The sequence below is a fragment of the Lepidochelys kempii genome, chromosome 1, assembly GCF_965140285.1.
Source record: "Lepidochelys kempii isolate rLepKem1 chromosome 1, rLepKem1.hap1, whole genome shotgun sequence".
Lineage (NCBI taxonomy): Eukaryota > Metazoa > Chordata > Testudines > Cheloniidae > Lepidochelys > Lepidochelys kempii.
Genome location: NC_136380.1, coordinates 17,353,810 through 17,475,705, shown reverse-complemented (window position 1 = coordinate 17,475,705; position 121,896 = coordinate 17,353,810). Strand labels below are relative to the sequence as shown.

General features: G+C 45.1%; 4 protein-coding genes across 13 annotated transcripts in view; 3 read left to right on the top strand and 1 right to left on the bottom strand.

Moving 5' to 3' along the window:
• Positions 1-2,523: 2,523 nt before the first annotated feature.
• USP35 (ubiquitin specific peptidase 35) lies at positions 2,524-70,668 on the bottom strand. The gene is made up of 11 exons (XM_073335655.2): positions 70,496-70,668; positions 43,354-44,050; positions 40,620-40,755; positions 31,064-31,193; positions 25,399-25,500; positions 22,992-23,150; positions 22,318-22,511; positions 22,114-22,207; positions 12,800-12,906; positions 10,550-11,765; positions 2,524-7,841 (listed from the first exon to the last, which is right to left on the bottom strand). The coding sequence occupies exons 2-11, from the start codon at positions 44,033-44,035 to the stop codon at positions 7,671-7,673; spliced, it is 2,991 nt and encodes a 996-aa protein (XP_073191756.1). The 5' UTR covers positions 44,036-44,050; positions 70,496-70,668; the 3' UTR covers positions 2,524-7,670.
• A 117-nt stretch (positions 70,669-70,785) lies between these two features.
• Positions 70,786-86,273, top strand: KCTD21 (potassium channel tetramerization domain containing 21). Of its 3 annotated transcripts, none has more exons than XM_073335630.2 (2): positions 70,786-71,153; positions 81,598-86,273. In XM_073335630.2, exons 1-2 carry the CDS (start codon positions 70,959-70,961, stop codon positions 82,408-82,410), a joined length of 1,008 nt encoding a protein of 335 aa, XP_073191731.2. In that variant the 5' UTR covers positions 70,786-70,958; the 3' UTR covers positions 82,411-86,273. The 3 variants fall into 3 exon arrangements, with proteins under 3 accessions (XP_073191731.2, XP_073191741.1, XP_078708317.1); XM_073335640.2 differs by having other exon boundaries at positions 70,786-70,910; positions 81,598-86,272; XM_078852191.1 differs by lacking the exon at positions 70,786-71,153 and adding an exon at positions 79,668-80,135.
• A 1,296-nt stretch (positions 86,274-87,569) lies between these two features.
• ALG8 (ALG8 alpha-1,3-glucosyltransferase) lies at positions 87,570-111,924 on the top strand. Of its 8 annotated transcripts, none has more exons than XM_078852187.1 (13): positions 87,570-87,591; positions 91,939-92,017; positions 93,172-93,365; positions 94,605-94,714; positions 96,026-96,093; positions 96,717-96,843; positions 99,577-99,680; positions 100,080-100,200; positions 100,567-100,706; positions 101,844-101,983; positions 106,932-107,029; positions 109,177-109,249; positions 111,049-111,923. In XM_078852187.1, exons 3-13 carry the CDS (start codon positions 93,262-93,264, stop codon positions 111,278-111,280), a joined length of 1,317 nt encoding a protein of 438 aa, XP_078708313.1. In that variant the 5' UTR covers positions 87,570-87,591; positions 91,939-92,017; positions 93,172-93,261; the 3' UTR covers positions 111,281-111,923. The 8 variants fall into 8 exon arrangements, with proteins under 8 accessions (XP_078708313.1, XP_073191647.2, XP_073191637.2 ...); XM_073335546.2 differs by lacking the exon at positions 87,570-87,591 and adding an exon at positions 87,651-87,675; XM_073335536.2 differs by lacking the exon at positions 87,570-87,591 and adding an exon at positions 87,715-87,856.
• Positions 111,925-113,979: 2,055 nt separating this feature from the next.
• NDUFC2 (NADH:ubiquinone oxidoreductase subunit C2) overlaps positions 113,980-121,896 on the top strand; it is a 12,063-nt gene continuing 4,146 nt past the window's right edge. Inside the window, exons 1-2 of the mRNA XM_073335474.2 lie at positions 113,980-114,190; positions 118,587-118,730. Coding sequence (XP_073191575.1) covers positions 114,052-114,190; positions 118,587-118,730 — 283 coding nt within the window. The 5' untranslated portion in view covers positions 113,980-114,051. The remainder of the gene's footprint in view (positions 114,191-118,586; positions 118,731-121,896) is intronic.

Below are 121,896 nucleotides of genomic sequence, written 5' to 3'. Positions count from 1 at the left end.
CCTGCCTGCCCTGGCTCTCCATGGGTCTTGGAAGCAGCTGCCAGGTCCCTGCGGCCCCTCGGAGCATGGGCAGCCAGGGAGGATCCATGCGCTGCCCACGCCCTGAGTGCCGGCGCTGCAGCTCCCATTGGCTGGGAACTGCCCACGCGCCTAGGGGCTGCAGGGACCTGGAGGCCACTTTCTGGGAGCTGTGGTAAGCGCCACTGGGACCCCGCACCCCCAAATCCCCTCCCGTACTCCAACCCCCTGCCTCAGCCCAGAGTCCCCTCCTGCACCCAAACTCCTTCCCAGAGCCTGCACTCCTCCACCCACACACCCCCAACCATCTGCCCCAGCCCAGCACTCCCTCCCGCAACCCAAATCCCTCATCCCCAGCCCCACCCCAGAGTATGCACTCCCCCCCACCCCCCCGCATACCAATCCCCAGCCTGGAGCCCTCTCCTGCATCCTGAACCCCTAATTTCTGGACCCACCCAGAACCCCTCCCTGAACCCCAACCCCCTATCCTAGCCCGGAGCCCTCTCCCACACCCCAAACCCCTCATACCCATCCCCACCCCAGAGCCTGCACCCCCAACCGAAGCCCTCACACACACACCCCTGCGCCCCAACCCCATGTCCCAGCCCTGACCCCCCTCCCGCCCTCCAAATCCCTCAGTCCCAGCCTGGAGCACCCTCCTGCACCCCAAATCCCTCATCCCTAGCCCCACCCCAGAGCCCGCACTCCCCAGTCCAAGCCCTCCAACCCCCTGAGCCAGCCTGGTGAAAATGAGTGAGTGAGGGTGGGGCGAGCAAGCGACAGAGGGAGGGGGGATGGAGCAAGCAGGGGCAGGACCCTGGAGAAGGGGCAAGGGTGTTCAGATTTGTGCAAGTATAAAATTGGCAACCCTATCTCTTTCTACTATACCTATATAGTTCCTCTGGGTTTACAATCACACGTGGAATGATTAAATCAAATATGAATAATTTCTTCTTTAGTCAGACACAAACAAGTGAAATGCAAGAACTTAGCAGATGCCTTGCGAATATTTAAACACACTACGCATACATCTGCGTGATACCTGTTTCAAATGGAGAGAGGTAAATAGTGTGTCCCCCAGGGTCTGTACTGGGCCCATTCCTATTTAACATATTCATAAATTATCTGGAAAAAGGGGTAAAAGATGAAGTGGCAAAATTTGCAGCTGATACAAAACTACTCAAGATAGTTATGGTCCAGGCAAACTGCGAAGAGCTACAAAAGGATCTCTCAAACCTGGGTGATTGGGCAACAAAATGGCAGATGAAATTCAATGTTGATAAATGCAAAATAATGCACATTGAAAAACATAATCCCAACTATACAGATAAAACGATGGGGTCTAGATCAGCTATTACCAGTCAAGAAAGATCTTGCGGTCATTGTGGAGAGTTCTCTGAAAACATCCACTCAATGTGCAGCGGCAGTCAAAAAAGCGAAGAGAATGTTGGGCATCATTAAGAAAGGGATAGATAATAAGACAGTTGTGGGCAGGTAGGATCGAACCTGGGGCCTATAAAGCTTAGTGCATGAACCTCTACTGCATGAGGTAAAAGTCAACTGGCTGTTAGCTAAGGCTGTAGAGCAGACACAATCTCCCTCTCTAACTGGTCTCAGTGCCACTAGATGGGACAGAACACCACACCCAGGAGGTGTGTGGGTTACATATATAACAGGAGAATCCCTTCCGTCAGCGCAGGTACTGTCTACACTGAAGCACTACAGAAGCGCAGCCATGCCACCATAGCAGTTTTAAGTGTAAACCAGCCCTTAATCTCTGTCTCTGTTTCCCATCTGTTAATGCGGATGATAATACTTCATTTCTTCCACCCTGTTGTCCCTCTTGTCTATTTAAATGGTAGGCTCTTCAGGGCAGAGACTGTCTCTTACAATGTTTATGTACAGCACCCAGCACAATGGGGGCCTGGATCTCAGATGACCCCTCTAGTGCTACTGTAAGACAAATAATAAAGTGAAGTTTAGTAGAAGTCAAACATTTGGAATCCCCCCTGGACAGAAGGGTTACACAATAGACTGATAATAGCGGGTATCACTATACTTTTTAATTGTGTTACTTTTAAACTATATAATTACAGAGCTTGGGCCATATTCTGCTCTCATTTGTAATGGCGTAACTCCACTAAAATGGTTGCTCTTAGCCAGTGGCCTTAATGGGGCTATACACTAGACTTACAACAGTAAAAAGAAAAGGAGTACTTGTGGCACCTTAGAGACTAACCAATTTATTTGAGCATAAGCTTTCGTGAGCTACAGCTCACTTCATCGGATGATGATGCATCTGATGAAGTGAGCTGTAGCTCACGAAAGCTTATGCTCAAATAAATTGGTTAGTCTCTAAGGTGCCACAAGTACTCCTTTTCTTTTTGCGAATACAGACTAACATGGCTGTTACTCTGAAACCTGTCATTTACAACAGTGTAATTCAGAGCAGAATTTTTCTACTGGATTTAACATGGCGCAGCTAATAACTTAGTATGAATACAATTCTTATTTTTGCAAGTCCTTTATTTCTGTTATGATATATATAAAAGCAGGGGAACAGAGATCCTTTTTTCAATTTGTGTATCATTTAGAGCAGTTTATTTAAACCTCTTCCCCCCCTTCGCCCTATTGCTTGCTATAAATAACTGTAAAGAGCAAGGAAAATGGTTAATTCCTTAAAATCACTCAATAGACATAGCTGTCTACATAACGATTTGAAAGAAATAGATGACACCGTCAAATAGCAGCAATAATCCCACAGAAATGATCCAGTGAGGCTGTAGCAGAATTGTGGGGATAGTGGTCATAGTCCTGCATTCTTTGTCTTTTTTTGTTTTTTATCTATATTGATATAGATATACATAAAAAGAAAAGAAACTGACCGTAGATGCTCAGTATTTTACAATACAGCCTGGGTTTAATAATGATCTTTCCTTTGTGCCCTGGAGTTTCAAAGGATGAGATGCATCTGTCCTCCTAAGACTGCAAACTGCCTTGAGTCGTGTGCCATCTCTGTTCCTCCCTGCCTGCCCACTCATCCGCCATGTTGCTAATTGATCAAATGAGTGCCCAGAGTTGTTTTGGGAGTACAGCCCTCATCCATGGCTCCGATGCTATTGTAGTGCAGCATACCAGCAGGCCAGGGCAGGCTGATGAAGCATTACTGGAAGGGAACCCCAGCTAGGAAATTAAAAGCAGATTCAGATTAACTCTTAGGGCAATGTAATCAGCTTGTTCTGCACTGAGGTATCAAATGCTAGTGTAGAGCAAGCCCTCAGACCCCCCAACTTCCTGTCCCTCCCCCAACAAAATGACACCTCCATAGACCCCCAACTGCCATAAGCAGGCCCTGCTTCAGTGGGCAGAAACCACACTCCTAGCCCACAATACCCATCTCACACAGCCACTGATTGCACCTGCCTAATCAGGACCCTGATGATTATTCCCAAGACTCTGGCCTAACATGTGTGCAAGGAGCACGAGGGGCCTTGTGTAGCCACTGTGCACAGTAGCAATGCCAACAGGAGGGGGTTCTCCCACTGGTGTAGCTAATCCATTTCCCCAAGAGGTGGTCGCTAAGTTGTTAGAAGTCTTCACTGCAAAGTTAGGTCAACCCAGCTACATCACTCAGAGGTTTGAAAGAACCACACCCCTAAGCGTCGTAATTAAACCAATTTAACCCCAGTGTAGACAGCGGTAGCTGAATGGAAGAATTCTTCTGTCAAGCTAGCTATCACCTCTTGGAAAGGTGGATTATCTATGCCAAGAGGAGAACCCCTCCTGTCAGCGGAGGTGGGATCTACGCTGAAGCGCTCCAGTGGCCCAGTTGCAGCACTAAAAACACAAAACGATATAGTCCCATACGAGCAGCCATACTGCTCAGACCAGAGGTTCCTCTATCCCAGTATCCTGTCTTCTGACAGTGTCTAGTGCCAAGTGCTTCAGAGGGAATGAACAGAACAGGGTAATTATTGAGTGATCCATTCCCTGTCACCCACTCCCAGATTCTGGCAGTCAGAGGCTAGGGATGCCCAGAGCATGGGGTTTGAACCCAAAGCATAGGGTTTGAACTCTGTTTTGAACCCAGATATAGTTTTGGCCTTCACAACATCCCCTGACAATGAATTGCACCGGCTGACAGTGTGTTGTGTAACGAAGCCTCATTGAAAGTCAACAGCTTAAATGGGACATGGACTCCTAAGTCACCTACAGCTAGATTTACAAAGGTATTTAGGCATATAAAGATGCAGGCAGGCCCTAGAGTTAGCTCCACCAAGGGATTTAGGAGCATAACTGACATTTAAGCACTTAAATCCAAAACAGAGCTTCTCAAAAGCCCTGCTCAGCTGTTGCCTAACTCTCTAGGCACCTACAGTCCCTAGATGCCTATATTTCTGCTGAAAGGCCCCCAAACACCTAAAAAATCCACCTCTAGGCATGCAGCAATCTACATGCCTGGGCACCAAGCTCACATCTAAGCTCCAACAGGGTTCTCAGACTAGGCATGCCCCTGCCTAGCTCGCCTTTGGGATGTGATTGGGTGGGCATGCTCAGAAGCCACCTGACTGGGCCTTGTACAAAACAATGCTAGAGCCCAGAGGTGGTGAGGTAGTCTGGGGAAAATCTCTCTCAATCTCTTCTGTTTAAGCTGTTCCACTGTGTATAACTAATTAAATATGCATTGGAGCAGGGGGATTGGAACACAGGCCTCCCACAGGCGGGGCGAGTGCTCAAACAGTGGGCTGAACAGAGGGGCAGGGACCGCTACCACTACCTCCCCCTCCTCATATGAGACAAGGCTTAGGTGCCTAACTCCACAAGAGGGTTGGTGGCTGGCTTTGTGGATTCCAGTCCTAGGTGCCTAACTCTCGCCATGCGTTGTATAGGAAGTCTGGGCTCCTAACAAAGGTCCACAGATTCCACTCAATGGCAGGGTACTGTGATGGGGTGTGTAACCCACACAAGCCTTGAGTGTATTAACATGGGCCAGGAAGGGCCAGTTATCCTTAGATGCTGCACCTGGAGGAGAACCAGCCTAAGAAAGGTTGGGAAGAAGCCCAGGGAAACAGCAGCAAGGAATGGGACAGTGCAGACCTTGGCTGCTAGTCACAGGGCCCCTGGGCTGGAATGAAGCATAGAGGGAGGACTGGGTTCCCCTACCAGCCACTGGCAAAGTGGCACAGACCCAGAGATGTGGAACAGAGACCATCTGAGACAGCATCCAGACAGCTTCTCCAGTGGGACTTTGTTACCCAGGAAGAGGAGGAACCATATAGTGACCTGGCCAGGGAGCTGAGCCACAAAGAGAGAGCGCACCTTGAGTTGTGAAGAGAGAGATGAGTCACAACATGAGTAATGGCAGGAGGAGCCAGATGGGGAGAGAGCTAATTTCCAGACCTACCTCCAAGGAGGTGGACCTGTGGCAAGTGGAACCCCCTTTAAAGGTACCTAAAGGTTAAGTGTTGCAATGCTGAGTTTAAGACCCCTTTGTGGATCTAGCTGCCACTGGGAAATTCAAACCTGCCTGAGTGGGTCTGCTGTCTAATGCCCAGTGACCGCAGGCGCCACTTTTGAAAATGCCACCCCAAATCTAAGAGTTTCACGACTAAAGCTTGATTGCCTTCCCATTATTTCCTGCTATTACCCCCCTAATACCATGAACTCTGATATAGTTAAATAGGTGTGAAAGTCCTGAATGGTTTCTAGGAAGCTTGAGATTTTCCTTCCCTTTATCAGCCATTTCCCCGCTTTTCAAATATTTTCAAAAGTGGCGACTGGTTTTGGGTGTCTTGGTTTGTTTAGGTGCCCATCTTAAAACCAGATTTTTTTTTTTAGAAGTCCTGAGCATCCACAGCTCCCATTGATTTCAGCTGGGCTGGTGCATGCTCAGCAGCTCTGAACATCAGGCCCACAGTTGGGCACCCAAAATGAAAATTGTGACCATCATTTTACTCAACTTTAAGTTCCTTTGCCTGAGGTCAAACACTCACTAAACTCTGCCTTCAGTGAGAGTCACCGCTGAGGAAAGACTAAGGAGGAATTCTGGGTTCTTGCTTTTCCAGTCTGTGTAAAGAGGAGCCAGCTAAATCTTGCTCCCAGCTGGAAATGAAGAGGAGCTGATCTTACTACAGATTTCTTTTCCTGGGAATTAGCATATGTATGCTATATATATTTATCTAGCTATAATATGGGGCGGGATTTCAGAGGCATCCTGCAGTTTCCAGAGCCCCCTTGCTACTGCAGAGCATGGAGCGGGCCTGCCAGCGCTACACAAGGTGAAAGGGAGGAGAGACTTTGCCAGACAGGCCCTCTTCTCTTGTAGTGCAATTTCCTCATGGTGGAACAAAGATGTGCACACTTCACTCCAGAAAGGTGCGACATCCTAACTTTAATGGGAGTTTTGCCTGAATAAGAGCCCTGGAGTGGGATTGTGCATCTGCTGATCCTTCAGGAAAAACCCAATGAGGGCTAGAATGATTATAAGTGAGAGGAAATTGTACTAGTGGTGGGCAAACCTCAAAAGGGTTGGATAGTACTAATTAGAACGGAACAAACAACTCTCATTCCCTAATTGGTCTGCTGCATTTAGCCTCTCTAATAGATTTCCTGTTTTTGTCATTTGAATTTAATTCAGGATTTGGGTTTTTTTTTTTTATTCTAGGGATACACAATATTCACACACACACACCACAGTCAGCAGTAGGAATTGAACCCAGCCCCTTGGGCATAAACAGCACAACTCCATCCCACTCACACCAGAGGAGTCGGCCCTGCAGGGAGTGAGGAAGCGGCAGACTATAAGAGCTATTGGGGACCAGCCGCTAGCGAGAGTTGTGATCACAGGCACCATGCCAACGTACTCTACTGGCATCCCATACTCCATCTTGAATCAAGATGCCTGGCTGCTAGGATTAAGATGGAGCTGTGGCTGCTGTGATCTCAACAAGGCAAGATTTCCAGAAGTGACGAGCAATTTTAAGGTGTCTCAGATTTTGGGTGCCCAATGTGGGATGCCTTAAAGGGGCCCTGATTTTCTGAGGGCAGATACTCAGCACTTTCTGAAAATCAGGCTCCTTTAAGGGGCACGGCAAGTTGGGCACCCAAAACCTGAGGCATCTGAAAATCTCTAGGCCCTTCTGGAAGACCTTGGCCATAGATTCCATTTCCATGTGGAAGATTTGGGGCTCTGCATTTTGGTCACTGGTGCTGCACTTGGTCTCTTCCAAAAGAGTCCTGTTTCCCTGCCCCTTTCCCTGCCCCAGTCTTGATCAACGGTGTACCCAGCAGGCAAGATGATGCTACAGTTAAGAAAGTGGCACTTCGCTTAGTTATCAGTCAGTAGCTCATCACCGCAGAGCTCAGAAGCTAGTAATATTATTTAAGGCGTTCAGACCAAGTGCATAGAAAGCAACGGGAATCTCCATGTGCTGGTGATTTAACTCCAGCCAGCAATGTGTTCCCTGAATCAGCAGCAAGTCCTTCTACTTAGACAGGATTCAGGGCCAAACTCCTCTCCTTGGTAACACTGACTTCAAAGGAGGTGAGAGGAGACTCTGGCCTCTGTGGGCCCCGTGGCTTGGTTAGAAATGAAGTTGAAGCGGGGCTTCTTGCTTGTTGTTTATAGTTAGTGTTCGTGTTCAGTGGCACCTTTAGAAGACTAGTCCATGAAATGAGCCGGAGCCTCCACCTCCAGCAGCTGGACCGCAGCCCCCAGAGGAGCCTTCGTCATCCTTGTCCCTGTCAAAATCTCTCCACCACAGAGGGGATTTGGGCAAGGTTGAAATGTAGGCAGCTCTGTTCCTTGCTTCCTTTTCTTGTTCCTGGGAGAAAGGAAAAAGAAACAAAAACAAGCCAGTCCTGTTTATCTGAAGTCTAGTGATTCACGCACATCAAAGGAATGCATGTGAGAAAGGTGCTCCCAGATTCTCTCGAAGTAGAGAGGCTGGCTCTTGAGACTGAGCTGCTGGCCCTAAACCAAAAAGAACATGTGGTCTAGCAGATAAGGCATGAAACATGGAAGTGGAACTCCTAGGTTCTGAGTGACAGGGGGAAGTGATGGCTGATATTTCTAGTAGAAGCTCTGATTGAGGTGGCAAGGTGGCCCTGGCCACCATCAATGCCCGTTACGGTAGGCAGAAGGGAAACAAACACCCTCGCTGATCATGCAAGGTGCCACGGTCCTCAAACACTTTTTTAAAGTCAACAGGAGCTGAGGATGCTCAGTGCCTGGCAGGCTTGCCTAGAAACCTGACTCTGCTTTAGAAGCCTGTAAAAGGTATGAAGTCCTTGGGGACATACCCCAGCCAAGATCTCCTGTGCGTGAGTCTGCACCTCTGAGATACATAAGAAAGATATGTCCTTTCTTCTGACTGTTTGAGCGATCGTGGCTCAGCTATCTCAGTGTGTGAAGCACAGACAGCAGCGAGAGGGGGAAGAACCCAGACAGAGGAGCGTAAATGAAAAGCAGTGATTATTTCATATCGCAATAGCAGACAGAGAACAAGTAACAAGAGGGACAATTGCTAGCCAATGCCAACTGTCTAAGTGAGTAGAGGGAAGAATTCCCTTTCTTTGGGTTCTTCTCTTTGGAACGGGTCCTGTGACTTCTGATGGGATACCCCTGCTGCTTATGGAAGTTTAAACTCAAAATGTTTGTCCTGTTTCTATTCTGAGGTCTCACATCTTCTTCCTGCTTTCCAGCCTTCTTGGAGAACATGAGGGTCAGACCCTCTGCTGCTGTAAGTTGGCGCAGCTGATTTCAATCAAACTAACTGATCTGACACCCGCTGAGGAACTGGTCCTAACAGCATAAGCCCACTCTCCTGTTACATGTTCTCAGTAAAGTCGCCACTGTTCCCTTGATGGGGCTAAATTCCTCTCTTTATGTCACACTACAAAGCAATGAGGAAAAGCTGTTGCTGACCCTGGGGGAAGGGTCATGTAATGTACAGACCTGCCATTACACAGGAGTGGGCATGAATGACAAATGGACATTGGGGATCAAACCTCACCCTGTCCTGGGTGGGTCATACCCACCTCTGACAGGAGACCCCCCTTTTTCTTGTCCTGTGGCAACCCTTGACTGCCTTGCCCTGGCAGTAAAGTCTCATTGAATTGGTCTATGGACAAGGGCTCACAGCCCCAAAAAACCATCACACCGCCTTTGTATAGGCAGTCACAGCAGAGAGACCCTTGGAAGGAGGGTGACTGACCGCACTGTAGTGCGGAGGGGGCCAGCATGCAACCCTGCCTACCACTCAACCTTTCTGCGGACCGTTCCACCCAAGTGAGCCAGGAGACTGAGCTCCCCTCCCATCCTTAGCCTTGATCTGGAGGGATCAGCCCTGAGGCATTATTATTACGGCAGGAAGCTTTATGCAGCCATTACCCCGCTGTAGCCATTGCGTGTATGAGGAAGGTGTTCTGGCTGAAGGGCTGGCAGTGTAGCACCTCGTCTGAGGACTAAAGTCACTCAAACACCTAAACGAAGCCATGCCAAAACCTTCTGTACAATTCAGGCCAGGTCAGCAGCACTCTAGGCAGTGCAGTCAGGAGGAAACCTACTGTTAGTCCCAGAAACCAGCTGAAGTCCGGCTACAAATGCACAGACCATGCTCATAGGAAACCAGAAAACTCAAACAAGGCAGGCATGAGAGGGAGCAATGAACATGTAGCTGGTTGGGATGATTCTCCCCAAACAGTCATGGGGCTATAGCCACACTAAGCCAATGAGTCCTTATGCCTACTTTCTGTCTGGTATAAAAAACACAACACACACAACAGCAATGGGTGGAATGTACTTAAGGAATAAGACTAGGAGGCAGGAAATGGGTGTTCTCTGCCACAGACTTCTTATGTGACCTTGGGCAAGTCACTTCGCCTCTCTGTGCCTAAATTTCCCTATCTTTAAATAAGAATAATCCTTACTTTACTAGTGTGTTAAGGGGTTTATTTTGCCGTGGTGGGCAATGCACTTAGATTTGATGATGGTGAATGAAAATGCTTGTCAGCATACATAGCATCCTTCTCAACAGTCCCAGGTGCTTACTGTACCAAGACCAGTTGAAAGCAACACATAAACTAGGCCCCTGGGTTAGGATTTAGGAGATCTGGGTTCTAATTATGTCTCTGCCAGCAACTTACCTTGGGCAAGTCACTTCCCCCTCTGGGCCTGTTTTCCCCCTACCACACTTTGACCTATCTATTTAGACCAGTGGTGGGCAACCTGCGGCCCGCGGGCCCAACACTGATTTAGACTGTAAGCTCTTCAGGGCAGGGAGTGTCTCACTCCATGTTTGTGCATTGCCTGACACAATGGGGCCCTGATCTCAGTTGGAGCTACTGTTATACAAATAATAATGAAACTCTTTACATTTGGATTTAAAAGGGAGATGAGATTCAGCTTTTGGGAACCATGAGTGTAACCTACAGGCCTGCTCCCACTGAAGTGAAGAGAAAAGCTGACACTGATTTCGATGGAAGCAGAATCAGTCCCCTAAAACGTGGTGCAGAAGGTAAATGGAGTTACCTGCAAATACAGGATGTTATCTTTGGAAATGGCTTCCATCAAGTCTTTACTGGGAGAAGGATCCCCATGTAGCCGGACGGCGTCTGAAACGGCCTCATGCACGGCCCAGCTCTGCTTGCAAGGCCGCTGCCTGTAGAAGAGCACGTAGGCTGTGTCTTTGGGGAAGAAAGAGGTCACGTTGCTGACCGATTCGAAGGAGGAAAAGGATACCCTGGTGTCGTTGAAGAGGTACCACTGGATTTCAAAGTCCATCTGCTTGTCTGACGTGCTTTTCTGTGCCCCGTCCCCTGGCTGACTGCTGGCACTAGTACTGGTACACTCTCTGGCGTAACAATAGTAATGGCCACTCTCTGAGGAGACTCCAGAATGGACCACCACGCTGCAGAGATCATACACCATGGACACAAATCCATTCCTGTTCTGGCAAACTTCACCGGAGTCCTCAGAGGCAACCAGGACCGGCAGCTTCAGCACCAATGGAATTGAGACATTATCCAGGATCTTCTTCCTCTTCATGGTCCTCAAGTCAAAGGAGAACCTCAGCAGGGTGAGGACAAGGTAGTGTGGCCCCTCCGTCAGCTCGGCCACTTTCTCCGCATCTTGCAGGGAAGCGCACTTCTCACAGTGATATTTATTCTCGGATGTCAGCACCTCCGGTGATAAGAAATAGTTGATCAAGTCCGGGACAGATCTGGAGTCCTCGGAGCCACAGGTCTGCTCTCCAAAAGCCAACAGTGGATCTTTCACTGCCTCCAGACTGACATGATCTCTGTCGGATCTCAGGATGAAAGGAGTCGCTTGTCCCTCTGCTTCCTGGAACCCTACTGTTTCTACTGGCAAGAGCCGGACGGGAGGTTCTCCAGACACGGGGTGCTTCCTTTGCCTCCTTGGAGATTCCATTGCCTGACTCTGTGGTTTTATGGGTGGCTCAATAATCTGTGGGCCGATTTCTTCCACTGGTAAAACTGCTGTGTAGCTCTGCAGACGCATGTGTCTGTTGGACGGTGGGAAAGCCAAGGACAGGTCTGTAAAGGCTTCTTCTCGGGAGGAGACATTTAGACACTTCAGACAGCGGATTTTTGTCATCATCTTACCCCCGAACATTTTCTCAATTAATGTCTTGTTTAAGTAGTGGCGCTCCTCAGCCTGAGGCATCAAGTTGGACTCTTTGAGCTTTTGGTAAATTCTTTTCCCAGTTTTCTCTTCTTCATGTAGCCTTTGGCAGAGGAAAAACACCTACATTAGAAATCACACAACAGACCAGTAACCTCCAACGTGTGGTCCCGCATCCACAGACAGCCTCTCCTCACTACTTATTTTTTCACACCCAACTCCCTAGGAGGTTGATGTACTTTCAACTTCTCAACACTTTCAGCCAAAGACTATCACTTTATGGAGTTTCCTCTCCTTATGGCTGGTGACTCCCCACACAGTAAAGCTTGGCCTGGAGGATCCTGCCTGATGCGGTTCTTCTGCCTGAGTGGGGGTGAGGGGATGGGATTTGGGGCGCATACACTTTACATGTGCCACACACCCCATTTCTGCCAGAACTCCTTTGCGTGCCCACCTGCAGCTGGGATTTGAAGAGGATCTGTGGCTTTTGAGCTACAGAGAGAGACAGAAATTTTAGAAAAAAGTCAAAATTTCAAACAGGGGTGCGTTTTTTTTAAATGCTTGTCATTCAGAAATAGTCAGATTTTCCCACACACTCGGCAGAGACAATCCCCTTTGCCTTCAGGGTGTATGTGGCAATTTTCAGGCCAAACTGATTTTTCCAAGCCAAAGTTTATATACAGGAGAGCCTAAAGTAGGGCTTTATAATTGAAGCTGCGACTAGAACCCTTCTCCTTCAGCTCCAAACACACAGTGCTCCAGCCTGTGAACTAAAGAACCCCCTTGGGCCCTAGCTGACATTACTAGCTTCCTTATCCCCTCGGTGGGCCCAGCTAGTCCAGGGTAACCTCACTCACTCAGACCCCCATTGCATTACTCACCTGTGAGTCAATACAGTGTTTAGAAAGCCTTGGAAATGATCACTGATATTAGTTGTCCAACTTTCTCTCTAGGGAACAATCCCACATTGGCAGGGGATGAGCACAATGACCCAGATGAACAGCTGTTTGCATCTCTGTTATCATTTATCATGTTGTGTTTAGGAGGCTCTGCCTTGTACAAACCCAGAACAGAGAGAGACCTGCCTCCTGCCCCAAAGACTTTACACTCTAAACGTGTACAAAGGCTGCCACTTACCGATCCAGCAGGTACTTCAGGTATTCAGAACAGTCCTGCTGAGCTCCAGGGCTAAACCAAGGAGGCCAGGAGGCTGAGAGGAAGCCTTCAGGTGAGATAGCAGGTCGCTGGCAACAACAAAATGAGAGGAAGAGAAGCATTTAAGGCTGGTCCCACTCCCATTGGGCATCACTTTGCAAAATGCCAAAACTCTCGAGCTTGCATGAGAGTTGGGTCAGGCCCTTGCAGACACAGTCAGTTACGGAGACCTGTCGGGAAGCAGTGTAGCACACATCAGCGAACGTCGGGAATAGAGGTACCTGTGCCTTGTTCCTTTAAGGATTGAAGGTCTGCTGAGGGGTCCAAAGCAGACAGCTCTGGTTGCAGCAAAGTGGTATGTGCTCTGAAAGAACTGAGCGGGGCTTGTGCAAACTATGTTTGCTTGGAGGGTGGGGAGTTGATACTAAGTTCAATAAAACTCCAGGTTTAAAACTGTCCCTGAAGTGTAACATTAGCAGGACAATAAAAAGATTTCTTTTTATTTGCTGGTACACTGCAAACTCAGGGAGTAGGGTGGCCGCTGACGCATCCCCAGAATATAGGGCATCCCCACTCCCGCCGGCGTGACCCCACATGTGGAAATGTTAGCAAATGAAACCTGTACGAAAACACTGCCACATTTAAAATGCCCAGCTCATTCCTGAGTATTATTGTAAAAGACTAGTCCTGATTTTTTGGCAAGCTCGACAGTGCAACAGCCTGCAAACCCTGCATTCAATTCTGTTTATGATTACACAGAATGGCATGAAATATTACAACGTCACTCAGAACTTTCTCAATAAAAGACGGTGTTCATTTGTGTGTAGGGAACAATGTGACAATGTAAAGGCAGTTAGGCTTGCTAGTGAGAAGCAGATTGTGTGGTGTGCCAAAATTCACAGAATACCATAGTCTTTTATCAGTGCCCATCCCAGGCCTTCAGAAGTTCTTTGTTCTTGTTCAGTGTACATATTCTTGCATTCCTCTGTTGAACTGACACATATATGAAGCTCTACTTTCATGATCTCTGTATCTTTTCATTTCTCCAAGATGTGATCATCAAAAAGAAAACCCTCTCCGTGTAAGCATTGCCATGTGGTACTGAAGAGATGTAACAGCTGGATTTTCTTCAAGTTCTTGAAGTTGCCCTGTGCTCTGGTGAAATTTTTTGGGTACCTCTCTTCATGAGGCAGGCAATCCTTTAATGCAAGAGAAGAGATTAGACTTTCTACCATGCCAGATTCTTCATTCTTTCATGCTACAAGCGCATACAGCTTCAGAAAAATTCTTCAAAGCTGATGGGTTTTTCAAGAGCTAACCGGAAAACTTTGCTGTGAAAGCAAAGGGAAGTCATACCTGTCATGCAGATACTCCTTTGCTCTTTCATAAAGGTCATGAAGCCCTTTTTACACCTTCCAGGAATATTTTGAGTAAATCCCTGGAGCACAGAATTCACATGTATCCAAAGAATTTGTCCCTAATCCTTCCCTCCAGTTTCATATTCAGTCCCTTCGTGAGCTCATGCACTAAAAGAACACTAAAGCACTTAGCTTCTAAAGCATCAATACAATCCGTGAATAGCTTCAGAGCATGGCTCACAAAGAGCAAATATAGTTCAGCAACCTCACTGGTAGCCCCCTTGTTACCCAAGCATTTCCAGATTACTTTGGGACACTCCTCCTCTCCTAGACCCTAGAAATCACTGGGTAGCGGGTTCCAGCACTTCAGTAATCTGTTGACTGCCAGCAAAAGAGACAGCTACCTGGTAACGTGTCTCAATAGATTGCACTCTTCCACCTCACGGTCACAAATCGCCTTTCATTGTTCTGTTCCAGGAGCAGAAACGCTGAAGTGAGAATAAACCTTTAGAATTAAATGTTCTACACTGACAACGTTTTTTTGCAGCCTACTCTGTTGTGCTATGAAGAATGTGTGCTGAGCAACTGGCTGCTAAAGTGTCCCTGTTGGCATTTTTCAGTTTCTGGTAGGGTTGTCAAATTATTTAAAAAATTAATCACTATTAATCGCAGTTTTAATCCCACTGTTAAACAATAATAGAATACCAATTTCAATTTATTATAAATAGTTTGGGATGTTTTTCTACACTTTCAAATATATTGATTTCAGCTACCACACAGAATACAAAATGTAGAGTGCTCACTTTATATTATTATTTTTGATTACAAATATTTTATACTTTATACTATTTATATTATTTTATTACAAATATATTATTTGTGTATTATATATACATTCTTATATTATAGACATACGGATATTATATATACATATACATTATTTTTATTACAAATATTTTATACTTTGTACTGTTTATATTATTATTTTTATTACAAATATTTGCACTGTAAAAAGAGATAAGAATTGCAATCTACAAGTCAAAGCATGAAGGGGTATATGAACGTTCAGCATATCTGGCACGTAAATAGCATGGAACACTGAGTACAACAGTGCCATACGAATGCCTGTTCTCACTCTCAGGTGACATTGTAAATAAGAAGCAGGCAGCATTATCTCCCGTAAATGTAAACAAAAACTTGTTTGTCTTAGCGATTGGCTGAACAAGAAGTAGGACTGAATGGACTAGTAGGCTCTAAAGTTTTACGTTGTTTTGTTTTTGAGTGCAGTTATGTAAAAAAAATAATTCTACATTTCTAAGTTGTACTTTCATGATAAAGAGATTGCACTACAGGACTTGTCTGAGGTGAACTGACAAATACTATTTCTTTAGTTTATTTTTTTTACAGTGTAAATATTTGTAATCAAAAATAATAATATAAAGTGAGCACTTTGTATTCTGTGTTGTAGTTGAAATCAATATATTTGAAAATGTAGAAAAACATCCAAAAATATTTATAATAAATTTAAATTGGTATTCTATTATTGTTTAACCGCGGGATTAAAACTCCAATTAATCACAATTCATTTTTTTAATCAAGTTAATTTGTTTTCAGTTAATTGCTTGAGTTAACTGTGATTAATTGACAGCCCTAGTTTCGGGTAAACCTTGTTATGCTTCCCGTAATTTACACTGGCATTATCTGCTGCATAGGCTGACAGCTTCTGCAAACTGAGGTCAAAAGCCACATGTTTCTGTGACAAAGGCTTGCACAGTTTCCTGACTATCACTGTTAAATCCAGGAGAAAGTTTGAATCCCTTTTTCAAAACTGAAATACGTTAAGACTAAAGAAAAACACTTTGCTGCTCCCTTATTTAAAGAATCAGTGGTCAAATAGAAATATAGATCATTACTCTTAATATAGTCTAAATGCTTCTGAATTGAATATGGGGCTAAAATGTTCTTGCTCAATGCTTTTTGCCTCGCTTTTTCCACAAGTCAAGTCTTCAGCCACAGACGAGTCATGGTAAATAGTTTTATTAAATTTTACGCTACTGTTGATGCTTCGTTACGAAAGGTGACGCATAACAGCATGGACCACTTTGCAAAGTTCAGCAGCAGTCACATTATCGGCATGAGGTGACACGCTTGCTTTGAAGAAGTTCTGCATATTAGCAGAAGTAGCTGCACTGCATGCGTTCTGTTTGTACTTTTCAGAAGAAATGTGTTGATTCAAGTCTCCTTTTCGATGATTGCTGACAGCTACATCACTCCTATACAGGCTGCAAGATGCGCGATGCTCTCCGTTCCTGCTTTCAGCAATGAACTCATATTCTTTCGGCCATTCGGGATTAAAAGACGTCTTGCGTTTCAGCGCGGTGACTATAAAAAAACTCAGAGACGATGTTGACTTTATTGATTACAGCTGAGAACTGCTTGTGAATCAGAGTTTGAGGGAACAAGCTATCTGTACGGGCAGTGGTGTAGTCACCCTGATCATGGAGATTATTAATTTTCCACCAGGGACCAGGATTTTTTAAAAGACTCAGAGAATTCCCATGGTTCAGATAGACTGCCATGTGTTCCCCTACTATGGTGATGGGACAGGCACAGTATAAGAACCCAAAGAGCCCAATACCAAAAGGCCCAGCAGGGTACAGTAAAGAAGCTTCTTTTTGACTCTTAAATGCAAAATACTGGCTTCAGTGAAGTTCACACCTGCTTCCCCTAACCCTGAATCTGACCCTCTGCTCTAAGTGAAGGAGCAGATGTTAGCAAACCTAGAATCCCACAGTCCTTTGGTTATGTTGCTACTTGCTACACCCTTTTCTGCAACGAAGTAGCTACATGTGGGACCCACCGAGGTGATCGTAACACGAGCCAGACATTCCAGCTGCTTTTGAATGGCCGCAGTGATATGCATTTAAGGTAAGCGGGTTATTCTGAGATACAGCCATATGCTGCTTCCACCCCTGCCCCTGGTGCCACACAAGTGCTGATAGCAGATGCAGCAGTTCTGCTCGAAAGGGTTTTCTCCCACCGTTTTCAGACAAGCCCCCAGGGCACCGTTAGAGAGAGACTGTTTCATTCCTGGCTGCTTATCCAGACTAGAAGTTGGCTGCAAACCATATACGATTCTCCTCTGTTTGGAGCATGAGCATCACCGATGTATTCGATAAACACAAGGCAGTGACGCGACCATGATGGAGTCACATGTTCTGCTTGGGAGAGTCAAGTGTGGCAGGCTCTGGAGTCTGGGTTTAAGAGCCTTTTAAGCACACCGTCTCTCACAGTTCTGTTCACACCCTTTACTGGTGCACCACCAGGGACAGACACACAGACATGAGTTACTGGTGCACTGCCAGGGAACACACATGAGTTCCTGCTAGAGCCCGAGGTTACTTTTAATATCAGGCCCTCCATTCTAACAGCCTGTCAACCTCCCCCTCAGCCACCAGGCCCCGGTCCTTGGCCTTGATGCACAAAGTTACCTTTCCAATCCATTCAGTTCCAATCCTGTACTTCGGCCCTGCCCTCTCGATCTCTCTCTGACATCCCCCCTCGTTGTCTTCCCTTCATCTTAAATTTAACCTGATCAAAAAAATGGAACTCCTTCCTGCACTCGCTGTTGAAATATCACCATCTTCCCTATCCGCCACTCAGACCATTAACTTGTGAGTCCTCTTTGATTCTTCCCTCTCCCGTGCCACCACATCCAGCTGTGTTTTCCTCTCTGCTGTTTCTAAAATCTGACCTTTTTCATCCTGTGCACCCTGCATAAACTCTGGTCCCTCCTCATAATCTCAAAACGTTGACTACTGTAACCTCCTTTTTGCTGGCTTCCTGATGCCTGACAGGGGACAGCACAGAGGCCAGTTTGGCCCCCTTCCTGCAGCGTCTAACCAGCTGTTAGCCCCGTCAACGTATCGGCTGGCTGCCTGGTGTGCAGCGTCTAGCAGCCAAGGAGAGGAGAGGGCAGCTGCTGCAGCTGGCCCAGCTGCGCCGACTGAACAGCAGAACGCCATGGGCCCTCCCCGGCCACGCCGCAGAGGCACCGCCCCCACTGGCGTCCTCCTCCAGAGACAGATTTCCATCAGACAAAGCCATGTCTGGTTTTAATCACTAGCAGAGAGGGACAAAACTAGGACAGTCCCGTTTTAAACCAGACGAATGGCCTCCCTACTCAGGAACCAGGGCAAACTTCATTGGTGCATTGCAATTAGGGAGCATTCAGGGGTTAGAGTAAGGGAATAGGCCTCAGAAAACATGTTTTCTAGTCCCACCTCTGCCACTGTCTTGCTGTGTGACCTCAGGCAAGTCGCTTAACCTTTCCGTGCCTCAATTTTGCCACCTGTAAAGCAGAGTCATTGAAGTGGGCCTACATTTGTAAAGTGCTTTGAGATCCTCAAGGGAAAGGTGCTATATAAGTGCATGCTCTATTTATGTTATATACTCTTTCAAATGAGACTTGAAATGAAGGTTTCAGCCACATACATGCCTTAAAATCTCACAGCACATTTTGCATAAGCAGGAGCATCTTAACAGCAGACTCCTAGCTACATTTCGTCTTGGATAATGTTATTCTGCCTCTCTGAGGGCTCATATGGAAGTGGTAATTCTTCACATTTCAACTCAGCTTCCTCTTCATTCTTAGAAGCATAGGAGTTGTTGTAATGGATCAGGCCAGTGGGTCCATCTAGTCCTGTATCTCATCTCCCACAATGGCCAGTACCCACTGCTTCAGAGGAAGAAACCCTGCTGAAGGAGATTACAGGATAACCTGCCCCGAGGGAAGTTTACTTCTAATCCCCAACATCTAATTGTTTATACTATGATGTACGAGGGTAACTCTGGATATTTCTGTTGTCCATATAAATGCTTAAACAAACCCCTTTCCAAATCCTCCTAAGCTCTTGCCCTTATGGTACTTTGTGGTAGTGAGTTCCACAGGCTAATTGCATATTACATGGAAAAGTATTTTCTTTTATCAGTTTTGAACTGGCTACCTCTCAATTTCCTTGAATGTTTCCTTGCTCTTGGGAGCATCAATTTAACTGATCTACCTTCTCTAGCCCACTCATTATTTTATATATTTTCTTCATGTCCCCTTTTATTCATCTCCGCCTTCCATGTTTAAACTATTTATATACTAGTACAGAGACTTCCACTTAATTCATTCACCAGTTCATTTGATCCTCCATTAAATTTGATCCAAATCATTTTATAAAAATAAAACAACTTCCACCCGTTATCTGATCACTGTAGGCAGGTACTATATTACTGAGCAATGTAACTAATGCCTTGAGGAAGCAGCTATCTAATTAATATGGATGGGGACACAGCTCTGCATGAGAAGAGATAGTCAGAGCTGAAAGAAGATCAACATGAGAAGAGACAATAGCTAGAAGCTGTTAGGGAGTGTCATAATCATACAGCTAAGGGTAGCCTAGAATTCCTCCTTACCTGTATGGGGTTAAGAAGCTCAAATAACCTGGTTGGCACCTGCCCAAAAGGACCAATGAGGAAAGAAGATACTTTCAAATCGGGGGTTGGGGGGAGGCTTTGTTTGTGTGTTCTCTGGGGAAGCAGAGAAGCATCAGGTCAGAAAACTCCTTCTCCTAAAATCATCCTAAAATGAGTCTCAATATTGCAAAAAGAGGAAGTAAATAAGGCAGGGCACGTTAGATTACCTTTTCTTTTCAACTTGTGAATTTTCCCTGTGCTAAGAGGGAGGTTTATCCCTGGTTTTTGTAATTTTAAAGTTGTGCCGAGAGGGGAATCCTCTGTGTTTTGAATCTGCTTACCCTGTGAAGTTACCTTCCATCCTGATTTTACAGAGGTGCTTCTTTTACTTTTTTTTTCTTTATAATAAAGTTCTGTTTTTTAAGAATCTGGTTTACCTATTTGGTTGGTAGATTATTCTCAAGCCTCCCCAGGAAAGGGGATGAAGGGGCTTGGGGAGATATTTTAGGGAACAGAAACTCCAAGTTGTCCTTTTCCTGAACCTTTGTCCAACTCACTTGGTGGTGGCAGCAGTACCCATCCAAGGACAAGGAAGGATTTGTGCCTTGGGGAAGTTTTAACGTAAGCTGGTAGAAATAAGCTTCAGGGGTCTTTCATGCAGGTCCCCACATCTGTACCCTAGAGTTCAGAGTGGGGAGGGAACCCTGACAGGGAGACAGTGTGATTGACCATATAAGCACTGCCGCATGTTATGCCCCTGGGGTCCCAGGGTCAGATGGATAATAAGAGTAACCACGTATTTTAGTCAGTAGGAATGCAGCTGATTGAATGAGAAGGAAGACAGTATGAAGCAGCAAGCTCTCAGGCAAAGTGTGACAACATTAGCTCTTATCCAGCATTGACAGTACATCCGGAGTTATCCCCAATGCTGGACGTTCAAGTGTTTTCAAAGCATGACCACATCTTTATATCCATTGGTTTGTGGACACCACCCTATCCATGCAATTGCGTGGAGCCCATGCCCTTCTATTCATAACTGTGAAGACCACCTCCTCTCCCACTAGCCATTGAATAACCCCCTTGTGGCAACCACAGCAGTTGCTAGCATGGAAAAGCAACAGCAGAAAAGTACCGATGCATTCTCATCTTCTTTCAATGCATCTAGAAATGAAGAAGAGCCAGCTCTCTACTGACCATGGCTTGGGAATTACTACCCATCACCCTTCAGTGGCCTCTCTCAGAGGCTTCAAATTAGCCATCCAAAATGGAAGCACCCAAAATCACTGATCAGTCACTTTTGAAAATCTTGGCCTTGATCTTTTATGGTTGTGAAAATAACCTTCAAACTATGAGCCATGTATCACCACTATTATGATCATAGAATATCAGGGTTGGAAGGGGTCATCAGGAGGTCATCTAGTCTAACCCCCTGCTCAAAGCAGGACCAATCCCCAATTTTTGCCCCAGATTCCTAAATGGCCCCCTCAAGGATTGAACTCACAACGCTGGGTTTAGCAGGCCAATGCTCAGACCACTGAGCTATCCCTCCCCCACGTTTGCCTGAGTCTACAGGCAGCCTGAAACAAGAGTTCCAAAAGCTGCCAACTCATTCATCTCTAAGCCCACTGAATCGAATGAGTATTTAAATGTTAATATTAACTATTACATTGACCATGCCAGGGGAGATTATAATCTGAAGACTGCCCATTCTCATGAGTGAGAAGCTTGGGAGAGACCACCACGTATATTTTTCCAAATCTGAACCCATAATTACTCCTGGGGAAAATCTGCACCAAAATATTAAAAATTCTGTGCACAATATTTTAAAATTCTGCATATTTATTTGTCAAAATAACACAATATAATCACTCCAGTTTCAATTATATGGGTAATTTTTTTTTAAATACCTGTCAACAAGTATGTCAACAATACAGACCCCAAGAAAAAAGATTCCCCCAGGAGCAGAAAATTAAAAAAAAACCCTATGACAACCCTGTTCCAGTTGCGGGGTACTGGAGAGGGCTGCACGGAGCCCCCCAGAGCCCAAACACTTGCACCTCCCTCCCCTCAAAGTCCAGCCATAGGGCACCCCTGCCCGAGACACCTGCACCCCATCCTTCCCAGAGCCTTTACTCCCCACCACTTCTTTACTGTCCTGCCGGGGGAAACAGTGCAGTGCGGCCCTGCCCTTCCTCACCCTTTGCCAGAGCCAGGTCTCCCATGCCTTCTCCCATCCCCTGGCAGATGAGGATCAAGCCAGGCAGCCAGAGCATGCAGAGTTTCCATCCCCACCATGCTGGGCACGCCGCTCACTGTGAGCTGGAGAGATGGGCTCTGCAGAGTACAGCAGTCCCTAATGGCAGCCAGCAACTTTGCAGTCCCAGACCTCTTATCAGCAATTGAACCAGGCAGGGTGTAGCACCCAGATGAGCCTTTCTGACGCCAACGGTACAAACAAGAATGTGCAATAATTACCTGACTGTGCTCCAGAAATGCAAAGAGCCACTGGAGCTTTGTCATCAAGGGCTGAGAATTGCTTTCGGTTAAATTCAGCACTGAGTGCCTAAAGCTTTAAAAGCAAATCAAAAACACAGAGAAAATTAGCCATTGGGGAAACCCAGTTTCTGTAACAGACAAACTCACAGCACTATTGATAGAGGAGAGGGAAAGGAAACCTACTCAGAGGCCATGAAAAGAGCCTGAATGATGCTGTTCATGTAGCAGGTGTTCCCCAGGTTAATTAACCCAATCTTCCCTGTGTCAGATTTGGAAGCTAGACGCGGGTAGAAATAGGCCAGCTCATTCTTCTGGGAGGTCCAAGCATTTTGTCCCAATAAATGTTTAATTCGGTCTTCATTTGGAATTGGAAGAGCCTTAGAAACAACCAGAGATCTTTGTCAAAATCAATTTTACTTCCTATGATGTAATAAAGAATCACTGAGAGGTACCGGTGAACCTCATCGGCAAAGCTTCAGTGGGAAATTCAAGTCACTGGAAACTCATAGGGGGCAGTATCGACTCCCCACTATGACTTGCTTAAGCATAGTATAATTTATTCTATTTTATTTGGATTAGAGCGGTGGCTAGAAGCAACACTTGTGATCAGGACCCCACAGTGCAAGGCACTGCACAGACACATAGTAAGAGATGGTCCCTCCCCCAAAGACAGGGCCAAGCTTTTCAAATAAGATCCAGATTCAGAATCTGAAGCATCCCCTTCCCCGCAGAGTGAGGAGAGCTCAGATATGATTCAGGCCCATCTCTAATGATGACAAGGTCGATCTGTATTGAACAGCAAACTAAAGATAGTTTATATGCGGTTCAGAGGACGAGATTAGAACTGCATGCCTTACTTTGACTGCTTCCATGACCGGCTCATAGAGATCTGGAAATCCTGAAAACCGGAAGAACATAGAGTGGATCAGCTCGGCCAGCTGTTCCAGGCAGCTTGTTGCTGAGTTGGAGTCTTCCTTGTTCAGAGAGGCCACCAGTCTGGGAATGTGGGGAAGAAGCTAAAAAAGCAAAGTAAATTCACTGACATAAGGCTCAGACTAGTTATGCATCTACTACACCCCGCACAGCACCCTGGATTAAGATATCTGTGTGAAATTTCACCCCTTCCAGAGGGCCAGCACACAAGACCTGTGCATCACTTAAATCCCACTTCGGGCTTGACCTTGAATCTATTGAAGTCAACAGCAAAGCCCCCTGGTCTTCAGTGGTGCAGGATCAGGGTCTTAACCCTTATTTTGAGGGCTTAAGTGTGTTACCTAGGCCCTGTGTTAGCTCTTTGCGCAAGAGTGAATTTCACGCTATTAGTCTGTACGATCTGTTCATACACACTTACTAGGGAATGGAATGTTGTGTGCGGGAATGGAGCACTAAGTAGCTTAACCTTAAACTATGAGCTACATATATTGCTAACTGAACCTATCTTGACTAATCTGTGATTTGTATCATTTTATTGCAATCTCTATAAACTACACTACAGTTGTTATGGCCGGATGGGTGGGAAGAGATGTCCAAATAGCCAAATTGATTATTTTGTTTTAAATCCACTCTTTATAGAGGAAATTAAAGCCACTCTTATGTTACAGACTCCAAACCCAAAAGAATTGTACACAAGTGCCCCCTGCTGGGTCGGTAGCAGAACGGAACTAATATATCGTTCCAAAAGGTATAAATGTGCTAGACCCTGGTTTTAAAATTCCCATGCAAATTCATGCAACATGTCTCACTAATTTGTTTCCTGTGATTTCACCTCATCTGTCCTGAATTACTGGTTTTGAATGAAATGATCTCTAACGCTGCCTCTGCCTTGGAAACCAGGTGCATGCTTCTTTCATTTCAAGCTTGAAACTTTTTTGCTAATCTGTGGCGATTTCATTAATTGAGAAAAATGGGAAATGTTGTTGGGGAGGGAACCAAACACCTTTTTGCAATCAATAGTTTCCTAAGCTCTGGTATGAACATTTCTCAGACCTCATCGAAAGACATACATGCCAATATAAACAGATAGGAAGCCAGACATTTTTGCCTCCTATATTTGTCAAGCAAAAGAAGGGAAATCAAGGCCAGGAGGAGTTGTCAGGGAGAAGGTAGGAACCGCCTTCCAGTCTTCATCCCTGGTCTCCTGCTGTAGCATGTTTGCTTGGTCCCTTGCAATCAACTCCTTCTTAGGCTCAGAGCACCCCAAATACACCAGCTCTGGTTCCCCTAGTGCCACCATCAATCTGCTGTAGAGATGGATGCAAAAAGTTCTGCGGAGCAGCTGAGGAAGGACTGGGGACAGATTTGTGGCAAGCCATGAAAATAATCTTGAGAACCTCTGGCCATGGAAGACGATTCTCTAGTGCAGTGGTCACCAACCGGTCGATCGCAATCGACTGGTCGATCCTAGAGGATCTCCTAGCTGATCGCAATCTCTGGCGGCACAGTGAGGCTGCCGCTAAGACAGGCTCCCTGCCTGCCTCGGTCCCACGCCGCTCCCGGAAGTGGCCAGCACAGCCCCGCAGCCCCGGGGGAGGGAGGGTGGGCAGAGGTCGCCCTCTGCGCGCTGCTCCTGCCTGCAAGCACCGCCCCCGCAGCTCCCATTGGCCAGGAACAGGGAGCAGTGGCCAATGGGAGCTGCAGGGGTGGTGCTTGCAGAGAGGGGCAGTGCGCTGAGCCATGTGCCACCCCCCCCCCGCTCCCCTGGGGGCATGTTGGCCCCTTCTCCCCTCCCGCACCCTGAACCCCCTCCTGCACCCCAAGCAGCAGCCCGATCCCCCTCCCAGAACCAGCACCACCACCCCCTCCTGCACTCCAACCCCCTAGCCCAGCCCAGAGTCCCCTCCTGCACCCAAACTCCCTCCCAGAGCTTGCACCCCCTTCTGCACCCCAACCCTCTGCCCCAGGCTCAGCCCAGAGCCCCCTCCCACACTGCGAACCCCTCTGCCCCAGCCCAGAGCCTGCACCCCCTCCCGAACCCCAGCCCACTATCCCAGCCCAGTGAAAGTGAGTGAGGGTTGGGGAGAGCGAGTGATGGAGGGTGGGGGACAGAGTGAGCAGGGCGGGGCTTTGGGGAAGGGGTGGGGTAGATCCTGGGTTGGCCTTAAATTCAAAAACTGATCATGGGCATAAAAAGGTTGGAGACCACTGCTCTAGTGTCTTTGCTTCCAGGCTCTTTTTTAGCTACCTTAGCTATTACATTCATCGTACTGAACTGAGGTATGATACGTTCCGTATGACACACTTGTTTAAGTCTGGATTTAGCCTTACCAAGTGGAATGCTTCATGCGAGTGCTGGAAACTCAGCAGCATGTACAGCAGAACGGACAGCGCTCCCTCCCTCACAATGGGGTACAGCAACTTGGAAAAGACCTGTGGAGGGAAAAGCACAGAAAGGCAAGGTGCACACACTACCAAGGCACCACATTAAACATGGTGGCCTCACGTCTTATTAAGATTAGTGGAAACACCTCTGCATGACTCAGGAAGCTCTCTGATCTGCTCTTTTAAGACAAGTAGGGTGAGGCTTGGTTGGTGCATGGATGGGGAGAGTGCCATGGAATACAACTTCAGACTGTACAGCGTCTAATAACAGCAGAGATAGAGGGATGTTCTGGAGGCGCAGGTCAGAAAGATTAGGGATAATTCCAGTTTGGGATGATGAAGGACCATAACCCAGACTCCTTGGGCTAGTTGAGGCTGAGAGACAATCCCCGCCCTGAAGAGCTTACATTCTAAACAGACACGATATGTACGTGCCACCCCAGCATTGCAAGCCTAATCCCAGCTAATCCTGGTGTGGAGGAGAGTTGCGGGAGGACGACTGGAGTCTTGGAGAGTGGGCCCACCCTGCATGCACCCTGCAGGGACAGCTCCTGTCTTACAGAGCCAGGCTGGCTCCCTACGACCAGGTGCATGATGGGATCGCAGAGCCACTCAGGTTCGGCCTGGCCAACCCTCCAAACTAACAGGAGGGAGGCAGGGCCAAATTTGAGTGAGTGGTATTGCGACCAGACACCAACTTCTGGCTGGGCCAGACCTGTGTGATGCTGTGACCCTGAGCACCTGGCCACAGTGTCTGGAGAGGAGAGTGGGGCTCAACCCCATGAGACAGAAGCCATCGCGGTCAGCTGAGTGCAGGGCAGTCTCGCTGTCCAAACCCCACCCCTCACCCCACAGCCTCCCCTGTGTACTGGGCCAGAAGTGTACGTTTGCCTAGGCCAGTGCCCTGTGACGGGTTAATCCAGCCCTGGACATGGCAACCGTCCTGCGACCCAATGGTGGGTCAGGACCCACTGTCTGGGAAATAATGTCAGGGAATCTGTGGCAGAGCCACGAACACAAGGCTCTTGGACCAGCAGAAGTCAATATTAGGGGAGTGATGAAAACAGAGACAAGGCCCCGGAGGGAGACTGGAGAGTTTTAAAAATCAAGACATCCGTCCTGACGTGGAGACCTCTCTGCATTGAGCCGGTGGGGGGCAGCAGCATGGGTAGCCGAGCCGAGTGCCGGGGAGACCGTGAGGGGAGACGAAGGCACAAATGGTGACTGCAGCACAGCTGGACTAAAAGGGATCCCATTAACGTCTCGCCAGCTCCCTGGGCACAGTAATTAAGAGCTGCTCCAAGAGGAAACAGCTTCTGTTCCCTGCACCCTCCAGATTCCTACTGCTGGACTGGAGCAATTCTTGAAGTCAAGTTCAAGTGTATTTATGGCAGAAGCAGCCTTGCCAGCACACCCGACTTAGTCCCAAGTGCTGCGATTCTAGATGCGTCGGCTGACGGCGGCTGGGTGAGATGAGACAGAGGCTGCTCTCTCCGCTCAGTGGCAGCAAAGCAAGGCACACAGAGCAGCGGGGTGTGACCGGTCTCTTTATCCTCCTCTCCACGAGACAGATGCTGAATCCCGCATCCCCAAGCTTCAGCAACCCCAGAGGCCAGGGAGTGCCCTGGCTTCCTTTCCTGGCTGCCCCGCCAGCCCTGAAGCGGTGGCTGGTGCTGAGCCAACACATCTCCAGAGCACCCTGTCTCTCTCCAGTACCAGACAGGGAATGGCTCACTTGGCAGGCAGGTGAAGCGGGGAAGGAGGGAAGGAGGAGCATGTACTGGCCCTGGGCATGGCAGGGAAAGACATCTTCAATGCTGAAGATGAGGGAGAGGAGAGAGGTACAAGGCAAGAGAAAGGGAAGGTCTGGGTGGCGGGGCTTCCTGTCATCAGGACCTAGACTGGATAGGCTTAGTGGGAAGGGATACTCCTGAGACAAGAATCCCCTGTTCCTGGGATTGCCATGTGGGAGGCTCCGCAAAACTAGATTTGATGGACAGGTCAGGGCAGGGGCACAGAAAGCTCTTCGAGAGGTTTTCATACTGTGGTGAGGAGTCTCTCGCAAAAAGAGAACATAATGAGCCTGTGGTTACAGCACATGCGTGAGAGTGAGGAGATCCACCTTCTACTCCTGGCTCTGCCATGGACTCGAAGCTTGAACCCTGGCAAGTCATCGGACCTTTCTGGGCCAGGAATTTCCCTCTCTGTAAGGGGAGGATAACAGCTTCCCAGCTCACAGGAGTGTTTGGAGGCTCACCACTCCACAAGGTGCTGGTGCTGCTACTCAGGATGCCAAACATAACTGTTTCGCTTGCACATTGCCCTGCCCCCCGTGGCCAGTTGCGTGCACCTGCTGGGTCTCTCCACCCACCATGACCGTGAGCTCTTTGGGGCAGAGACTCCCTGTTGCACACATGTAGTGTGCCTCGCCCAGTCCCTCATCAGGGCTGGAAGTGCTGCCACAAGGCCAAGATGAGTTGAGCTCCTCAGATGGGAGGCGCTAAACAAGTGTAAAGCCATGTTACCGTTTCTAAATTAGTCTTCACTTTCTTTGCCATGACGTTTCCAACATCTTCAGCCCCTCAGACAAATCACTGGAAGCTGTGCGTTGAAAGCAGAGGGCTAGCAACCATATCCTCCTCTTTCAAGATCGGCATCTCACAAGGTAACGGGCAAAAAATGCCAACACTCCCGAAGCTAATCTATAACCCATCGCTACCATAATCCCAGCAGCTAAATGCATCACAAGCTGTCATAAATATAAAGGGAAGAGTAAACACCTTTAAATCCCTCCTGGCCAGAGGAAAAATCCTTTCACCTGTAAAGAGTTAAGAAGCAAAGATAACCTCGCTCGCACCTGACCAAAATGACCAATGAGGAGACAAGAGACTTTCAAAATGGAGCAGGAGGGGGTGGGGGGGTACAAAGGGTTCCCTCTGTCTGTGTTGTTTTTTGCTGGGACCAGAGCAGGAATGCAGGTTAGAACTCCTGTAAAGAGTTAATAAGCAATCTAGTTAGATATGCGTTAGATTCTGTTTTGTTTAAATGGCTGATAAAATCAGTTGTGCTGAATGGAATGTATATTCCTGGTTCTGTGTCTTTTTGTAACTTAAGGTTTTGCCTAGAGGGATTCTCTATGTTTTGAATCTGATTACCCTGTAAGGTATTTACCATCCTGATTTTACAGAGGTGATTCTTTTACTTTTTCTTTAATTAAAATTCTTCTTTTAAGAACCTGATTGCTTTTTCATTGTTCTTAAGATCCAAGGGTTTGGGTCTGTGTTCACCTATGCAAATTGGTGAGGATTTTTATCAAGCCTTCCCCAGGAAAGGGGGTGTAGGGATTGGGGGGATTTTGGGGAGAAAGACGTTTCCAAGGGGGCTCTTTCCCTGTTATTTTTGTTAGACGCTTGGTGGTGGCAGCAGTAAGGTCCAGGGACAAAAGGTAAAATAGTTTGTACCTTGGGGAAGTTTTAACCTAAACTGGTAAAAATAATCTCAGGGGGGTTTTCATGCAGGTCCCCACATCTGTACCCTAGAGTTCAGAGTGGGGAAGGAAGCTTCACACAAGCCAATTTTAAATGGCTGTCAGGTCAGTTTCTAATGGATTGACATTGGAAGGAAAGAACAAAAGCAGCAGCAGGAGAAATAATATGCCCCTGCCACTCTCAGTTTGGTTCATTCAAGAAGTATTTGCAGTTAACAATAACACTTTACACTTTAAAAGTGCCTTCCATGGCTGATTCTCCAAGGTAGGTAAGTATTGTCCCTGTGACGTTGCACTCCATATGTTTATGGAAATATGCTTATGAGAGTGTGAATATGATGTAACTGGAGTATGCTTTATGCAAAGGTCTCTTGTAAAGTATCATTACAAAGCTTATAATCTACTGAGTATGGTCATCCTATTTGTATGTATGTATCATTCTTGTATCCTAAAACTAGAAATATGAAGTATTACTCTGAAGTCCTATTGTAATTATGCAAAGTGTGGGCCATTAATGGTGGCTCAGAATCTTGATGGCTCCCATCAACTAGGACAATTGGTTGTAAATGGCTCTGTTTACTTGCAAAACTTCCTGGGTACGTGCTGGCCAGCCTTGGAAGAATGGAGACTAGGGGTTTCACAGGACATATGACCATGTCAAATAATACTGGAATCCATCTTAAACCTGGTGATTTTGCATTTAGAAGGAGGGGTGGGAACCCAGAAAGAAATAAACGATTCCCGCCTTGTCCCAAAGCTATAAAAGGGGGTGGAACATACCCAGTCATGTGGACCCCTGCTTTTCATGTAAACTACCTGCTGGAACTAACAAGGTCTGTACTGGGGAAAGGATTGGGCCCAGACAAGGAAGGAGTCTAGTCTGTGAAAGAAACTTATTGGAACATCTCTGAGGGTGAGATTTACTTGTACTCAGTTTCTTAATGTATTAGGCTTAGACTTGCGTGTTTTCTTTTATTTTGCGTGGTAACTCGCTTTGTTCTGTCTGTTATTACTTGAAACAACTTAAATTCTACTTTTTATACTTAATAAACTCACTTTTGTTTATTAATTAATCCAGAGTAAGTGATTAATAGCTGGGGGAGCAAACAGCTGTGCATATCTCTCCATCAGTATTATAGAGGGCGAACAATTTATAAGTTTACCATGTATACGCTTTATACAGAGTAAAACAGATTTATTTGGGATTTGCATCCCATTGGAAGCTGGGTGTCTGGGTGCTGAAGACAGGAGTACTTACTAAGACATTTTCAGTTAAGTCTGCAGCTTTGAGGATGTGGTTCAGACCCTGGGTCTGTATTTGCATCAGGCTAGCATGTCTGGCTCAACAAGACAGGGTTCTGAAGTCCCAAGCTGGCAGGGAAAAGGGAGTTACAAAGGTAGTCTCAGCACATCAGGTGACAGTTCCAAGGGGGTCTCTGTGACCAAGCCCGTCACAGTCCCCCATCATACAAATGGGGAGACTGAGGCAGAGAGATGCAGGGGTAATATTTTATAAAGTGGCCATTGATTTTGGGTACCCAGCTTGAGACACCCAGGGCCTGATTTTCATACTGCGCTGGGCATCCACCACAACAGTTAACATCAATAGCAAATACGGATGCTTGGCACTTCTGAAAATCAGGTCTTAAGTGTCTCAAGTTGGGCCCCTCAACAATGAGGTATCCAAAATCCATAGTCACTTTAGAGGTGGCTGTAATTGTCTTGTCTGAGGAAACACGTTGAGCCAATGAGAATCAGACAATGAGCTTCTGACTCGCAGTCTCCTGCTCTAATTACTAGGCAGCTCTGCCTCCCAGTTCTATAGATCCATTGTATATGGAGGGAAGAACTGCTAGCTAGAAAGCCTTACAAGGCAGACTCCAGTCTACCAGTTCTGTAGATAGTAAGATAAGGTGGGTGCAAACTCCAGTGGGTACAAGCCACTAGCACAGCTCCAATGCACCAAATATCCAATTCTACGATGAGCCCTTTAATCACCTGGTTGCAGAACTAATGTCAATATAGGTCTCAGTCAAATTTGATCAAAAGGCAGGACAGAGAAGCTCCAGTACTAAAGGGGAAGGAGAGACTCTGACTGCAGCCATGTCTGAAGGGCACACTGACCTTTTCAATTTTCAAAAGAGTGACTTCAATCAAGATGCTGAACTTTTTCACTGCAGCCAAACCCTTCAGTAGAGCGATGATCCATTTGTCTATGTTCTTCCCTAGGGGCCAAGAGACCCAGTCAATCATCCTACAATGGAAAACAAATATGTGGAATAATGACTTAAAATATGCATTATAAAATCCATGATGTCTCGGACAACCCCGTCCCCTCCAAAATCCTATCCAGGAGCTTGGGACAACCCAAGAAGAAACTGCCCCAAATAAATCATCCCATGTTTTACACCAAGACCAGTGACTGCTGGATTAGGATTTTGGTAATTCAGTCAGCACTACATAGCTGGTAAGAAGGCCTGATCCAAAACCTATTAAAGTGGATGGGGAGTCTTTACAGTGGTGATCGTATAGAATCATAGAACCGCAGGGTGAGAAAGGATCATCTAGTTTAATCTTCTGTCAAGATGCAGGATTCGTTGTGTCTAAACCATCCAGACAGATGGCTCTCCAGCCTCCTTTTGAAAACCTCCAATGAAGGAGCGTCCACAACCTCCCTAGGCGTCTGTTCCACTGTCCTACTGTTCTTACAGTAAGGACATTTTTCCTGTGCTGGGTTTCAATGAGTTTAGGATCAGCTTACAGTTGGGCTTGGCGGAATTTCATTATTTTTTATTATAACGTCGACAGATAATATTGATGTTTTTCTTGAAGCATTTTTTTCTATTTTTATCTATTTCATTTTGTATAGTTGCAGAAAATTATGTGCGGCACAGACTAATTATTTAATGACAGTATCTGTTGAGATTCAAAATGTTGAAGCTTTACAATTGTTAGTATTAAAACATCAATGGTCAATATCACGTGTCGAAGTATACAGTACAAATATCGTTAAATCAAACTAATAAATTCTCAGGAAGCATTTTTCTTGCTTTGCCTATTTGTAAATTTAGATTATTATTAATGGAAATATTTTATCATCATTTGTGTGTGTTCGTGAAACCATCTCGGGTTCAATGAGCTTTCATCCAATCACAGGCAGGTTTCCGATGGAACCCTGCATAGGTTCCTGGCAGGTGATGGGGAGTCCAGGTTTCCAGGTTTCACAGCTCTGGGACAGCCCCACCATGGCAGAGTTTCCTGGCTTCCTGCCATGGAGCTGAGAAGCACAGAAGCCCCAGCTCTAACTGGGCTCTGTCCCCATAGTCACAACCTGGAGCCAAAAAAACCCTGAGAGACCCCACTTGAGCAGCGGTGAAAGGGAGCAGAATCATGTAAATTTCAGTCAGTGGCCACAGGTCCCACAGGAACACATTTTGTCTCAGAACACCATGTGTCTGTGGTTCTGAAATGAAATTTTTTGAAATTTCCCGCCAACCAGAAATTCTAAGTTTCAGCCAGCTCTACATAGAACTCCACCTAGCTCTTAGGCCTGGTCTACAATACGAGTTTAGGTTGAATTTAGCAGCATTACCTCCATTTAACCCTGCACCCGTACACATGACGAAGCCTTTTTTTCGACTTAAAGGGCTCTTAAAATTGATTTCTTTACTCCTCCCCCAACGAGGGGATTAGCGCTGAAATCGGCCTTGTCGGGTCGAATTTGGGGTACTGTGGATGCAATTCGACAGTATTGATCTCCAGGAGCTATCCCAGAGTGCTCAGTTGTGACCCCTCTGGACAGCGTTCTCAACTCAGATGCACTGGCCAGGTAGACAGGAAAAGGCCAGTGAACTTTTGAATCTCATTTCCTGTTTGGCCAGCATGGCGAGCTCACCTGCACAGGTCACCATGCAGAGCCCATCAGCACAGGAAACCATGCAGTCCCAGAATTGCCGAAGAGCTCCACCATGGACCAAATGGGAGGTAGGGGATCTGATAGCTGTATAGGGAGACGAATCCGTGCTGGCAGAACTCCGTTCGAAAAGACAAAATGCCAAAATATTTGAAAAAATCTCCAGTGGCATGAAGGGGACAGAGGTTATAACAGGGACCCGCAGCAGTGCTGCGTGAAAATTAAGGAGCTCAGGCAAGCCTACCAAAAAAACAGAGGCAAACAGACGCTCCAGTTCAGAGCCCCAGACATGCCACTTCTATGATGAGCTGCATGCCATTCTAGGGGGTGCAGCCACCACTACCCGAACCCTGTGCTTTGAGTCCGTCCAAGGAGTTGGAGGCAACATGGAAGTGGGTTTTGGGGTGAGCGAGATGATGATGAGGAGGAGGTTGTAGATAGCTCACAGCAAGGAAGCAGAGAAACCAGTTTCCCCAACAGCCAGGATCTGTTTATCACCCTGGACCTGGAGCCAGTACCCCCCGAACCCACCCAAGGTGGGCTCCCGGACCCTGAAGGCGGAGAAGGGACCTCTGATAAGTGTACCTTTGTAAATATTATACATGGTTTAAAAGCAAGCGTGTTTAATGATTAATTTGCTCTGGCATTCGCGGCCAGTACAGCTACTGGAAAAGTCTGTTAACGTGTCTGGGAATGGAGTGGAAATCCTCAAGGGACATCTCCATAAAGCTCTTCTGGATGTACTCCCAAAGCCTTTGCAAAAGGTTTCTGGGGAGGGCAGCCTTATTCCATCCTCCATAGTAGGACACTTTACCACGCCAGGCCAGTAGCACATAGTTAGGAATCATTGCAGAACAAAGCATTGCAGTGTATGGTCCCAGTGTTTGCTGGCATTCAAACAACATCCATTCTTTATCTCTCTGTGTTACCCTCAGGAGAGTGATATCATTCATTGTCACTTGATTGAAATAGGGTGGTTTTAGTAAGCGGACATTCAGAGGTGCCCGTTCCTGATGGGCTGTTTGCCTGTGGCTAAACAGAAATCTTCCCTGCTGTTAGCCACGCGGTGGTGGGAGGGGTGAAGCCATCATCCCAGAGAATTGGTTGTGTGCATGTGTGTGTGTGGGGGGGGGCTAGTTGGGTTTCTGCTGCACGTTAACCGGAAATCACAGCCCCTCCTTTTAAATTGCCAACCCATTTTAAATGGCCAACGCAATGGCTACTTCGTATGGGAAATGAGGGCGCTGCTGTTTGAAGCCATTCCCACATGTTGTGAAAGTTAAAGAAGCCAAAAGACTGTGGCTTACCATGGCTGCCTGCAAGCCGAATTCTGTTGCCCGGCCCTGCGTGAGTGATCTCTCACACCAAACCGGCATATCCTCAGTAAGAGGCAAAATGCGACCTTGTAATGAAAGCACATGTGCTATGTAATGTTAACAGTAAGGTTTACCGTGAAAGAGTGTACCCATTGTTCTATAAAATGTGTCTTTTTAAATACTACTCTCCCTTTTTTTCCTTCCGCAAATGTTTCAACGCTCCCACTATCATCTCCTTCCCAGAGGCTAGTGAAGATTAGAAGGCGAAAAAAAAGCACTCGCGATGAAATGTTCTCTGACCTCATGCTGTCCTCCCACGCTGACAGAGCACAGCAAAATATGTGGAAGCAGACAATCTCAGAGTGCAGGAAAACACAATATGACCGTGAGGAGAGGTGGTGGGCTGAAGATGGTAGGTGGCATCAGCTTGCTGCAAGAAGGCAGGAGTCAATGCTCAAGCTGCTGGAGGATCAAATTCATATGCTCCAGCGTATGGTTGAGCCGCAGGAAAGGCAGCAGGACCACAGACCACCGCTACAGCCCTTGTGTAACCAACCGCCTCCTCCCCAAGTTCCATAGCCTCCTCACCCAGACGCCCAAGAACGCGGTGGGGGGGGCCTCCAGCCACCCAGCCACTCCGCCCCAGAGGATTGCCCAAGCAACAGAAGGCTGGCATTCAATAAGTTTTAAAGTGCTATGTGGCCTTGTTCTTCCCTCCTTCACCACCCCACCTGGTGCTTCCCTCCTCCACCATCCCTACCGGGCTACCTTGGCAGTTATCCCCCTATTTGTGTGATGAATAAATAAAGAATGCATGAATGTGAAGCAACAATGACTTTATTGCCTCTGCAAGCGGTGATCAAAGGGAGGTGGGGAGGGTGGTTAGCTTACAGGGAAGTAGAGTGAACCAAGGGGCGGGGGGTTTCATCAAGGAGAAACAAACAGAATTTTCACACAGTAGCCTGGCCAGTCATGAAACTGGTTTTCAAAGCTTCTCTGGTGCGTACCACGCCCTCCTGTGCTCTTCTAACCGCCCTGGTGTCTGGCTGCGCGTAACCAGCGGCCAGGCGATTTGCCTCAACCTCCCGACCTGCCATAAATGTCTCCCCCTTACTCTCACAGATATTATGGAGCGCATAGCAAGCAGTAATAACAATGGGAATATTCGTTTCGCTGAGGTCTAAATGACTCAGTAAACTGCACCAGCGCGCCTTTAAATGTCCAAATGCACATTCTACCACCATTCTGCACTTGTTCAGCCTGTAGTTGAACAGCTCCTGACTACTGTCCAGGCTGCCTGTGTACGGCTTCATGAGCCCTAGCGTTAAGGGGTAGGCTGGGTCCCCAAGGATAATATAAGCATTTCGACAGGTTTCAGAGTAACAGCCGTGTTAGTATGTGAGCTGTAGGTCATGAAAGCTTATGCTCAAATAAACTGGTTAGTCTCTAAGGTGCCACAAGTCCTCCTTTTCTATAAGCATTTCAACATCCCCAAAGGTTATTTTCTGGTCTGGAAAGTAAGTCCCTTACTGCAGCTGTTGAAACAGACCAGAGTTCCTGAAGATGTGAGCGTCATGTACCTTTCCCAGCTATCCCACGTTGATGTTGGTGAAACGTCCCTTGTGATCCACCAGTGCTTGCAGCACTATCGAAAAGTACCCCTTGCGGTTTATGTACTCGCTGGCTTGATGTCTTGGTGCCAAGACAGGGATATGGGTTCCGTCTATGGCCCCACCACAGTTAGGGAATCCCATTGCAGCAAAGCCATCCACTATGACCTGCACATTTCCCAGAGTCACTACCTTTGATATCAGCAGCTCAGTAATTGCGTTGGCTACTTGCATCACAGCGGCCCCCATGGTAGATTTGCCCACTCCAAATTGATTCCCAACTGACCGGTAGCTGTCTGGCGTTGCAAGCTTCCACAGGGCTATCGCCACTCGCTTCTCAACTGTGAGGGCTGCTCTCATCTTGGTATTCATGCGCTTCAGGGCAGGGGAAAGCAAATCACAAAGTTCCATTGAAGTGCCCTTACACATGCGAAAGTTTCGCAGCCACTGGGAATCATCCCAGACCTGCAACACGATGCGGTCCCACCAGTCTGTGCTTGTTTCCTGGGCCCAGAATCAGTGTTCCACGCCATGAACCTGCCCAACTGACACCATGATGGGCACATTGCAGGGGCCCGTACTTTATGAGAAGTCTATGTCCATGTCCTCATCACTCTCGTCACCACGCTGCAGTCGCCGCCTCCTCGCCTGGTTTCACTTTTCTTGCAGGTTGTAGTGCTGCATATCCTGCTGGATAACGCGCACAGTGTTTATAGAGTTCATAACAGCCACGGTGATCTGAGTGGGCTCCATGTTCCCAGTGCTATGGCGTCTGCGCTGAAAAAAAGGCACAAAACGATTGTCTGCCGTTGCTCTGACGGAGGGAGGGGCGACTGACGACATGGCTTACAGGGTTGGCTTACAGGGAATTAAAATCAACAAAGGGGGTGGCTTTGCACCAAGGAGAAACGGAACAGCCCCCTCAAGGATAGAGCTCAAAACCCTGGGTTTAGCAGGCCGTTGATTTCACGGAGGGAGGGAGGGAGGGAGGGGGGAGAAAATGAATACAAAACAAATCTGGTCTATTTCTTGTTTTGATCCACTTCATCTATCTTTATACATCTTGCTGGCAGCAGATGGTGAAGTACGACTGCTAGCCATCGTCATCTCCTGGGTGCTCAGCAGAAGACGGTGCAGTATGACTGCTGGCCATATAGTCGACTCCTGGCTGCTCACCAGAAGATGGTGCAGTACGACTGCCGGCAGGACTGAATCTCCATGAGACGAAACTTAAAAAGGGAAATGATCTGGCTGAGTCACTCCCATGTCTGCCCAGGTGCCCCTGACTGACCTCACCGAGGTCGGCTAAAAGAGCACCCAGGAGTACGGCGATGATGGCTACCAGTCATACTGCACCATATGCTGCCAAAAGGCAATGAGCTGCTGCTGTGTAGCAATGCAGTACCGTGTCTGCCAGCACCCAGGAGACATACGGTGACGGTGAGCTGAGCAGGCTCCATGCTTGCCATGGTATGGCGTCTGCATGGGTAACCCAGGAAAAAAGGAACGAAACGATTTGTCTGCCGTTGCTTTCACGGAGGGAGGGAGGGAGGGAAGGGGGGCCTGACGATATGTACCCAGAACCACTCGCGACAATGTTTTTGCCCCATCAGGCATTGGAATTTCTACCCAGAATTCAAATGGGTGGCGGAGACTGTGTGAACTGTGGGATAGCTACCCACAGTGCAACGCTCTGGAAGTCAACGGTTGCCTCGGTACTGTGGACACACTCCGCCGACTACATGCACTTAGAGCATTTGTGTGGGGACACACACAACTGACTGTATAAAAACGCTTTCTATAAAACCGACTTCTATAAATTTGACCTAATTTCGTAGTATAGACATACCCTTAGACAGCACTTTTCATCAGTAGATCTCAAAGCACTTTACAGAGGAAGTCAGTATCGTGAACCACATTTTACAGATGGAATAAATATAATGCCACTGAAAGGCAGCCACAAAGAAACACTTATGTGGACAGAGATAGAAATGATCCACTGAACTGCATTGTATAACCAGAGGAACAAAAGTCCTTACAGGTAATGAAGATCCAAGGACAATTTTTGTAAGAGGCATTTCTCTCCAATGTCCTTGGCCAAAATATACCATTCCTCACTCCAACTTTGCTATTGTACTGTGTGCTGATTATCCCCTAGCTACAACCTTCCCACCCCAGAGGTGGCTGCCTTCACCCATCACGGAAAGATTTTGCTATGTATGTAGTTTCTAGAGCATTCTGAGATGAAAGGGGCTGTATACACATGTAAACTATTACTATATTTGCTATGTGTTGAGCTAGATGGTTCCATGCACAAAAATAAAAACCCTCTATGTGACTTTCAAAGTAATTCCATTTCGAAGAAAGAATGATGTTAATGAAGCTCTCTGGAGTGCCATCAATTTATAAACAGTCCACCAAAACTTCCGCTGGCTCCTAAGTGAGCCTAATGACATTTCACAAGCTCTGCTTAATGCTTCGGTAACAATGAGTAATCATTCATCGTAACAGAGGATTTTAAAGGAAAGAGGCAATTGATTTTGCGACGGCTATTTTTGGAAGCAGATGCTCTTAGTGGAATTATCGATTAGAGTCCACAGCGGCATCTGGGATTAGCTCCCCATGAAAAGAAAGAAAAGACCATGGTGATTGGAAACGGCACTGAAATACAGACGCGCTTTGACTTGGATCACTTTAGATTTTATGAAAACAAACCCCACCCCAGCAAGTCAAAGATAATTTTGTGCTGGTGGAAGGGACGTATATGTGGAAGCCTCTTATTTCTCCACAGTCCAGGTATAACGGCTATGCCAGTGAACAGTGCTAGCTCCCAACATGTAGCCTGGGATGGGATGGACGCACGCGGCTCTAAAACAGGTAGGGAAGGGATTAATGCTCTGCATAGGGAGCCAGGGAGAAGACCAGCTCCACTTAAGGGAACCGGCTCAGCCTGCCCTTTATGGAGGATTGTTTGTACTTGGACTCATGAGAGCACACACACAACCTGAAGGACAAGGTGAATGTGGGTATCAAAGGAAAGCAGGAAGTAGCCTCTCTGAGGAGCCCAGAGGATGAAGACTCTCCTAGGCCAAGCCTGCTCAAGGAACCTGGGACAGGGAGGAGTTTTGGGACTTGGACACAGGCCTGCAGAGGAGGCTGGTGACCTCAGAGAGGAGACTCTATCCCAAGCCTGACCTTGAAGGACCACCTCTAGAATGCCTGATGTTCATTCAGCCCTGTTAGCTGCCCCTGTTCTCTACCTCCTCTGGTCACTTAGGAGCTGGCTCTTTAAACCCTTGTTCTCCCTGAGTAGCCCCGCCCCCGGGTTAACGGGTGCTGAAGCGATTAGGGATCAAAGCCTCCACAGCTCATTCACTCCTTGGCATCTCCACTGAGTCTGTTAACAAGGCGGCTACCTCTTGTGTGATGCCAAAATCTGCACTGAGACCACCACCGATCACCATTAGACGGCAGCCAAGCACCATTAGATTACAGCTAATTTCCATTTCATCAAGTTAGGACACATCCGTACCACTGTCCTGCAGGAGAAAAAGGTCCTCTGGCATTTTACCCATCCAGCCCCTCCTTCATTCGACTACTGGATCAACCAAAAGAGATAGCTCTGCTAAATCCTACCATGTAATCTGCAAACTAGAGTTAAAAGCATGTCCAGGCAACATACAGGGAAGTTCTACCCTTTGTTCTTTTCAGCCTTGGCTGCTGTAAGCCTTATGCTACATACAGACTTTGGCTGAAGGGAGCCTGGAATCCATTTCAGGAATATACACAGCTAGGAAGATTGATTTTTTCCCCCCCCTTGTGCAACTGCTATTTAGTCAACTTGCCCGGATATAGGCAGATACCATATAGCCCAGATACTGCAAAGCTGGGACCCTGAGTGAATGCTGGACATCAATTAGAGAGAGAATCTGACAGACCAGACAAGCACTCTTGTATGCTGGCCGGGGTCAGCAGGAGCTCAACTGCAGGCAGGAAATGGGAGACAGTACAACTTTGGTGTCCCTTTATAACCTCTCTCAAGCTAGGTAGTTCTAATGCATCCATCGGGGTAGGATCTGGGTGCTACACAGTACCTGAGCTATGTCACCAACTGATCACTAACCAGCCCACCGCCTTCTGTAGTTCCTCCGTGCTCCAGGCTTTCCAAGTATGTGGAGCTCCCTGTTCTATAGCTGTGACTTTCGCAGGAGCTTGGGTAGAAGGGAACGGCTGCTCCAGAAGTGCCAGCTGTGCTGCCCAGACCCTCCTGATAGCCCCCGTAGGGAAAACAGCAGCTCTGAGGTCAGGCTGAAGCCATTTTCACAGCCAGGCATTCAAGGGATGTGTCACGCAGTTAAATAAAGATCCAAAGCACCGGCAGTTGCACTCACCTTAGCCAAGATTTTCAAAAGTGCCTAGTGATTTTGAGGGACTCCACTTCAGGTGCCCAGCTTGAGACACCTTAAAGGGACTTGATTTTCAGAGGGCAGGTTCTCAGCACTTTCTGAAAATCAGGCCCTTTTAAGGGGTCTCACGTGGGGAACCTAAAAATCACAAGTCCCTGGTGAAAATCTTGGTCTTACTCCCAGAGTCCTGCATGGTTGGAGGGTAGTGAGGAGGGATAGCAAAATTCTCCTGTCCCCAAACCCCTCAAACCTCCACACTAGGGCTGTACCACACTAGGATACCAGCAAAGAGCATTCTGCTCCTAAACCTGAGTCCTGGGATGAAATTGCTAGGAAGGGTTGAATGTAGCTATTGGGCAGGTCTTTCTCTGGCCTGAGGCACAGCAAGAATCCTTCCAGGATGTTCAGCAACCGGTACCTCCCCACATCTCCTACCTACTGATCGCCGTCATCATCTGCATATCCGTTATGCTGTCATCGTTGGTTAGGTTTCTTATGACACCATCCATGAGCTCTAGTGGAACGTATTGGACCACGCTGGCCAAGGCATTCGATGGAGCTTCCTGCTCCTCTGCAAGATATTAGTAAGAACGGACAGCATTAAAGCTGGTAGTCGCTGGGAAATCCGATTTACATTATCCTGTCTCTATGGCAAAGGTCGGATCCTTTCTAGCTACACAAAGGGCTAGCTCATCAGCTAGTCTAAATCAGCATAGCTCCATCGACTCAACACTGATCTGTTCTGGGATGGCAGTTCCTATGTTCTTAACGGCACACAAGGCACGCGGTTGTGGCAGACACCCTGGGTGCTTTGTGAGGCACATAGCTGAAAGAGGGGCAGGTGAATGCTAGCCCCTGGAGTGTGCTATTGCTTTTCTAACAGCTGGCTATATGGTCCCAACCCCTAGATCCCTATGCAAGCAAATTCTCTTTCTATGCTTGCTTTACACTACTCGTTCTCTATAACCTCCAATGGGACGTGTGACACTCTGCACCTCATATTCACCGTAGTAATATGATTATGATGCATCTTGTACAAGATATGCCTTGTGAGGTGTCTATGGAAAAGTTAGGATAATGATATTCAGCAAACCATATTTATATAATGTATCATTTTTTTATCTGGCGTTATGAATATTAACTATGTATTTGTATTTTAAATGTGGTTGTACCTGGGTAATACTCATAAAGCTTTACATACAGTCTGTGAGCACACTGTGAATGGCCTATTCAAGTTGAATGGCCCATCAACAAAGACAATGAGCCATGAGAAAAGCTAATCTTCATCTGATGAACTGTCCTGGGGACGCTTCAGTCATCCTGTGAACAATGGCCGCCATAACTCATCGGGAGCACGCAAGGGCTTGTGACCAGATCACATGATACTGAACGCAATTTTTGTACATGTATTTTTCCACAAACTGGCTGGGAACTTGGCTTGGAACAAAGGGGTTCCCGCGATATGGAAGAAACTATAAAAGGAGGAAGTGACATCACCACGGGGACTCAATTCCCACACCAGAGAACACCTGGAAACATCTGTGGAACAAAGACTGAACTGGGGAAGGGGGGTCCCAGGCAGGGAAGAAGGAAGCCTGCCTGTGCATGGAAGCTTACTGGATTGTTTATACTATCTAACAGGGTAAGACACTGCTTGACTGAAATCCCATCTAGTGTTTATTTCTTAGGTAACCGTCTTTGATCTGTTTGCTATCACTTATAAGCACTTGAAATCTATCTTTCTGTAGTTAATACATCTATTTTATATTTTTTACCCAAAACAGTGTGGTTTGCTTGAAGTGTAGGGAAAACCCTCAATTAACAAAGGCTTGTGCATAGTCCTCTTCACATCAAGGGTGGGGCAGACTGGGTAATAAATTCATACTGGTCAGGCTTTTGACCAGGGCAGGACGGTACAGCTCTGGGGTCTTAGGCTGGGGAACTGGGGGTATTTTGGCTGGAGCCTCTCTATTGTTGGTTCATGCAGTGACTGGCAGAGCATTCATGAACACAGCTGGGTGTGCCCCCTGCCTGTGAATGTTTGTGTGAGGGCAAGCTTGGGGGGCTTTGTAGCTTGTCACAATGTCACAGTGTGAGAGGGAACCAAGATTGGTAAAACAGAGGGCTCAGCAGTACCCCAGTTCCAGGTTACACCCCAGGGGGGCCCCATCACAGGATGATCCAGGATATTCACACCCCTGGGGCATGCTTCAAGGCACAAGGCCAAGGGTGAGGTTCCAAAGCACCCAGGGCAGAGAGATGCCCAGCTCGCACTGGAGTTTGTGGGAGTGGAGAATGGGCATTTACTGCCAACAGGGAATTGGGAGCCCCACTACCCTTTGAAATTCTCCCCCAAGTGCTTTTGTAACAACTCAGTGGGGGCCACAAGCACTGAGCAATCACTTCTACCACATAGCATGGCTTAATGGACATCACAGAGAACACTGGAGATGGAATTTAGGGCTAAAGCCAGACAGCTTCAGCACTGAAAGCACAAGCCCTTCCCACTTGAACTGAAGGAGTAACATCGTTAGCCATCAGTAAGTAGCAGACCCACTGAGGTTGGCCACTAGAGGGAGACATCATCAAATGTTTTAAAGACTCACTCTACCTCCCACTGTAGTCAATGGCAATCTTTCCACTGGCTTTGCCTGCAGTTGAGTTGGACGCTATATCACTGGTTTACACCAGCACGCTGGTCAAATTTCAGCTTGCGTAATTAAAATTCTGCCTAAGTTTCCTCTGCAGTCTCAACTGTATAATATATTCTTCACTTCCTGGCCTAAACGATTGGGTAGGGTTGCTGTGGACTTACTGTTGCATTTCAGTAGCAGATGATCCCTTTCCTATTTATTATCGCCTGTGCAACTGTGTATCTGTTTTATTACGTTCCTGAAATGCCAGATCTTTTCGGACAGTGTAAAATGTAAGATAGGGGTCAGCAACCTTCGGCACGCAGCCCATCAGGGTAATCCGCTGGTGGGCCACGAGACATTTTGTTTATGTTGACCGTCCACAGACACAACCGCCCACAGCTCCCAGTCACCACGATTCGCTGTTCCTGGCCAATGGGAGCTGCAGGAAGCGTGCTGAAGGTTGCCAGCCCCTGATGTAAGACATTCTATTTCATTAGTAGCACACGGCTGAAAACACACTGTACTGTTTTTACCTGTCGAAGAAATGATAGTGAAAAGCTCCTTCAAGGATGGCAGAATGGAGGAAGTCTGAGCTCTCCAGATCTTCTGTAACAGTCCGCTCACTTTGTTCACGTGGTCTAGAAACTCCATGATGTCATCTTCTCCTTCTGAGATGCACTGGAACTGCCCAATGCACCGTATTAGCTGCTGGCAAAACAAAGTCTGGTGTTTGCCTGTGGGAACACACTGAGGATGCTGGGATAAGAGCTTACTGATCTTAGCACACTGCTTGGGCCCAGGCCGCTCGCAGACTTTGCGGAGCACTTCAATCCTCAGCAAGCTGAAAATGTCACTAGCTGATGGGCTCTCCAAGATGAACTGCAGTCCCAGGTGGATATAATCTAATACGTAAAGGCTCCTTTTCCCCGCAGGCCCGTAACCTTCCTGGAGGAGACTCAGGAGGAATCGGACATTGAAGAACTCCTCAAACTCCTCCGGGTGGTAGTGGCCGTAAACTTCCAAAACCTCTTTGCCGATCTCTCTCTTAAACTTGGTGTCACCCATGAGGTACAGCTTGGTGGAGAGTTCTAGCATGGACCAGCACTGTTCGCTGTCCATGGGCTGCTTTATTGCCTCTATGACGCGTCTCACTAGCCCTTGTTTCACATTGTTGGGGTAGGAAGACATCATCACAGCTTCTAGTATCTTGTCCATTTCACCTTTTAGACTCTGAAACAGTGTGAAACAGCAGCATGTTAGTCCAGTTTTACTTTACCACCCAAAGCTTCTGAGCACCCATGGCTCCTGCTGGCTTCAGCGGGGATGGGATTGGGTGCTCAGCACTTCTGAAAATCCAGCCACTTTTATTTAGGTGCCTAATTCTCGATTTTGGAGCAGCGTTGCCAGATTGTAAAATTTGAGCCTGTGTGCCTTCCCTGGCTCCCACTCCTCACCCTCCCATGTTAATCTTTAATATTACATGTCGAGAGTCCTATTAGAGGACTAATAGGCAGGGTGACAATCAAGCAATAAAGACACAACTCAGAGCTGATTCTGAGATACAGGGATGATCCTCAGATTAGACAGGGCCCATTTGTATCACTAGAGCAGGGCCATAAAGCTGGCTTAATCAGTTCCCTGCGGATTCCTCTGGCAGAGTGTAAAACTGGCACTATGTAAACCTTCCCCTGCTCCTGGTGTAAGGGGGTTTGGTTTGGGGAAAGGGGCGTGGCCAGAGCACCACTGCACTTCAGCAATCCGTGGGTGCTGTAACAGCCCCTTTGGGCTGTGGACAGCCAGCTGCAACTAAGAGCAGCCTTGAGGTGTCTCTTGCCAGGAGCCAAGTTGGCCCCAAGATGAGGCAGCTGTGAAAGTGACCTGGGTCCTGCAGCAAGCACAGCTCGGCCAGATCCAAGAATTGGAGAGCTCTGCAAACAATTTACACTGCTGTAATCTGCATGACTATCAACATCTACTCCCTGGACAACACGGACGATCTCGTGTCATTTCTACCCCCTAGAGGTGCCTGGCTCTGGTTATTGTGCTGAAGTGTCTTTATTGTGGCTAAAGATATCTGTCGGTCTTTTTGGGTGTGTCAGATGATTAAATTGCCAGATATGAATTTTAAGGAGCGGCCTGGGATGACAGAGGTGAAAACACTCCCAATTTTAGAGACTCTTATACTCTTTTTGAGTTCACACAGACTCCCAGCCCTCACAATTGGAGGCCATTTTCTATTCATTCCTGCAGACCGACTGTTCCAGATCATCATCGCAACTCCCCTGTACAGCTTGCAGTGACTCACTCCCCGTCTCTAGCTGTCAGCCTGGAAAAATCTCAGCACAAGACTGAGCGAGGGCCTGTTAGCTGCAGATCTGTCACATGTGATTCTGCGCTTGGTCTTGGATTCTGCGATCTCATTTCCTCCCATTTGTTTTGTTAGGAATAATACCATAACAAATCCATGGCTACTTGTTGTCTCTGTGCCAGGCACTGCGGCCACTTGGAGCGTCACAGCAGGGAAAGAACCCAGATCTCCCTGCTCCGGAAATATGGGCCTCTACCACCTGAACTAAGATGAAGCTTCTTTCGCTCTCTGCAGTACAGGGTCCAAGAGATGCTGACAAACAGTTCCCATTGTAGCCAGTCCTGGGGCTTTAGCAGTGGCTGACGCACCGGGGTGACTAGAGTTGCCAAGTGTGTAATTGCAGAAAACAGAACACCCTTGCCCTGCCCCTTCTCCAAAGCCCTACCCCTTCTCTGGGGCCCCACCCCCTGCTCACTCCATTCCCCCTCCCTCTGTTGCTCACTGTCCCCTACTCTTACTCATTCGCTCATTTTTACCGAGCTGGGGCAGGTGTTTGAGATGCAGGTGGGGTGAGGGCTCCAGCTGGGGGTGTGGGCTCTGGGGTGGGGCCAGAAATGAGGGTTTCAGGATGTGAGAGGGGGATCCAAGCTGAGGCAGGGTTGCGGGGTGTGTGTGTGCAGGCTCTGGGAGGGATTTTTGGTGCGGGAGGGGGCTCAGGGCTAGGGCAGGGGTGTGGGAGGGGGTGCAGGCTGTGGAAGGGAGTTTGGCTGCGGGAGGAGATGAGGGGTGTAGCCTCCAGGTGGCACTTACCTTGGGGGGCTCCCCAGAAGCAGAGACATGTCCCTCATCTCCAAGGCATAGGGGTGGCCAGGTGGCTCTGCGTGGTATGCGCTCCCTCCATGGATAGGTGCTGCCCTCGTAGCTTCCATTGGCTGCGGTTCCCAGCCAATGGGAGCTGCGGAGCTGGTGCACAGGGCAGGGGCAGTGCATGGAGCCCCCTTGGCTGCCCCTGCACCTAAGAACCGCAGGGACATGTCGCCACTTCCGGGAGCTGCCCGAAGCCAGGTATGGAGCCTGCCAGCCCCACCAACTGGACTTTTAACGGCCTGGTCAGCAGTGCTGACCAGAGCTGACAGGGTCCCTTTTCGACCACGTGTTCTGGTCAAAAACCAGATGCCTGGCAACCCTAGATATGACCCTCAGAAGAAATAGCACAATGGCATCCATGCTGAGGATGTTAACCTGTCCCATGTAAGCACAAGCATTTCAGGCACTGTTGGGGTACCCTGAGGGGGAATATGGATATTCAAGCCCTGCACTCTCAGAACTACCCTCCCCCCATTGCGGGATATGTGCCATTCCCCCACCAGCCGCCTCCCGTGCCACCCACTGTTCCCCTGATCCTGTGGGGAAAACATCTATGGGTGCCTTCCATGGATCCATGCCTCTTCCTCAGCCCTCTGACTGCGTGAGGAACTTCCTCCTTTGTGTCTCCCAGCCAGTACACCAGAGAGAGGTCACGGTCACCAGCCAGAGGAGCTACCAGGAGAGGGAGGCTGGTACCTCTGCTCCAAAGAGAGACTCCCTCCCTACCCCCGTCTAACAGATCAGCAGTTAATGATTTAGGAGTGTTAGTAAGTTCTTGCAGAGAGAAAACACAGACTAACCCACCTTGCTGTGGAGTGGCACGAAAGGAGACCTGCTCTGAAGCCTATGCTTGGCCTGCATTGATGTAGGGCCTGAAAAGTGAGGCCAAGATATTTGAATCTGAGAGGCAGTGCAATGTGGAGAGAGTGACTCTGTGATGTTCTGGGTCTCGAACCCAGGCCCAGGAGTCACCAGGCAGCTGCCACATCCAATGGATACTGGAACTGAGCGGGCTGAGAAGCTACTAGGGCTATAACCTCAGCCAAGGCACCACCCATGGAAGCTCTGATGGGAGGATCACCCGATCCACTAATTGGTCCAACCTCGCTCCTTAAGCCAGAAGAAGGAACTGGCTGCTTGTCTGAGCAACAAGGTGTTTGCCTCTTGTAGCTGCATTGGACCCTGCTTGTGCCTGCCTCCTGCTCTGCTCCTGGCTCCTGTTCCCACTGTGCTCCTGCTCTGTTCTTGATCCTTGCATCTCCTCCTGCCCTTACACCTTGCCTCCAATCCTCAGTGATCGGTGCTCTCTGACCCTGCCTCCAGCTTGGCCCCTGGCTCCGGCATTTGGCATCTGACCTAGGCTCTGACTCTCAGCTTCAATGCCTGGTTCTGACTCTGGCTTGACCCCTGGCTCTGGTAATTGGCAGTTGACTCTGGGGCTGACCCTTGGCTTCATTTCCCCAACCTGGACGCCTGCTCCACCCACTAGACCTGACTCTTGTTCTGACTACTAGGGCAGACTGCCTACATCCCAGGCCATAACAGGTCCAAGGGCAAGGTGGCATGGTTGAAGTGAACTGGTTTTGTGACAACAGCATGTTGGATGGATGGAGGTGCGGGGGACAGAGTGTTAGATGGACCCGAAAGGAGGACACTGCAGTATTCGAGGTGGGGGGTGACTAGGTTGTAGCTCAGCCATCCATTGTGAGGGATGAAACCACAGGACTTGGTTCTGTCCTGGCTACGCAGAGGAAAAGAAGCGGGAGCAATCAAACACAGCCCATGGCTGCAGGCTTGGATGAGGGGAAGAACAGAGGTGTTGTCCGCAGAAATGGAGGAGGAGGTCATGGAAGGGAAGTTGAGGAGTTCAGCTTTGGCCGTGTGAAGTTTGAGAGCATGGCCAGCCATCCAATGGGAGACGGCAGCAAGACACAAGACTGAACAGCATGGGCAGCGGGTGAACACGCCATTGTGGGAGGCTGGCCCCAGCGCCCCCAGCCCCAGGCCTTGTGTGCACCGGCCCCAGCCTGCCTACCCTAGTCTCAAAGGGCGGGAAACTGGAAGCAGGCAGGGGAATTCCCAGGGGTGGAATGTGGACAGGGCCATGACCAGGGCCAGCTCCAGGCACCAGCGTTCCAAGCAAGTGCGTGGGGTGGCAGCATTTCCGTGGCCGCAGCAATTTGGCGGCAGCTCCTCCCTTTTGCCATCCACGGCGGCAGTTTTTTTCCACTGCTTGGGGCGGCAAAAACTGTCGAGCCGGCCCTGGCCATGACAGGCTGTTTGGGGAGGCATAGCCTTTCCCTGCCTATGCCACCCGCCACCCATACTGGACAGGGTGAGACATGCTAAAGAAACAGCTCAGTGGTTTGAGCATTGGCCTGCTAAACCCAGGGTTGTGAGTTCAATCCTTGAGGGGGCCATTTGGGATCTGGGGCAAAAATTGGGGATTGGTTCTGCTTTGAGCAGGGGGTTGGACTAGATGACCTCCTGAGGTCTCGTCCAACCCTGATATTCTATGATTGCTGCTGTAGCTTTAAAAACAACTTCCCTGTCCTCATTTAAAAAAAAACTGAGCAAGCTGGCATTTTGAAAGATGGAGAGGGATTTGATCTTCCATTCCAAGCATGACACCAATAGGTGGGCTGTAAGATTTAAAAACCACCCAACTAAAATAAACACCTAGAATAAACAGAGCTTCCTACGAATGGTCATGTATTTGTCCTTTGAATAAATGCAAGATAAAATACTTAGAGCCTGATCCTAAGAGGGGCTGAGCGCCATCAACTCCCAACTCCCAAAGTTCAATAGACCTTGAGGGTGCTTAACACTTTGCATGAGGCACGGAGAGACAGACAGATCCATACACACCAAGACACTCCATGGTGGATTATGGGGTGGAGAGACTGAGCCAGATCCACAATTGGTGTAAATTGGCATCGCTGCGTGGACGTTATACTGCACCGTTTGATGCTCATTTTGTAAGTCCAAAAAAAGGGAGACAAGCAGTGGGGAGAAAGACAAAGGAGTCAACTAAAATCCATGTCTCTGCACACATGCAGGGAAACTCAGAGGAGCCCAGAGATACCGAGAGGAGGGGTGTAGTAGTTACTGGACATGCTCTGTAGCTGTCTCTGAAACTAGGCAGAGGATTTCCATTGAAGGCAAGCAGTCTTGCAGTTTCTGCACATTTGATCAGAACTCGTGGGGGGCGGTTATAAATATGGGATTTGGAAACAACTCTGTGGACTCAGCCTCTAATCAACACAGGACTAACAGATGTTTCTGCTCAGATACAATGGTGATGGGGTGTCAGAGAGTGACTGGTCCCTTTAAAGGGAGGTGGGGCCAGTACCACCTCTGGCATAATTAATTAGCTGCTTCCCAGCCTGAAAGGGCAGGACTATGGGGGCTCTGGTGATACAATAGCCAGCTGCACCAATAAAAGGGCATCAGTCTGGTGTGGAAAGTCCTGAATTGGAGCTGCAGGAGAATGGTGCTCCAGGGGGAACCAGTACTCTATACCTGAGTAGCGGAAAGCCCAGAAAAGGGCTGGGAACAGGGTGCAGAGGGTGGGTTGAACTTAAAGAAGCCGTGGAAGGGCAGAAGAACCCTTTTGTTTGTTGGGATTTTTTAGTTGGACTTTTGCTATGCTGGAAAGGGTTAAGTTTGACCAGAGGATTAAGCCATAGCACCAGCTCCCACCTATGTGGGGAGGGAAAACTGAGACAGGGAGTGCCTGCAGCACCATCCTTGGCCAGCAGGGGGTGCTACAGGGCAGGTGTGCCCTATGACAGGGGGGTATAAGTATCTAAGATAAATAGATACATGGCTGCAGCCCTGGTACTTGGATGGAGGGGACTTCAGTCTCCTGGGCTGTCAGTGCAGCACCTGCCATGAACAAACTTACTTAGAAACAACCCCTCCCTAATAATTTATCATCGCCCTAACTACAGAACAAGGTGTCTGAGGTTTTTGAGTTCAGCTCTGTTTACGTTTAGCTTCTTTGGCTTCCTCTCTCCCTACCTTCAATGTTTAGAGCCCTCTCTAGCTCTCGCTGGATATACTCCCGCTGAGGTACAGCAGCCTATGTTGGGATTCTGCCCAGCTTGTGTGGATTCTCTGTTTTCCGTAGTGCTGCCAGCCAGCCTTTACTGGAAGAGAATAATGCAAATCCTGGCTGCTCATCAGGGAAACGCTGCATTTTTGTGTTATACAGTCAAAGTGACGGGGAGACAGAGAGCGAGAGATGGAGACTGCAGAGTCAGGTGGAGTTTGCCATTTGTCACTGCCTGAACTCACCATATATGGGATTAGAAGGGAGACCTGCTGAAAGAACAAGGATTTCACTGGAACAGTTCAGAACCACATTAAAGTCAGATTTGTAGCCAGGCACGGGATGAAAACACTGAGCAGGAAAACCCATGAATAATATTATTTAATCAAACAGATAGAAATAACTGTGTCTTTTAAGACAAATCTATTACAGTGCCTTGCTGCTACCTGTACAAACACAGTAAGAGCCGGTCCCCAACCTGCAGAGATAAGTCTAGACAGACAAGACAGACACTGGGTGGGAGAAAGGAAGAATTATCCTCATTTCACAAATGAGGAACTGAAGGCGCAGGGTAGAGAAACCGACTTGCCCAAGGTCATAAAGGAAATCTGTAGCAGAGCTGGGAACTGAATCTAGATTGTTTACATCCCAGCCCAGCCCACCCCACCCCTAACTGGAAGATCACCCCTCCTTTCAACTTTTACCCAGCACTGCAGGTCTACATGACACAGCCGAGTTAAACCGTTTTCTACTGGTCAAAGCATAGATCTGGGAGCAAGAAGCGGAGGAGTCTGTTCCTGGTGCTGCTTCAGCCTTCCTGTGTGACCCTGAGGAAGACACCTAACCTCTCTGTGCCTCCGTTTCCTCATTTGTAAAATGGGGATAATAATAACTACCTACCTCACAGGTCTATTGCAAGACTTAATTCATTAATGTTTGTAAAGCATTTAAGCTCCTAAAATGAATGATGCTATAACAGTGCAAAACATGAGTGGGAATGGCACAGATATATACCAGAGAACAAAGGTTCTGAAGAGAGGGGTCATGTCAAATCTCCTCAGAGGGCACGGTGAGCCTTCGAGTCAGTGGTCTTGCAACCTGGCACAGATCTTTGCAGTGTCCTTCTCACTATTGGTGGAGGGAGAGGGGAAGAGAGGGGGCTTCCAAGTTAAAAAAAGTCCGAAAGTGGGGTGTGATTCAAAAAAAGGGTTGAGCACCTCTGCCACAGAAGACGTAACAGGTCTTTTCCATCTCTAACTTTTATATATTGCACAGAAAAGGTGTCAGACTGTTTGACCCAAGTGATCTTTTCTGGCCATATTACAGAATCAGATTAGAATGGTGGATTTTTTCTGGACGACAGCCATTTTTTTCATAGATTTTTCCAGCCAGAAGAGACCATTATGATCACCTAGTCTGACCTGCTGTATAACACAGTCCAGAGAATTCCACCCAGTAATTCCTGCATCAGCCTATATCTTGTGGTCGAGCTAGAGAATGTTTTCTCCTAAATATAGAGTGACTGCTTACTAGTGGGAAAATGCCAAGCCAAAACACAAAGACACACACACACAAAACCCTGTCTCCAGAATTCTTAACCAGCAAACTAACAACCAAACCATTCCACTTATCCAAATTATTACCTACCCCCATGACTGCACAAACGCCAGGAAACATCTCCATGCTCATTCGGTTCCCTTTTGCTGGAAGCTGGCTGTTTTGCTCTGTGAAATCATACAAGGCAGTCCCAGCACGCGCATGACTGCGTCATTCCCAAATGTGCTTGGCCCTACAATGTGGCCACTGAGCCGTGATCATGGCCTTTCTGTTTTGTGCTAGTTGCTTTATACTGTCCTCTGCAAATACACTGGATTTTTTCCCCCTAGTACACCAGTACTGTTTTGCCACTAAGTCCACACTCTAAACAAGAGACAGGTAGCTGTTGCTCCTAGTTTAAATGCCTTCAGCGACTGAATCACATCCATGGATCAAGCATGCATTCAGTTTGTAGGAAATGGGGACAGGGTAGCAGTAGAAAGTAAGAAATCCACAAGTGATGGTGTTTCAACAGAAAGTATTACAGTGAGAGGAAGAGATGCAGAGACCAAGGACTGGCTCTGACGACGGAACGGACCATCTTGTGGTAAGAGAGACTAAAAGCAGGGAGGAATGATCATCCTGCTGCTAAACCGCCTATTTTCACCATCCTTCCTGTCCCCTGACTGTTTGTTTCATCCACCTGTCTACTCTTTAGACTATAAGCGCCCTGGAGCATTTCAGGAGTGCACTCAAGGGCAAACTAAACTCCATGTTCCCCAGCTAAGGATAGTTTACTCACTTTTGTTTACCATTATCACCACTGGAGCATTTACTGTATATTTGTACAGAGCCCAGCACAATGGGGCCCCAAATGGATTGAAACCTCTATTGAAATATAAACTCTTATAAGCAATGCAGACACCTGTCATTAAGGTTATCCAACACTTTCCATTCTAAGTCCCTGTTTTCAGTTGTTTATAAACCTTTGCCAGACTTTAACCATCTGGGCTGAAATTTTCCATGCCAGGAGTCTGCCTCACACTGAACAGTTCTGGAAAATTTCAGCTAAAACAGTTCTGCCATTCCTCAGAACAAGCTTAGTGGGAAATACTGTAAGGGGCTTCCCTCCCCCCACCTAGGTTGCTGGTAGTGTGGTTGGAGAGATTGGCTGGTGGAAGCGGGGGATGGAGGGAAGGGAGTAATGGATTGAAACAAAGTGTTCCTGTGGTAGGTGATGCTGCCTTTGGCAAGCTCTAAAGGAAGCGCAGGATGCATTAAAGTTTGTTTGATTTATCACTCACTGGAATCTGTGACAGCCAAAATAGTGGGCAAGAGCAGAGGCTCCAGATTAGGTGCCTTCTGCCTCAATTTGTTGGCAAGGGGAGCTGGGAGATTTGGATATAGCTTGGAATCACAAGCTGAATTGCTGGTCAAGGGAAGGGAAGAGAAGAGAGGGTATTTGGCCTTGGGGGTTGCTCTGTCAACACTCGCTTTAGTCAGCATGGACAAGCATTGCCTTAGTGTCCAACTGAAGCTAGGGTTGCCAACAGTTCCTTATTACAAGGGACGTCCCTTATTTTTTCAATCTCTATATAACAAGGTCAGGAATTGCTGAGCGTAACAAAAAGCAGCAAGAAAGACCCTTGGCAAATGTAGGTGAGTATTGCTTATTATTATTAAGGATAATATTGGAAGGAGAGGTGGGGCAGGGGTGCTAAGAAAACAGGGCTCAGAGGGAGCCAGGAAAACACCTAAAAATGCCCTTAAATAGTTTATATTTATCTGTGTATTACACCCAAAAAAAGCCTACGTTAAAAGACCATCCAGGCAGCAATGTCAAGCAATCAAAAGATAGGAAATGCCAGAATTAAGGCTGCTTATGCTAACTTAATTCGCCCCCCTCATGCATCTACTTTATGGTCGTCTTTAATTACATGATCAGGCACTATTTGTCCCACAGGACCCATGCTCCATTCAGTGCACAGAACGGACTTGCTCTGGGGAAGAATCAGGGTTACGTACTGAAGGAGGCCGTTATCTGCAAGGCCCTGCCTCATTTGTTGCAACATTTGGAAGGTGTGCAATGCAGTGAATGAGGGAAAGGGCCTGCAGGAACAGAAAGGGATGATCTCAAAATTAAGGCAGTTGAATGCTGCCCTGAAAACTGAATTATCTCCCTGCCTATGCCACTGAGCACCTATGTGATATTGGGCAAGTCACTTACACCAAACTTTTCCCACATGGTCACTAATAGTCTGTTCCTAATTTTCTGGGTGCCCAAATTGATCTGTAGAAGCACTGAGCCCTTACGGCTGCAACTGAAGTCAGTGGGAGCCATGCTCTGCACTTATAAAGCGCTGTATAATGCAATGTACTAAATGCCCCATGTGTACGGTGGACATAACACTACACTCTGACCTCCCTGGGGTTTTGTGAAGATAAATTTGTTAATGTGTGTGAAGCACTCAGATGCAATATTGATCAGTGCCACAGACAAGCCCGTGACAACATTAATAATTCTGTACACAGTATAGAGTTTGGATGGTGTACAGTAAACAATGCCTGGGGCTACACATTGGAGGTTAAAATAAATAATAAACAGCTACTCTTTCAGGGAGCACCATCCTTCTTGTGCAGTGAAAGAGGCCAGGTGATCATGCGATTAAAGCCTGTATCATAATGCATATGCTCAAGAGGTTGAAATAATATTGCACAGGCAACCTGAACTCTGGCATTTCCTAACTTTTGAGTGCTTGACTTTGCAACCTCAACATTCTTTTAATGTAGATTTTTGATGTGGTAAATGAGAACGGTGGTTTTGATGGCCTGGAGTGCTGGGTTTCAGGCCCAGCTCTGCCATTGATTCACTGTATGATCTTAGGCAAGTCATTTTGGGAAAAACTAGCCACTGATTTTGAGTGTCTCAATTTTAGGATGTCCTGCTTCTCATAATTGGGGCCTAATTTTCAGAGGCACGCTCAAGCTGAGTATTCAAAAAACAAGGTGCTCAAAGTCAGTGGCTACACTTGAAAATGTGGCTCTTGAATTCTCTATACTCACTTCCCTGCTCAGTAATCTGGGAGTGGTAACAGGAGTGTTGTGAGGATTAGTTTACTCATGGCCGCAGAGAGCGTGGAGTTCCTGGGGTGAAAGGAAGATGCTACAGAGGTACAAAGTATTAATGATTATTAGAATAGGGGCCGGAGGTTCCCTTCCGCTAGGCGGCTCCAACATCAGGGAGAAAGGGCATGATGCAAACTCTGCAGCAAAAGTCACATAAAATAGGAACTGCCGGTCTGCTCCCCAGGCGAGCGGCAATGTGCAAAGAGCAGCACAGGTGTGACGTGCATAGAGAATGTTCCATGGACGAGGTAGGCACGGCCTGCAAAATGTTTTCTGTGCTTCCTGCTCTCCCCAGAACTCACTGTACTAAAGCCTGGAAAACAGATTTATAAGATGTCTGCCCCAGGTGGCTCTAAATTATGCCTCTCGCCATCCACCCTCTTTATGGTGGCATGATCAAAAGCCAAGAACATCCATGAGTGCAGCCAAACAGCAAGCAAGAATCAAAGAGAGGCACCTACCTCCCTTAGGCACCTTTGAAAATTCCAGCCCTTGTACTGTATCTCTCCAGCCAACATGCTCCTGAAATGTTGTTTAATTATGTATCTCCAAATCAAGATGATCGCAAGCCAAATTCTAAACATTTTATGCAGCCTTTACTCAGGGACTCCTGGGAGATGCAAAACACTGAACTTTCTCTGACATCAGTAGGAGTTGAGGACACTCAGCACCATGCAGCTTGGAGACCTATGTTCCCATTTAGCCACACTGGGGTCTGTTGTACTCCCACATCTGCCCCCTTAAAAAAAAAAGATTGTTAAGGGGCATAGTTTAGGACAGGGGTGCGCAAAATTTTTGGCCCTAGGGCAACATCTAGGTATGGAAATTGTATGGCAGGCCATGAATTCTCATGAAATTGGGGGTTGGGGTTCAGCAGGGGGTTCGGGCTCCGACTGGAGGTGCAGGCTCTGGGGTGGGGTTGGAGGTGCAGGAGGGTGCTCCAGGATGGGACCGAGGGGTTCAGAGGGCAGGAGGGGGATCAGGGCTGGGGCGGGGTTCGGGGTCAGGGGTGCAGGCTCCAGGTGATGCTTACCTCAAGCAGCTCCCAGAAGCAGTGGCATGTTCCCCCTCTGAGCACTGCCCTGTCTGCAGACGCCACCCCTGTAGCTCCCATTGGCTGCAGTTCCTCCAGCGTGCGGAGCCCCCTGGATGCTCCTATATCTAGGAGCTGGAGGGGGGACATGCCGCTGCTTCCAAGAGCCACGCAGAGCAAGTCAAGCCCCTGACCCCACTCCCCGCCTGGAGTGTCAGCGCGGGGCAAGCCGTGGACCCCGCTCCCCGGCAGGAGCTCAAGGGCCGGATTAAAATGTCTGGAGGGCTGGATGAGGCTCCCAGGCCATAGTTTGCCCACCCCTGGTTTAGGACCTAAACGTAGGGTTTATATGAAAGCTAATATGAATAGACATGTTTTCACCAACATTTAAAATATGTACTTTGTTTACCTTAAAATGTGTCTCTGCAGTGCTGGACACATACAAATACTGCACCTCTGCACTTTAATAGTATGCCAGAACTAGAAAGGTAAATTGACTGTCAACAAAATAATGTAACTAAGCAGCATCAATGGTGAACAGGAAGCTTGGATTCTTTGCCCAGCCTCACCGCCCCCCCACCCCAGACCAGCTTTATTTTTAATAACCCAAGGTGATCTTTTTAACGTAGGTAAGGGATTCTCTTAGTGTCTGATTTTTCACAATGGCAGTGTTTCTTTAACTGGGATTAATTTCAACTGAAGTCCCTCCGGCTGTTTTTAAATATATTCATCCCATCCCCCACTTTCTAGCAGTAGCTTTTCCGTAAAGTTTCCTTAGGCCACGTTGCAGCGTTTCAGTATCAGCTCTCCTACTTCAAATATAACCAGGTTATGACTAGGGTTGCCAGGTGTCCGCTCCCCCAGCCAGAGCCCTCACACCCTCCCGCACACCAGTCCCCTGCCTGGCAGCTCCGCTCAGCATCACTGACCAGGCTGTTAAAAGTCCGGTTGGTGGCACAGCGGGGCTGGCAGGCTCCCTGCCTGGCTCCGCCTGGGTCCCAGAAGCAGTGACATGCCCCTCCAGCTCCTAGGTGGAGGGATGGCGAAGGGAGCTCTGCGCATTGCCCCTGCCCCATTGTGCTAGGAACTGTTTACACACATAGGAAAAGAAAGTTCCTACCCCAAAGAACTTGCACTCTAAATGGACAAACAAACAACAGAAATATCATTATCCCTGTTACACAGATCGGAAACAGCAAGATGAAGTGATTTGGCCCTGGTCATACAGACAGTCTGCTGCAGAGTCAGGAATTGACTCCAGATCTTTTGAGTTTTGATCCAGTGCCTTGACCCTAAGACTCATCAGGTGGATTGATTTTAATCAAAGTGATTTAAATCAGCAAGCAGGAAACCTTGATATAAATAGAAAAGGAGTACTTGTGGCACCTTAGAGACTTTTTGCGAATACAGACTAACACGGCTGTTACTCTGAAACTTGATATAAATAATCACTTTTAATTGTATTTTGCAGGTGTACTTTAGCCTAGCAAAACGAAAGCTGAATGGGGATATGATTGCTCTCAAAAATCACAGAATAAACATCAAGGAGGTTGATTCTCTCTAGCTTATAATCATTAAAACATGTTGAATTGCAACTAAATGTACCCTTTACACTAAATCTTTTGCTAGCCAGGAGGATACATTATATTGGTACATTTATTTAAGCAATTTTTTAATATTTAAATTTTTATTATGTTAGAAAATGGTGAAAGATGCATGTCTTATTTACTAAATTATTCATTTTTTACTTGCAATCTGTGTCAAGTGCTACTTGAATAGAAATTCAAATTCAATTAAAAATGCACAAAAACAGCTGTAACGCTGTATGGACTATGAGTCACCATTTATAATGTTATGGATAACAACATTACAAAATTGCAATGAGTCATACAAGATATGCCATGTAAGGCATCAGTGGAAAAGTTATGATATGCTAAATATGATAAGTTTATTTATATGTATGTATCATCTTTTTATTGTGAGTTATAAATATGTGTGATATTTTGATATCTCAAACTTGTGGTGTGTATCTGGGTGACACCGTCAGGCAGATTGGCATCAACACTATCCAGCCTGCTTCATGGCCCATCAATAGGGTCTTACCAAATTCATGGTCCCTTTTGGTAAATTTCACCATCATAACGTTCATGAGTGCAGCCAAACAGCAAGCAAGAATCAAAGAGAGGCACCTACCTTCCTTAGGCACCTTTGAAAATTCCAGCCCTCAGGGAACTGATGGGCAGGATCCCCTGGGAGAATAACATGAGGGGGAAAGGAATCCAGGAGAGTTGGCTGTATTTTAAAGAATCCTTATTGAGGTGACAGGGACAAACCATCCCGACGTGTAGAAAGAATAGTAAATATGGCAGGCAACCAGCTTGGCTTAACAGTGAAATCCTTGCTGATCTTAAACACAAAAAAGAAGCTTACAAGAAGTGGAAGATTGGACAAATGACCAGGGAAGAGTATAAAAATATTGCTCGGGCATGCAGGAGTGAAATCAGGAAGGCCAAATAACACCTGGAGTTGCAACTAGCAAAGGATGTTAAGAGTAACAAGAAGGGTTTCTTCAGGTATGTTAGCAACAAGAAGAAAAGTCAAGGAAAGTGTGGGCCCCTTACTGAATTAGGGAGGCAACCTAGTGACAGAGGATGTGGAAAAAGCTAATGTACTCAATGCTTTTTTTACCTCTATCTTCACGAACAAGGTCAGCTCCCAGACTACTGCACTGGGCAGCACAGCATGGGGAGGAGGTGACCAGCCCTCTGTGGAGAAAGAAGTGGTTCGGGACTATTTAGAAAAGCTGGACGAGCACAAGTCCATGGGGCCGGATGCGCTGCATCCGAGAGTTTGGCGGCTGTGATTGCAGAGCCATTGGCCATTATTTTGAAAACTCATGGCGATCGGGGGAAGTCCCAGGCGACTGGAAAAATGCTAATGTAGTGCCCATCTTTAAAAAAGGGAAGAAGGAAGATCCTGAGAACTACAGGAAAGTCAGCCTCACCTCAGTCCCTGGAAAAATCATGGAGCGGGTCCTTAAGGAATCAATTCTGAAGCACTTAGAGGAGAGGAAAGTGATCAGGAACAGTCAGCATGGATTCACCAAGGGCAAGTCATGCCTGACTAATCTAATTGCCTTCTATGACGAGATAACTGGCTGTGTGGATGAGGGGAAAGCAGTGGATGTGTTGTTCCTTGACTTTAGCAAAGCTTTTGACACGGTCTCCCACAGGTTTCCGAGTAGCAGCCGTGTTAGTCTGTATTCGCAAAAAGAAAAGGAGTAGTAGTGGCACCTTAGAGACTAACCAATTTATTTGAGCATAAGCTTTCACGAACTACAGCTCACTTCATCGGATGCATTCAGTGGAAAATACAGTGAGGAGATTTATATATACACAGAACATGAAAAAATGGGTGTTAGCATACACATTGTAAGGAGAGTGATCACTTAAGATGAGCTACTACCAGCAGGAGAGTGGGGGGGAGGGACGGGGGAAGAAAACCTCCCACAGTATTTTTGCCAGCAAGTTAAAGAAGTATGGACTGGATGAATGGACTATAAGGTGAACAGAAAGTTGGCTAGATTGTCGGGCTCAACAGGTACTGATCAATGGCTCCATGTCTAATTGGCAGCCGGTGTCAAGTGGAGTGCCCCAAGGGTCGGTCCTCAGGCCGGTTTCGTCCAATATCTTCATAAATGATCTGGAGGATGGTGTGGATTGCACCCTCAGCAAGTTTGCAGATGACACTAAACTGGGAGGAGAGGTAGATACGCTGGAGGGTAGGGATAGGATACAGAGGGACCTAGACAAAATAGAAGATTGGGCCAAAAGAAATCTGATGAGGTTCAACAAGGACAAGTGCAGAGTCCTGCACTTAGGACGGAAGAATCCAATGCACCGCTACAGACTAGGGACCGAATGGCTCGGCAGCAGTTCTGCAGAAAAGGACCTAGGGGTTACAGTGGACAAGAAGATGGATATGAGTCAACAGTGTGCCCTTGTTGCCAACAAGGCCAATGGCATTTTGAGATGTATAAGTAGGGGCATTGCCAGCAGATCAAAGGACGTGATCGTTCCCCTCTGTTCGACATTGGTGAGGCCTCATCTGGAGTACTGTGTCCAGTTTTGGGCCCCACACTACAAGAAGGATGTGGAAAAATTGGAAAACGTCCAGCGGAGGGCAACAAAAACGATTAGGGGACTGGAACACAACTTATGAGGAGAGGCTGAGGGAACTGGGATTGTTTAGTCTGCGGAAGAGAAGAATGAGGGGGGGGATTTGAGGGGGGAGCTGCTTTCAACTACCTGAAAGGGGGTTCCAAAGAGGATGGATCTAGACTGTTCTCAGTGGTAGCAGATGACAGAACGAGGAGTAATGGTCTCAAGTTGCAGTGGGGGAGGTTTAGGTTGGATATTAGGAAAAACTTTTTCACTAGGAGGGTGGTGAAACACTGGAATGTGTTACCTAGGGAGGTGGTGGAATCTCCTTCCTTAGAAGTTTTTAAGGTCAGGCTTGACAAAGCCCTGGCTAGGATGATTTAATTGGGGATCGGTCCTGCTTTGAGCAGGGGGTTGGACTAGATGACCTCCTGAGGTCCCTTCCAACCCTGATATTCTATGATTCTAAAATCTTAAATTTCACGATGTTGTAACCATGTGGGTCCTATCCAAAAGTGGGTTGTAGGAGGTGGTCGCAAGGCCCCTGTAGGGGAGATGCGGAATTGTCACCCTTACTTCTGTGCTGCTGGTAGTGGTGGCATTGCCTTCAGAGCTGGGCTCCCAACCAGCAGCTACAGAGCTTCCTGCAGCCGGGGGAGTTTCCTGGAAGTGTGTCTGACCTGGCCCTGGGAGTGGCCCTTGCAGAAAAAGAGGAATCCCGTTCCTCCCCAGCCCAGCCGGAACTAGGAGCTGGAGCCCGACACCGGTTAGGAGCCCCTGGCTGGGGTGTCCCAGCTCTGGCCCTCCCCAGTTCTGGGCCCAGCACCGGGAGGTTAAGGGGCCTTGGGCTGGCTGGGGGGCGGGGTGGCGTGACCACCGCGCCCTGAGCGGTTGCCCACATCACCCACCATTAAGGCCGGCCCTACTCCCTGCAAAAAGTGATGACTCCTCCCATATGATGCCACCCTCACGTCTGTGCTGCTGCTGGTGGTGACACTGCCTTCAAAGCTGGGTGCACAGCCAGCAGCTGCACCTTGCCGCTCTTTGGCCACCCAGCTCTGAAGGCAGCACAGAAGTAAGGATGGCAACACCTTGACCCCCTCCTACAATAGCCAGATTTCATGGACGAGAGCAGATTTCACAAGGGAGACTAGATTTCACGGTCCGTGACACTTTTTTCACAGCCATGAATTTGGTAGGGTCCTACCCATCAAGGGCAATCAGCTGTACAATGAACCCATTGAGAGAAGCCACGGGCCAGGGTGGATAAAAATTGGATTTTTTAATTTACATCAGATTTTTTTGATAAAATGCTTTTTGAGGAAAAAACCTATCTAAAGATAGTTTTAATTAAGATACTTTATAGCTCAAAGATATCTCATCATGGAATAGGGATTATTAATTCTAATTCTTTAGTATGAGACAATATAGTCACGTAATGTTTAAGAAAAGTGTTGTAAATGAGTTCCAATAGTTCATGGATTAGGAACCCAATCTTATGGGATTCCAGGGGCTTCTGTATAGATTATTTAGGTTAATCTTTCTACCTACCCAATGGGACTCAGTGCTCAGCCTAGAAGATACCATCAGAGATGCTTAGTTTTGCAGTTCTCAAACTATGGATTTATATCTCCAGAGAGAACATGCTTGTTAACAGCAAAAATGTTTTTAAATAAATACATAACATAGAGAGGAGAAATAACAGACCTCACTCCTATTTTCCCTCTGCAAATTTGTGTACACAGAGTCAATCCCCTACCTCTCTCTAAAAGTGCAAAGTTTCAAAAAGTTCAATGAATAGAAAATTGTTGGGGGCGGAATAGCTGGACAGGAGAAGAAGTCTGGAGATAAATGTGAGAAGGGAGGGACAGGCAGTACAAACAAAAGTGAAACTGTTTGAGCAGCATATTCCAGAAGCCTTGAGGTCTTTCTAAGTGTAGTCTTCATTGGTTTGAGATCTACCATACCATTCTCTCACTAGAAGGGAAAACCTATAATGGCAACAGGCCGTAAAAGAGACCCAGTTTGGGAATATTTTAATGAAGTTCCTCTACCTGTGGGTAAGACAGGCATGTGCACAAAATGCAAACAGTGCAACAAAGAAATACAAGGCCTGGTTGCCAGAATTAAACAACATCAGGAGAAGCGTTCCTTCTCAGGAGGAAGCTGCGTTGAAGATGATGAAAGGAACATGTCTGAACATTCAGGATCTTCAGGTTGGTAAACTTTTTTTTATTTCATACTTCTTTCTTAAGGACTGACTGTCTTCCTTCTTGACTATTCTTGAATCCTCATGTTTGAGCAAAAAACATAGTTGTTACTCTATGGTGCTATCATTTTAGATACAGTTGTGATAAAAAATAAATAGCTGAAATAGGCAGATCTTCCTTTTACAATTTCACCTTTAAAGTAGTACAGAGTGTCAGTGAATGCAATGAGTAATACTAAATGAGCAGTATGGTAATAATAATTAAATAACTGCATTGACTTATTTTGTTTAGGAGAATCCATCCTCAACATACAGGATTCTGAAGACTATCCACTTTCAAGATCACCATTATTTTCTATAGTTTCAGAGTTATCTGCCAATGATAGTGTTTCAGTCACATCATGTATGTCACATAGCCACAGTATATCACCTGTAGCAAAAAGGAAAAAAAAACTCCAATCATCCAAAAACAACCATAGATAAGTTTGTGATAAGAACCACCAGATTACAAAAAGAGGTAATTGATTAAAAAATTTCCCTGTTTGTTTATGCAACAAACTGTCCTTTCCGTATGATTGAGAACCCACACTTCATTAACATGGTTCAGTCATTAAGATCAGGATACAGTCCACCCAACAGAGCAGATGTCACAGGCAAATTGCTAAATAAAGTGTTGAAAGAGAAACTGAGCAGTGTGCAAAAGGTCTAGAGCAGTGGTTCTTAACCTTTACTGCAGCCTGCACACCTCTGGTTCTCAAAATATGTCCTCGCACCCCTTATCAATAATCAAAATATGTTCTCACACCCCTTATCAAAAATCGTTGAAGTAGGTCAGTTCTTTAAACCTGTTTGTATATTACAGTAATCATTTCAAAATGTATAATGTTAATAAGTATATAGGTTTGATGAAACAAAGTAGTTGTACTTAAGTGCCTGTGCTTAATTTGTGTTTTCTATGATTTACCTTCTAAAAAAATCTGGCATGTCTCGCACCCCCAGGGGGTTTGTGCACCCCAGGTTAAGAACCGCTGTTCTAGAGGGTGAAATTGTTAACCTGAGTCTTGATGGGTGGAGCAATGTCCACAATGATCCTGTTGTATATGCTTGTGTGACAACAGAAGGGAATGTCTTCCTTACAGAAACAATTGATACATCAGGAAATGCACACACAGCAGAATACTTACAAGAAGTAGCAGTAAAAGCTATAACAAACTGTGAAAAAAAATGCAAATGTCTAGTATGCAGCTTGGTCACAAATGCATCCAAGATGAGAAGAAATTATTTAGAAGAAAGCGAAGAGAGTCCCAAACTAATAATATATGGTTGCAGTGCTCATTTGATGCACCTCCTAGCCAAAGACTTCAGTGTTCCAGAAATGTTGTTGAAATTGAAAAATACTTCCATAACAACCACTTCGCAGCAGCTGCTCTGAAAAAAGTGGGAGGAACCAAGCTAACTCTCCCACAAGACGTGCGATGGAACGCAGCAGTGGACGGTTTTGAGCACTATATCAAGAACTGGCCTAATCTGATGACAGTTTGTGAGCAAAATCGTGAAAAAATAAATAGATGGCACTGTCACAGCCAAAGTTCTCAACATTGGGCTGAAGAGAATGTTGAGCACATGCTGAGGACCCTGAAGCCTATTTCTGTAGCCTTGAACAAAATGCAGGGAAAGAGCTGTTTTATTGACGATGCTGTTGAAATTTGGAAGGAACTGAGTGAGATCTTAAAAAGAGAAATATGCAATGACAGAGTTAAATTACAAGCATTAAAAAAACAAGTGGGACAAGCACTATCTCCAGCTCATTTTCTTGCAAATATTCTCAATACTCGGTACTAGGGTCAAACCTTAACTGCTGAAGAAGAGGAGCTGGCTATGATATGGACATCCGGCAATCATCCCTCCATAATGCCAACTATAATATACTTCAGAACTAAGGGTGGACCATTCAAGAAATATGTTTGCTGATGATGTTTTAAAGAAAGTCACACCAGTGAACTGGTGGAAGTCACTTAAGCGCTTGGATTCAGAGACTGTTGAAGTGATAATCTCACTTTTAACAGCAGTAGCTTCTTCTGCTGGTGTAGAAAGAATATTTTCTTCCTTTGGACTAATTCATTCCAAATTGAGAAATTGTTTGGGACCTGAAAAAGCAGGAAAGCTTGTTTTTCTTTTCCAGATTATGAACAAACAGGAAAATGAAGGTGAAGATGACTGAGTTACCTGCAGAAGCCAATATTTTAAGTTTCTCATGTTGACCTGGCTGACATAGTCGATTTAATTTTTTTTTAATATTTCATTTAACTGCTTTAGTTAAAAACAATTTTAACAAAAACAAACCTGATTTTAAAAAACTTGAATGTTTAACTAAATTCAAAAATGCATATGCTTGTTTTGTTAAAATATTATATGTTTTCCTGTTGAAGAAAGAAATCCAGAATACATAACGTTGTTGTTTTAGTTAAATAAAACAATTTAAATGTCTGTCTGGTGATGTTCTCCTCCTAATACAGGATGGCAAGAAAATCCTCCAAATATTAATGATTAACCTGTTGAATTGGAGATAGTTCATCTCCCAATGACTTCATAAATATCTGCTTCAATTATCTTTGGTAAATGAAATAACCAAACAATCATTCATTTTCTGATATAGCTGTAAAACGAATCTGAAAAGTTTTCAAAATAAATCACTTTAAAAATGTGTAGTGTGTACCTTCTAAAAATGAAACCTACATCTATCTCTGAGTTGTGAAGAATATGTATTAAGGTTATAACAACCAACAAGAATGCACTTTTATGTAGAAATCCATGATTAAATCGAGTCTTCCTGACTAGTAATTTAAATCAAGATTTAAATCAATTTGATTTAAATCAAATCCACCCTGCCACAGGCTATGTCTTGTTACGAATTATACCTGATAGCACACGCACACAAATGCTACGAATTACACCTGGTAGGACACGCACACAAATGCTACAAATTACACCTGGTAGGTCACGCACAATTCGAATCTAGGCTGAGGCACATAAACAAAGTCCACAACTGCCGAGTTCCCAAAAAACACCAAGTTTATTATGCTCAAGCGTGGTGCCCCCCTGCTAGCCAGGAGGGGACCCCGAATACAGATTATACAAAGGTTATATACTTTTTAGCAAAGCATGTTGCCCTCGTGCATCAGAAACTTTAGCCAGTAAACAAACCCTTTTCTTATCTACCACGTATCCCTGCTTGGTGCATTCCTCGTGCTAAACTAGTATGTTAATTACACAGCATGGTCCTAAAGCCATGCATCAGTAACTTTTATTATCAGGATGGGACGCCTCACATCAAAGGCCAGGAGATAGGGAGTTTAGGGACTGACAAAGAACAGATACCAGGAGTCAAGACAGGCTGGAGACACTGAGGAGGATTTTCACAGGAATGCAGTATCTAAGGAACACTCCTCCTGGTGCATGATGTGCTTGCTTTTAGACAATGGTGGGCCCCAAACCAAAATGGAGTCACATGTGCTAACTTTTCCTTAATAGTCTATGAGTCAGCAGGACATGTAGGGAGATGCCTCTGGACAGGGGACTACTCTAAGTGCTTTCCCATACTCATGTGCTGTGAGCTTGTGTTTGGGACAGAGGATGTACAAGCCACATAGCTAACGATATAAAAAGGGAGCTGTATCTTTTCCATTTTTCTTCAATCCTTCTTCTCACCTCTGGAGTAATTTCTCTACAAACTGAAGCTCTGAACAAAGGAATGATAGACCCATCCAAGGTTTGGATGTGTTCCAGAGGGACTTTACTAGTCAACAATCTCACCAATGCTGCTAAGAACCTGATATATGGACTCTGAAGTCACATAGAATCATAGAATATCAGGGTTGGAAGGGACCCCTGAAGGTCATCTAGTCCAACCCCCTGCTCGAAGCAGGACCAATTCCCAGTTAAATCATCCCAGCCAGGGCTTTGTCAAGCCTGACCTTAAAAACCTCTAAGGAAGGAGATTCTACCACCTCCCTAGGTAACACATTCCAGTGTTTCACCACCCTCTTAGTGAAAAAGTTTTTCCTAATATCCAGTCTAAACCTCCCCCACTGCAACTTGAGACCATTACTCCTCGTTCTGTCATCTGCTACCATTGAGAACAGTCTAGAGCCATCCTCTTTGGAACCCCCTTCAGGTAGTTGACAGCAGCTATCAAATCCCCCCTCATTCTTCTCTTCTGCAGGCTAAACAATCCCAGCTCCCTCAGCCTCTCCTCATAAGTCATGTGTTCTAGACCCCTAATCATTTTTGTTGCCCTCTGGACTCTCTCCAATTTATCCACATCCTTCTTGTAGTGTGGGGCCCAAAACTGGACACAGTACTCCAGATGAGGCCTCACATGTATGTATCTGATTGCTTTGATCATTTCACAGCTCTCTTCTCTTTCTTTTCTTTTATAATAAAACCTTTAGTTTTAGATACTAAGGCTTGGTTGGCAGTGTGGTATTTTGGGTAAGATCCAAACTAGTATTGATTCGGTTATGTGGCTGGCCCTTTGGGGATCAGAAGAATGTTTTGTATATTGAACAGAGTTTTAAATAACTTCTCATTTTACTGGACCTTTTTGCTGATTGAGAGCCAGAGACTGGAATGCAATAAAGGGGGCTGTGTGATTTCTTTTTTTCAAGCTTCTTGATAACCAGTGTGGGGGATCAAGTGCACAATTTGTGACTGGTTGGTGAATCTAACTACAGTGTTAACCACCAGTTTTGGGAGAATCTGCTCTGCTTTTTGTAGCCTGCCTTGACCTTGACATTTTCATTGTGGGCTACCTTAGGCACTTTGGGTCACAACAGCATTTAATTTTTTTATTAAATAAAATTATCTTAAATGTGCTGGATACATCAGAGAAAAAAGTTTATCATAACACATTAGGCATTTAAAACTAACTGATTTATTAAACAAATGAACTTTACCTCTACGTAGTGAATTGAACTGATTATCCCTGACCACCAAGTCCTTCAAGATTTTAGAACTAGTAAATCTCATCCTCTCGCCCCTACCTAGTTTTTATTCATAGAATGGAAAAGAAAATGAGCTTGCTTGCTTTCTCAACTTCCAGTAAGTTTCTTAACTTTGAATGAACTAGATATTAATCTGAACTAGTTGAATAAAATTAAATTAAGAAAATATTCTCTCTGCAACTGCAGAAGATGCTACTGCTGTGAAAAGCTGGGTTCATACTTCAGCTAACTCTGCTTCCAGGTGCTTAGCTAGTGGCTGCCACCGTTTCTGTGGTCTGCCTTTCTTTAAATGTTTGCAGCAAACATGTACTTCTTAATATTATTTTTTGTATTTAACGTAAATGATTTTAATAGATATAATAAGCCTAGACCTTAACATAGGTTGTCAATTTCAATTAGATTTTTTAAAAATAAACCTGAATTTAAATGTTAAAAAATAGATTTTTTTAAATCATGATTTTTTTTCCACCCTGAGACCCACTGAATTAACCTGGATGAGCCATCTTGCTACACAAGTTTTATGCATTAACTTCATGGGCGTTGACCAGCATAAAGTGTTGTAAACAGCGTGGAAAATCAGGCCCATTATTATGAGATTTCTGAGCTGAAAGTCAGCGTTAGTAAGCCTATAAGAGACCAGCTGGGTCACCCTTTGGGTGAGACATAAAACTGATGTTCCTGGCCATTAAAGATCCAGTGGTAGTTTTACATAAAAGAAGAGGACAGATTCTGCCCCATGTAATTACATTCTGCCTTGTTAAATTCACCTTTGAATTTCAGTTGGATACAGCAATATTCTTCACTTGCCATCCTAAACGTCTGTGTAGAGATGACAGGCACCGTTAAAAAGTTGTATGCCAAACAATGGCTGCATTTCAAGTGGGAGGGGTGGGGTGGCAAAATAATACCTATATAGCCTTTACCTATTTTACAGGGTGCTAGGCTTAATTAATCCAGGTTTGCAAAGCTCTTTGAGATCCTTGGATGAAAGGCCCTATTGAAGTGCTAACTGCTGTGGTGAACTGGCTATTGTTTATGTGTTTTACTGCCCTCTGCTGCATTATATGAGAATGGCTCTTCTGCAGCATAAGCCCTATACTGCAAAGAGCTGGTGGAGATTTTCTTTTAGCGACAGGGGTGTGCAGCTTTAGGAGCAGGAGCCTCTGAGTGCCATGAAGTTCCAAAAATGCCAGGGGCAGCAGCACAGTAGCCATTGTAAAGGCTCTGGTGGTCAGAGATTTGTTACATCATTATTATCATCCACGCTGACTTTCAACATTTTGCAGGACCTCACTCTACATTAGGCCCACTAATGTTTTAGCTAACCTGTCCTCACATCTCTGCAGTGATGGTGCCATGAATCCTTGATACTGTGACTCACCTGGAGTCTAGCCCATTGCTTTACAGTTCTTGATGTTATGAACTTTGTTCTAACATCTAGCTGAAACTTTTTCTTTCATCCACATGGGTGTGATAACACTAAATAAAGTTTCAGAGTAACAGCCGTGTTAGTCTGTATTCGCAAAAAGAAAAGGAGTACTTGTGGCACCTTAGAGACTAACCAATTTATTTGAGCATGAGCTTTCGTGAGCTACAGCTCACTTCATCGGATGCATGCCGTGGAAACTGCAGCAGACTTTATATATACACAGAGGTATTTTTTCATATTCTCTGTGTATATATGAAGTCTGCTGCAGTTTCCACGGCATGCATCCGATGAAGTGAGCTGTAGCTCACGAAAGCTCATGCTCAAATAAATTGGTTAGTCTCTAAGGTGCCACAAGTACTCCTTTTCTTTTTACTAAATAAAGTGCAGATCCACCAGCATTTCATCCTCTCGCTCCCTGGATATGTCCTCTCAGTTTAACCCCCGCATAATACATAATATTCTGCATTTACACACCTTTTCATAAAGGACCATTACAAATGTTGATGGAGTTAGTTTCCCAAAACCCCTATGAGAGATTATTATCCCATTTTACAGATAGGAAAACTAAAGCACAAAAGTGACTTGCCCAAGGTCTCAGAGAAAATCAGTGGCTGAATAGAGAATATAGAACAGAATGTGCTCTAGCCACTCGACTATGCTTTCCTGGCATAGTCTCTCTTTCTCACATCACCCAGATGGGAATCAAAGGAAAATTAGCCTAAGTCATAATTTGCTTCCCATCCAAGCAAAACAGTGGCACCAATCAAACTGCTCTGATTGGCTGCCGTGCCCAGGACCCCTTTGTGTCACTGGATGCTGCCTAACTGTGCCCTGACCTTCACACTGACATGCCCTCTGTTACTGTCCTTGGAGAATATAAATAATTCCCCTTTGTCATGCTTGTCGTTTCTTTAAGGTATTTATAGACCAAACATCTCTCCTTTCCTTTAAAATCTCTGTCTTCCTTTATCTGTATAAAACTCTAAGATGTAGGTGCCTCCAATGTTTTGGCTGAGAGGAGGAGACACACCTGTAAACTGTGCATTTATAACAATGACTTCGTCATTCATTTTAGACCCAGATTCACCTCCATCCTACACAAACCCTGGGGTTCTCTCTCACAATAGAAGTCAGATGTGCACATGGAGACCATAGCCAACTTTATAAAGACTACAGAAAAGATCTATATCATGTTCCCCCTATGACAAAACATAAAACAACAGATTAATATTTGATACATCCCTTTAGCTTCAGCCCTGGCAAGGTGGTAGATCTGATGGTCTATTTGGCCTTTTCTATCTCTCACAAAAAGAAAAGGAGGACTTGTGGCACCTTAGAGACTAACCAATTTATTTGAGCATAAGCTTTCGTGAGCTACAGCTCACTTCATCTCTCCCAAAGGACTCTACAAAGGCTCCAGATGTTTACATACAAACCATCATACATCCCTAAATTCATAAAGCATTTTGAGATCCTTCATAAACTGGCGAACAAATTACTTGCCAACGCCTGCTTTTATTTCTCCATCAAAACTCCTATCAAAGTCAAGGAGAGTTCAGCCTGAGTATAGATTGGATCTGGACCAATAATGCTGTTGTTACAGAGCTCATTAGGGGGTACTTGTCACATACTGTGTTAGAGAGTCCAGTGTCACCCCACAGAATGGGACTATCACCCATCTCCCTCTCTCCCCACAATCCCCTTTCGCTCAAAGGATGCAAGACAACCTCTTTCGCCCCCCCAAGCTTTGTCCTGATGAAAACCTTTGCCCAAGTTAGCCACCCACTTCAAGCTGGCTGCTGCCTTGCCTACTGTCAGTGCCATGCAAGGCAATCATTAGAAAACACACGCACACGCGCTCGCCCACCCTTCCAACGCCACAGTCGAAATATTTCTCAGCATCCTTATTACCCCACCCTCCGCAGTCCTGCCTGCCGTGCAAATAAATACCTTGCTGCACCGCAAACGATCCGCAAAGAAGGGGAGGCGGCGGCTGCAGCAGCAGCAGCAGCAGAGTCCACAGCGCCAGGGCAGCTGCAGCTGCAGCAACCAGCCCTGACCCCACGCGCAGCCTCTGGCGCTGCTGGAGCGGCTCAGAGGCAATAATAACAGCCTGCGTCTCCTTTAACACCAGCTGGCGAGTTGCCGGCTCTGCCCCGGGGCCTGCTGGGAGTTGTAGTTCTCCGCTCCCGTGGCCTGGCTGGAGACCTGGCATCCTGAGAACTACAAGTCCCAGGGAGGGCTGCGGGGCCTCCAGATCCTGCCGGCCAGCCTTTCTCCCTCTGCCGTGCCGACCCTCGCTGGGCTCGTCCCGCTTCCCCCAGCCCGCGCCGGGGACAGGGGCCCGCGGAGCGCGGGGGCCAAGGTGGGTGCCGCAGTCCCGCCGCGGGCTGGGGTGTCCCCGAGGAGCGGGATGCTTGCGGGGCTGGTGAGTCCCGGGGCCCCCTCCCGGCCCTGGGCTCTGCCCCCGCGGGGACTGACTGGGGGCTCGAGGTCCCAGGCTGGTGCTGTGCGTTGTTGGGGACGGCGGCGCCCCGCAGCCCTGGACTCGCCCTTGGGATCGCCACAGCCCCGTGCCGGCCTGCGCTCCCCCCTCCCGCGCCCCCAGGTGAGTGTCCTCACCCCGCTCTCGCAGAAGGGGAAACTGAGGTGCGGAGCGGTGGAGCGACTCGCCCAGGGCCAGTGGCAGAGCGGGGAGTCGAGCCCGACTCCCAGCCCCTTCTGCAAACAAGCAGACAGCATTGCTGCTGGGTAATAGTAGCAGTTTGTAATGTGGGGAAGGAAGCCTTAAGGCACTAGGGACCCCCTAATTCCCTAATAACGCTAGTGCTTTGGGGTCCTTATACACATCTCCCTTCTCAGTGACTGACTACCCAGTGTGGACTGAAATGATGATTGGGGTTCGTTAGCAGCAGCTGCCTCCATATACCAAGCTATGGACCTGATTCTCCACCCACACCAGTTTTACCCCAGTGTAACACCATTTGAATTACTCTTGATTTACACCAGTCTGTGAGGAGACTCACACCTTGGTTAGTCTCTAAGGTGCCACAAGTACTCCTTTTCTTTATACAGGGCTCAGTTTGCTTTGCTTAGTACTGGACCGTGCCCACCTTTGGTGGTTAATAACATATAGGTACAGACAGAGAGATGTTGTCCATGTATAGAACCAAGTGCACTTTTTGTTGGTAAGGTTTAGTTTCTGATGACAACTGGCAGGTTCGTTTTGTTTTTTTGTTTGGTCATCAGTTAACACAAAACTGCATCTCTCTCTCTAACTGCATTCATTGTGTCAGTGATAATCTTATCTATGATGGCAGGGCTGCCTCTGGAAATGATTGGGGTAAGAAGGAACTAAGTAACCACTCAATTAGTAGGTGTACAAACTTAATATGTCTACCTACACTCAATTGTCTACCCAGCAATTCAGCACAGGAGATAATATAGTATCCCATTGTAGCTACCCGGAGGATTTTAGATGGGTGGAATGCAGTTCCCTATGGGAAATTTGGCCAGGACTTTGAAGAGCATGTGAAATGCTTTATTAAGAGTATGCTTAAGTTGATTCGGGGGGGGGGGGGGTTGCTTTAGCTTCTTGAATATATCGAAGGTTCAGTTTGGCAGTTGGCTGCTTCCTCCCTAAATATGTGACTTTACAAACCAAATGGAATGGTCCCCTGAGCCCATTTCTGAGGGGTGGGTCACATCAGAGCTGTGAGTTACAACTCGGCTTTTGCCCTGATCCTCGGATCACTTTGCAATTGGTTCTTTTCTCTCTCCTCCATGATCTCTTCTCCCTGCCCTCCTCCCAACACCCTCAGCAATTCCTGAGCTTCATTTCTTTCTCCTCTTCTCCCCCATATACTGATTATTTCACTCCTCTGCCTCAATTTGACCCATTATTTTACCTCTGTCCTCTTCCCCCCCCTCACCCCCAGTGGGCTCCAACCCTGTCTTCCTCTCCTTTGTCCCCCACCCAGGGCAACCCTCTGCTTGGTTTCAGTATCCACAACCTTTATCCCTTTACCTTTAGCTCTACCTCTAAGCAACAAGTGCCAGCACTGTGGCGAGAACCAAGCGCTGCTTCTGACCACTTATGATGCTTTAAAGCAGTTTTCTATGCACTTCTTTGGCACTTGATAATGCTGAGCCACTCCTCAGTGTTAAATTGATGAGGGATTGAGGAATGGTGCAAAGCTGACTGCTAAAGGCAAGGAAGTTGGGGAATGTGATGAAATGAACATTCGTGCTTATGTTGCTTGTGTGTCTGTTTTGCAGAGAAATTTCTCCATGTCTACTTGGGGAAAGGGCTTTCCAAGATGAGGCCCTGATAATACCCACCATATTTTCCTCTAAGCTCTCCAGTCTCTTAGACCAGTGCTCTCAACCTTTTCCAAATCGTGACGCTATGTAACAACAAAATAGAATTTGAGGACATCCCTTTCGTCTGGCCATAAAGAAAGGGAGGATGGTCATGACCAGCCCTGGACCTGCTGGGATCTTCTGATCTCCTCCTCCCCTCCCCCAGTCAAGATCCCATGTGCTAGGCTAGGCCATTTCACCCAGATACAGAGTGAGCAAGGAAAGAGGTGAAGGCCCTGAATTAGTGACTGCCTTGAAAATTCCTCTTGCACAAAATCAGACCTATAGCAAAGACAGGGCACATGCAGGTTTAGCGAAGCAGTTAACTACTGGGGCCCTCTGTCTTTCAAGATAGATAGCTCTTGGTGGAAATAGTGCTCGTATTGTCCTCCATCACTGGTGTGGGTGAGCATGAGTCTTCCACAATGAGCTCAATCAAACTAAGCCCACGCAAATATATACGGGAAAGCCTTCACTTCAGGACTTGAGGCAGATATGAGTGAATGGCCAACTATAGTTGCCTGCCATCCCCATTAAGCTATTCTCTGCAGATGCTGTTTTAAATCCTTGCTTAAAACCTACCTCTGCTGTGATACCTACAGATCACTGCCAGCTGGCATTGGTTAGGTAAGTGGTGAGCTGACACTTCTATTCTTCAGCTAAACTCTGCTCATTTGGGTACTTCTCCCACTCCTACCTTGTTGGTCTGTCTTGTCTACCTGTCACACCCTGCCTCGCACCTAAACTGTAAGTCTTTAGGGACTGGGATTGTCTTTTGTGGTGTTTGTCTGAAGCGTGCCTAGCGCAATGGGGCCCTGATCCTTCACTGGGGATTCTAGGCATTGCTAATAATAATACTGTTTTGAATGGAGATGGGGAACAAAGCACATAGATAGACACAGTCATGGTGAGTGCTCAACAGCAGAGAGCATGAATGACAGGTTAGACTGAGCAACCAGATCTAGATTTCAAAGCAGGGCACTGTTGATCATAGTATCTAGGTATTTTGTAAGTATGGGAATTTTTACCTGAACTTGAAATAGGGTATTGCATGGTCTCAGTTCTGATGCACAGTTTTAGAGCTCTGTTGGCAAGTGACATTTTTAATTAATGAATGCTAAAGCAACAAAATAAAGCATATAAGACCAAGTGAGAGCAATGCATTCTAAACATGAGAATTCCAAAACAGAACAAGCATAATGCCTCTAATTATTGCCTTTGAACAATCGCAACAGCCCTAATATTTCATTTTAATGTACTCTAGTATGAGAATGAGACCAGAGCCTAATAATTGGAACAACCATGTTTTCTTGTAAAACCACCACATTTAAAGTCTTAGCTGCCCATGAACAGATGGTCAGAATTTTTTCCACAGCTACCTATTAGATGGAGCCAATCCATTCCTTGCTACTGCAGAATTATTCCCTGTAATACATTTCTTCGCTTTTCTTCTTTAAAATGACCCACCTCTTGAGCATTATTCCAAAGATCTTAGTCCGGATGTCCTGATACTTAGCATAAATGTTCCATTTCTTACTTTCATTTTATAACCGCTAGTTATATACTCCATTGTACCACCCTAAATAATTCATTTCCCTTGCTGGTGTATATATTGCAGACTGTCTGGTACCCTGAGATTTCTCTTAAACTACCCATATTTAGCTCTCTTAACTTTTCATTATCATCCAATGCCACCAGTTCACAGATGCCTGTTACTTTACTGCTCTGAATTTCTTCCAGTTGTGTTAAACTCCTCCTGGTGAGAAGACACCCACAGCCTGTTACTTCTCTGTTCTATGAGACAATGCCTCTGCAGCCCAAAATGCTAGTGGTCTTTTTTCCCTCTGCCATAACACATTGAAGATTCATGTCTAATGTTATCACCCCCTTTGTCTCTCTTAGCATGACTGCTTTTCATGGGTCTCTCTCCCAGTGAACATTCATATTTGTTCTCAGAGGTACTGATTTGCATTTTTTTCCAGACTGAAACCTCACTTTGATACTTTCTAATCTGTTTGGTTGCCTCTGTCTCTCCTCACTGGTATTTGCAATTCCTCCCTATCTGGTATCATGCAGATTTCATTAACGTTCTTTCTCCATAGCATCAGTGAAGATGTTCAACAGGACCAGACTTGTATCTTGTGGTATCTGACTAGGCACCTTCTCTGACTTGATAACATGCTGTTTTACTATTGTCCTTTGCTGGTCCTTTACCTAGTTTTAAGCCATATCACTGTGTTCTACCAAAGCTAATTTGAATGAATTTTGAGTAAGATTTTGTGGTCCACTGACACTGTATAAAATGCTTTACCAGAATCCAATGAGATTGCATGTGCCACTTTCCCTTTCTGCATTAAGGTGCAATCTGACCCATGTAAGAAGGCCCTTGTGCTAATGAGGTGTCCTACTGAATTCAGTGAGACTCTGGCTGCATTGATCAGATTGCTTTTCTTGCTAGAATTAAGCTCCAATAATGCAGTCAGATTCGTCTGGCAGTATGTACTTTTTGTAAGCCCATCCTACATGCAATTGCTTTAAACCATTTTGATTTGCTGTCTGCTAGTATCTAGGGGGTTGAACACGGTGTAATATGGCAGCCATCCCATCTGTGCATTTCCACACTGGGGCTGGCAACAGCGGAGTAAAACTGATGCAAGACTAGGCATTTTCACTCTGTTGCTCCTGCTGGATAGTGTAGTACAAGAGCAGTGGGGTGATCCACCCACAGAGCAATCTGAGTTACACAGTTGGGAGAGAAGAGATGAGCTAATGTGCATCTTCCACTGGCTCAGCACCCTGCTGTTTCCCAAGCAGTAGAATGATATTCATCAGTGTCGCATGAGTTTCACTCTGCTCCTGTTAGTGATGATGTGATCCAAGAGTAGAGAGGGGAGATGGGATACAGGGAAGGGGTGGAGATGGGAGCACACAAAGATATGGGGAGCAAAAAGACAGAAGGGTAAGCAGTGAGGATCAAGGATAGAAGATAGCTGGCATGGGATGTGAGACTTGTACAGAGTGGGGCTGGCCTGGTGGTCTATGACAGCACTTCCATATTCAAGACCAAGCTTGCTCCCTGTGCCAGTAAGGACTGTGACCACTGCAAGGGCTGGGGAGAGGAAGAGATGGGCCTTTTTGCAGCTACCTCAGGCCAACTGCAGGAGCAGCAGAGGGAGCTCCACTATCCATGACAAGCCCACCTTGACCGAAGGGAGGGTCACATGACCTTTGGAAGAGGGAAAAGAGATGGGATGGGGCGGAGGAAGGGAGGAAAGGACAACTGACAGAAATAAAAAGGATATTTTTGGGGAGGAGTGGGAAAAAAAACACACACAAGGAATGGGAAGAAACTCCAACACAGAAAACACTGAGAAAAATAATGAAACAGCTTACTTTTAGGGGAAAGATGGGATCAAGGAGTCTGTCCCCCTGCAAGTACAGGACTTAGGCCTTTGATGGAGAATGTATTGGGTATTAAACTGATACTGCACTGATTATAGTCAAAGGAATCTGGGAAATAAACTCTTACCTCTGCAACATTTGTAAACACTATTGCCAAGTCAAAAGCAGTAGGACTAGAAGAAAACTCCATGATATCAAAACAGAGACATTCAGGCCATTTTCTATCTAATAAGCTTTTCCCACAAACAGATTTTGACTTTGATTTGTTTTTGCTAAAGGAGGTCAATGTTCTGAAGAGTGCTCATAAAAACCCATCAAAAATGCCATTTCAAAACTCATCAGAGCTAGCAGAACTGGAGTGAGCTTCTATGGTTTTTTTGTATTAGCAGATCATGCATACCGTATGTCCTGGCTCTGTTCAGCAAAGAGGCTGCAGTTCGGTATTACAGCCTACAATGGGCACTACAGATCCAGTGCATGTCTCAGTCATTCTGTTCCAAGAGACAAGCTGTCTAGTGACTTGAGCACAGGACTAGGAGTTGGGAGAGAGAGATTTCTGCTACTGAAATGCTGCATGCCCAAGGTCACACAACTTAAACTTTCTCTGCCTCGCTGTCCAAATAGCAAGTCTGAAAAATCAGGACACTTTTTTAGGGGGAGGGAGGGAGTGGAGAGGAGATGTAGTAGCATATATAAGACAAAGCCCCTAACAGCAGGACATCTGGTCACCCAAGTGAAGATAATGCTATTTACTTGCCTCCCTGAGGGTAGTTACTGATTGTACTGTGAAGTGCTTTGAGATCCTTGAATGGCAGGGGGCTATAGAAGGGCTAAATATACTGAAGTGAGATTCTGTACTGGTGTAACCCACTGTTCAGTGTGTGTTACGTGTCCCCACCCCACTCTTTTGGCCCCCATCCACAGAGGATAGTGAGTCTGTCACAGCCCCCAGCTACCAAGCCTGGCTCTTTAGCTCAAGCTATAGAGACTCATACTTTAGGTCTGGAGGTCTCAGGCTCCATCCCCAGCATGTCAGCCAAGACAGCTGTTCTCACATTGTGTGCTGCACCTGCTGAGGTACATAGAGAAGAGGAGACAAAGGTGCTTTAAGACACCTTTGCACCTTCCCAGTTCTGGGCTGGTGTGACCTAGGCAGCCTAGAGAGCTGCTCTAAATTTCAGCAGTCTTGCCTAGGTTAGCTGTGGCTGCTCCATGGTCTCTGCTATGGAGATTCCCCTCTACTTGATACACCACATGTTCTGGGCCTTGTCCAGGACGGCCGACAGCTGTTCTCTGTCATGCCTGTCCTGATGGAATGCTCCCCCACCTGGCTAAGGGGCCACAGCGGTGTATAGACAGTGGGGACAATCTCTCTCTACGTTTTTATCTAGAAATCTTGAGCCCCTTTCTCAATCCAGTTGGACAGGCAGGGAGTTCTTTATTAAGGTGACTTGTCCCACGGTAACCTGGGTTCCATATTTCATTGTCTGCAAAAATACATGACTGGACTGAATATTTTCTTTTGTCATTGCTAAAATTAATTGTTGCTGTTTCTAAGGGTTTGTCTACATTGCGAGTTAGTGTGTGGCAAGATGAGGTATAATTCTAAAGCGCACTAGCCTGCCATGCAATAATTGACTCTGTGTACTAAAAGTTTTGTAGTGTACTTTAATCTGCTGCTGTTTGAAACCACAGTAGATCAAAGCACAGTATGGAATTTTTAGTGTGTGTCACCAGGGTCCATGTGGACAGTGAGTGTGTGGCTGGTTATGACACTGTAGATTTACATACCAGCTTCCTGCACAATGTGGCCATATAGTCAAGCCCCAAGTTGTGATGTGGTAAGTCTCTGACTCGAAGAGAATCTAAGTGGCAAAGAGTCTGTGGCACTGTATAGACTAACAGACGTATTGGAGCATAAGCTTTCATGGATGAATACCCCCTTCGTTGCATGCATGTCACTTAGTTATCTGCACTTAGTTATCCTGGGTGCATCTGCTGAGAATTGCTGCTGATCCAAGACTGAGTGCCATCTGCCCACCTCACTTCCTTCATAAATGCTACTGAATGGCAGTTAAGTCCTGCATTAGAAGTACTGTATAAGAGCTAGCTATTATTTATTATTACATTAGCTACATGCATGATCCTGATAGTACAGGATGGGGCCCACACATCATGCCCGGGTGAGGAATTCAGCAAAGCAGCAGGCTAGACTGCCAAGTCATCCATTTCATCTGCCTTTAGTTAATGTTTACAGGGAAAGTGAGGCAAGAGGCTCATTTTCATTCTCAGCCTAGGGTCAGATGTGTTGGTCAATAAGGTCAAGTCAGTGGTGTGTCCAGCAGCTAGCAACTAATTAAATGTCATTTGCACTGGGGTTTTTGGTTGTCCTGGGCTGCCAGATAATCAGATTTGCCTTGTTTGTACAGCATTGCAAAGATAGGAAGCTTTATAAATGAAATGAAAAGTGGAAACAAAAGCAGACATTGGGCCTATTGTATGCAAATTCAATTTTACAAGACAACTGGCTACAGAGTGCAAAAAAAAAAAATCTGAAAACTTAATCCGCTTTGGGGTTTTTAAAATATTTTCATGTCTTAGTCAATCCAGAAATTTTTTTTAAATGAATTCAGTGTGTGCAAAAATTAGAATACCCTGGGAGACCGACATGCTCTATTTGGGATATAGCTGTTCTTCATGTGGACTTGGAAGTAACTACCTTCAGGGATGAAAGAGCAGGTTAGTTTCCATTCAATCTTTGGCCCCTTCCACTCAGACTAACAACAAAGGGGCCAGTTACGTTATGTCCATTGGAACTGGACTGAGAGACCCTCCCCAAACCTCATATTATATAGGGTACCAAACAGCCTTTGTGTCAGTATAAACATGGGTTGGATTTGAACCAGGACCTAGAGAGAAAATGGTCTATATCCTATCGCTAATTATCTGAACCAGCCACCTTCACTTTATAATCCTTGACACTCAATGGTGCCAAAGTGAAGATTGTCCCACAAACTAAGTGAAAACATCACACTTTTCTCTTTCCAACTAGTCAGGACCAGCAAAGAGGGTGAGAAGTGTGGTAATAACACAAAGGAATGGGCTTGTTCTCTGTGTTCCATATAGTAGGATATGGTGATTTTATTCTTTGATTAAACTTTTAAAAAAAAAAATTCATCCTGGGCAGATCTCTGGAATGTCACATTTCATTCATAACAATTTTTTACAGCCAGAGTATCAGTTCTTGGGAAAACTCATAGCTGTCAATTGAACTGCAGAGCCAGGGCAGGCCACCCCCTCATATAATTTTGACTCATCTCCTTGCTCTACATAAGCAGAAAGCTGTAGATAGAATTCTTCATGAGCAGTGGAATATGCTGACACTTCAGTGGAGAGCAGGGTTTAAGGTTGGGGAAAAAATAGTTTTATCCTAGGAACTAATTTTTTTTCACGAAACATTCCATTGTAGCTAATAATGGGAATGTGCCACAGGTACTGTGGGGTTTGTAGTGAACTGTGTCTGTCTATATGCCGGAGTTCTTGCCCAACTTTATTAAATACGTGTGGGGCTGGTACTAAAGCTCAAGGCCTTCATCACGAGCTATACGCAGGCATCTAACCAGTGATCTTATATGCAAAGAGCTCCGCAGGCTCAGAGAGCTGCTATGTGCTCAAGCAGATCTGATTCCTTCCACCCATTAATGGGTTAATGTACATCACGGGTTAATGGAATGTCAGGTATGAGGAGGAAGGCTGTACTTGTGGTTTAGACAAAAGGCTGGGAATTGGATCTGGGCTTTTTCAATGGCTTCCTCTGTGACCTTCGGTAAGTTGCTTAGATCAAAATGTAAGTGTCCATTAATGAGGGGTGTCTCCCTTCTTGGGTACTCAGCTTCAGATCCCTAACACCTTATCTTAATCAGAGGTGCTGAATGCCGGCTGCCCCTGTTGAAGTAATGCGTGCACAGTGGCTCTCCAAAACCAGGCTGAGTCTTGAGTTGAGTGCACACACATTTTAAAATCGAGGCTTTAGTTGCTCTGTGCCTCAGTTTCCTCCTCTGTAAAATGGAGATCACAATCACCTGTCTCACAAGGGTATTGTGAACCTTAACTTACAAATGTCTGTAGGTGCTTGGAGATCCTTGGAGGAAAGGAGAGAGGAGCACGGTTACTGTCTTTGGTATTAGCCAGTGGAGAATTGAGTTTAGAGTGTAAGATCATGTTGTCGCTATGTGTATTAATATGACTACAGAGCCAATAATGGTGGCACAGTATCTCTCATTATTCCATATTTAATTACTGAAATGCCTCCACTCAAAGTGTATTCTACAGGGAGCAATGTGGCAGCTGTCTATGGAATGAACACACGTATTGCAGCATGAGCTTGTAGAAGACAGTTACCTTGTATCTCTGGATGGGAGGGGGAGCCATTGATTAGACTGGACTGGGAACCCCCAGCTAGAAGGAACATGAAGCTGAGGAAAGGAAACACTAGATTGAGCACCAGATCCTCAGCTGCTGAAAATCCTCATTGACTGCGGTGGTACTACGCTGGGTTAAATTAGTTGGAGACATGGTCCGGAATGTTTCTGAACGATGAAACCTCTTAGACTGGGATTGTAATGAACCTTGAAGAACTGGAGAGCAACTTAATTATTGCATGGAGTCATATGTGTTTGGCAGCACAACATCCTGACTGTGCATTGCGACGTTTGTGTGATTAGGACTTGTCACCGTCGCACACTTGTGTAACATGGTGAAGACAACACAAAGCAGTGTTGTGATGTTCTGCTATGGTAACTTCTGTGGTTCTGGTAACACCCTTGCGCTCTAAATGGAGCACATGCAGGGAACACCAAAGATATGCAAGTTTCCTGATCTCTTATTTCTTATGCACCCCAAACTTCTGTGTGGCTCAGTGGAAGTTTTGGGTGCATGAGGGATATGGGATTGGGTGGACCCAGGATGAAAACCTGGCCCTACTGAAGTCAGTGGGGCCAGGATTTTACCCTCATTTTGGATGGGAAGTGATGGAAGTACCTCACTTAAGACCATTATTAAAATGAACTGGACAAAGCCGTTGTGAATATCTGTTGGGAGCCAGAACAAAATTGTCTTTCTCTCCCATATGTCCAAGATGACCTCTAAAACTTTACCCATCTCTAGCTTCTGTGGTTTTCATAATGATATAGACATACAAATAGATGTATATCCTTGTAAATCAAGGATATTCCCCAAAGTGGCTGTTCTGAACCCCTAAACATGTTGTCTTGTTTTTTCCCCCCCAGTATTATTCCCAGCATCGTGACTTTTTCATCATGTCAGAACCTATAACTCTCAATGTTGGAGGAAAACTGTACACCACTTCCCTGTCTACCCTGACTAGTTTTCCAGACTCCATGCTGGGTGCCATGTTCAGTGGAAAGATGCCAACCAAGAGGGATAGCCAAGGCAACTGCTTCATTGACAGAGATGGCAAAGTGTTCCGCTACATCCTGAACTTCTTGAGAACTTCCCACCTGGACCTCCCTGAAGACTTCCAGGAAATGGGCTTGCTACGACGGGAGGCAGATTTTTATCAGGTCCAGCCACTGATTGAAGCGTTGCAAGAGAAGGAGGTGGAGCTCTCCAAAGCTGAGAAGAACGCCATGCTCAACATCACCTTGGATCAGAGGACACAGACAGTTCATTTCACTGTTCGGGAAGCGCCCCAGATCTACAGCCTGTCTTCCTCCAACATGGAAGTATTTAGCGCCCACATATTCAGCACGTCATCTCTTTTCTTGAAGCTGCTGGGTTCCAGACTTTACTATTGCTTCAATGGCAACCTGTCTTCAATATCCAGCTACCTGCAGGACCCCAATCACTTGACCTTGGATTGGGTCGCGACTGTGGAAGGCCTGCCAGAAGAGGAGTACACTAGACAGAACTTAAAGAGACTTTGGGTGGTACCAGCTAATAAGCAAATTAATAGCTTCCAGGTATTTGTAGAAGAGGTGCTAAAAATAGCCATGAGTGATGGATTTTGTGTGGATTCCTCCCACCCGCATGCCTCTGATTTCATGAATAATAAGATTATTCGACTAATTCGGTACAAGTAGAAATAGCCTGTTATTATGATATCAGGATAGACGTAACCAAACACAGTGTTTCATTTTAAGACCCGCTTCAAGACACTGTAACAAACAACCTAATATAAAATCATGTGATAATGTGTACTAAGACTCACTAACTGTGAGCTGATTTTCCTATACTGAATTTACCAGTGACCTTTCAGAATATGTCTATAGTCTAGATGGATGGAATGCTGTCTATTGGCTTGAGCAGGGTCTAGGAATTAAGGAGTCCTGGGTTCCATTTCTGCCTCCGCCACTGACTCGCTGTGTGATTGTGGGCAGGTCACTAACTTCTCTCTGACTCCATTTTCCCACTGGAAAACAGGGATAATAATACTTAACCTACTTCAAAAGAATTCCGTGAGGCTTAACTAATGAGGTTTACAGATCGCCTTGAGATTATCCAGTGCACTGTTATAGAGCTGCAGAGTTGTACTAAGTGCAGTGGATTTGATTCTCCACCATGTTGCACATTGTGTAGCCAATTATACCTGGCCAGAGTGGATGTAGAATGCTACCAGGTCAGCAGGATAGAGGTTTCACACACATTTTACACAGGTATAAATGACCATGAAAGGAAGCAGAGAATCTGGCTTAGAGTGTTTAAACTGAAGTCTTCTTTTCCCTGTAATGAAGCCTCAGTCCTATTCTTCTGTTGGAGTAGCCATGTTTCCACGGGGCAATTTGTATCACAAATGACAAAGGATGCCATAGCAAACAGAATAATGCTGTATACGTGGGTTTTGTTTAAACATGCTGTGGATACACTTAAACCCTTACCAATTATGCTCTAATGCATTAAAGATAACTAGATTTGGTCTTTCTCATAATGGTATGTGTGTCCGGAGGATACTGTTGAAAACATTTTTTGTTCTGGAGACAATTAAGAGGATAGAGAGTGTCAGCCCCAAATGTCTTCTAAATAGTTTGAACCACATCTACCCATACCCCACAGCTTCTCTTTGGGCACACGCTCCCCAGGGGAGATGGGTAATGAAGCATTAAGGGCTGAACGAAACATAGTTTGCCTTTTGGAATATAAACCATCCCTTCTATAAGATTATGCATGATGTTTTCTAATTACTTTTCTTCAATAAAGACCAGGGGCCTGATTTTCCTTTGCTTTGCACCTTGTGGATGAGAGGAAAGCAGTGGACATCTTGTTCCTTGACTTTAGCAAAGCTTTTGACACGGTCTCCCACAGTATTCTTGCCAGTAAGTTAAAGAAGTATGGGCTGGATGAATGGACTATAATGTGGATAGAAAATTGGCTAGATTGTCGGGCTCAATAGGTAGTGATCAATGGCTCCATGTCTAATTGGCAGCCGGTATCAAGTGGAGGGCCCCAAGGGTCGGTCCTCGGGCCGGTTTTGTTCAATATCTTCATAAATGATCTGGAGGGTGGTGTGGATTGCACCCTCAGCAAGTTTGCAGATGACACTAAACTGGGAGGAGAGGTAGATACACTGGAGGGTAGGGATAGGATACAGAGGGACCTAGACAAAATAGAAGACTGGGCCAAAAGAAATCTGTTGAGGTTCAACAAGGACAAGTGCAGAGTCCTACACTTAGGACGGAAGAATCCCATGCACCGCTACAGACTAGGGACCGAATGGCTCGGCAGCAGTTCTGCAGAAAAGGACCTAGGGGTTACAGTGGACGAGAAGCTGGATATGAGTCAACAGTATGCCCTTGTTGCCAACAAAGCCAATGGCATTTTGGGCTGTATAAGTAGGGGCATTGCCAGCAGATTGAGGGACATGATCGTTCCCCTCTATTCGACATTGGTGAGGCCTCATCTGGAGTACTGTGTCCAGTTTTGGGCCCCACACTACAAGAAGGATGTGGAAAAATTGGAAAACGTCCAGCGGAGGGCAACAAAAACTATTAGGGGACTGAAACACATGACTTATGAGGAGAGGCTGAGGGAACTGGGATTGTTTAGTCTGCGGAAGAGAAGAATGAGGGGGGATTTGATAGCTGCTTTCAACTACCTGAAAGGGGGTTCCAAAGAGGATGGATCTAGACTGTTCTCAGTGGTAGCAGATGACAGAACGAGGAGTAATGGTCTCAAGTTGGGAGGTTTAGGTTGGATATTAGGAAAAACTTTTTCACTAGGAGGGTGGTGAAACACTGGAATGGGTTACTTAGGGAGGTGGTGGAATCTCCTTCCTTAGAAGTTTTTAAGGTCAGGCTTGACAAAGCCCTGGCTGGGATGATTTAGTTGGGGATAGGTCCTGCTTTGAGCAGGGGGTTGGACTAGATGACCTCCTGAGGTCCCGTCCAACCCTGATATTCTATTATTCTGTTTTCCTTGTTGGGCCTGTCTTATAGTAGGTGACTTCTGGGTACCCATCTCACTCTGTCAGTCTGTTTCCTTACTTCCACAGGTGGGTATTGTAGTTTTAAGAATGCTTGATAAAGATCTTGTAGGTGTTTGTCTCTGTCTGACGGATTAGAGCAAAATCGGTTGTATCTTAGGGCTTGGCTGTAGACAATGTATCTTGTGATGTGTCCTGGATAGAAGCTGGAGGCATGTAGGTAAGCATAGCAGTCAGTAGGTTTCTGGTATAGGGTGGTGTTTATGTGACCATCACTTATTTGTACTGTAGTGTCCAGGAAGTGGATCTCTTGTGTGGACTGGTCCACCCTGATTGAATTGGCCCTGTCAGCACTGGTTCTCCACTTGTAAGGTAGCTCCCTTCTCTTCATGTGTCAGTATATTTACATCTGTATCTGTAATTTTCACTCCAGGCATCTGAAGAAGTGGGTTTTTTACCCACGAAGGCTTATGCCCAAATAAATCTGTTAGTCTTTAAGGTGCCACCGGACTCCCCATTGTTTTTTTGGATACAGATTAACACAGCTACCCCTCTGCTCCTTGGGAAGAACTCCCTGATGGCTCCTATCCTAGATAACATTAGGAGTGGAGTGGTGTGATATATCCATGGATTCTAAAGGAAGCTATGAGTCTAGGAATGGGCTGCTGGGCACCCTCTCCCCTATTTTCTTGCTTCTGGCTTTAGGATTTTCTAGTTGGCCAGAATTTGTCCCAGATTTGTTAAGAGAGCTATGCTTTTGACTTACTGCTTTCTGAAAAATATCATAATCTGTTTTATTTCCTCTAACTCTTACAGAGTTTATTGTGCATTTTAATTTTAAATTTGTTTCACTTTTTTCTGACTATAGCTATGTTCTGAATAATGTTACTAAAAGTGTATTTTAAAAATAAGTAAATAAAATGTAACAAGTGGTGCACCAAATTCAGTGAGGGACATAAATTTGTTAGCAAATTAAAATGTAATGGTATTTTCTGAAGTTGTTGTTTTTTCCCCCCTTTCTAGGACTTTACACAGTACATTATCATAATACTACCACCCAGGAATCACTAGTTCTGAGAGCTGCACTAGGAATTCTGCAATACCTACCCAGAAGGCAATGCAACCAAACTGGTTTAGCATAATCCTAGTGTGGACATGAAGCAGAAGCCCAAGCCATTTTAAACCATAGGCTATAATCTACGCAAGTATGGATGCATTTGACCCTTTAAGGTTTGATCCATTATACTGTGAACAATTCTGTCCTCTAGCACTGATTCTTGCAAAGATACTGCAACACTGCTATTCAACCCATGGCTCTTCACAGTCTCTAAATTTGAACAACCACCTATATTATTTTGATGTAGCAGTTGCATTGAAGGAAAAGAAGTCAATTTAAATACTATTTATACGATTTGCACCCACTAGATGCTTTCTAAATGTGTAATAAAATGGTTCCCTGCTCCAGAGAGCTCACGAGATGACATGCAAGTGTCACCTTCACACAAACACACCCAGCCCTGTAACAGTTGGCAATTTCTTGTAGGCCTCCAAACCTATTAAAAAACATCTCACAGCCACCTAGGGCTTTAGTTGTACCAATTAGTTGCAACTCCTGGGAATAAGTTCTTTAGCTCAGGTCCAACTGAACAGTTGTATTCCTTAGTGGTTTCTTTCTAACGATGACAGGAAGCTGTAAGCATTGCAGCTGCAGTGAGTTCACATGTAAATGGTTCTGGGCACATAGGATATTATCTGGGTTGGAAAAGTGCTGTTTTTTCCACCAGCTCGGGGGAAGGAGCCTGCTGCTCTCCTGCCCAGTTCAGCTCATCATTATCTGCCAGAGCCTGCACTGCTGCTGGGAAGGGCAATCACTGGAATTGTGGAGGCAGCTGCATATTAATCATTATTAATGCAGCCTTGCAAAATTGTCCTTAAAGTATACTGGCAGCAGGTAAAATATGATTGATTCTCTTCCTTTCCCAGGGGGAGTGATTATAATAGGGGAAGAGAAAACTAATTAGTTTTTAATCCAATAGACAAGTAGAATTTTGCAAAGGTGTAATAATTATTAGCACTTACAAGATGCCCTAATCACAGCAGGATCTGTTTATGGGTGTGGTTAGACTACATAGCTGCTGCCCACCTCTAAGGGTTGCAGGCCTAATGTTTCATGGCTGAAATCCTTTCCTATCTCATCCTCATCTAAGTCAAGACAGTACTTGGGTGCAGTGATGAACTGGGTGCAGTGATGAACTGCCAAAAGTTGAAGAACCAGTTCCTTCAGTCGCTCCCGGTCTTCGGCAGCACTTCGGGGGCAGGTCCTTCAGTCGCTCGGGGTCTTTGGCAGCACTGAATGACAAGACACCGAGCAAGTGAGGGACCCGCCCCTGGATGAGTATTTACAAAGGGATTCTCAGGGGAGCCTCCCCAGTCAACAGCTCAGACAGGACAGGCCCCCCGGGCCAACTGGCTCCAGCTCACCATTCCTTGGGTGGGAGACCAGGTAAAATCCACGTGGTGTTGAAGAGTGCTGCTTACACTCCCCTTCCGTGCATACTGGTCATTTAGCCCAACCCCCTGCTCAAAGCAGGACCAGTCCTCAATTTTTGCCCCATATCCCTAAATGGCCCCCTCAAGGATTGAACTTACAACCCTGGGTTTACCAGGCCAAAGCTCAAACCACTGAGCTATTACTCCCGCCTGAACGAATCCCCCAGCCTGATAGTACTGTCCATTCATTCAAGACTGAAGCACAACCCACACTACAGATACACATTAGCGCCTGCGCAGTAGACCTGTCCCCAGGGAGCGTTCAGCGCGAGACCGAGGGAACTCAAGAGCTCCCGTACGCGTAGGGCGAAGTCTGCAAGTGTCCTGGGAACACGCCAGCAGGGGGGGACCGGTGGCGCATGCGCGATGTGGTCGCAAGGTTATTTTTTTTTAAGCCCATCGCGGCCGGGCTGGCGGGGTCACTTTCTGCGCGTGCGCAGCGGTGGTACCGGCGCTGTCCCTGAGCGGCGTGTCATGGCGGCGGGCGGAAGCGGCGGGCGCTGGTTCCTGGCTCTGGCGCTCGGGGTTTCCCTTCTCAAATGTCTCCTCATACCGACCTAGTAAGGGCCGCGGAACCGGGCCGGTACAGGCCCCCCCCCCCGGCCACGTCTCTCTGTGTGTCCGTGTCCTGCCCAGCGCCGCCGCCGCCTCCGCCCGCCCGGTCCCCGGGGAGCCGCGCTGACAGCCCCGGCCCATCCCCTGCGCGGGGGCCAGCGGGTCCCCCGCCCCGCCCGCCCCGCACTCCCTGGGCGGGGGGAGCTGTGGCGCCTCAGGGGTCAGGCGGGCCGCCCCAGGTTGCCTTGGCACCACCCGCGCAGTGTCGCGCGGCCCTAACGCCCCGGGGTGCCCCGCGGCGGCGCCAGGTGGGCAAGCGGCAGCCCCGCTGCCTCCCGGCGCGGCCTTGCAGGGCGGCCGCCGAGCCTCCGCTCTGGGGGCTCCCGCCGGGGGTCCTGTGTTAGTGCAGCGGCTCTTCGCCGTCGAGCGCAGCTGCCTCACACCCAGAGAGCGGTGCCCCGGGGTTTATGAAGTCAGCTGGCAGTGAGGCTCCTCCCCCACCCCACCCCCGCCAAAGCAGCCCCTAAAGAGTTACATCTTGTACGAGCTTTTGCTGGTTTGAGCTGCAGATTCCCCCGCCCCCCGCCGCCCTCTTTTCGTGCTGCTGGAGGTTGCAGATCAGGTCATCTGAGAGTCAAAAATCTTTTCCAACGCCCACCTTTGCTTTGGTTTACTTTGTGCTTGACACTAGTGGCCTTATCTGTCACCCATGAAAGTGATGCTGAATTTTGCATATGAGTTTCAAAATGTCTAGGCTTTTAGCACAGATACTGATGGCTCCAGCTAGGCTACCAAGCCCCCAGATGGAGGAAGGCTATTTAATAGGACTGCGCACTTACGTGATGTGGCATTGTGGGTGTGTTTGTTTTTCTAATACTGTACCTCAGTTATCATAATTTGTCTCAGAATTGATAAATTTTGAAAGTGAGAATCCATCTTCTTTCTTTGTCCTGATTGGGAATAAATTTGGGGTTGTAATGATGATGGAGAGTTGAAAGCATTGTTATCTGGCACCTTCTGTAGAGAGTATTAAGAATGTTCCTAAGCAACCTGATTGATGTTCTCACCTCTTAAAAAATCTCACTTCAAATCTGTGCTAGAGGATCAAAGTATGATGTCTGCTTTCCTCAAAGAAGAGCAAAATAAAGGTTTTGCTCAAGGCCGTCTGTGACCCTTTATGGGTGTGTTTTTTTAACTCTCTCAAAATAAGAAATTTGTTTTAAAGATGCAGTGTGAAGTCTCTTACTTTCTGTGAAAAGTTTAATAGTAAACAAAAGATGCTTCTACTGTTAAATTACATAGTTACAGGTTTCAGAATAGCAGCCATGTTAGTCTGTATCCACAAAAAGAAAAGGAGTACTTGTGGCACCTTAGAGACTAACAAATTTATTTGAGCATAAGCTTTCGTGAGTACTCCTTTTCTTTTTATAGTTGTTTCAGACATTTACAGAGTGGGATTTTCAAAAGTTTATAAATGACTGGAACACAGGTGCTTTTAACTCAAACTTAAAACTTAAGTATGAACACTGTCATTTGCTAAATATGAGCATATTCATTTCCTTAGTATGTTCATAAGTATTTGTTGGAGAAGCTCATTATTAATACTGTTTGATGCTTAGATCTGTTTTCATATTACATAAAATCTTTCTCATGCTCATATGAGGTTTGATTCTGCAATTATAAAGCAGAATGGTTTGATTTTTTTAAACACGTCTCGTTAATTTTGTAACATGAGCAAAGTACTAAAAACTGACCTTTTTATAACAGCACTGGAATCATAGAATCATAGAATATCAGGGTTGGAAGGGACCTCAGGAGGTCGTCTAGTCCAACCCCCTGCTCAAAAGCAGGACCCATCCCCAATTAAATCATCCCAGCCAGAACTTTAAGACAATTTACCCTTGAGGTAACCAAAAGCATTACATATTTATAATGCAACTTTAATAATTTGGCAGATAGCTGTGTCAGATCAGAACAACATCAGACATGAATCTTCCAGTATTCTCTGTAATAGCTTTTATATTTCTGAGTAACAGGAGTCAGCTTTTCTATAAATTGGGACGGTTTTCAGTTGGTCAGGCTCCCTGTACAATAAGAATACTCTGCAAAAAGAAAAGGAGTACTTGTGGCACCTTAGAGACTAACCAGTTTATTTGAGCATTATCTTTCGTGAGCTACAGCTCACTTCATTGGATGTAGCTCACAAAAGCTTATGCTCAAATAAATTGGTTAGTCTCTAAGGTGCCACAAGTACTCCTTTTCTTTTTGCGAATACAGACTAACACGGCTGTTACTCTGAATACTCTCTGCAGTGAGTCTTTGCAATAGGTGTCGTTAAGGTGAGAATGGTGTTATCAAAATGTTTAAATCTGATGCCAATACTTAATTTTAAAAAGTTCTTTACACGTTCAAGTAATCTGGTAGTACTAATTGTTTGTTTGTAATAGTTTCTGTTGCCTAGCAACTAGAGTAAAGTTTGTAATAAGTACTAATGCTAATGGTAGAATATTATAAACTAAAATAAGCCCTATGCAAAGGAGATCTTTTTTAGCTTTGTATGTTCTCCATTGTTTTCTGTCTATATTTCTAACAATTGTTATATGACCTGGAGGATAACAAGATTATAAAGGAATGGCCAGCATGCATTTGTCTAGAACAAATCATTCCAAACCACCCTAATTTCTTTCTTTGACAGGGTTACTGGTCTAGTGGATAGGGGGAAGCAGTAGATATGATATATGTTAATATTAATAAGGATTTTGACACAGTGCCACATGACCTTCTCATAAGTAAACTAGGGAAATGTGGTCTATATGAAATTACTATTACGTGGGAGCACAGTGGGGTGAAAGCAGTACTCCAAAAGTGTCAGTGGTTTGCTGTGAAACTGGCAGGGTGTATCTAGTGGTCCTGAGTCCAGTACTTTTTAATATTTTCATTAATTACTTGGGTAGTGGAATGGAGAGTGCACTTATAAAATTTTCAGATGATGACAAGCTGGGAGGGGTTGCAAGCACTTTGGAAGACAGGATTAAAATTCAAAACAACCCTGACAAATTGGGGAATTGGTCTGAATTCAACAAGATGAAATTCAATACAGACAAGTGCAAAGTACTTCCCTTAGGAAGGAAAAATGAAATGCACAACTATTAAATGGAGAATAACTGCCTAGGTGGTAGTACTGCTGAAAAAGATCTGTGGGTTATAGTGGATCACAAACTGAATGAGTCAACAATGTGATGGAAGTTGCGAAAAAGGCTAATATTCTGGGGTATATTAACACGAGTGTCGTGTACAAGATATGGGAGGTAATTGTTGTGCTCTACTCGGCACTGGTGAGGCCTCATTTGGATTAAAGGTTTAGGGTTTATTTAGTCTTGAGAAAAGAAGATGGAGGACCTGATAAGTCTTCAAATTTGTTAAGAGTTGTGGTAGAGAGGACAATGATCAATTGTTCTTCATGTCATCTGAAAGTAGGCCAAGAAGTAATGGTCTTAATCTGCAAGATTTCTACGAGATAAATTTAGGTTAAATATTAGGAAAAACTTTCTAACTATAAGGGTAGCTAAGATCTGGAATAGGCTTCCAGAGGTTGTGAAATCCTTATAATTCAAAGTTTAAAAAAAAAAACAGGTTGGACAAACACCTGTCAGGGATGATCTAAGTTTACTTGGTTCTGCCACATCACAGGAAGCTGGACTTGACTTGTCGAGGTCCCTTCCAGCCCTATATTTCTATGATTCTATTACTTTTAAATTGCTTTACTTAAAAATAGGAACTTCAGCTCCTGATGCCAAGCAAAACTGAGAACTATACTGGATCCTAATATTCCTGCTTGTTAGCAATTTGTAGAAACCAAGATGACTCGTGCTCTCTTATAGTTACTACTGTACTCAGGCTGCTTTTTTAGAATTGTCTAGTTACCACTACGGCTTTGATGCAGCTAAATTCACTGGACTAGCAACGCAAATAGTTTCTTTCGGATTCTTTTCTGTAGTACCTGTAAATGGTTGAATATTTTGAAAAAGATTTTTTTTAATCTTTAAATCTGTACATGCCCTATTATTAATGTCCGTATTCTTTGCAGTCATTCCACAGATTTTGAAGTACATAGAAACTGGCTTGCCATCACTCACAATTTACCAGTTTCTCAGTGGTACTATGAAGTAAGTTCTTGTTCTGTTCATTTGCTTTTTAATTGTGTGTGAGTTTTGTACTTATTAGAGACACCAGTCTGACATTCCGAATGAAGTCCTTTCTTACAGAAAATATACATCATGGATACTGATGGTCAGTAGTTCGTGGTTGTTTTGCAGTAATGCCCAGGGATACCAATCATGGATCAGGACTCCATTGTGTTAGTGTGATTCTCTCCTCAGGGCACCCAGAACCATAAGCTAGTGTGTTACTCTCTGTCTCAGAAATTTTGGGAGAGCTTTACTAAAGCTTAAACTGTGTCAGCTACCTGCCATGCCAGTCTGTTAGCTTAGCTGAGGGGACACGCTTCATTTTGATATATATGCTGAGGTGGCTTGTAGTCAAACTAAGAATAAGGTCATTACTAAAGTGTGTAGATTTAAGTGATACAAAGCAAGAGTAACAGAGACAGGAACAGTATGAAAGAACCTGAATGAAGCAGTTCACAATGAACATCAGTCCACATCAGAAAAATAATTGGCACCCTTGTGAAGAGAGAGTTGTTTTGTTCTGTTATGGGTTCTTATACCGCCATCACTGTAGTATCAATGATAATAAAAATTTACAGGTAAGCAAAATAAGAAAAATGCTGCTTGAGAACTTTAGTTTGTTTTAACAATATTTACTTTGTATATTTTGACATTTGATGTTGATAACTTGTGTTTTAAGTTATAAAGCTTTAACTTTTTGAATCTCAATGCCTACTGTCACTAGATTGTCTGACAACCCCGCCCCAATATTTTTTTGTTATTTAAATGGATAAAAATTGAAAAAAATGCTTTAAAATGAACAATGATATTATCAGTCAGTTGTAAAAAAATAAAACAAAATGCGAATTCTGCCACACCTACCCATTGCCAACCCCAAAAGACTTCCAGTTCCTCCATAAACACTACTATCTCATAGGAGAGCTGCTGAAGTCATTTTCAGCATTGTACGTTTTCAGCATTCAGCATGTTCAGTTCCATTGTGAAGTAGGACTGAAATCAAAGTTTGTTTGATACTGGCTGCTGGAGTGAACATACCAATTAATCTCATATGACAAACTTTTCTATATAAAAATCTCTGTGAGCAGCTGTCTTGATCTTCAGATATGAATTGGTAAATCTTATTTTGTTTTTAGGCAACTTCTGAGTGGACCTTGGATTATCCTCCGTTCTTTGCTTGGTTTGAATATGCACTTTCACACGTTGCCAAATACTTTGACCAGGAAATGCTGGTTATCCAAAATTTGAACTACTCCAGTCATGCAACAGTCTTCTTCCAAAGACTTTCTGTCATTTTTACAGATATTCTCTTTGTGTATGCAGCCCATGAGTAAGTCTCAGTGTTCTGTTCTTTGGGGACAATGGGGTGTCTGTTTAAAGTATCGAGTTTCAGAAATGGGCAGGTGGTAATCACAAAGGTGTCTACATAGAGACTTGTAAATGTCTGGAAAGAACACAGTTGGCTAAACCTATTCAAGGAACAAGTGGGGTGGGGTGTAGCTGAGAGACCTTTTTTCCTCTTTTATCTGGGGAGTCTAATGTTGTGGGCACAATTAAATTTATTTTAGACATTAGTTACCTTCTGTCATATGTAATGTACTTGGCAGTTTAAGAATTCTGAAGGAATTCAGAGCTCAGACTGGATGACCTAAATCTTTTTTCACCCTGTTATGATTCTAAACATGAAAGAATCTCATTCATGTAATTTTGACATCTTGTCACATATTAAACCGTTCTTGTCTATTGGTCTTGTCTTCCAAATTTAACTTTTTATTGGCAATTAGTTAAGCAGTCTTAATAAAAGTTCATAGCATATTTGAAATATACCGTGGATTTGGGGGAGGGCAAAGAGTGTGTGTAATCTCTCACGTTGGGGGCGGGGAGTGAGAGCATGTATTTTGAAGAAAAATCTGTTGCCCACCAGAGTGATTTAGAAATAGCGAAGTCTTGCAACAACACTCCACTCAGTAAAAGTATGGTCATAGGTTCTGTATTTTTTTAAAGTACAATAGAAATAACTTTTAAATAAATACTACCTTGCATGTTGCATTCCAAACATGCTAATGCATGAGAATCTGGTAATGAAACTTATTGACTGTAAAGTAAATAAAAGTTATGCTGACTATTATATTTTCCTTCTCCAAGGTGAGAGAATGCAAAAAACAAATTAGATTTTAAAAATTCCTTGATTTAATAACAAAATGTTATGGTTGTAATGTAGACAAGGAAAAAAACTTCAAAAATTATCGTTCTTAACCTTAAAGCCCTTATAATTTTCTAAATTCTGTTTGATACTTTCTTCTTGGGAAATTAGTCAGACCTTCAGAGTTTTGTGTTTGAAAAATAAAACAACTGTTCCTATTTTAGGAAAAACATATTTCCAGTTATACAATGTCATTGCAAATTAATTTTTTCTTTGATAATTTGAATGAATTATCAGAAATTTGCTATCACTTTTACTAACTGGCATATGGCAGAACTTCCCTGTAGAGATCATTTTCCGTGTTGTTAATATAAATAGGTGCTAAAATAAATAATTCTATATTACTGTTTGATTTCCTTCATTCAGATGCTGCAGATGTGTAAATGGGAAACGACCTGGAAAAGAACTTCTGGAGAAACCAATGTTTGTTCTTGCTGTTTTGCTCTTATGGAACTTTGGCTTATTAATTGTGGATCGTATCCTTTCAGTTAGTTATCAAAATCTAGCAAGACTTTAAACAAATCAAATACAATATACACAAAAACCACTGGCACTATCTAATATCTTAGTCAGAACTAATATTACTCTTGATTGCAACCTTTGTGTTACTGTTTGGGTTTCAGGAGGGTCTCAGCTGAGTAAAGTTTCATTGTAACAATATATTCAAAGTTTATTTGTAAAAGTTCTGTGATCATGATAATATAGCTCCAAAGAGTTGGATTACAGCTAGAGGTGGTTGGAATTTACTGGTTTGGCAAAGCTAAAGTGTTTCACAGAGACGGTTAAACTTCTCTAGGGTTCAGAGGGTCCACAACTCTGGAGCAGTCAGCGTAGCAAACTCTCTTTGACTTTGATTTGTTAGTGTGCAACCTAGAACTTGAATTAACTTTCTTTGCCTTTAATTTTCAACATTTCATTTAAAAGAAAAGAGGAAGTAGAAAATGATAATGCTAACTAACAGATCTAGCAGGCATCAGTCAGTCTTGGCAAAATGTGCACTGATCTAGCTAGGAGCACTTGTTAGTGGCAGTTAATATACATTAAAAAATGAGCACTTCAGCAGCTTTATGAAAATCCAGTGCATCTTGAGAAGTATGAACTCTGTCATTATATTTTTAGCTGCAGTATTTGAACATCCATGACTTTAGATTAAAGTGATATTTTCCACCCTTCACCATGAATATGTACTCATCAGTGAGGTCCATTTCCATGCCATGTTTCTGACATGCCATTACCATTTTTTCAGTTATATGTGTAGTGAGGAAATATAGAAGGAGCATGGCAGCAATTATTTTTACAGCAGAAAATAACCATTTGTGACAGTTTTCCCCCAGCCGTCTCCATAGGCAGCTCAAACACCTGAATATGTCTGCTTCAAACATTTAAGTCACTTCTGAAAAGACTAGCATTTAAAACTTCAGCAAAAAGGGGGGATTTTTCATCAAGTGAAAATGGTGGTGGAAGTGGATAGTGGATTATAATTGAATCCATTTAGCATAATAACCTTGTTTATAGCGTTTTTTGTTGAGTTCCATAATACACATAACACTTTGCTATATTACCTGCGTGTAACCAAGAATTTCTCAGTGAGGTTAAGCTCTGCAGCTTTTATATTTTCTAATTAGAACTGATAACAAAAAGGTAATTTTAGAGCCAACTTGGAGTAATAATTTAGGAATGTTTCCTTGATTATAGTTCCATTTGATCTGTTTGCTGATTGTGGACTTCAGATTCTGTCCAAGCAAACCAATGGTAAAAAAAAAGCTTCTTCCTTGACACAAGTTCAGATATTCACTTTCAGTACAATGGCTTTTTATTTGGATTGATGCTTCTTTCTGTTGCTCGATTATTTCAGGTAACCATAAAATCAAGTTGCAATGTTTCTGTTGTTCTGTGACATAACCTTTTACCTTAATCATGGTCCTGCTCCTGTTGTAATAAGTGGGAGCAGTTCTGAACTGCTGCCCGCTAGAATTGGATCTCTTAGTATTTGTTCCAGTTTTTAGTTCACTTGGCCATAAAATATTAGCTGTGCTGTGGAGACAGCATATCTGCCCACCCGGTGAGGGAATGAGCTCCATGTATTGCTGTTTAAATACACAGCTTCTTCCTAGTTGTTACAGGAGGGAACTCAGCTGTTTTGGAGGGAGCTACCAGTCCTTTGGCAGGAAAGATTACCCTGAGGAAGGGGGTTTATCTCTGAGGCTGGGGAAATATGAGGGATCCCCTGGGCTCCAAACACCCCTTAAGGTCAAGAAACTATCTTGTGACCTGAATCTACCCTGCTCTGGCCTAGTTGTTTATTCTAAGCAAATGGAAAAAATACCCATCCCTGCATTCATACATGAAATGTTTTGATGCTTTAGGCAATGGAGGAAGGCCGTCTTTGAAACTGCTAGTGTTAAGGTAGGGTGAGTTTAAATGTAGCTCTTGTGGGGTTTCCACCTCTACTACTTTTTTTTTTTTTTTTTCATTTAGAAAAGGCATTTGGAGGGTGCTCTTCTTTTTGCTGTTCTCCTGCATTTCAAACACATCTACATCTATGTCGCCCCAGCCTATTGTGTATATTTGCTACGATCCTATTGTTTCACTGCAAATAAGGCAGGTAAGTTACTGATCCTTCCTTAATGTGTTTTGTATTAATGATGTGTGGGAAGAGGGCCCAGAAGGTATAGAAAGACATGACATTTACATTCAGTGCTAACCTGTCATTACTGTCCTTGAAATTCTCTTTTATAAGTCTGACATATTACATTGGCATGAAGCAGAATGGTGATGGGGTAGCGATAAGTCCACATTTATTCAGTGGATGCAAATGAAATAGAAGCTTTGACTTAAAGTATTTTATTGGAGACTGTTTTTTAAGTTGCTCTTGTAGAAGCTTCTCTTTCTTCATGTCATTTCCGTACTTCTAAAGACTCAAGTCAAGCCAAGACTAGCAACAATTTGAGTGTTACAGAAAGCTATTTTGGAGAGATGTAGGATGGCTAGATCAGTGGTTTTCAACTTGTGGTCCATGGATCCTGGGGGGTCTGCAGACTATGTATAAGATTTCCAAAGGGGTCCGCACTGTCGTTTGACATTTTTTAGAAGTCCGCAAATGAAAAAAGGTTGAGAACCACTGGGCTAGATGACCCAGCTGGTCCCTTCGAACCCTATTTCTATGGATTACTGTTCACTTTATAGTGTTCAAAGATATGCTAGATCTTTTTCAGAAGAAAAGGAAAGACACTAGTCCCTGTGCCAAAGAGAAGACTATCTACAGTTTAAATACTATACAACAAATGAAGGTTACAAATAATAGAGCGGGGATGGGGTAAGAGACAAGATTAGAAGCAATATGATTTCATATCCTGGCATCTCATTGAAGATATTTCCTCATGCAAATGAAAATAAGGGGGGAAAAAAGATCCAGGAGAACAAATATAAACCCACTTATTGTGGGCGTAACAAAGAGGTGAGTTTTCAAGATCTAAATGAGATGGTACTGGCTATGCAGATTGGAATAGGGTGAATGCTTCATGCATAGTGAACAGCAAGTACAAGGATATAAACCTTGCAAAGAATGTTCTTCACTTTAATCTCCAGAATTCCTCAAGTTAATGGGACTTATTTGAAAGCAACTGCGTCCATGCGCGAGGAGAGTTAAGGCATCCACAGACTAATTGTATTTTGCAGATGTCTATAAATTCAGAAGAGAGAAGAAGGAATGAAAAGTGAATAAACCAATAAGAAGTCATTAAATCCATGTCAATGCACAACATGCCTTGTTTAGTTGGAGCTGTTTTACCAGCAAAATGAAGATTGGTTGTCTTCCCAAACTGCTGCAGACTTGACTTTTTTTTCATCAAATAGCCTATTTGGAACCAGTTGGTAAAAAGTACAGTCTAAATGTTTAAAAGGAGATATTCTGACACTGGCCTCTAACTAATGGTCATAGATATTTACATTTCACTGGCAAAATGACATTTATGTTGCATTACCAGAATAAAGTCAATGATGATAAAGTTCAAGTTAGTTATCAGAAAGAATAGATGTAGGTAGACTGAATTTAATTTTTCCTGCTAAGACCTACTTTGAAATAATGGTCCATTTGAATTTATCATGGCAATAAGTGTTCTTTTCCTCATGCATACACTAAATAGTGCTAAGGACTATCTCTGTTCCTTCTATTCTGTTGAAGATGCAAGCTCATAAAGTGGCAGCAGTTAGAGCAGTATTTCATAAGTGGTGTGTAAAAAAATGTAAGCATTTTAAGCTGAAAGTAATGGCATTCTAATTCTAAACCATAGCTGCCTAAGATTTTCTATAAATATAGCAAATCTGTATATTTCACGATCTGTTCTAAACTGGATAACATTTACGTAGATACACGTAAAAGAATAAATGGACACAAATCAGATGTCAAGAATTATAACATTCATAAACCAGTCGGAGAACACTTCAATCTCTCTGGTCACTCGATTTCTGATCTAATAGTGACTATACTTCAACAAAAAAACTTCAAAAACAGACTCCAACGAGAGACTGCTGAATTGGAATTAATTTGCAAATTGGATACAATTAACTTAGGCTTGAATAGAGACTGGGAGTAGTTGAGTCATTATACAAAGTAAAACTCTTTCCCCTTGTTTATTCCTCGCCACTGTTCCTCAGATGTTCTTGTTAACTCCTGGAAATGTGCTGGAAATGGCCCACCTTGATTATCACTTCAAAAGGTTTTCTCTCCCCCACCTCACTCTCCTGCTGGTAATAGCTCATCTTAAGTGATCCACTCTCCTTACAATGTGTATGATAAACACTCATTTTTTCATGGTCTGTGTGTATATAAATCTCCTCACTGTGTTTTCCACTTTATGCATCCGATGAAGTGAGCTGTAGCTCACGAAAGCTTATGCTCAAATAAATTGGTTAGTCTCTAAGGTGCCACTACTACTCCTTTTCTTTTTATTTCCTTTTATTCCTTTGTCTGTATCCATCTGTTTGTCCTATATTAAGCTTGTAAGTTCTTTGGGGCGGGGGCTGTCTTTTTGTTCCATGTTTGTACAGCGCCTAGTACAGTGGGGTCCTGGTCCAAGACTGAGACTCCTAGGTGTTGTTATAATACAAATAATAAACTAGCAAATTAAAGTAGAGCTCTCTGGCAGTTGAGAAATGGGTATAACTTTGAGATTTGTAAACCTAGTTGTTGAACAAAACACTGATTACTCACTGAAGATATTCACTTAAGGGTGATACTCGCACTAGCTTCTTTACTACTCAAGTCAATTTGTTTGCTTCCCATTCCTCTTCTACCACCCCAAATATCTCTATTAATACGAATGTTAATTTTCTGTAGATGGATCCCTCGAGTGGAGCAGCTTCAGTTTTCTTCGCATTACTTTGCTGGGATTGATTGTCTGCCTTATTTCTGCTCTTTCATTGGGACCCTTTGCAGTTCTGGTAATGTCTTCTTATTCCCTAGCCCTCTAACCTTTCTTTTAGGGCTAGTCTACACTACTGTGCTACACTGGCACAGCTGTAGCACATCTGGTAAAGACACAGTATGCCAACGGGAGAGCACTCTCCCATCAGCATAATTACTCCACCTTAATGAGAGGTGGAAGGTATGTCTACGGGAGAGTGTCTCCTGCTGACTTAGTGCTGGTGGACAGTGCTTAGGTCGATGTAACTTGCGTCACTCGTGGGGGGGGGTGGCTTTTTAACACCCCTGAGCGACATAAGTTACATTGACTTAAACGATAGTGTAGACAAGCCCTTAGAAACAAAGTTGAACAATTTTAAAAAATTGTGAAGAGTCTCTAAACGAGGGTCCTCTTCTATTCTTTTTGTTCCCTACAGGGCCAGCTGCCTCAAGTCATTTCACGGCTTTTCCCTTTCAAGAGAGGCCTCTGCCATGCTTATTGGGCCCCTAATTTTTGGGCTTTGTACAATGCAGTGGACAAAACATTAGCAGTTGTTGGTACAGTAAACTAGTTCTGTATTTTCAGTGCTTACTTGCATATAATGCCCCTGTGGTACTCAAATTCCCTTTCTGAATTCATGTAATGAATGAAATTTTGTTGCTTGTTTTTAAGATTCATTTAATCATTTGCTTTTCAGCTCTATGCATTGCATAGTGTTAGGTTCCCAATTGCTGCAGAAGAATAGCTTGATTATTGAAACTTGCGTGAAATCTCTGCCATATCTTTGTGTTCACATAACTGTTGCCGTTTATATTGATTTAAATGTTGTTATATACATACTTAATTTTTGTGAAAAGTTATAATACGTATTTATAGCTGAAAATGTACCTATGCAATTTGACAAACATTCTGTTCACTTGCAGGTATAAAATATAAATTCCTTGATCCTGAAAAGATTCCTAAAGCCTCAATGACGGGTGGATTGGTTCAAGAATTCCAGCACACCGTCCTTCCTTCTGTGACTCCACTAGCAACACTAATTTTTACCTTCATCTCCATATTGGTAACTTCAAAAAAATGATAGTCTTCGATATGTTTTTAATTTCTGTGTCCCCTTTTCCCTTGATTGAATAACATAAGTGTACCCGATTCATATACTTTTGCTCTGGAACTAGGTAAGTATCTTTGTACTGGAAAAGAGCAGTTAAGATGGATGTTGAGGTAGTAGTAATTTTGCATAACAAAGCACTCTCTGAGTATTCCTAGAATCCATAGTCTCTGTCAGCTATAGAGTATTCCAGAAACAGACAGACCTATAGCAGGAACTCTGTCAAAACCACTTTGATTACTGTGCTGGAAGTAATTCTGTAGATAGTGATTTGAGTAAAATTCAAGGGATGTATCAAGACTGGACTGAGATGCATTGTCAGAGCTCTTTGGAAAACTTGCTGAGCTCCTAATAGCATTATCTGGAGACAGGAATAATGGCGTTGGTCCCTCACTTTTTAACACCCCACCTTTTTTAATGGAGTGAGGAGCAGAAGGCTCAGGTGACTGGTAACTGGATCATAGAATATCAGGGTTGGAAGGGACCTCAGGAGGCTATCTAGTCCAACCCCTGCTCAGAGCAGGACCAATCCCCAGTTTTTGCCCCAGATCCCTAAATGGACCCCTCAAGGATTGAACTCACAACCCTGGATTTGGGAGGCCAATGCTCAGCCCACTGAGCTATCCCTCCACCAAAGTAGAAAGGATATAGAATCCTTTCATCCTAGACTGTCAATTAGTATCCTTTGGCCACCAATATACTGAATGGCCATTAGATGTTCATTTATGTGAAGTGGGTTGGTGGTTCCAGTTAAATTCCCAGAGGCAGATCCCCACAATCAGAAAAACACCATTTGTTTGGCAGTGTGAGTGAAGTTTGCATTTCTGCTGCTCATGTTGTTACTGTTATATAGATGGAAGACTTCAATCTCCAGTGTTGTCTATTTGACAGTTTCCTTCAGCACTACATATACACACCAGAAATATATACCTTCCTGGGATGCTGCAAAGCGGTGCTGTGGTAAAAGCAGGAGCTGGATGCTCATTTGTGTATTTCAATAATAACATCATAAAGCTTCATATGGGTGCAATAGCTTATATACAGGATTGTGAAATTGTACACTGAAGTCTTATTTTTGCCTGTTGTTTCTAGCCCTCTGTTTTCTGTCTTTGGTTTAAACCCCAAGGGCCCAGAGGCTTTCTTCAATGCCTGATACTTTGTGCACTGAGCTCGTTCATGTTTGGCTGGCATGTGCATGAAAAAGCAATACTCCTCACTATTCTTCCTTTGAGGTAAGTGACCTGTTAAGTGGTAGTTACTCAGATTCATGTGGTTGCAGGCTATGATTGAGGAGCTTTTCAAAGGAGGATTGTCACATTGTTTTCAGTATGATAATTCAGAGAATTCATATCTTATGTAAAACCTCTCAAACTAAAGCATCCTAATTCACTTTACATATAAGAATCATTTCATCCACCATTTAAATATAGCCCCCTCTGAGGTGGAACATATTAACTGATTGAGGGTGCAAAATAACACACACCTGCTCTAAAAGGTAGCATTACTTTTCAGGTGCTCCTAGCAATTCATCTCCTTTTAAAAGATACCTTGCATTCATGGAAAACCTTTTATCCAAGGACTTCATCATGCTTTACTAATGGTAGCTTATCCTCACAATAGCCCTTTGAGGTAAGGACTATACTAACTTTACAAATGGGCATAGAGGCACAAAGAAGCTGCATGGCTTTCAACAAATTGCTTAAGTCAAGAGTGGAATCCAGGAGTCATGACTCCTAGATAGAACTACTACATGCTTTCCTATCTTTCTTTCCATTTGAACATTGGGGGCATGTGTATTGTACATAGCATGACAATAAATTAACTTGTTTAGCTTCAGATACTTAGTAAACTTTGTGTAGGTTAACAAAAAATTAACCAGGTTGCCAAAAGCAATGCTAGCTGGCAAACTGAACCTAAATTCAGTGGCACTCTTGTGCATTCAACTGGAAATCCTGTGGCAGTTTCCATTAAATTTAAAATGGAGCTTTTAGTTGGATTAAATCTGAAAATCAATACTACAGCCACAACATAACATTCATTGTGTGCTACAGGTTTTTATATTCACACATACCTGCATCATAGAAACTGTTATGGGGAAATCTTGGTAGCTGGAAACAGGGATATTTGGGACTTCTGGTATCCAAGAAGGCATGGTCAGTGATTTAGGATTACTGAATAAGCATGACCAGGAACGAAATTAACATTTGGCCTGTCACCTTCAGGTTTTAGAATTAATGCATTAAGATGACTGGGATAGCTCACACTTATGAACAGTTGTTTCAGGATGCCTGCAAATTCAGACATGCATCACTGCATTGGATTACACTTACTTCCATGTTTGCTTCACAAACAGGATTTGAACATTCATTTTTACAAAGTTTAGATTCTGTAGCACAACTCTGTGGCCTGGAGTGGATTCTGTAGCTATGAAATACAGGGATCCCTATCCATAAGCATTAGTAGTTGATTAAGCAGATCTTCTCTTTAAATTGCTAAGATTTGAGATTCACTTTGTAGTATGCTATATTTGTGAAGGCCAGTCTTTTGGCTTCTGAGCCTCACTGTCACTTGACAGATGAAACAGCAGTTTGCTGTTTCCCATCATTTTGTTTGTTAGGACAGTGCCTTGAGGCCAATTGGAGTCAGGGCCCCATTGTGCTAGGCCCTGTACAGACAGAGACAATCTGACCCCAAAGAGCTTAAAACTAAATGCATAAGGTAAAGGGTAAGGGAGAAGGATAGAACATACAAGCAGAGTGAACAACATGATGGCTGCAAACTTCAGTTAGTTCCTCAGTTTTTTGGTTCTGTTTAAATTAGGGCTGTCGATTAATCTCAGTTAACTCACCTGATTAACTCAAAAAAATTAATTGATTTAAAAAATGAATTGCGATTAATGGCAGTTTTAATCACACTGTTAAACAATAGAATACCAATTGAAATTTATTAAATATTTTGGATGTTTTTCTACATTTTCATATATATTGTATTCTGTATTGTAACTGAAATCAAAGTGTATATTACTTTGGCTTATAAATATTTGCAGTGTAAAAATGAAGAAGAAAAATATGTTTCAGTTCACCTCATACAAGTAAGTAGTGCAATCTTTGTCATGAAAGTGCAACTTACAAATGTAGATATTGTTTTGTTACATAACTGCACTCAAAAACAAAACAATGTAAAATTTCAGAGCCTGCAAGTGCAGTCCGTCCTACTTCTTGTTCAGCCAGTCACTAAGACACACACGTTTGTTCGCATTTACAGAAGATAATGCTGCCCCCTTCTTATTTACAGTGTCACCAGAAAGTGAGAACAGGCATTTGCATGGCACTTTTGTAGCCAGCATTGCAAGGTATTTACATGCCAGGTACGCTAAACATTCATATGCCCCTTCATGCTTCGGCCACCATTCTAGTGGACTTGCTTCCATGCTGATGATGCTAGTTTAAAAAAAAAAAAAAAAAGCGTTGATTAAATTTGTGACTGAACTCCTTGGGGGAGAATTGTATGTCTCCTGTTCTGTTTTACCCACATTCTGACATATATTTCATATTATAGCAGTCTCAGATAACGATGTGATGGGTTGAGTCACAGAAACTCCCTCAAGACTGTCACTAGATATGCTGGGATAGCACTGAGAACAAACTCCGCCCCGCCCCCGCCAGAAAAGGCTTCCCTCCACTCCCGTCTTGCTGAGCTAAACACACCAGTCTGCTCTAGCACAGACCAAGAGGTTGGGCCACACACCCCTGCAGTTCACAGAAACTAAGATTTAGCCCAGGGGCTTCTCAGTTAACAGGGACTTTCCCAGCACGTAGTATTCAGTCTTTCTGGGATCCTAAACCCCGAATACATCCATTTTACTCTATATAAAACTTATATAGGGTAAAGTCATAAATTGACTACCCTCTATAACAGTGATAGAGAGAGATGCTCAGGTATTAATTACTTTGGGTTAATTAATAAAAAAAAATGGTTTTATGAAGTATAAAAAGTAGGATTTAAGTGGTTCCAAGTAATAACAGACAGAACAAAGTAAGTTTCCAAGCAAAATAAAACAAAACACACAAGTCTAAGCCTAACACATTAAGAAACTGAATACAGGTAAATCTCCCCCTCAGAGATGTTCTAATAAGCTTCTTTCACAGACTAGACTTCTTCCTAGTCTGGGCCCAATCCTTTTCAGACCAATGTTGTAGTTTATGGCCTGGGTCCAGCAATCACTCTCACCCCCGTAATTACAGTCCTTTGTTCCAGTTTCTTTCAGGCATCTCTTTGGGGTGGAAAGGCTGTCTCTTGAGCCAGCTGAAGACAAAATGGAGAGGCTTCCGGGGCCTTTTATATTTTCTTTCCAGTGAGCGGAAACCCCTTTGTTCTTCTGTGCAAAGTCACAGCAACAAGATGGAGTTTGTAGCCACCTGGGCAAGTCACATGTCCATGAATGATTCAGCTTTTTGCAGGCCTACGCCATTGTTTACATGTTAGTTTGAATGTTCCCAGGAAAGCTCAAATGTGGATTGGCGTCTCTCCCAAAGTCCATTGTTAGTTAAGTACTCTCAGTTACTTGAATGATCCTTTCACCCTATGTTGGCCAAATCTGCCTTATGTGTTTCCTGCAGCAAACACTTTACATACAAGCACAGAGCCAACGCTCACAACTTCAGATATAAAAACGATACATGCATACAAATAGGATGAATATATTCAGTAGATTATAACCTTTGCAAAGAAATGTTACATGGCATATCTAGCATAAAACATATTTCGGGTAAGTCATATTTACACTCATAAGCGTATTTATATAAAGCATTATGGAGTGCAGTGTCACAAATGACCAGCACATGTTGTTCATTTTAAGAACACTTTCACTGCAGATCTGACAAAATGCAAAGAAGTTACCAACTTGAGATTTCTAAAGATAGCTACAGCACTCAACCCAAGGTTTAAGAATCTGAAGTGCTTTCCAAAATCTGCAAGGGATGAGGTGTGGAGCGTGCTTTCAGAAGTCTTAAAAGAGCAACACTCCAATGCAGAGAACCTGAACCACCAAAAAAGAAAATCAACTTTCTGCTGGTGGCATCTGACTCGGATAATGAAAATGCCTCGGTCCGCACTGCTTTGGACTGTTATCAAGCAGAACCCATCATCAGCATAGATGTATGTCCTCTGGAATGGTGGTGAAGCATGAAGGGACATATGAATCTTTCGTGCATCTGGCATGTAAATATCTTGCAACGCTGGCTACAACAGTGCCATGAGAATGCCTTTTCTCACTTTCAGGTAACATTGTAAACAAGAAGTGGGCAGCATTATTTCCTGCAAATGTAAACAAACTTGTTTTTCTGAGGATTGGCTGAACAAGAAGTAGGACTGAGTGGACTAGCAGGCTCTAAAATTTTATAGTTTTATTTTTCAATGCAATGTTTTTTGTACTTAATTCTACATTTGTAAGTTCAACTTTCATTATAAAGATTGCACTAGAATACTTGTATTAAGTGAATTGAAAAATACAATTTTTGATTTTTACTGTGCAAATATTTATAATTAAATATAAAGTGAGCACTGTACACTTTGTGTTCTGTGGTGTATTTGAAAATGTAGAAAACGCCCAAAAATGTTTAAATGTATTCTATTATTGTTTAACAGCGTGACTAATCGTGATTATTTTTTTTAATTGCTTGACAGCCCTAGTTTAAATCCATTTAGTGAGGTTGGGTTAGGTGGAGATTACGTAACTGGAAAAACAAAGTTGAGGGCAGGAGGTGATTGGCATGAACAACCACTTGGCACAGGAAAGAACTCTCAGTGAAGTCTGACATCAATGCCTGAATGTCCGTCCTTGAACTACTTTATACAGCTACTCAGCAGCTTCAGCCTCTGGCTGGCTGCTTCCTGTGGTTTATTTCCCCAAACCCACATGGTTTGGGGGAAAGATGCAATATGAATTCTGTGGAGGAGCGTGTCTCCTTTACACTGTTTCGGGTCTAGGGGTTGCCGAGTATAAGAAATGGCCCCTGCTGGGTACCATTTTACTTCCTCCACCGCTAGTACAGCAGTAGCTGCTTAAACTGCTCGTGTTGCTGTGGTGACTTCAGTCTGTCAACTATGACTTGTGTACTTTGGTAAAATTAGGCTTGGTTTCTAAGAGGCAAAAAGTAAATCAAAGTTCTTGTATTTTAGCTTGTTGTCTGTGGAGAGCCCAAAACATGCTGGCATTTATCTAACTCTGACAACTACAGGACATTTTTCACTCTTCCCATTGCTGTTTACTCCACCAGGTAAAGTCCCATGCTTCTGCTGCTTCTCTCTCTCTCCCCCCTCCCCTACTTCATTTAATTTTATTTCCATTTTTTCAGTGATAGCTCTGCTGCCAGAAACAGTCTAAGTACACAGTGTTGGGCATTATACTGTGTGTCCAAGAGCCACTTTCAGAAAGGTGCCATGTGAAGGAGGAGAAACTGGGTTTTGGGCAGTAACAAAAACACACTAAAGAGCAAAGTGTAAGGTTTGGGCTGTGCACATAAGTGCAGGATGGATGATTTAAATTGCTGATTTAAATCAGCAGGTAGGAATCATTAATTTAAATAATGTTTGTACTTTTTAGTTATTTTCCTAAACAGAGGCCAATTCTCATTCGTTGATAACCATTAAAACATGTTGATTTGCAACTAAATATAACCTTTACAATACATTTGGTGCTTTTTGCTAACCTGGAGTATACACTATAGCTATACGCATTTATTTAAGCAATTATATAGCTTAGCTTACATTTATTCAGAATCTTATTTTTTTCCATTTTTTATTATATTAGAAAATGGTGAATAATGCATTTATTTACTAGATTAATTTTTTACTTGTGATTGGCATCCAGCTCTATTTGGATGGAAATTCAATTAAAAATGCTCAAAACCAGCATCTTAAATGTACTGGATACATGAGGAAAAAAAATTATCAAAAAGTTTATCAAAACATGTTTTAAATGTAAAACAATTGATTCATTAAGTAAAGGCGGTATTATCTGTTGTTAATTAATTGTTTCTGGTTACCATGTCCTTCAAAATTTTCAAACTAATAGATCTCATCCTCTCACCCCAGTTTTTATTCATAGATTGGAAGAGGAAAACAATCTTTCCTGCTTTTTTCAACTTCTGCTTGGTTTCTTAACTATGAATGAACTAGTCATTTAACTGAAATAGTTGAAGAAAGTGAAATTGAAATATGCTCTCTGCAATTGCAGAGGAGACTACTGCTGTCAAAAGCTGGTTTAGCACTTCATTGAACTCTGGTCCAGGTGTTTAGCCAGTGTCTTCCACCAATTCAGTTTTTTGACTTTCTTTAAGCCATGACAGCAAACATATGCTGCTTAATATTTTTGTATTTAATTTAAATAATTGTAAAAATTATAAGTTTAGGTCTTAACACAAGCTGTCTGTTAAATTTAATTTTAAATAGGTTTATTTTTCAAAACTAAACCTGTATTTAATTTAAATTAGAAAATCCAGTTTAAATCAAATCTGATTTATCTTTTTAAAAAATCATGGATTTTTATCTACCCTGAACAAGTGTGATCTTTCCTCAAATCTAAAATCCCCAAGCCTCAAGAGAATTGGGGAATTACTTCAAAGGGCAAAAATTTCAGTGATCAGACTACTACAGTATTTTAATAAAGATGGGTATGGAAAATTCTCATAGAATCATGTAGCCTGTCTTTGCTATCCGATCCTGGTTCTGCCACATTCCAGAGGTTCTATGCCTTCAAGTTTCCACATAATGATAAGCATCCTTCTACTGGGGGTGGGGTCTGGATTTGGACTCCCTTTGACATCTGGTGATGCTGCTCTTTAAAATGGAGGGGTTGCTGTGTTGAGAAGTGAGAAATTTCCTTTGCACTCTTACTTCCATTTATTACTTTGCCTTTTACATACTTTTTTTCCTAGTTAATCAGATAATTGGGCACTATTGGTTTTATGGAGGGTGCGGAATGGGTTTGTATAGTTTGTTTTCCAGTAGACTTGTTTTTTCTTAGTCAAACAAGGCAGGATCTAAGTATCAATCCACTATATTATATGGTTCTAATATATATTGCACTAATCACTGAAACTAATGATTCAATATGAAGAAATTTGTACAATAGATGTTATGAATGGGAAGGACCTATTGTGTCACTGATCATCATGCTGACTATGCAAGTTTGTTCCTTAACAAATAGTACATTCACTAGTCTAATTTTAGATGTTCCAAGAAATGGGACTTCTGCTACTCCCCTTTGGAGAGAGTGATTCTTATTACCTTTAATAAAAAATGCAAATTTAGTACTAAGTAGTTTAAATTATTGTATCTGTAATTTAAGGATGCTGAAACTTATAAAATAATAATCAAAAACATTGCAAGTTTGTTGAATTTTTAAAAATGTTCCTTATTTCAGAAATCACAACTAAAATACTGCTCATGCTGCTGTTCACAGTTTATAGCTTCTCTTCACTGAGGGCTCTGTTCAGGTAATAACTAAGCAAATATTTTATGTTTAGGCTATTGAAACACTTTTTGTATTACTGGAGGGTACTGTACTGTAGTGGTGGGGCTGGATGGTTTAGGAGGGTGGAACTGAGATACTACTAGTTCAGATCCAAGTCAGTAATGGCCAAACTGTGAGGTGTCAGTCCCTTTCCCAGTAGGCAGGTGTCCACATCAAAAACGTTTAAGAGAAGCCAAAGTTTTAATGGGCACAGAAACAAAACTATCCACTTGGTCCTGGAAACAGTCCATCCACATTGGGGGTTAATGCGTTGTCAGGTACAAAATTGTAATACCCCTTCTAAGGTGTACCTGTTATATAGCTAGAGAATTAGGATTTCAGTCTCCAAAGCTGTCATATGGCAGCTTTCATAATCACTGAATTTGGATGTGGTACTTTATTAACAATACAGTATAACTTGTCAAAGTGCTGAATGTTTTGACAAATACCAGCAAAGAGAGATCAACATTAATTTCTTGAAGACCCCACTATAGAGTATCTCCCAAGCCACTAACATATCTCTTAGCAATTCTAATGTGCATATCTCTATACAGTCTAGGGATGTACATGGGCTGTAGAAAACAGAAGAATCTGTGTGGAAAAGGCAATCAGTTCTCCATCTTACTCTTTGGTTTCTACCCTTTGAATGCTCTGCCAGGCTTTCTTCTGTTCTTGTTTTTTTGTTTTTGTTTTGTTTTGAAATGCTTTGAAGAGGAGAGATTTCATTCAGTCTCTGGCCCAAGGGGAAAGCTGTGATTTATGGGGGAAGTAGTGTCTTGGGTAGCAAGGGACCCTCTTCAGCAGAGGCAACTGTTATAATCTCAATGACAATGCTTAGTTCTAATGAAATCCCCTTAGCAGATGGGATGAAGCAGCATTTGTAGGAGTATGGAGGTACAAAACTGAGCTTGTTGCCAGAGGTAACCTTTTTCAACAGAGCACAGCAGCACCTTGATTTTTTTCTGAGTTGCAGTTAACTGATGGTTTGTATGCCCTCCAAGACAGTACTAACTGAATATCCACTTCTGCAAAGCTCTTCAGGGCTGAAGTTCTGTGCCTATACAATTTAGGGCCTCTGCTAGAGCTTAATTTGAGTTTCGTGGGGCTGATGCTCCTGATCATCTGAAACCTTGATTTGTTCAAGAAAGATGGTGTCCCCTGAGACCTCCCTCCCCAAATAAAGGTTTACCTGTAGTAAGAAACATATTTTAAAGAATATTTACAGTGGAAATATCTCTTTATGTAGGAATTATGAACCATCTTAAAGCTTTCTTTCTGTTATGGTGATCCAACAATATCTGGAAATATCTAGCCAGAAATAATGACCTGACATGTCCACTATCTGAATGTGGAAGAACTGGCATGCAGTGAATGTGCATCAAAGGCTGTGGAAGGTCTCATGGCTCATTTATGTTGGCAGGACGGGTGTGGGGCAAAGTGAAGTGAAATAATGACTGATGCGATTTCTGGTCTAGATTCAAGGCTGCTAAAACATGGAATCTTGTATTTGAGTTTTATAATCCAGGATTATAAAGAAATTAGTTTTTATGTTATGCTAATTACATGCTATCAAGCACTGTATTTCAGTAAGGGGCTATATCTGAAGTTCTAACTGGCTCATTGTGCTGTTTAAAAACATGTTGTGACTTGGTGTATAGCAGATGGGCAAGACAAAGACTTGACAAGGGCAACATGCCTCATGTTCACTGAAAAAAGAGAAAACTCTGAATTGAAATCACACTTAATATCTTTTTCTTTTTCTTCTCCCTCCTCCCCCCACAGAAAAGAGGGGCCTCTGCTTAACTGGCTGGAAACTATCTACCTCATTGAACTGGTGCCTCTGGAAATCTTTTGTGAAATTGTGTTTCCTTTGACCCCTTGGAAACTGAAGTTCCCTTTTATCCCTTTGTTGCTTACTTCTGTATACTGTGCTCTAGGCATCATATATGCTTGGCTCAAACTGTATGTCTCTGTCTTGACTGAATCGGTAACTGTCAGACAGAAGGCAGAATAAAGCAGCATTGGGACCAATTCCAAGTAAATCCTTTAGGAGGATTATCCAGCACTAGGGGGAGTTGTCTTCTAAGATCATGCACATTTTGAAAAGGCAGTGTTACTGTGTACGGTTCATCTCTATGTATGCTGCTTTTCAGCATCTCTGTACTGTCAACTATTGTCCCTCTCATCAGAATAGCTCTTTGAAATATTGCAGAGCACATGGTGAGATGCCACTTGCCCTGAATAAATTGTGAAATTTAATTGAAAAGAATATTGTATTAAAATTGTCTTTTTAAAATGTCTAGATTACTTCTCTGAAGAGAATGTGTATGGTTTCCTTGTTAATGAGTGATTTTGCCAGAAACCAGTATGGCTACTTATAATAAGGGATCACTGCTGTATAGAAGAGAACATAATGATAATCATGTACTGTGGAAAATGTAAATAAAATACTTTTTTATATTTCTGCATTAAAACCTCTTTCTGGCTGTCTTTTGAGCTGGAGGGGCATCTGTACAAATGAGGAGTAAAATTAATATACAGTGTGGAATTCGTATGCTGATCAGTTTTTTTTGCTAGACACATTTGTGAAACCCAGTGCTGAAATCTTATGAAGATCAGATACTTCTAGTTGCGCCACTATCTGACTTGTCTATTTCTGCTGCGCTGGTTTTCTCCATTTTATACCCCTGCCTCCCAAGTAATTTCCAGCATTCTGGCTATCCTTAACCATCTTGGAGAATGATAGGCACCAAATGGTAGCCAATTCTTCTGACAGAGTTGTCATAATCCCAATAAAAGCACAAGGAACATGCTGTTGGGAATATTGGGTTTCTTTATTGCTTTTGCATGATTTTGCGTGACTTTTTATAAAATAAAAATGAAAATTTTTAAAATGTTAGATGTGGGATTACGTGTATCCACACAATGTGAATGTCTCCAGTACACTGCCCTAAAGAAAAGGCATTTATGATGTCTGGTGGTTCTGCAGTAGTAGAGCACAGGTTTATCTAACCTGATATGTTCACATCCTTGAAGATGCTAGTATGTAAACAGGTGATGGACTGTGCCAAACAGTCTCCTTTCTTTTTTTTTTTTTTTTAACTCGTGATGCTTGTCCTCACTACTTGGAAGGAGATTATTCCTTCCCTAAAATACCCTAATTTTAGTACCAGAGTCCCCCTGCACCAAACTTTGTAATCTCCTAATCCCTGATTTGGGGATGTGCAAGCCGATTTCTAGTTCTTCAATTAGCCTGGAAGAGGACTCTGGCCCTTATTTAGAGTGGAAACCTAAGTTAGTAGCTGATGTGGTAAGTAAAGGTGATATTTTTCAGCTATCGCAAAAAGTGCGTGTGTGTTTTATAAAGGTGGAAGGACATCAGAGCAGTCACTAGAAGCACACACATCTTAATATATGATGAGAGAATAAATACTTCACTTTTATATATAGGTCTTGAAATGCTTTTAACACTTACGGCTAGATTCCCAAAAGGGTTTAGGCTTTGTGATGCTCATTGTCACAACACCTGCTAGGTGTTAGGAAAAAATCACAGGACTAGCATTGTGATAGGGCTTGCGTTGGGTACCTAGGCTCCATAAACAATGCATCAGGGTGGGGGGAAGTGGTATGTGAACCACAGAAACTACCATGGTAGGTGGAGAGCTGCCTAAACTAGCCAATGGGAGATGCCGTTAAGAGCTGTATGTCACTTAAGTCCCTAGACCCATTCCTTCATCCAGGTTGCAGGGAAGTGCCTATCTCAGCTAGCAACTCACAAACAACTAGCAATTGCTTCTGACGTCAGGTGGTTTAAGCACCTAAGTCATTTCTTGTGATGAGTTAAGCATGGGTTGCATGCCACACAAAATGGCTGGAAGTGGAGGTGTCTGCCTTAAAACTTCTTGCTCAGTGGTTAGAGTACTCACTTGGGATGTGGGAGTGAGGTTCAATGTTCCCCACAGCAGGAGTGGGGGAGGAGAAAGGATTTGAACAGGGATCTAGCTTTCAGCAGAGTGTTCTGATTACTGAGCTATGGGATATTCTGATACAGGCCCCTTCAGTCTTCTGATGAAGCTGTTCCATTGTGGATACATAGCCAGTGAAGCAGATGACCTTGGGTCTCCTGCCTCCTAGATACGTGCCCTAATCACTGGGTTACAGACTAATTCTCTGCCCAATGACTCAAACAGTTAATACTGATCATTAAAAAGTTGTTGGGCCAGAAACAGCTCAGAAAAGGTAAAGTTGATGCCTTAGGAAAGGGGGGTTACATTCAGGAATTTGAGCACGATCTGTAGGGATTATTGTGTAGTTTAGCGGAATCGCCATGCTTTGGAGTAGGGGATTCAGCTAAACCGTGTCTGGTCCGCACCCCCTTCTGTTTCAGCTGGGTGGGGCATCCAGCGACCCGTGGCTGCATTTCTGCGGGATCAGGTGCGATCTGGACACGGATTGAACCGCTCAGGCGATTGGAAGGGGAGGATGTTTCTGGTCTGGGTACTTGAAGTTTGAAGATTCATGTAGTAAATCTCGGGGGACTTAGAAACACCCTCCCCTGCAATGGGGCCCCAAACGAGGACCCACCCTAGTCAGCCCCATTCCCTCCCTTCCACTGCACCCCGCTCTCTCCCCGCGCAGGGCGCCACGCTGCCTGGGGGACTGTCCGCGCGGCGGAACCTTGGTGTCGCGGCTGCCGCGGGCTGGCGGGTCGCTTTTCGGGGCGGTACCAGCTGTTGTCCTTGAGCTGGCGGGGCCGGGTGCGTCGCTGCGCGCGGTCCGGGCACCATGGTGTTCTTGCCCGACGAGTCGCGGGGGCTGCCCCCGCCGCCCATCGTGAACAGGAACTCGGTGTGGATGGGCCTGGTGGGCTGGGCGTCGGCGCTCGTGGACAACGCCTTCAACCGGCGCCCGGTCATACGAGCTGGTGAGGGAGGGAGGGAAGCTGGCGAACAGGGCCTGCGGTGGGGCTGGGACTCGGACTGGAGAGCCGGCAGGAGGGAGGCTGCGGGGTGGGGGGGCTGAGAGGCTGTTGGAGGGTGGGGCAGGAGGGAGGCTGCGGGGGGGCTGAGAGGCTGTTGGAGGGTGGGGCAGGAGGGAGGCTGCGGGGGGGCTGAGAGGCTGTTGGAGGGTGGGGCAGGAGGGAGGCTGCGGGGGGGCTGAGAGGCTGTTGGAGGGAGGGGCAGGAGGGAGGCTGCGGGGGGGGCTGAGAGGCTGTATGAGGGTGGGGCAGGAGGGAGGCTGCGGGGGGGCTGAGAGGCTGTTGGAGGGTGGGGCAGGAGGGAGGCTGCGGGGGGGGCTGAGAGGCTGTTGGAGGGTGGGGCAGGAGGGAGGCTGCGGGGGGGGGCTGAGAGGCTGTTGGAGGGTGGGGCAGGAGGGAGGCTGCGGGGGGGGGCTGAGAGGCTGTTGGAGGGAGGGGCAGGAGGGAGGCTGTTGGAGGGTGGGGCAGGAGGGAGGCTGCGGGGGGGCTGGGAGGCTGTTGGAGGGAGGGGCAGGAGGGAGGCTGCGGGGGGGGCTGAGAGGCTGTTGGAGGGTGGGGCAGGAGGGAGGCTGCGGGGGGGGCTGAGAGGCTGTTGGAGGGTGGGGCAGGAGGGAGGCTGCGGGGGGGCTGGGAGGCTGTTGGAGGGAGGGGCAGGAGGGAGGCTGCGGGGGGGGGCTGAGAGGCTGTTGGAGGGAGGGGCAGGAGGGAGGCTGCGGGGGGGGCTGAGAGGCTGTTGGAGGGAGGGGCAGGAGGGAGGCTGCGGGGGGGGCTGAGAGGCTGTTGGAGGGTGGGGCAGGAGGGAGGCTGCGGGGGGGCTGGGAGGCTGTTGGAGGGTGGGGCAGGAGGGAGGCTGCGGGGGGGGGCTGGGAGGCTGTTGGAGGGAGGGGCAGGAGGGAGGCTGCGGGGGGGGCTGAGAGGCTGTTGGAGGGAGGGGCAGGAGGGAGGCTGCGGGGGGGGGCTGAGAGGCTGTTGGAGGGTGGGGCAGGAGGGAGGCTGCGGGGGGGGGCTGAGAGGCTGTTGGAGGGTGGGGCAGGAGGGAGGCTGCGGGGGGGGCTGAGAGGCTGTATGAGGGTGGGGCAGGAGGGAGGCTGCGGGGGGGCTGGGAGGCTGTTGGAGGGAGGGACAGGAGGGAGGCTGCGGGGGGGCTGGGAGGCTGTTGGAGGGTGGGGCAGGAGGGAGGCTGCGGGGGGGGCTGAGAGGCTGTTGGAGGGTGGGGCAGGAGGGAGGCTGCGGGGGGGGCTGAGAGGCTGTTGGAGGGTGGGGCAGGAGGGAGGCTGCGGGGGGGCTGGGAGGCTGTTGGAGGGAGGGACAGGAGGGAGGCTGCGGGGGGGCTGAGAGGCTGTTGGAGGGTGGGGCAGGAGGGGGCTGAGAGGCTGTTGGAGGGTGGGGCAGGAGGAAGGCTGCGGGGGGGGGCTGAGAGGCTGTTGGAGGGTGGGGCAGGAGGGAGGCTGCAGGGGGGGCCTGAGAGGCTGTTGGAGGGTGGGGCAGGAGGGAGGCTGTTGGAGGGAGGGACAGGAGGGGGGCTGAGAGGCTGTTGCAGGGTGGCTGCGGGGGGGAGGGAGGCTGCAGGGGGGGCTGGGAGGCTGTTGGAGGGAGGCTGCGGGGGCCGGGGGGGACAGGACTGAGGTTGTCTGTTGGGCTTTAGGAGAGACTGTTTGGGAGGCAGTAGGGAGAAGATGCCTGGGGTGAGCTGCTGGGGATTGTGTGTTTGGAAGGGGATTCTGTAGGCAGTGATCTAGGAGGGACCAGTGAATAACTCCTGGTGGAAGAAGGGATTTATTATTATTTTATTTATTGTGGTAGGTTCTAGGACCCCCAGTTGTGCACCAGGGCTCCATTGTGCAAGGCATGGTACAAACGCACAACAAAAAGATTGTCCCTGCCCCAGGGCTGGAGCACCCACAGAAAAAAATTAGTGGGTGCTTAGCACCCACTGGCAGCCAACTCTTCCCCTCCATCCCAGCACCTCCTGTCCACCGCAATCAGCTTTTCCACAGCTTGCATGAGGCAGTGAGGGGAAGGAGCAAGTGTGACGTTCCCCTCTGGTGTTATCTGGACCGGTGATCTGTTAGGTCACTCCAATCCTTGACTTTGGGAGCCAGCCTGACCCCGCTCTGCTTTGCGAACCCCCAATGCTGGGCTGTTCACGTCCAGCCTTTGGTATGTAAGCTGTTCCTTGGATTGTGCAACCGAATGACAGTAGCCAATATTTCTGGTCACAAACACAAGCCTAGGAGCCTCCATCTTGTAGTGTCCAGTTATGCCCGCTGGACTCTGCAAGCTTATATGAGTTCATCAACTTAACAAAGAAATTGATATGTACCAGGCTTGTTATCCCAAGGGGAGACTCTGACACACCTCAAACCAAACGCACTGCTTCAAGTAGAATAAACAAACATCTTTATTAACTAGAAAGATACATTTTAAGTGATTATAAGTCAAAGTGTAACAAGTAGGATTTGGTCAAATGAAATAAAAGCAAAACGCATTCTAAGCTGATCTTCACACTTTCAATGCCCTTACAAACTTAGATGCTTCTCACCACAGGCTGACTGGTTGCTCTTCAGCCAGGCTCTCTCCCCTTTGATCAGTGCTTCAGTCGCTTGGTGTGGCGTCTGGTAGGTGTAGGTGGAAGAGAGAGGAAGAGCATGGCAAACATCTCTCCCTTTTATCATGTCTTTTCTTCCCTCTTGGCTTTGCTCTCTTCTCTGCCCCCCCTGCCCTCTTCAGAGTCAAGTGAGCATTACCTCATCACAGTCCCATACTGACCAAAGGAAGGGGGGTGACTCATTCAAACAGATTCTTTTGTTGTTGCCTAGGCTAGCGTCCTTTGTTCCTGTGAGGCTGGGCTGGGTTTGTTTCATACCTGCCCTGATCAGGTGTGAACTGCCTCTCTGCTCTTGGAGAGTTTTTGCCTGCGCTCATTTTAAGCCATGAGGATACATTTTCAGCCTCATAACTATATACATGAAATTATAACCTATAACATTACTGTAACAGTTATTATAACATCACTATACCGACAGTGCTCAGTGTATCGTGAGCCTTCTGAAGACACCCGACATGACAAACTTTGCGTTGGATACCACACAATCATTTTACAAGGATGAACATGGGGGTGCCGGGTGTTCATCCGAGGTACAGAGTGTCCCAGCGGGGATGGGGTGTGCTCAGGGGAGGGGGCAGAACTGGGTGGGATGGGGTGGGAAGAGGCAGAGTGGGGGCTTGGGAGAAGGGAGGTGGGGCAGGGCCTGGGGCAGAGCGGGGGCGGGAAGAGGCAGGGCAGGGGTGGGGACTTGGAGGAAGGAGTTGGGTGTGGGCGGGGCCTTGAGCGGAGCAGGAATGGGAAGGGGCTGGAGCGGGGACTTGGAGGAACAAGTCAGGTTGGGGCAGGGCCTGGAGCGGAGCTGGGGGGTTGAGAACCCCCGGGGCCTTGAGGAAGCCAATGCCTGTGATGGGGTGAATCTATACTTCATTGAGGTATCTAATCCCCATACACCCCCAGCCCTGACAGTGCCCCTGGGCCTACAAGGCAGATGTGAGACTCTTACCAATAATGCCTCTATCTCTCCCCATTTCCTGTGGGGGGGCTTTTTCCACAACTACTGTCAGCTGACAGGTGTGGACTCTGATGGGAATCTTTCCATTTTCCACTTTGCTTATCCTGAACACTTGATAGTGACAGTCTCATCTGTATCATGTACCCCTGGTTTTATTCTGGAAGATGAATGTGATCAGACTCAGAGCCCGTCAAGACCTCCTTCTCAGTAGTCCTAGGGATCTAGGTGTATGTCTATCGATCTTGACTGAGGTTTCAGATGAAGGTGTAACACCGTCATTTCCACTGCCCAGTCCCTGATGGTACATGGGAAAATTCCTTCCCTCCACCCCCATTCCTGGTGATCCGTTCTGTGCATGTGAGCAAGCGTTGTCCTAATCCTAGTTAGGCATCTACTTCCATCAATATCCTGAGAGCCTAAGTAATCATTTGTCTTTTTCTTGGGGATTCTTCCTGTATCCAAGTTACTAATCTCCAGACCATGGCTCTAATAATAATCAGATTGTGCGAAGTCACCTGTAATAAATATTCAGCAATCTGGGTGGCTTTAGTTTAAGTTGGAATCTTAAACATAGTGACTGTTGCAGCCTTCATGTTGAAGGCTGATACCTTCAGAATGCATCCCTAGCACCGATGAGACTAAGGCTGCTATTTTTGTGGGTCTGAATTTTTAACAAACACATGTTGAAAGCAGGGGGAAAGAAAAATCATAACTTCCATGTGTAGCAATGATATCTATAACATTACTTATCGTTTTCTCTGGATTTTTTTTCCACCTTGCAGGAGTACACCGTCAGGTCCTGTATGCCACTGTGGGCTGGTGTGTTGGATATTATATCGGTAAACGTGCAGACTATATTCATGCTAAACGGGACAGAGATCTGATGGAATACATTAGGCAACATCCGGAAGATTTTAAGGAAAAAGGTATACTGAGTTGCTGTTTTAAGAAAGACATTGCAAACTAGTTAATAGGTGATAAATTCTGGTATGCCCAAGTCAGAATACAGTCTTTCAGAACAGGCCACAACTGGCTAGTATCACCTCTTTGACTGAGTCACAATTTAAAGTGATCTAGAAAGTCAGGAAAGTTATGATAGAGAAATGAACCTTTCTTACTCAACAGATCTGCTGCCTTGGTGGTTTTCTGTTGTTTCCATTTACTTCACTGAGGAAATAAGCTTTTAAAAGTAAGCACTGCAGAGGCAATATAGCTGTGGAGGAGCAAACTGAATTATAGATGTTAGAGATGTCGGAGACCTAGTTTATGATTTTTTGTATTTTGGTAACCAAGACTGGGGCCCTTCTTTGCTAGGCACTTTGCTAACTTATGGTGAGAGATGACCCCTGACCCAAACAGCTTACCATCTAAATGATAGTAGGTTATCCATTGTGGGGCTGTTCTCCACAATATGTGTTGTCCCTTGTGTTTCTGGGTTTAAACATCCCATTTAATTGGCTTCTACCACCTCCTCTGGAGGCTGTTCCATTGCTTCAAAGGTTTTACTAGATTCTCTGATCTTATCTGATACCAGTAGGAACTGTCTATTAAATTCCCACTACAGCTCTTGTGGTGATGATATGAGGCAGACCAAACCCAGCTTGTTTTTCAGATCCACTTTGTCAGCTGGGAACTAGGTAGGGGGAAATGACTTTGTATATTTTGTTCTGGAATAATTGAGAGAACGAATGTGGACCCTGCCTCCCTCCAGAGGCCTTTGTACCGAATCACACTTCAACTTAAATCTCCATGAACTGCAGTGTTTGCATCAACAGCATCCTTTGGCCAATTTTTCAGAGGACTATCCACAATGATTCCAAGATCTCTTTCTTGAGTTATAACAGCTAATTTAGACTCCATCATTTTATATGTATAGTTGGATTTATGTTTTCCAATGTGCATTATTTTGCATTTATCAACATTGAATTTCATTTTGCCATTTTGTTGCCTTGTCACCCAGTTTTGTGAGATCCCTTTGCAACTCTTTGCAGTCTGCATGGGACTTAACTATCTTGAGTAGTTTTGTATCACCTGCAAATTTTGCCACCTCACTGTTTATCCTCTTTTCCAGGTCATTTATGAGTATGTTGAACAGCACTTGTCCCAGTACAGACCTCTGGGGGCACCACTATTTATCTCTCTCCATTCTGAAAACTGACCATTTATTCCTGCCCTTTGTTTCTGATCTTTTAACCAGTTACCGATCCATGAGAGGACTTTTCCTCTTATCCCATGACACATTACTTTGCTTAAAAGCCTTTGTTGAGAGAACTTGTCGCAGGATTTCTGAAAGTCTAAGTACAATGTATCCACTGGATCACTCTTGTGTACATAGACTCATAGACATTAAGGTCAGAAGGGACCATTAAGATATCTAGTCTGACCTCCTGCACAATGCGGGCCATGGAATCTCACCCACCCACCCCTGCAATAAACCTCTCACCTGTGTCTGAGCTATTGAAGTCCTCAAATCATGGTTTAAAGACTTCAAGGTGCAGAGAATCCTCCAGCAAGTGACCTGTGCCCCATGCTACAGAGGAAGGCGAAAAAACCCCAGGGCCTCTTCCAGTCTGCCCTGGAGGAAAATTCCTTCCCGACCCCAAATATGGTGATCAGCTGAACCCTGAGGATGTGGGCAAGACTCACCAGCCAGATACCCAGGAAAGAATTCTCTGTAGTAACTCAGATCCTACCCCATTTAACATCCCATCACAGGCCATTGAGCTTATTTACCATGAATATTTACCATGCTTTTCTGAAAATCTAAGTACACTGTATCCACTGGATCCCCCTTGTCCACATGCTTGTTTACCCCCTCAAAGAATTTTAGTAGATTGGTGAGGCATGATTTCCTTTTACAGAAATCATGTTGACTCTTTCCCAACAAATTGTGTTCATCTACATGTCTGATAATTCTGTTCTTTGTTATAGTTTCAACCAATTTGCCCGGTACCAAAGTTAGGCTCACTGGCCTGTAATTGCCAGGATTGTCTCTGGAGGCTTTTTTTAAAAATTGGCATCACTTTAGCTATCCTCCAGTCATTTGGTGCAGAAGCTGATGTAAATGATAGGTTACAGACTACCAGTTAGTAGTTCTGCAATTCCACATTGAGTTCCTTCAGACCTCTTGGGTGAATACCATCTGGCCCTGGAGACTTTTTAATTTATCAATTTGTTCCAAAACCTCCTCTGACACCTCAGTCTCACAGTTCCTCAGATTTGTCACCTAAAAAGAATGGCTCAGGATGAGGATTCTCCCTCACATCTTCAGCTGTGAATACTGATGCAAAGAATTCATTCAGTTTCTCCACAATGGCCTTATCCCCCTCAAGTACTCTTTTAGCATCTTGATCGTCCCATGGCTTCAACTTTGTTCCACTGCTATAATTTTAATAGTTCTGGAATATTGTCTCCTCATGCAGTCTAAAACTGTTGGCATAGAGGTAGGAAAGGAGGGCAGTTAGTGTGCAGCTGTGACCATTCTTTTCAGAAACTGATGAGAAATGGCTAATGAACCCACTGTGATCCCATTAGAGGCAGGCTGGAAATTGTACTTAGATTAACATAGTGAACCATGGACTACTACTCTGTGATTCAGGCTTTGTGTGCACTCATTATAGATTAGAATCATAGAATATCAGGGTTGGAAGGGACCTCAGGAGGTCATCTAGTCCAACCCCCTGCTCAAAGCAGGACCAATCCCCAATTAAATCATCCCAGCCAGGGCTTTGTCAAGCCTGACCTTAAAAAATCCTAAGGAAGGAGATTCTACCACCTCCCTAGGTAACGCATTCCAGTGTTTCACCACCCTCCTAGTGAAAAAGTTTTTCCTAATATCCAATCTAAACCTCCCCCACTGCAACTTGAGACCATTACTCCTTGTCCTGTCCTCTTCTACCACTGAGAATAGTCTAGAACCGTCCTCTCTGGAACCTCCTCTCAGGTGGTTGAAAGCAGTTATCAAATCTCCCCTCATTCTTCTCTTCTGCAGACTAAACAATCCCAGTTGCCTCAGCCTCTCCTCATAAGTCATGTGTTCCAGACCCCTAATCATTTTTGTTGCCCTTCGCTGGACTCTCTCCAATTTATCCA

What these genes read in the sequence shown, in the direction of transcription:
- USP35 (XM_073335655.2), bottom strand. Translation starts at nt 44,035, where the DNA reads ATGGACAAGATACTAGAAGCTGTGATGATGTCTTCCTACCCCAACAAT. An exon ending in CGGTCATGGAAGCAGTCAAA is followed by an intron (nt 22,512 to 22,991) that starts GTAAGGCATGCA and finishes GTTGTTTCTAAG; the next exon opens with GCTCTTCCAATTCCAAATGA. An exon ending in CATTTCTGGAGCACAGTCAG is followed by an intron (nt 12,907 to 22,113) that starts GTAATTATTGCA and finishes TGTTGTTGCCAG; the next exon opens with CGACCTGCTATCTCACCTGA.
- KCTD21 (XM_073335630.2), top strand. Translation starts at nt 70,959, where the DNA reads ATGCTTGCGGGGCTGGTGAGTCCCGGGGCCCCCTCCCGGCCCTGGGCT. An exon ending in CCCCCCTCCCGCGCCCCCAG is followed by an intron (nt 71,154 to 81,597) that starts GTGAGTGTCCTC and finishes TTTCCCCCCCAG; the next exon opens with TATTATTCCCAGCATCGTGA.
- ALG8 (XM_073335529.2), top strand. Translation starts at nt 88,586, where the DNA reads ATGAGTTTCAAAATGTCTAGGCTTTTAGCACAGATACTGATGGCTCCA. An exon ending in TTTCACTGCAAATAAGGCAG is followed by an intron (nt 96,844 to 99,576) that starts GTAAGTTACTGA and finishes AATTTTCTGTAG; the next exon opens with ATGGATCCCTCGAGTGGAGC. An exon ending in CTCACTATTCTTCCTTTGAG is followed by an intron (nt 101,984 to 106,931) that starts GTAAGTGACCTG and finishes CTTGTATTTTAG; the next exon opens with CTTGTTGTCTGTGGAGAGCC.